The 144,179-nt window shown below is 39.1% G+C and overlaps 1 protein-coding gene and 1 long non-coding RNA gene across 4 annotated transcripts; both read left to right on the top strand.

Annotated features, from left to right (window-relative positions):
- The first annotated feature begins 564 nt into the window (after nucleotides 1-564).
- LOC126941184 (uncharacterized) lies at nucleotides 565-20,161 on the top strand. Its single transcript, XR_007721124.1, has 3 exons — nucleotides 565-5,106; nucleotides 16,886-17,010; nucleotides 19,655-20,161. It is a non-coding gene; the product is annotated as an uncharacterized LOC126941184 (long non-coding RNA).
- A 44,805-nt stretch (nucleotides 20,162-64,966) lies between these two features.
- On the top strand, nucleotides 64,967-120,049 carry AKAIN1 (A-kinase anchor inhibitor 1). 3 transcript variants are annotated; one of them, XM_050767512.1, is made up of 2 exons: nucleotides 64,967-65,254; nucleotides 117,971-120,049. In XM_050767512.1, the coding sequence occupies exons 1-2, from the start codon at nucleotides 65,218-65,220 to the stop codon at nucleotides 118,162-118,164; spliced, it is 231 nt and encodes a 76-aa protein (XP_050623469.1). In that variant the 5' UTR covers nucleotides 64,967-65,217; the 3' UTR covers nucleotides 118,165-120,049. The 3 variants fall into 3 exon arrangements, with proteins under 3 accessions (XP_050623469.1, XP_050623470.1, XP_050623468.1); XM_050767513.1 differs by lacking the exon at nucleotides 64,967-65,254 and adding an exon at nucleotides 65,592-65,686; XM_050767511.1 differs by lacking the exon at nucleotides 64,967-65,254 and adding an exon at nucleotides 65,632-65,713.
- The last annotated feature ends 24,130 nt before the right edge of the window (nucleotides 120,050-144,179 follow it).

The raw sequence follows: 144,179 nt of genomic DNA, 5'->3' as shown, positions 1-144,179 counted from the left end.
ACCTTTATTTACCTGCATTTTGATACAGGGTCAAGGTCTTTTATGTGAGCCCAGTATCTAGATTCCATAATCTATTTTTTAAATAATTCATACTCATAATACTACTGCTTTTTTCAAATGGAGAGAGAACTTAAATCCATTGTGAAACAATTATTACATCTCAGATTTTTGAATTTTGGGGGGTCAATATTTTATATTTGTCTCATCTATACATAATATAACAATTTAACCATTCAGTTTTTTTCCAATGCATCCAACAGATTTTTAAAATGGAAGCAACCCTTCTCTTTCTTCTCATAATTATTTATCAGTTTGGGAAATATTTAATTAAATTTCATATTTAAATTAACAAGTACAACTGGCATAACATGTCTGTGGTGGAAATAGAGGAAGACAACAAACTCTTGGCAGGCATGCAATTCAATTTATAGAGGCAGACATATGTGAATGTTCTAGACAGTAGCCCACTAGCCATGAGCTTATTGTGGGCTATAGGTGTCAGACAAGGGAATATATAGTGTCATTTATATCAGAATCATGTCATATTGTGAAGAAGTGATCTATTTTCAGCAAAACACATCATAATTCAGCTTTAATTCATGTTCATTTGAATTTTGTTGGTTTCAAAATTTGGTTTGTTTTTAATTGGAAATTTTAGTACTTGCGTGTTACAAGCATAAGGATTTATAGTTGGTTTAAGTTGAATATGTTTAAGTAATGTTCTTTTCTGGGTGGTTGACAAACAGGTATTTTATCTTTTAAATTTTTTATTTTAATTTTTGTGGGTACTCAGGTGAATATATTTATGGGAGACATGAGATGTTTTGATACAGGTGTGCAAGGCATAATAAGCACATCATGGAGAATGGGGTATCTGTGCCCTCAAGCATTTATCCTTTGTGTTAAAAACAATCCCATTATACTCTTTTAGTTATTTTTAAATGTACAATTAAATTATTATTGACTATAGTCGCCCTGTTGTGCTATCAAATGCCAGGTCTTAGTCATTCTTTCTAACTATTTTTGTACCCATTAACCATCCCCGCCTCTACTCATGACCCCCACTACCCTTCCCAGCCTCTGGTAACCATGCTTCTATTCTTTATATCCATGAGTTCAATTGTTTTGATTTTTAGATCTCACAAATACATAAGAACATACGATGTTTGTCTTTCTGTGCATGGCTAATTTCACTTAGCATGACTACCAGTTCCATCTATGTTGTTGCAAATGACAGGATCTCATTCTTTTTTATGGCTGGATAGTATTAATACTTCATTATGTATAGGTAACACATTTTTGTATCCATTCATATGTTGATGGACACTTAGGTTGCTTCCAAATTTTGGTAATTGTGAACAGTGCTGCAACAAACATGGCAGTGCAGATATCTCTTTGATATACTAATTTTCTTTTTTTGTGGGTGTATACCCAGCAGTGGGATTGCTGTGTTATATGGTAGCTCTATGTTTAGTTTTTTGAGGAATCGCCAAACTTCTCTCCGTAGTAGTTGTACTAATTTACATTCTCACCAACAGTGTACAAGGGTTCCCTTTTCTCCACATCCTTGACAGCATTTGTTATTGCCTGTCTTTTGAATATAAGCCATTTTAACTGGGGTGAGATGATATCTCACTGTAGTTTTGATTTGCACTTCTCTGATGATCAGTGATGTAAAACACCTTTTCATATCCCTGTTTGCCACTTGTTATGACTTCTTTTGAGAAATCTTTGTTCAGATCTTTTGCCTATTTTTTGATCTTGTGATTAGATTTTTTTTCCTATAGAGTTGTTTGAACTCCTTATATATTCTGTTTTTTAATCCCCTGTCAGGTGGGTAGTTTGCAAATATTTTCTTCCATTTTGTGAGTTATCTGTTCACTTTTTTGATTGCTTCCTTTGCTATGCAGAAGTTTTTAACTTGATGTGATCCCATTTGTTCATTTTTGCTTTGGTTGCCCATGCTTGCAGGGTATTAAGAAATTTTTGTCCATCTCAATGTCCTGAAGAGTTTCACCAAAGTTTCCTTGTGGTACTTTCATAGTTTGAAGTCTTAGATTTAAGTCTTTAATTCATTTTGATTTGATTTTTGTATATAGCGTGAGATAGGGGTTTAGTTTCATTCTTCTGCATGTGGATATTCAGTTTTCCCGGCACCATTTATTGAAGAGACTGTCTTTTCCCCAGTGTACGTTCTTGATACCTTTGTTGAAAATGAGTTCATTGTAGATATGTGAATTTGTTTCTGGGTTTTTTTATTCTGTTCCATATGTCTGTGTGTCTGTTTCTATGCCAGTACTATGCTGATTTGCTTACTACAGCTCTGTAATATAATTTGAAGTCAGGTAATGTGATTCCTCCAGTTTTGTTCTTTTTGCTTAGGATAGCTTTTGTTATTCTGGAACTTTTGTGGTTCTATATAATTGCTAGGATTTTTTTTTCTATTTCTGTGAAGAATGTCGTTGGTATTTTGATAGAGATTACATTGAATCTATGGATTGCTCTGTGTAATATGGACATTTAAAAAATATTGATTCTTCCAATCCATGAATATGGGATATATTTTTATTTTTTGTGTGTCTTCTTCAGTTTCTTGCATCAGTGTTTTATAGTTTTCATTATAGAGACCTTTCACTGCTTTGGTTAATTCCTAGGTACTCAATTTTAATTTCTGGTTATTGTAAATGGGATTACTTTTTAAATTTCTTTTTCAGATTGTTCACTGTTGGCATATAGAAATGCTACTTATTTTTATGTGTTGATTTTGCATCCTGCAACTTTACTGAATTAGTTTATCAGTTCTAATAGCTTTTTGGTGGATTATTCAGGATTTTACAAAAAGAAAATCATATCATCTGCAAACAAGGATAATTTGACTTCTTCCTCCAATTTGGATACCCTTTATATCTTTCTCTTGTCTGATTGCTCTCGTTAGGCCTTCCAGTACTATGTTGAATAACAGTGGTGAAAGTGAACATTCTTGTCATGTTTCAGATCTTATAGGAAAGTCTTTCAGTTTTTCCCCATTCAGCATGATACTAGCTGTAGATCTGTCATTTATGGCTCTTATTATGTTGAGGTATGTTCCTTCTATACCCAGTTTTTGACGGTTTTTATCATAAAGAGATGTTGAATTTTATCAGATGCTTTTTCAGCATCTGTTGAAGTGATAATGTTTTTTGTCTTCACTCTGTTTTATCATATTGATTTATTTGTGAATGTTGAACCATCCTTGCATCCCAATATGGTTTGGCTCTCTGTCCCCACCCAAATCTCATCTTGTAGCTCCCATAATTCCCATGTGTTGTGGGAGGGACCTGGTGGAAAATGATTGAATCATGGCGGTGGGTCTTTCTCATGCTGTTCACATGATAGTGAATGGGTCTCATGAGATCTGATGGTTTTAAAAAGGAGAGTTTCCCTGCATAAGCTCTCTTTTTGCTTGCTGCCATCCACGTAAGATGTGACTTGCTCTTCCTTGCCTTCTGCCATGATTGTGAGGCCTCCCCAGCCATGTGGAACTGTAAGTTGGTAAGTCCAGTAAACCTCTTTCTTTTATAAATTGCCCAGTCTCAGGTATGTCTTTATCAGCAGTGTGAAAATGGTCTAATACAGTAAATCAGTACCAGTAGAGTGGGGCAATGCTGAAGAGATACCCAAAAATGTGAAAGAGACTTTGGAACTGGGTAACAGGCAGAGGTTGAAACAGTTTGGAGGGCTCAGAAGAAGATAGGAAAATGTGGGAAAGTTCGAAACTTCCTATAGACTTGTCGAGTGGCTTTGCCTAAAATGCTGATAGTGATACAAACAATAAGGTCCAGGCTGAGGTGGTCTCAGATGGAGATGAGGAACTTATTGGGAACTGGAGCAAAGGTGACTCTTGTTATGTTTTAGCAAAGAGACTGACAGCATTTTGCCCCTGTCCTAGAGATTTGTGGAACTTCGAACTTGAGAGAGATGATTTAGGGTATCTGGTGGAAGAAATTTCTAAGCAGCAAAGCATTCAAGAAGTCAGTTGAGTGCTGTTAAAGGCATTCAGTTTTATAAGGGAAACAGAGCATAAAAGTTTAGAGAATTTGCAGCCTGACAATGTGATAGAAAAGAAAATCCCATTTTCTGAGGAGAAATTCAAACTGGCTGCATAAATTTGCCTAAGTAATGAGAAGCCAAATGTTAATCACCAGGACAATGGGGAAAATGTCTCCAGGGCATGTCAGAGACATTTGCGGCAGTCCCTCCCACCACAAACCCAGACACCTAGGAAAAATAATGTTTTTTTGGGCCGGGCCCAAGGTCCCTCTGCTGTGTGCAGTCTAGGGACTTGGTGCCCTCTGTCCCAGCTGTTCCAGCCATGACTAAAAGGGGCCAAGATACAGCTTGGGCTATTGCTTCAGAGGGTGGAAGCCCCAAGCCTTGGCAGCTTCCATGTGGTGTTGAGGCTACAGATGCACAGAAGTCAATAATTGAAGTTTGGGAACTTCTGCCTAGATTTGGAATGTATGGAAACACCTGGATGCCTGGGCAGAAGTTTGCTGCAGGGGTGGGGCCCTCATGGTGAACCTCTACTAGGGCAGCGTGGAAGGGAAATGTGGAGTCAGAGTCCCCACATGGAGTCCCTACGGGGGTGCCACCTAGTAGAGCTGTGAGAAGAGGGCCACCGTCCTCCAGACCCCAGAATGGTAGATCCACCTACAGCTTGCACTGTGTGCCTGGAAAAGCTGCAGACACTTAATGCCAGCCCATGAAAGCAGCCAAGAGGGGAGCTATACCCTGCAAAGCCACAGGGATGGAGCAGCCTAAAACCATGGGAACCCACCTCTTGCATCAGTGTAACCTGGATGTGAGACATGGAGTCAAAGGGGATCATTTTGGAGCTTTAAGATTTGACTGCCCTGCTGGATTTCAGACTTGCGTGGGGTCTGTAGTCCTTTTGTTTTAGCCAATTTCTCCCATTTGGAACAGCTATATTTACCCAATGTCTGTGCCCGCATTGTATCTAAGAAGTAACTAACTTGCTTTTGAATTTACAGGTTCATAGGCAGAAGGGACTTGCCTTGTCTTCGATGAGACTTTGGACTGTGGAATTTGAGTTAATGCTGAAATGAGGTGAGACTCTGGAGACTGTTGGGAAGGCATAACTTGTTTTGAAATGTGAAGATATGAAATTTGAGAGGGGTCAGGAGTGGCATGATATGGTTTGGCTCAGTGTCACCACCCAAATCTCATCTTGTAGCTCCCATAGTTCCCATGTTTTGTGGGAGGGTCCTGGTGGAAAATGATTGAATCACGGGGGTGGGTCTTTCCCATGCTGTTCTCATGATAGTGAATGGGTCTCATGAGATCTGATGGTTTTAAAAATGGGAGTTTCCATGCACAAGCTCTCTTTTTGCTTGCTGCTATCCATGTAAGATGTGACTTGCTCCTCCTCGCCTTTTGCCAAGATTGTGAGGCCTCCCCATCCATGTGGAACTGTAAGTCCAGTAAAACTCTTTCTTTTATAAATTGCCCAGTCTCGGGTGTGTCTTTATCAGCAGCATGAAAACAGACTAATACACATTCTAAAGATAAATTGCACTTGGTCATGATTAATGATTTTTTTTTTTTCACATATTGTTGAATCTAGTTTGCTGGTATTTTGTTGAGGATTTTTTTTTTTATCAATATTCATCAGATATATTGGCCTATAATTTTATTTCTTCTTCTTCTTTTTTTTTTTTTTTTGTTGTGTTTTGTTTGGTTTTGGTATCATGGTAATACTGGCCTCGCTCATACAATGTTTGGAGGTATTTCCTCCTCCACTATTTGTCAGAGTAATTTCAAGAGGATTGGTATTAGTTCTTTAAATGTTTCATAGAATTCAGCAGTGAAGCCATTGGGTCCTGAGCTTTTTTCCACTGGGAGATTTTGTTTACGGCTTCAATCTTTTTACTTGTAATTGGTCTGTTCAGGTTTTGGATTTCTTCCTGGTTCAATGTTGGTAGGTTGTATATGTCTAGGAATTCTTCCATTTCTTCTACATTTTCCAACTTATTGACATATGGTTGCTCATGTACCCATCAGTGATTCTTTGAATTTCTGTGTTATCAGTTTTAGTCCTTTTCACCTCTGATTTTGTTTATTTGAATCTTCTTTCTTTTTTTTAGTCTGGCTAAAAATTTATTAATTTTGTTTAACTTTTCAAAAATCAACTTTTTGTTTCGTTGATCTTTTTTATTTTCTTCATTTTACTTATTTCTGCTCAACTTTTATTATTTCTTCTATTAATTTTGGTTTGGTTTCCTCTTGTTTTTCGAGTCCTTTAAGATGCATCTTTAGGTTGTTTATTTGAAGTTTTTCTTATGTATTAATGCAGGCACTTATATCCCTCTTAGTACTGTTTTGCTGTATCCCATAGGTTTTGGTATGTTTTGTTTCCATTATCATTTGTTTACAAAAATATTCAATTTTCCTCTTAATTTCTTCCTTGACCTACTGGTCATTCAGACACATATTGTTTAATTTTCATGTATTTGTAGTTTTAAAAATTCCCCTTGTTATTAGTGTCTTGCTTTATTCCATTGTGTTCAGAGAAGATCCTTGACAGTACTTCAATTTTAAAAAAATGTATTCAGTCTTGTTTTGTGACCTAACACATGGTCTATCCTTGAGAATGATCAATGTGCTGAGGAAAATAATATGTATTCTTCAGCCTTTGGATGAAATGTTCTGTAAATCTCTATTAGGTCCCTTTTTTCTACAGTGCAGATTAAGTCCAGTGTTGCTTTGTTGACTTTTCCATCTGGAAGATCTGTCCAATGCTGAAATTTAAGTGTTGAAATCTCTAGCTATTATTGTATTGGGGGTCTCTCTCTCTGTTTAGCTCTAATAATACTTGCTTTATATATCTGGGTGCTCCAGTGTTTTGTCCATAAATGTTTACTATCATTATATCCTCTTGCTGTATTGACCCCCTTTTCATTATATAGTGACTTTCTTTGTCTCTTCTTATAGTTTGTCTTGAAATTTATTTTATCTGATGTAAGTATAGGTATTCCTGTTCTTTTTTGCTTTCCATTAGCATGAAATATCTTTTTCCATCTCTTTGTTTTCAGCCTATATGTTTCCTTATAGGCGAAATGTCTTTTTGTGTAGGCAGAAGATCAATGGGTCTTGTTTTTTATTCATTCCGCCACTCTTTATCTTTTGATTGGAGAGTTTAGTCCATTTACATTCAATGTTATTATTGATAAGAAAGAACTTAGTCCTGCAATTTTGTTATTTGTTTTCTGGCTGTTTTGTGGGTTTCTCTCCCTTCTTTTTTTCCTTTCTGTCTTGCTTTTAGTGTAGGTGATTTTCTCTGGTGATATGATTTAGTTTCTTGCTTTTTATTTTTTGTGTACCTGTTGTATGTTTTTTGGTTTGAGGTTACAACGAGGCTTGCAAATTCTATCTTATAACTCATTCTCTTAACCTGATAACAACTTAACACTATTTGTATAAACAAACAAGCAAAAAGAAAACTAGTAAAAACTCTATACCATAACTTTGTCCCCCTGCTTTTAAACATCTTTTTTGTTTCTATTTATATCTTATTGTACTGACTGTATCTTGAAAAGTTGTTGTAGTTATTATTTTTGATTGGTTCATTGTTTAGCCTTTCTACTTAGGATAAGAGTACTTTACACATCATAGTTACAATGCTATAATACTCCATGATTTCCTGTGTACTTGCTAGTACCAATACATTTTGTACTTTCAGGTGATTATTTATTGTTCATTAATTTCTTTCTTTCTGGTTGAAATACTCCTTTTAACATTTCTTGAAGGACAGGTCTGGTGTTGATAAAATCCCTCGACTTTTTCTTTTTCTTGAAAAGGTCTTTTTATTAAGTTCTGGGGTACATGTGCAGGATGTGCAGGTTTGTTACATAGGAAAACGTGTGTCATGGTGGTTTGCTGTACCTATTGACCCATCACCTAGGTATTAAGCTTAGCATGCATCAGCTCTTTTCCCTAATACTCTCCCCCTCCTCACCTGGCAGGCCTTTAAGTTCAGGGATACATGTGCATGTTTGTTACATAGGTAAACTTATTTGGTTTGTTATACCGATTATTTCATCACTCAGGTATTAAGCCTAGTATCCATTAGTTATTTTTCCTGATTATCTCCCTTCTCCCAGCCTTTACCTTCGGAGAGACCCCAATGTGTGTTGTTCCCCTCTAGGTGTCCATATGTTCTCATCATTTAGCTCCCACTTATAAGTGAGAATATGCAGTATTTGATTTTCTGTTTCTGTGTTAGTTTGCTAAGGATAATGGCCTCTAGCTCCATCCAGATCATTGTGAGGAACATGCTCTCATTCTTTTTTATGACTGCGTAGTATTCCATCGTGTATATGTTCCACATTTTCTTTATCCAGTCTATCATTCTATCATTGATGTGCATTTAGGTTTATTCCTTGTCTTTGCTATTGTGAGTAGCACTGTGATCAACATACATATGCATGTGCCTTTATAATAGAATAATTTAAATTTCTTTTGGTATATTCTCAGTAACGGGATTGCTGGGTTGAGTGATATTTCTGTCTTTACATCTTTACGGACTTGCCATAACTTATACTCCCACCAACAGTGTATTACCATTCCCTTTTCTCCACAACCTTGTAAGCATTTTTTTTTTTTTTTTTTTTTTTTTTTTTTTAAATAATAGCCATTCTGACTGGTGTGAGGTGGTATCTCATTGTGGTTTTGATGTGCATTTCTCTAGTGATCAGTGATGCTGAGCTTTTAAAAATATGTTTGTTGGCTGCAAGTATGCTTCTTTTGAAAAGTTCTCCATGTCCTTTGCCCACTTTTAAATGGGGTTGTTTCTTTTTTTCTTGTAAATTTAAGTTCCTTGTAGATGCTGGATATTAGACCTTTGTCAGATGCATAGTCAGCAAAAGTTTTCTTCCATTCTGTAGGTTTTTCTGTTTGCTTTGTTGCTAGTTTCTTTTGCTGTGCAGAAACTCTTTAATTATATCCCATTTGCCAATTTTTGCTTTTGTTGCAATTGCTTCATCAGGAAATGTTTGCTGATGTCTATGTCCTGAATGGTATTGTCTAGGTTGTTTTCCAGGCTTTTTGTAGGTTTGGGTTTTACTTTTAAGTCTTTACTCTATCTTGACTTAATTTTTATATATGGTGTAAGAAAGAGGTACAGTTTCAATCTTCTACATATGGCTAGCCAGTTATCCCAGCACCATTTATTGAATAAGGAATCCCTTCCCCATTGCTTGTTTTTTTCAGCTGCATCAAAGATCAGATAGTTGTAGGTGTATGGCCTTATTTCTGGGTTCTCTATTCTGTTCTATTGGTCTATGTGTCTGTTTTTGTACCAGTACCATGTTGTTTTGGTTATTGTAGCCCTATAATATGGTTTGAAGTTGTGTAGCATGATGCCTCCATCTTTTTTTTTTTTTTCTTTTTATTAGGGCTCTTGGATATTTGGGCTCTTTTATGGTTCTATACGAATTTTAAAATAGTTTTTTTTTTCTAGTTCTGTGAAGAATCTTAGTGGTAGTTAAATAGGAATAGCATTGAATTTGTAAATTACTTTGGGCAGTATGACCATTTCAGTGATATTGCTTCTTCCTAACCATGAGCATGTAATGTTTTTCCAATTGTTTGTGTCATCTCTGATTTATTTGAGCAGTGTTTTGTAGTTCTCCTTGTAGAGATCTTTCACCTCCCTACTTAGCTGTATTTGTAGGTATTTTATTCTTTTGGTGGTCATTGTGAATGCGATTATGTTCCTGAGTTGGATCTCAGCTTGACTGTTGTTGGTTTATAGGAATGCTAGTGAGTTTTGCACACTGATTTTGTTTCCCGAGACTTTGCTGAAGTAGTTTAGTAGCTTAATAAGCTTTTGGGCTGAGATTAGGGGGTTTTCTATATATAGGATCATGTCATCTGCAAACATGGTTACTTTTACTTTCTCTCTTCCTATTTTGATGTCCTTTATTTCTTTATTGTGCCTCATTTCCCTGGCCAGGATTCCAATTCTATGTTGAATAGGAGTGGTGAGAGAGAGCATCCTTGTCTTGTGCCAGTTTTCAAAGGGAATGCTTGAAAACTTTTGCCAGCTGTTGCCCATTCACAATGATGTTGGCTATGGATTGGTCATATATGGCTCTTATTAATATGAGGTATGTGCCTTCAATATGCAGTTTATTGAGAGTTTTTAACATGAAAAATGTTGAATTTTATCAAAAGCTTTTTCTGCATCTATTGAGATAATCATGTGTTTTTTTGTCTTTAGTTCTGTTTATATGTTGAATTACCTTTATTGATTTGTGTATGTTGAACCAACCCTGCATCCCAGGGATAAAGCCTACTTGATTGAAGTGGATGAGCTTTTTGATGTGCTGTTGCATGTGGTTTGCCAGTATTTTGTTGAGTTTTTTTTTTTTTCAAGAATGTTCATCAATGATATTGCTCTGAAGTTTTCTTTTTTTGTTGTTGTTGTATCTCTGCCAGGTTTTAGTATCAGGATAATGCTGATCTCATAGAATAAATTAGAGAGGAGTCCCTCCTTCTTAATTTTTTAGACTAGTTCCAATAAGAATGATACCAGATTGCCTCTGTACATCTGTTAGAATTCAGTTGTAAATCCTGAGTTTTGTTTTGGTTTGTAGGCTCTTTTATTACTGCCTCAATTTCAGAGCTTGTTATGATCTGTTCAGGGATTTAATTTCTTCCTGGTTTGGTCTTGAGAAGTGTATGTGTCCAGGGATGTATCCATTTTGTCTAGATTTTCTAGTTTATGTGCATAGAGATATTCATAATATTCTCTGATTGTTGTTTGTATTTCTGTGGGTCAGTGGTCATATCCCGCTATTGTTTCTGATTGTGTTTATTTGAATTTTCTCTTTTCTTCTTTATTAGTCTAGCTAGTGATCTATTTTATTATTTTTTTCAGAAAATCAGCCTCTGGATTCACTGATCTTTTGATTTTTTGTATGTGTCTTCTTCTTTCATGCAGCTCTGATTTTGGTCATTTCTTGTCTTCTGCTGGCTTTGGGTTTTTTTTTTACTCTTGGTTCTCTAGTTCTTTTAGTTGTAATGTTAGGTTAATATGACATATTTCTAACTTTTTGATGTGGCCATTTAGTGCTATAAATGTCCCTCTTAACACTGCCTTAGCTGTGTTCCAGAGATTCTGGTATGTTGTATCTTGTTCTCATTAGTTTCAAAGAACTACTCAATTTCTGCCTTAATATCGTTATTTACCCAGAAGTCATTCAGGAGCAGGTTTTTCAATTTCCATGTAGTTGTGTGATTTTGAGTGAATTTCTTAATATTGAGTTCTAACTTGATTGTGCTGTGGTCTGAGAGCTTTTTATGATTTCAGATCCTTTTCATTTGCTCAGGGTGTTCTACCACTGATTGTGAGTTATTTTAGACTATGTGCTATATGATGATGAGAAGAAGGTATGTTCTGTCGTTTTTGGGTAGAGAGTTCTGTAGATATCTATCAGGTCCCTTTGATCCAGTTCTGTGTTCAGGGCCTGAATATCTTTGTTAATTTTCTGTCTCGATGATCTGTCTAATAGTGTCAGTGGGGTGTTTAAATCTCCCACTACTATTGTGTGGAAATCTAAGTCTCTTTCAAGGTCTCTAAGAACTTGCTTTATGAATTTGGGTGCTCCTGTGTTGGGGTGGATGTATATTTAGGCTAGTTCAATTTTCTTTTTGAATTGAATGCTTTACCATTATGTACTATCTTTCTTTGTCTTTTTTGATCGTTGTTGGTTTAAAGTCTGTTTTGTTAAGAACTAGGACTGCAACCCTTGCTCTTCCATTTTCCATTTGCTTGGTAAATTTTTCTTCATCCCTTTATTTTGAGCCTACGTGTCATTGCATGTGAGATGGGTCTCTTGAAGACAGCATACTAATGGGTCTGGGTTCTTTATCCAATTGGCCACTCTATGTCTTTTAATTGGGGCATTTAACCCATTTACATTTAAGGTTAATACTGATACGTGCGGATTTGATCACGTCATAATGATGTTAGCTGGTTATTCTGAAGGCTTGTTTATGTGGTTGCTTTATAATGTCACTGGTCTGTGTACTTTAGTGTTTTTGTAGTGGCTGGTAATGGTCTTTCCATATTTAGTGCTTCTTTCAGGAGCTCTTGTAAGGCACATCTGATACTAACAAATTCCCTCAGCATTTGCTTGTGTGGAAAGGATCTTCTTTTTCTTTCACTTATGAATCTTAGTTTGGCTGTATATAAAATTTTGGTTTGGAATTTCTTTCTTTAAAAAGAATTTTGAATACTGGCTCCCAGTCTCTTCTGGCTTAAAGGGTTTCAGCTGAGAATTCCATTGTTAGTGTAATAGGATTCTCTTTGTAGGTGATCTGACCTTTCTCTCTAGAGCTGCCTTTAAGAGTTTTCCTTTCATTTTGACCTTGGAGAATCTGACGGTTATGTGTCTTGGGGATGATCTTCTTGTGAAGTATCTCACTGGGGTTCTCTACATTTCCTGAATTTGAATGTTAGCCTTTCTAGCTAGGCTGGGGAAGTTCTCCTGGATGATATCCTGAAATATGTTTTCCGCTTGGTTCTATTTTTCCCATCTCTTTCAGGGAAATCAATCAATTGTAGATTTGGTCTCTATATATAATCCCATATTTCTTGAAGGTTTATTCATTCTTTTTCATTCTTTTCTCTCTATTTTTGCCTGCTTGTCTTATCTCAGGAAGATAGTCTTTAAGCTCTGAGATTCTTTCCCCTACTTGGTCTATTCTGTTATTAATACTTGTGCTTGCATTATAAAATTCTTTTAGTGTTTTTTTTTTTTTTTTAGGTCTATCAGTTCAGTTATTTTCTATACTGGCTATTTTGTCTGTCAGCTCCTGCATTGTTTTATCCTAATTGTTAACTTCCTTGTATTGGGTTTCAATGTACTCCTGTAGCTCAATGATATTCATCCCCATCCATATTCTGCATTCTATTGCTGTCATTTTGGCCATCTCAGCCTAGTTCCAAACTCTTGCTGAAGAGGTGATATGGTCATTTGGAGAAAAGAAGGCACCGTGGCTTTTTGAATTTTCAGTATTCTTGTGCTGATTCTTTCTCATCTTGTGGGCTTCTCTACCTTCAATCTTTGAGGTTGCTGACTTTTGGATGTCTTTTTTTATTTTATCCTCTGTGATGACCTTGAATGTTTGTGGTATAAAGTGGATTCAGCTGACTGGTTTCATTTCTGGGAGTTCCCAACTCTAAGACTGCATGCTCTAACTCTGGGGGACTTGTATTAGGCCTTGACTTTGTATTCTGGCTCCTCGAGGTTTGGAGTCCACTGTGCTGGGAGAGCCAAGGTGTGGCAGCTTCAGCAGAGTGCTAGTGGATGCAGGGGTTCCTTCCTCACTATGGGCATTCACCACAGTGGTGGAGGCAATGCAGCTGGTGGGGGGTCCTGCTGGAGACAGTGTGCACAGTTGTACTGGAGGTAGTGTTGGTTTAGGGGTCGGGGGCTGGCCAGCACAGGTCTGGGTGTCTTCTCTGTGCCCTGTAAGCAGGAATGATCACTTAGGGTGTGGGAAGATTCACTGTTCTTTGTGTTGTGTTAGTGCAAAGGCAGGGTGCTGGTGGTAGTGGGGCTTACTGGCCCTGTGCCTGCAAGGATCCATCTGCAGTGGTCGTTGGCAGGGAGAGGGAGGCAGACTGAATTCCCATATGCTGGCAGGGCAAGTAAAGCAAAACCTGCCTGTACAGACATGCACCAGAAAAGTGATGTGGGGAGTTGCTGTGAGTCTAAAGGAAGCTGCAGTATGAGGGGGGAGCATGTGGGCTGTTGCAGGGCTGTAGTAGCTGCCTAGATGGACCTCTGCACTGGTCAGGCATGGTCCTCTGGTGCAGAAGCTATGGTGTGGGCCCCCAGGGACCCAAAACTGTCCTGTAAGCAGGTGTGGCCAGGCTGGGGACCCAGGAAAATCCAGCAGACCACTGAGTGCTCAGGTTGGGCAAGCCCCATCTGATGTGCAAGACCACCGTGCAGAGATTAGGTCTGACAGTTCACCTAGGGCTAAAGTCTCTTGTGGAAACAAATCAAACCTAAGAGGATGGCCATCCCTGGCCATGCTCCACTACATATACTCCCATACCAAACTCTCTGGATTCCACATCAGCCGACTTGCTGCTCCAACCACTTCCCTAAGCAGCTGTCTCTGACACCTCAAGTGTCCATGGTGGCAGAAGGGGTCCCCTCCTGCCAGGATCCCATAGACATGTGGCAAGAGCAGGTTGCTCCTTGCCAGTTTATCTCACCAATTTCCCCAGAGCTATTGTGGTTCAGAAAAGAGTCCCAGTGTGTGGGTTCCCAGCTTTCTCTCCCTTCACCCAGCTTCTCTGTCTTTGCTCCATCTACCCTCAGTGCCTTCCCTCTGAAGATCTGTTAAAAGCATGCCAGTTGTCTCAGCCCCTCCATGGAAGTTGTTCCACTAGTCTGCGTCTAGTCAGTCATCTTGTCCTCTGTATTCTGGGAAGTCTTTATTTCTCCTTCATGCTTAAAGGATATTTTCACCAGATATACTATTTTAGGATAACTTTTTGTACCCTAGAATAGTATATATTTAAAGTATGGCATATTTAAAGTCATATCACTCCCACCTGGCCTATAATGTTTCAAATGAAAATCTTCTGCCAGACATATTAGAGCTCCATTGTATGTTATTTATTTCTTTACTCTTGCTACTCTTAAGAGCCTTTCTTTATCTTTCACTTTTTGGAGTTTGATTATTAAATGCCTTAAGGTAGTCTTCCTTGGGTTAAATTTGCTTGGTGTTCTATAACCTTTTGGTACTTCAATATTGATATCTTCCTCTAGGTTTGGGGAGCTCTTTGTTATTATCCCTTTAATAAACTTTCTACCCCTATCTCTTTCTCTACCTCCTCTTTAAAGTGAACAACCCTTAGATTTGCCTCTTTGAGGCTATTTTCTTGATCTTGTAGGCATGCTTTTTTTAAAATTCTTTATTCTTGTTTCTTTTGTCTCCTCTGACTGTATTTTCAAATTGCCTATCTTCAGACTCACTAATTGTTTCTTCTGGTTGATTAATTATGCAATTTAAAGACTGATGCATTCTTCAGTATGGCAGTTACACTTTTCAGCTTCAGAATTTCTGCTTGATTCTTTTCAGTAATTTCAGTCTCTCTGTTTAGTTTGTATGATTGAATTCTGAATTGCTTCTCTATATTATCTGAATTTCTTTGAGTTTCCTCAAAACAGCTATTTTGAATTCTCTGCCTGAAAGATCATATATCTATATTTCTCCAGGACTTGCCCCTCGTGTCTTATTTTACTTCATTTGGGGAGGTCATGTTTTCCTGAATGGTCTTGATACTTGCAGATGTTCATTTGTATCTGGGCATTGAAAAGTTGGGTATTTATTGTAGTATTCTCAGCCTGGACTTTTTTGTACCTGTCCTTCTTGAGAAGGCTTTCCAGGTATTCAGAAGGACTTGGGTGTTGTGATCTAAGTTGTATCTCTTTTAGGAGGCATTCCAAGCCCAGCAATGCTGTGGTTCCTGCAGACACATAGAGATCCCACCTTGACGGTCTTGGACAAGATATAGAAGGATTCCCTGGAGTACCAGGCAGAGACTTTTGTTCTCTTCCCTTACCTTCTCCCAAATGGAGTCTCTCTGTTCTGAGTCACTTGGGGCTAGACTTGGAGTGACACAAGCACTCCTGTAGCCACGACTAGTAGGACTGTGGTAGGTCAGTCTTGAAGCCGGCACACACTGGGTCTCACCCAAGGCCTGCTGTGACAACTCCCTGGCTATGGCCTATATTCACTCCAGGCCATTGGGCTCTATAATCAGCAGGTGGCAAAGCCAACCAGGCCTGTGTTCTTCTCTTCAGAGTAGAAGTCCCCAGGCCCTGAGTAGGTCCAGAGGTGCTGTCCAGAAACCAGAGACTAGAGTCAAAGACCTTAGAAATCTACCTGGTGTTCTACTCTACTGTGGCTGAGCTGGCACTCAAATCACAAGACACAGTCCTTCCCACTGTTCTTTTCCCAAAGGCAGAGGAGCCTCACCCTGTGGCCACTGCTGCCACAGGCCCATGGGGAGTATTGCCACACTACTATCAATGTTCCCTTCAGGCCCAAGAGCTCCTCAGCCAGCTTGTAGTGAATGCTGTCTGGCCTGGGACTCACCTTTCAGGGTAACGGGCTCCCATCTGACCCAGGGCAGGTCCAGAAATGCCATTCAAGAACCAAGTCCTGGAATTAGGAACTTCAAGAGTCGTCTTCAATTAGCAAGTGATGAATCCTGACAGGACTGGGTCCTTCCCTTCAAGGCAAGGAGTTCCCTTCTGTCCCAGGGTATATCTAGAAATGCCACCCAGAGCTAGAGCCTGGAACTGAACTCTGATCAGTTCCCTTTTCCGCTCTACTAAGCTGGTATCCAAGATGCAAGACAAAGTCCTTCCTTATCTCCTCAAGTGGAGGGTAGGGGTCTCTTTTGTGACTGTGAGCTGTGTGGCCTGGGTTAGAGGAGTGGTGATAGCAGCACTCTCTTAGCCACCCGGCCTGGTGTCTCAGTAGCCCTCCTAGTGCACTGTTTCTGGGCTCAGTTCAACACTAGGATTTGGATAGGTGTTGCAGTTCTTGTGGCCTACATTGCCTTTCAAGTATATTTAAGGCCCCAGAGAACCTTAGCCTGTGGTGGGGAGGCTTGCAGGAACTCAAGTTTAGAGACCATTGGGATCAGCAATTCCCCTCTGGCTAGGCCTGGTTTAAATGCTCCCTCTGTGGGTGGGCGTCAGCTAAATTTTGTTCAGTTTTGTTTTCAGATCTAATAGGGCAGCTCTGAGTTCAATGCGTAACAACTGCTGCTCTCTCTCTCTCTCCCCAGTGCACAGAAATGCTCTCTATACCACACCACTGCTGCTGGAGGATGGGGGAAGATGGCTTTGGCAATTCAAGACTGGCTTTCCTAGGTCTTCAGTGCCTCTTGCAGCAAAATGATGTTAAAATCAGGTACTGTGAGTGCTCACCTGATGTGTGGTTCTTATGAAGGTGCTTTTTTGGGTGTAACTAGTTGAAAGGGCATCATTGCAGTGGAGATGATCAGTGGAGCCTTCTATTCTGCCATCTTGCTTTGCCCCAAGTTCTGAGTAACAGTCTAATAAAAAGTATTGAAATTAGCACAGGGATAGATGATGACTTTTTTAAAAGTTTTATAAAGGGGTTGTATAATACTTAGATACTTGAATAAGAAACACTTTCATATGAACTAGGAAGAAACTTGTAAGAACTAATGTAAAAATAACACATATCCATGCGTAACAGATACATGTATTTACGTTTACTGCTGCACTTGTATCCCCTGGCTCTCCTTCCATTGCTCAATGGAGCATTCAGCCATCAAGCTAACAATCTGAACTCTAAACTAGGCTGGGAGGGCAGGGGCACAGTGGATACAAAGTTGGGTTGTTCTTTGCTCTCAATAAGTAATATACAAAGGGAGAAAAAGTATATAACTACTAATTCAGACAAAAATTACTATTTAACAAGGCAAAAAGATAACTGCCATGAAAGAAGCAGACATGATTACTGTGGGAGTCCAGAACATGGTCTGATCCTGCTGCTACTTAGTTTTTGCACAATGAGTTGCCACAGTAAAATTTGTGATTTGTAGTCTTAAGGGTTCTTTGTTCTGAATTTGCCTCTCTATGAATTAAAACCATTATAATGGTGATGTAGGGGCCAAGGGATTTCTCCCTCCCTCTCTGAGGGTTTGAGTCATTAAGTCTGCTGAAATAAACTGGCAACAGACAGATTAGGAGGACTAATTTAGTAATCTGCATATATGCACAGAAGCCACATGAAATATGACACTCCAAAAAGGGGCCACATGATTGAAGTTTTTATACCATACAGAAAAGAATAGAGGCTTGGAACTCCTTGGTGGAGATGGTGACAGGCTATGGGAGGTGTAGGGGAAGAAAGGTGTGTCGAACAAAGGCTGTCTTGTTGTACAGATAAAGACAAGCATGTAGCAGCCCTTGAAAGAATAGGTGGTAGCCTATGGTACTAGTTTCTCTGTCAATTCTGTAAAAGTGTCAGGACTTTAGTCTCCTTTTCCTGTGAGTCAATGTTTCCTAGATTTGGGTAAGGCAGATAAGGAGGCCCTCAAGAAAGCCTGTTTGCATCTGCTGTTTACTTCACTAATATAGATTTCCTCTACAGATGCAAATCTCCTCCACAAAAGGACAGCTTTTCAGAGCTACTCCTGTGTCTGCAGCCCCTTTAAATAACCATACTGAAATATGCCAAAGAAACATATTTTAGGGTGGCATATTTTGGTGTCCCAGTGACAAACTGTTCAATTCTCAGCTGTTATTACTGCTAACATTAGCCTTTATTATACCATATTGCTTGCAAGTATATTCTTTTAGGCCCACATAAGTGTGTTAAAAGGAAGTGTGCATGTTTGTGTGTGTGTGTGTGTGTGTGTGTGTGTGTGTGTGTGTATTTAGTCCCTTTAAGTATGAGAGTTATATTTCTCCTGAGGAACTGAGATTAAATCATAATCTAAATATGAAATTGATAGTTAAACCATTAGTAATGAAGGATATGAGTTTTAAATTTAGGTTTTTATAGTTTTGATAGATGTTCATGTGATAGATGTTCATGTTAACAGATTTTCCTACAGTACTTATTTGCTGTAGTCAAGGAAATAATGTATGTAGTGTAGTCCTGACAAAAGTCAACAACACTAACTTCTCTTCACCAGCATCAGGAAGGAATCTGTCAATTATCCATGTATTTAACCAGAACTCATTGTCTCACAACAGAAAGAAGACTTAGTCTGAGAGGTTGATTTGGGAAATAAGCAGGGTAATCAGATAAATGGAACAATGAGTCTGGTCTTAAAGACCAACTCAGAGATAAGGAATTAGAAACTTGGTGGCTGGGCTGTTAAGAGGCTCTTGATATAAAATCTCCTGTGTTCATGCATGGGTCAGAGATAGGCAAACCAGGCCAGTAGGGGGCGCTCTTTAGGGTATTCAGTCTTAAGAGTTTAGGAAGACAGAAATACAGATAGTTCTGTCTGATAAGCCTTAACATGTCAAAGAAAAGGCAAAGCTGGACAGTAGTAAAAGTGTTAAAAATATCTTTTATTCAAGACTATTGCAATACGGGGAAAGAGACCTCAGTATAAAACTGGGCTCACAACCACGTAAACCATGAGCAAGTGGGAATTTATAGCCAAGGAGCAGGGAGGGTTGGTGGAAAGAAAGCAGGAGAAAATTACTGAGAGGAAACATCAGAAACAAGGGAGATTCTGGCTACACCAACCGAGCAGGATTCTTGCTGAAGACAGGCCAGGATGACGGAACATCACCTCAGAGATGGTAAAAGATGAATGCTGTGATTCGAATGTGTCTCTCAAAGCCCATGTGTTGGAAATTTAACTCCCAATGCAACAGTGTTGGGAGGTGGGAATTTTAAGATGTGATTTGGTCATGAGAGCTCTGCCTTCATGAGTAGATTCATATCATTATTGTGGGAATAGATTAGTTGTCGTCTGAGTGGGTTTGTTATAAAAATGAGTTTTACCCCCCTCTTGTTCTCTTTTGCCCTTCTGCTTTCTGCTATGGGACAACATGGCAAGAAGACCCTCACCAGATGCCTCTGGGTCTTGGACTTCCCAGACTCCAGAACAGTAAGAAATAAATCTCTATTATTTAAAAATTAGTCTGTGGTATTCTCTCATAGCAGCTCAAAACAAACTAACACAATGAGAAACTCAATTATATATTTATTGTCTTAGTCTGTTTTATGCTGCTGTAACAGAGCTATATTTATCAATCAGATAGTGAAGGTGATCAAATAAAGAGGATGGGGGATGTTTGCTAAACTGACTGAGCAATGTTCTTGCTAAAACTGGGTTGTTACACGGAAGTACACAGATGGACCTAGAAGAAGGTTCAGCAACATGACTGAAGTTTGGCCAAGCAAAGAATCTTTATCAAATGAAAGAACAAAGTGTGACAGAATTTGGCAATTAGTTCTTAAGGATGGTCAGATTAGTTTATTGAATTTGCAAGGGGAGGTGAGAGAACTACAACTTTAATCATACTGGCAAGTTCCTCAGCACCTAAGAGATGGAGAGGAGTGATAATATTTTTTTTCTCTTCATTTTCCTTTATTTTATATAGGAAGTATGAAATATAAGAAAATTGTTCATAGTAAGCATGTTTCATTTTTTAATAAAAAACTAAGTTTTCTGTGAAATATTTAAGTGCTGTGTTATACAATTAAGCACAAAATGTAAGCAAAATATCATATACTATATTTGAACATCATCTAAATACTGTTATTTTTGGAAAAACCTTTAGAAATAAACCAATCTAAACTCTTACCCAATAAAGAGGAAACCACAAACCTAGACAGTTTATATTTCTCACATAGTCACTGACACATCTAGAACTAAGTATTTTTTTGCTCTTATTCTAGTGCTCTTTCCCACATATTGTCAAAATTATATTTCTCTGAGATAGAGTTTTATATAAATAATTCCATTTGGAATCATTAAATTATGTTCAAAACTAATCTAATACCATTTTATCCTAAAAGATATTTCTGGAAAAGTGAAATTGATACATATCCTTGAAAGAGAATAAGGCAGTAATTTGCCATTACAATATTAGGAAGGAGTCTGCTATAGCTATATTCCTAAGCATTTTGGGGGAAAAGTGACTAAAATTAAAATAAATTGGTCTAAATATTATTGTCAGTTTGGAAATTAATGATAAAGGATCATCTAACAAAATCTTCTGATTGGTGAATAATAGAAATAGGTTTTAGCACTTTCCTTGGTTTTGTTTTGTTTTGTTTTGTTTTGTTTGAACAGAATCTTACTCTGTCGCCCAGGCTGGAGTACAGTGGCATGATCTCAGCTCACTGCAACCTCCACCTCCTGGGTTCAAGCGATTCTCCCACCTCAGTCTCCCAACTGACTGGAATTATAGGTAACTGCCACCATACCTGGCTATTTTTTTTTTTTTTTTTGTATTTTTCGTAGAGATGGGGTTTCATCATATTGGCCAGGCTGGTCTCAAACTCCTGAACTCAAGTGATTCACTTGCCTTGGCCTGTAAATCCCAAAGTGCTGGGAGAATTTTTAGGTTGAATGTTCAAGTTTACAAGGGGTTCAAAATCGTTAAGGAGACACTCAAAGTTAAGTTGTATGCAAAATAGTTTTGGAAGTGTTATTATTATTTGTAACTCAAATATCATTTTAGTTTGGCATTCAGAGGTATTGATTAAAACAAAAAATATCATTCACAATCTATAATATTTTTGTTAAAATGTCCGTATTTTCATTTCAAAATTTCCTCTCAAATGTATCATATTTCTTTGTCCTGACCTAGTCTTTCATCTTCTTTCCTTTGGACTATTAAGTTTGTTTTGTCAACTGATCTGTCTTTAGTTTATACCCTGTGAAATCCATTCTCTAGACTGTTTCCAGTTTTATCTTTCTTTTTGACATGTTTGATACAATAATTTCCCTAAAACATGAATCTGATTATATCCTGTCTTCCTCACACACTGTTAATTTCTCACTGCCTGTGTCTCACGGTTCCCACTTCAGATGACTAGTGGCATAATCAGGGGAATTTGGATGCAGGCCTTGAAGGTGAAAGCACTGCCAGGGACTCAGTCTTGGGAGTTAGTCTGGGGCGAATCTGGGTCCAGGATTGAGCCTTTGCCATTAGTTGGTAGGGAGGTGGGCACAAAAATGGTGTCACCTAAGGTACACTTTTATTTATTTTTTTAGTTTTAAAAACCATCAGGCCAATGTATTACCTAAGACATTATGGAGGATGATCTTACTTGGAATGACTCAGAAGGAGCAGTTTCTTCATTCTCACCCCTCCTCCCCACCATAAGCTACCTCTCCTTGAAGGCCATGATGAAAGATCTTTGTCTATATCCTAACAGCAGTGAACACCCAGTAAGGGATTCTGAGAAAGCAATTGACAACAACAGAATATACACATCTATTTCTGATTGGAATAAGATAGATACCTGATCTTAATCATTTCCCTAGAACCCTCCCTAACCTGGGGTAGTTGCTATCATATCTCTGTTAAACTCAATTTCAAAAGATTTGGAATTTTTTTCTTCAGAGGCAGTCTGCCATCTTACTTTCTCCCATGGCCCCAAATTGTCACATTTTACTGGTCGGGTGATGTTTTGCCAGTTAATCATCAGTGTAACATTTTTTGCACCTTACTCCATTTGTAATCTGTTAATTTTGATGAACTTTTTCTACTGATCTTAGAGCAAGGCTTCTCTTGCCCTTTGAGAACAGAATGTTATTAAATATTCTTCTATAAATACCAATAGAATTATACACATTTTCTTCTTTAGCTTTTTGATGTGATGCATTATGTCAGTAGATTTTTCTAATGTTGAACTATCCTCATATTCCTGGAATAAGGAAGTCCACGCAGATTATGAAGCGGTATTTTAGTTTTTTTAACATGTTGCTCAATTTTATTTGTTAGTATTTTACTTATGATTTTTGTATTTGCTTTGAGTGAGATTGGTCACTAATTTCAGTTTCTTGTATTGTTTGTGTACTGTTTTGTTATCACAATTATCTAACTCTAATAAATAGTTGGGCAACTATCTCTTTTTCTCATAGGTTTCAAATTATGTGTCAGGTTGAATATTGCAATAGACAGACTGTTTATGTCCCCTCAAAATTTATGCATTGAAATGCTAACCCCCAAGATAATGGTATTAGGAGGTGGGACATTTGGAAGGTGATTAACTCATCAAGGCAAAGCCCTTGAGAATGAGATTAATTCCCTGGAGAAATCCCTCAACCCTTCTATCACATGAGGACACAGCATGAAGGCATCATCTGTAAGCCAGAAAACGAGTTTTTTTATCAGACACTAAAACAAGGTGTCAGTAGGGTCATGCTCCCTGTGTGAGGTTCTGGGAAGAATCTGTTCCATGCCTGTCTCCTAGCTTCTGGTGGTTCCTTGGCTTGAAGCTACATCCCTCAATCTTTACCTCTGCCATCACAGGTCTTTCTTCCCTGTGTGTCTCTCTGTCCTTTCCTTTGCTTAAAAGGTTATCGGTCATACTGGATTAGGACCTACCCTAATCTGTTATAACCTCACTTTAACTACATTTGCAAAGATATTATTTCTATATAAGTCCCTGCTATGGTTTGAATGTCCCCTTCAAAATTTATTTTGAAATTTAATTGCCATTTTAACAGTATTAAATGGTAGGACCTTTAAGAGGTGATTAGGCCCACGCCCATGGAACCTCACTCATTGCTAGCACAGCAGTCTGAGATCAAACTGCAAGGTGGCAGCGAGGCTGGGGGAGGGGCACCTGCCATTGCTGAAGCTTGAATAGGTAAACAAAGCCACCTGGGAAGCTCGAACTGGGTGGAGCCCACTGCAGCTCAAGGAGGCCTGCCTGCCTCTGTAGACTCCACCTCTGGGGACAGGGTGTACCAAACAAAAAGCAGCAGAAACCTCTGCAGACTTAAATGCCCCTGTCTGATAGCTTTGAATAGAGTAGTGGTTCTGCCAGCACGGAGTTTGAGATCTGACAACGGACAGACTGCCTCCTCAAGTGGGTCAGGGACTTGACCTGAGTAGCCTAACTATGAGGCATCCTCCAGTAGGGGCAGACTGACACCTCACACAGCCGGGTACCCCTCTGGGACAAAACTTTCAGACGAACGATCATCAGCAATATTCGCTGTTCTGCAGCCTCCTCCGCTGATATCCAGGCAAACAGCATCTGGATTGAACCTCCAGCAAACTCCAACAGACCTGCAGCTGAGGGTCCTGACTGTTAGATGGAAAACTAACAAACACAAAGGACATCCACACCAAAACCCCATCTGTACATCACCATCATCAAAGACCAAAGGTAGATAAAACCACAAAGATGGGGAAAAAACAGAGCAGAAAAGCTGAAAATTTTAAGAATCAGAGCACTTCTCCCCCTCCAAAGGAATGCAGCTCCTCGCTAGCAATGGAAAAAAGCTGGACAGAGAATGACTTTGACGAGTTGAGAGAAGAAGGCTTCAGACGATCAAACTTCTCCGAGCTAAAGGAGGAAGTTTGAACCCATCGCAAAGAAGCTAAAAACCTTGAAAAAAGATTAGACGAATATCTAACTAGAATAACCAGTGTAGAGAAGTCCTTAAGTGACCTGATGGAGCTGAAAACCATGGCACAAGAACTATGTGACAAATGCACAAGCTTCAGTAGCCAATTCGATCAACTGGAAGAAAGGGTATCAGTGATTGAAGATCAGATGAATTAACTGAAGTGAGAAGAGAAGTTTAGAGAAAAAAGAGTAGAAAGAAATGAACAAAGCCTCCAAGAAATATGGGACTGTGTGAAAAGACCAAATCTAATGTCTGATTAGTGTACCTGAAAGTGACGGGGAGAATGGAATGGAAAACACTCTGCAGCATATTATCCAGCAGAACTTCCCCAACCTAGCAAGGCAGGCCAACATTCAAATTCAGAAAATACAGAGAATGCCACAAAGCTACTCCTCGAGAAGAGCAACTCGAGAAGAGACAAATGGGATCTAATTAAACTAAAGAGCTTCTGCACAGCAAAAGAAACTACCGTCAGAGTGAACAGGCAACCTACAGAATGGGAAAACATTTTTGCAATCTACTCATCTGACAAAGGGCTAATATCCAGAACCTACAAAGAACTCAAACAAATTTACAAGAAAAAAACAAACAACCCCATCAAAAAGTGGGCAAAGGATATGAACAGACACTTCTCAAAAGAAGACATTTATGCAGCCAACAGACACATGAAAAAATGCTCATCATCACTAGCCATAGAGAAATGCAAATCAAAACCACAATGAGATACCATCTCACACCAGTTAGAATGGCGATCATTAAAAGTCAGGAAACAACAGGTGCTGGAGAAGATGTGGAGAAATAGGAACACTTTTACACTGTTGGTGGGACTGTATACTAGTTCAACCATTGTAGAAGATAGTGTGGCAATTCCTTAAGGATCTAGAACTAGAAATACAATTAGACCCAGCCATACCATTACTGGGTATATACCCAAAGGATTATAAATCATGCTACTATAAAGACACATGCACACGTATGTTTATTGCAGCACTGTTCACAATAGCAAAGACTTGGAACCAACCCAAATGTCCATCAATGATAGACTGGATTAAGAAAATGTGGCACATATACGCCATGGAATACTATGCAGCCATAAAAAAGAATGAGTTCATGTTCTTTGTAGGGACATGGATGAAGCTGGAAACCATTATTTTCAGCAAACTATCACAAGGATAAAAAACCAAACACCGCATGTTCTCCCTCATAGGTGGGAATTGAACAAAGAAAACACTTGGACACAGGAAGGGGAACATTAGACACTGGGGCCTGTTGTAGGGTTGGGGGAGGTGGGGATAGCATTAGAAGATACACCTAATGTAAATGATGAGTTAATGGGTGCAGCACACCAACATGGCACATGTATACATATATAACAAACCTGCACGTTGTGCACATGTACCTTAGAACTTAAAGTATAATAATTTTAAAAAATCATAAAGAGGTGATTAGGCAATGAGGGATACACCACCATAAATGGATTAATGCTGATTATAAAAGGGCTTGAGGCTGTGAGTTTAATTTCTTGTTCTATCTCATCCTGTCTTTGCCCTTCTGCTATGGAGTGATGCAGTAAAAAGGCCCTGCCAGATGCCAGACCCTTGATCTTAGACTTCCCAGCTTCCAGCTGTGAGCCAATAGATTTCAGTTCACTATAAATTACTTAGTCTCAAGTTTTCTGTAATGGTGGCACAAAATGGACTAAATCACATTATGAGTTTCTTAGCAAGAAACCCAGACATGTTTATTTTTGTGTACGTGAGTTTTAGGGGAACATTATTCAACGGAGCATAGACCTTTTTCTGTTTACTCCTTCTCTTTTTTTCCCCCGTTTACCTCCTTTCTTCTTAGGACTTTAATCAGTTACAAGACCGGCAGTGAACTGGTTGTGTTACTACTTGCTATTGATGACCTTTTACAAATCATTCCTTGCTATGTTTTTCTCAGTACTCAAGAATTATAAGATCATCAGTAACTCATGAAGATACATTATTTATTTTAAACATGCTCGCTAGACAAGCTTCATATATTTTCTCCGGCCTTTTACTTGTCATCTTTAATTATCTTGCATTATTTGGGCTTGCTTGAACTTCAAAGGTCAGTCAATACATTTTTCATAACTTTTAATGGATGTTTTTGGTTTCATTTTCAGTGTTTCAAAGATGGATATCTCCATCAACCTTTTCTCATGTTTAGAACAACTGGTACTTCTATGAGGCTTTATTTTTTGATGCAGATATTCATGGTCACCTGATGAAGGGGTAACTTTGAACAAAGTCCAGTGAGAGAAGTGTGAGATATACACAATATATTGTAAAAATAGTGATGCCATTTTTACATTGAAGTGAAGACAGAACTTCACTGGAAATGCTTCTTACCAATATCCTCATTGCTGTAGGCCAAAATTAGACTTTCAGGTCTCTTCAGGTAAATCAAATGAACTATTTGGGGATTTTTTTTTTTTTTTTAAATAACCATGACCAGTATGAACAATGGACTAGAAGGGAGTAAGAACGGACATGATTAGGAGGACCCAGCACAGCACCCCAATGCAGAGTGAATAACTAACACCAGAGGGACAGCTGTACTTGCACCCAGGAAGTGCGTCCCCTTACCTCATCCAAAACAAAAAGAGGGTTCAAAGACTGTTGAGCCCTGACCAAGCACTTTATCCCCTTCCCCTTCCCTTAGGAAAGGCCATGAAAGGCGATGAAGAAAAATGGAAACGTACCCTCAATATTTCCGACTGGAGAGAGAAGAAACACTTCTCACATTCTGTTTATCTGTAAGGCCTGCCATTTCTATCCTCAAAATATACCACAAATCTACCCCCATATCTACCTCTGTCATCTCCACCTTAGGCCAAAACCCTTTCCTTTCTCATTTGGATTATTGTAATTCAGTCCTCAGCTGTCTAAAATTCAGAGAAGAGGGTGTATGAAGGCTTACGTAGTCTCCAAGTTGATTAGAAGCCCTATCCAGTAAAACATTTGCCTAGGACTTAAGAGAGAATGCTTCCTTATTTCCATTTGGCAATTTAACACGTCTATGTGCCCCAACAGTCAGAACCCTGGAAGGAAGAGTTGAGTCATACTTTGAACCCCAGTCCAGCAGATGTTTGAATCTGAATTTCAGAGTACATGACTCTGAAAAGTGCTCCCTTTTTTCCTGTTATATGCAATAACTTAGTATTAAGTTGGAGCCCAGATGACATGTCCTGCAACTGACAAGCACCTTCTCATCTTATCACATCATTATAACTTTTTCCTCTACCCATAATATATCAGCTTGATAATGTATGTAGAGTTATCCACTGTTACATAAATAATTGCCCCAAAGCTAAATATGTATGATTTTACAGTTTTTATAGCAGTAATTCAGGAACAGCTTAGCTAGCTGCCTCTGACGTAAGGGACTTTCATAAGGTTTTAGTCAGGATGTTGGCCTGGGGCCACTGTCATCTGAAGGCTTGACTGGGGCTTGAGGATCTTCTTCCAAAATGATGTCCTCACATGGCAAGTATATGCAGCCTGTTGAAGGGCTCAGTTTCTCACCACATACACTTCTTGCTAGGGATATTTGAGTGTCTACTCTATATAGCACCTGGCTTCATTTGAAGCTAATAATTCAAGGAAGATCAAAGTGAAAGCCATAGTGCCTTTTATAACCTAGTCTTAGAACCCACACGCCATCACTCAGTCTATTTATTAATAGTAAATTACTCAGTCTGGCCCCTACATAAGGTGAGGAGAATTAGACTCTCTCTTTTGAAGACAGGAGAGTTAAAATCTCCACCATGTCTCTTCTCTTTTTGAATTCTGGCCTCTATTCCCCAATTCAACCTTCTTGCCAATTCCAAATCTCTTCCCTTTTCTCATCTCCAAACATATGTACATATTAACTTTATTTAACAGATTTTTAAAATTTCTTTCTGGTATCAGAATCAGTTTTGGCTGTAGCAGCAGCAAACTACAAAATAGTGGTAGCTTAAATCACAGTAGAGGTTTATTTCTATCATGCATGGAAAACATTTGTAGGTAGGCAGTCCAAGGCTGGTCTGGTGAAACTGTTATAGTTTATGACCTTCATTCTCATGGTTCAAGATATCTGCTAGGGTTCTAGTTGCCAAAGGTGAAACCCAGGAAGCAGAGTAGAGAAATACAAAAAAAGTTAAAAGTGTGTGCTAGCAGTTGTTTAAGGTTTCCTAGAAACCTTACTGTACAACACATTGCCTCCCTCTCAGCAGTCAGCACTTAGTTACATGCAAATGTATGACAGGTAATATGGAAGCATAAGAGGTACAAGCTAACACGCTGAATGTTGTCTTCATTTGCAGGTATGTGATGGTTAATTTTAGGTATCAATTTGACTAGATTAATGGGTACTAGATAGCTAGGAAAGCATTAATTCCGAGTGAGGATGTGTCCAGAGCAAATTGGTGCATGAGTTGATAAACTGAGTGGGGAAGATTCGTCCTCAATGTGGGTAGGCACCATCAAATTGGCTGGGGGCCAAGATAGAACAAATAGAGGAAAGACAAATTAATGCTTTCTCTTCTGGAGCTGAGACACCCTTCTTCTCCTGCCCTTGGACATCAAAACTTCAGGTCCTCAGGCCTTTGACCTCAAACTGAGAGTTATACCACTGGCTTCCCTAGTTTGGAGGCTTTTGGACTTTTACTGAGTCGGCATCCCTTAGTCTCCAGCTTGCAGACAGCCTATTGTGGGACTTCTCTGCTACCATAATCATATGAGCCAATTTCCCTAATAAATCCCCTGTCATCTATCTATAATCTGTCTATCTCTATTATTATTTCTGTCTCTCTAGAGAACCCTAATAAAAAGTGATTATATGCCCAGCTAAAAATCAGGGGGTTTCTTGCTAAGGAAGAAGTGGAGAATAAATATTGGCCATGGCTACGTATATATTTTTGGCTACCTGGACATATCAGCACCTTTTTCCTATATAGGGTGCTATGTGTTCTCACTATATGGAAGTTGGCTTTCCTCAGAGCTGATGATCCAAGAAAAGCCAAGAACATGTTTGCAGAGAACACATTTACTCTTTCTCCAAGGAAAAAAACTTCAAGATCTTCCTGAATTCCTGCTCCATGTTCAGGATCTCTCCATCATATGCAGTCCCTTCCTTGGGGTCATGTGTACCTTCTTGTGGTCTGTCTGCAGATACATTAAAAAACATACATGGATATGGAAACAGGACACCATAGTAAAAACTCCTATTTGAGAAAGGGGAGAAGGAGAAACTGGTAGTGGTCGCTGGTCCATATCAATGATCAAATACCTCTGAGCAGAAAGTACAAGCTTCCTCTTCTAGTAAAGGAGTGCATTCTTTGCTTAGCTATTTGGTAGTCCTCAGTTAAGCTCTTGACCATTGTACTTTGTGGTTCTTATCTCTGGTTTCTAGGACGTGCATTATATTACATGGCTGCATGAGAAGGGGCCATGGGGCAGAAGCCCATTTGTGGTGGTTGCCATTGCAGAAGCTCTCTTCCTGCTAGGGTGAATATGGGGACCCAGAAATTGTTTTAGGAGCTTGATGGTCACAGGCAAGGATTGAAATTTCTTTTGAAGAACAATTTCCTTAAAATTTAGTAATCTTCTGGTCTATTTGCTTTCAGTTAGTTCTGCATATATTAATAGCCAGAGATCATGATGTTTAGACAATTTTTAAGCCTGAGACATTTTAGTGTGATGTACTTCTTGGGAGAAAAGCTGAGTGTTGGGAGAGAAGCTGAGGCAGGGCTTGCATGTCTGACATAATGTAAAGTCTTGGAACATGTCTGGGGTCCAGGGCCTAAAACCCTTTGTGGCCTTTGGAACACCAAGCTCTGCTAAAGTGTAGAAGGCTACCCTGACACACCATAATCTAAGCCCAGGGCATAAAACTCCTCATGGCTTGGATAGAATCCAGGGCTTATGGCTTCTGGAATGTGTCTAGACTTGCTGGCTCTTTGCTCCTTGATCTCCCAGGATTGATTGTATCTTGAGTTGAAAGAACCTGCTCTCCATTATCTCAAGTAGTAGAGCAGATGCTAAACCATCACAGCTGTAAATCATGTGCTTAATGCAATGCTCCCTTTCAACCCCACATCCTCACCGCCTGTTTCTTTGTTTGATCACCAATCAATAGTCTGGGCTTCCAGAGCTTGAAGCCTTTGCAGCCTCCATACTTAGCGTTGGCCCCCTGGACCCACTTTCTCTCTCAAACTGTCTTTTCTCATTCCTTTGACTCTGCTGGACTTCGTCATCCCTACGACCTGGTGTTGGGTCCAATCACCCCAACAGTATTGGCATCTAGGTTCTGCCTATTCTTCCCTATACCAAGCTCAAACACCCTATCCCTCCAAAAAGTGTTGGCTATCTTGAGACATTTAAAAATAATAGACAAAAATCACAATCTGATCTTTGTCAGTGGACTAAGTTCTATTGACTGACAGTTGCTTAATGGAAAGTATTTCAGAAAGACTAGGGGCCTAGGGCACTTTAATTGGATTAGTGACCCAATTTTTGCCCCTCTCTCTAAGTATACTCTTTGCCCTAACATATTGCAGTGCCCTCCTACTCTTGAGGGAGCATTCTGCCCAATAGCATACTGGTAAATGTTTCTTAAAAAACTACTTTGTATATTATGTTATAAATTTTATTGAAAATATGTGTAGCACACATTGACAAGTAAGAAAATATGCAATACTCTTTACTGTAAGTTCTATATAGCCAATTGATTCTTATCGAATGTTTTATTTGACTGTCACTAAATTTTCTTATCCATAGCCAATCTACAGTTGTAGTTCATGAGCAAGTGTAGTTCTGACATGAATGTTCATTGATATTCTCATAGTAAGAGGAAAGTGAAACAATAAAGAGGTAGTTGAAACTTCAGTTGTTTGTAAATGAGGTGACATCTTTGCAGAATTAGATAATAGTTTTCAAAAAACATTTCCTCATTTTTTTTTGTATTTGCAATGTAATGGCCGCAGATACAACATGCTTTTAAGTTTAATCTGCATTAATGTTTTCTCTACCACTTTCTTAAGCCAGACAATTAACAAATCAACAAGCAACACTTCATTTGTAGCTTCTATCAATTTCTATGGTACAAATGCTCCAACAGTGACTGATTTCAAGCTGCTTGTTTGACACAACTGAAGCATGCGGTAGTGTTTCTACCAGAGACACTAGAAACAAACACCTTAAGAGGACAGACGATAGTAAAATGTAATAAAATAACTAGAAAGTCATGAGTTTTGAGTACCTATTATCTTTGTTTTAATGTACATTATTTGATTGCAAGTACATAATTTAATATTAAACAATGGCTGTGTTAGCAATCAGCTTGCCAAATTCCTGAAAATTAAAGAGTAGACCCGTGGGCTGGTATGAGTTGCTTCCTAACACCACAGGTTCTGCCCACCCCTTCACCTTAGGCTTGGAAAAGTGGTTGCATATTATTCTTTCTGGCTTGCTCTTATGCTGTAAACATGGGAACATTTCTGGGCTGGCCAGCTGAAGGATGAGACAGTGGAGAGCTGAGTAGTCCACCTGTCTCAATCAAGACCATCCTAGATTAGTAGAGCAGCTGATCCTAGACATGTGCGAGATCCCAGCCAGGATAAGAAGAGCTAGACCCTGCAGCTGACTGGGTACAGGTGGCCCAGCCAAGACCAGTAGAAATACTCACCTAACCCGCAGATTCATGAGCTAAACAAATGTTTATTTTTTGAAATCACTGGGTTGTAGGGTGTGTGTACATGTGTGTATATACACACATATATAAATATATACACATATATATACACATACATACACACATATATGCTATATATGATGGTTAATATAGTTTCATCCCATAAGATTACCTCCTTGCAGTCACTGCTGGTAACTACTTCAGGGGTATATGAGCACTTGTATTCTTTACTCTTTCAAAGCTCAAATACAGGACCTAGTCAAACTTGACTGCAGGCCACAGACAGAGTACTTCCTTAGTACGGCTGTGTTTCCTTCCAAGTGTACCTGTAGACTTGCTTAATCTAGCCTCAGTTTGTCCTTCTTTTAAGATTGGCAAGAAGGGGTTACAAAACATGAACATTTCGGATTTTCCTTACTATTTCCCCAATCCTACATTCTCATCATTTGCCTCCCAAGACACAGCACATGAAAATGTGATCCATTGTTTTGCCATCACCTAATAAAGACCAACAGCTTTCTAGCCTCAACAAAGCCTGCAGCACCTACTGCTTGACTGTCTTCAACAAAGCAATGCCACATTTAAAATGTTTAAACGTTTACCTTCCCAGTCCAAGTACCATGCTTTGTGTTACTTGTAGTATCTCTCTCTCTCTCTCTCTCTCTCTCTCTCTCTCTCACACACACACACACACACACACACACACACACACACACACACACACATAGGTAGGTAGTCCAGGGCTGGTATTGTCGTTCCACATCTAGAATCCCGCTTTCAGGTCCACCATCCCTGAGGAGTGGCTCTCATCTTCATAAACTAAAATGGCTGCTAGGGTGTTAGCCATCACATTTGCATTCCAGGCAGAAAAATGGAGAAAGAGGAAAAAGAAGGCAAAAGGCAATGTTCTTACTATCTTTAATAGAATAGCTTCCTAACACTGCCACAGAAGATACCTGCTTGTATCTCACTCTTGAAAGTTCAGTCATATGGCCACAATCTCAAGGAAAATTGGGGTACTTTAATCTTTATTGAGGGCAGTCATGTGCTCAGCTAAAAACCAGGGGTTCTATTACTAAGAAAGAGAGAATACAACTGCCCCCACCCCAAAACAATTCAATACAAATACAAATAAACAATATAGTGTAACAACTATTTTCATAGCATTTACACTACACTCATTATTATAAGTAATCTAGAGATGATTTGAAGTATATGGGAGGATGTGCAAAGGTTATATGCAAATACCGTAACAGTTTATATAAATGACCTGAACACCTGCAGATTTTGGTATCCCTGAGAGTTCTTGGAACCAATCCCCCTCAGATATTTGGTAGAGAACTAGTTGTCTCTGCCTAGTCTCCATTCTGGTCACTTCTTTAGTTTCCTAATTTCAGAGTAAGGCCAGTGTCCTTCTGTGATGGTTGTGTCAACTTGAGTGAACTAAGGGATGCACAGATACCTGGTAAAACATTATTTCCACATGTGTTGGTGAGGGTGTTTCTGGAAGTGATTGACATTTCTGTTGGTAGACTGAGTAAAGAAGATCCACCCTCACCAATGTGGATGGGCATCAGTCCATTCAGTGCCCCATATGAAACACAAAGGCAGAGGAAGGACAAAATCAGTCTCTGTGCTTATTCTGGGACATCTATTTTCTCCTGCTCTTGGATATTAGTACACTCGGTTCTCTGGCCATTGGACTTGACTGAATTACACCTCCAGCTTTCCTGATTCTCCAGCTTGCAGATGGCAGATCGTGGGACTTCTCAGCCTCCATAATCATATGAGCCAATTCCTACAATAAATCTCTCTGTCTGTCTCATTCTGTTTCTCTGGCAAACTCCAATATTCCCTCCTAGGGACAGGAATTTTATTACTCTGATACCTTATGTCTACTATTCATGGATATTTCTTATAGCTTTGATTTTCTTGCAGTGTATATCCCAGGTAAATACCTTTCTCTGCTATTGGAGTCCCCTTTCCTCCCCTTATTCTTGTTAACTTTTGGCTTGGATTGCATTATATATGAAGTAGGCCTTACCAAAAAATTTGAAAAATGTCTGTCAGTGAGGAAAGGATAGGTCCAGTGTATAACCTAACAGATGCTATAAGGCAGAATTCTTTTTTTTTTTTTTTTTTTGAGACAGAGTCTCGCTTCATTGTCCAGGCTGGAATGCAGTGGCACCTCCTTGTTTCACTGCAACTTCTGCCTCCCGGGTTCAGGCGATTCTCTTGCCTCAGTCTCCCGAGTAGCTGGGATTGCAGGTGCGTACCACCATGCCTGGCTAATTTTGGTATTTTTAGTAGAGATGGGGTTTTTGCCATGTTGGCCAGGCTGGTCTTGAACTCCTGGCCTCGTGTGATCTGCCCACCTTGGCCTCCCAAAGTACTGGGATGTCAGGTGTGAGCCACTGTGCTCAGTCAGAATTCTTTTTTATTTTGATAGCTTTGACTGCTTTGATAGTTCTTCATCAAGGAAACTGTTCAAAATGAAAAACAGAACATGTCTTATAGGAGGAATATAAGTCCAATATTAGTGAAGACGATAAGGAGAATTTCTTCCTAGAAATAATGTATTTCTATCTTCAGCACAAGAGGAATGAATTCCACAGTGCTAATAGAAACTGTTAATAGTGTAATATAAATTACAAACAATACAACAAAAATGAAAGCAAAACAGACTCCACAGGAGTATGTCAGAAATAAAAAAGAAATTCCTTAAATCCTCAAGCCACCATGCTTGATACAAATTTATACTTTTTATTTTTATTTTTATTTATTTATTTTTTTTGAGATGGAGTTTTGCTCTTGTTGCCCAGGCTAGAGTGCAATGGCACAATCTCGGCTGACTGCACCCTCTGCCTCTGGGGTTCAAGCAATTCTCCTGCCTCAGCCTCCTGAATAGCTGGGATTACAGGCGTGCTCCACCATGCCCAGCTAATTTTGTATTTTTAGTAGAGATGGGTTTATACATTTTTAAAAGATACTGATGCAGATGATTTGTGAGCATTTTGATGAGAAAGTGGTGATTAGAAGGATACAGCATAAATTTAATTGTAAATATGCTTATCTAGCTAACCTAATCTGTTTCTGTAGAATTAGTGGCATGGGAGATTGGATAGATGCCTAATGTATCTCAATTTTAAGTAATGTGAGCAAGTCTTTAAGGTATAACCAATGATAAAATGGAGAAACATGACCACATGATGATTAATTAGATGGATTTGTAGGTGGTTGAAATTGTATCCAAGCATAGCAATCTGGCCTCTGTCTACTCTTCAACAGCATCAATAATCATTCCACATCCCTCTGCTCCAACCATACTGAATTATTTGCAGTTCTCTAAAAACATCATATTCTTAAACCCCAGGGCTTTTGTACATACTGTTCCTTTGCCTGAAGCAATGTTTTCCTCCTCCTTTACCTCATTCTTACTCATCCTTTGGATATCATCTTAAATTTCATAAGTTGAAAATGCACTTAATACACCTACCCCACTGAACATTAGAGCTTAGTCTAACCAACTTCAACCTGTTCAGAACACTTACATTAGCCTACAGTTAGTTGGGCAAAATTATATAACACAAAGTCTATAATAAAGAATAAGATATTGAATATCTTATATTCACTATGTAATTTCCTGAATATTATACTGAAAGTGAAAAGCAATGGTTTTGCACCATCATGAAGTAAAAAAATCATGTCATGGACTTGCTGTAGTTCTCAAGAGAAATTGGCAGCACCATTTGTCACACAGAGTTCACCCTAAATTCACCTGGTAATTTTGGTGACCCTCTGCTAGTTAGTTGCTTTGTCCAAGAGAAAAATAAATTTCTTGTATCTTTATGACAGAAGGTAGCTTTGTAATGGAGCAAGGTGCCTACTAAAGTTAGGCTTTTATGTTTCCAGGAAGCTGAAAGATAGGGGTACTATTTTTCTCAATGATTAAATTTCAGTGAGATAGCTCCCAGGTCCTTGAGGAATTCACATTCTTAGGTTGTAAAATTGGCAAAAGCCTAATTTAGTTTTTGGGAAGATTACAGACATTTCAAAGAGGCACAGAAAAAGCTTACAATTAAGTTTCCTAAAGTAAATGACCAAAGAAAAGGATGTGGAGGGTAGAAGTCTCTTTCTCTCTTCTTTGCACCAGGCAGAATTAAATAGTTTTGTTTCTAAACTCACCGTTACACCAACAGTGTCAGCATCACCTAGGAACTTTTGTTAGAGATGCAAATCCTCAGATCACAATGTAGACTTACTCGATAAGAAACTCTGGGGACAGGGCTCAGAAATGTGAGTTTTGACATAAGCTCCCTAGGTGATGCTGAGAATCACTGTAGAGGATTTTTGATAGTAGGCCATGTGCAAAGCATCTGGGGAAGGCAAAGGAGTTAATTTTGCTTTTTTTTTTGGTAGTTTTTCAAATTTGTTTTTTAATTTGTAGTTATCTGAGGTTTGCATAAGTAGTTATCTGGTCTGCTAGTATGTTACCTTCAATTAATTGGCAAGAAATTAGGATATCAAAAATAAAGATATTAGATGAGCCTTAGTTTAGCCAAGACAGTCAAACCTCAATCATTTACACAATAGAGAACTAAAACAAAATGATTATTTTTAAACTGTGCTAATTTGGCTCTAGAGTTCATTCCCTAATTTACAAAGAGTCACCTGATCAAAATCATTAGAAAATCATTTGATTACTAAATCAAGTAAAGCCATAAAAGCCAAACCCAAGTGAAACTAGATAATTGTGCAATTTTCTTAGATGGACTCCTTAAGTTCATCTGGCTCTCTACTGGGGACCAAATCTTGTATTTCTCAATTATGTATGCAAACTGGAATCACCTGAAGATATGTTTAAAGACAAAAATTGCAGCAGAGAAGCTGAGAGCAGCCAGGGAAGGGGTACAGTGGATTCTTCCAGCGCATGAGTTCACATGACTGCTTCCCCTTCTCAATAGGGGCCAGAGCCTGCCAGGACCTCAAAGAGGAGAGCTTCAGAGGCCCAGCTGACATACTAGACATAGGGGCCAAAGGGTCTACCTTGAGAAAGGTTTTTATATCCCAAATGTGACCCACTCTTGAATGACAGCTCTAAGAAATTGATTTCTCAGGCAACTGAGACAAACAGCATTTGTGATGCTACCACGCCTTCCTTAGGAAGTTGGCTTGAAGCAAAGCTGGTGGAATCTGATTTCAAGCGACTCCGGGTGTTCCTGTGATAGGACCTCCCTCATGTGTCCATTGGCCCCATTGTGGATATGCTGCAGTTTGGCCAGAAAGACCTGGATGTGGAGGTTAAAGTCACACAAATGGATAATCTGGAATTAAAAAGCATGGGGAGCTTTCCATGAAAAATGCCTGGAGATGGGGAAAATCATGAATGGGACTGTACCCCAGGTGATGGAGGTGGCTCAGAAACAGAGGAAGCTTGCCAAAGCTGAAATCCAGAAGGTTTTGAAAAAAAAAAAAATCACGATCAACTTACTAGACATGAACTCCATGAAAAAAAAAATCTCATCTTTTCAAGGGATTTGAGAAGCAGGAAGCTAGTGAAGGCTACTGCAAAAATGAATAATGGCTAAAATTATTATGCTGAGCATTACATATTAAGAATTAAAAAGGAAGACCAGAAATACCAAGCATTAAAAGCCCACACATTAAAATATAAACAGGTATGGATCCGTTCCCTTGAGAGCATTCAGCAGAAAATAAAAGACTAAAGGAAATGATAAACTGATCAAAATCTGTAATTACCTGTTTTCAGAAGTATAAAAACCTAAAATCACTGACCAGTGACCTTCTGTCCCTCCATGTAACTCCGTATCTATAAGCAAGCCTTGTGTACCTTCTCAAAAAAACAAACAAAAGACATCTCTATGAGATACTGACTTTCATGTTCTTACTTATAAAATGGTGAAGATCTTTCATTAGAAAATCCTTGTATTCTACCAAATGTATGCTCTTGTGAGGTTTATTGAAATTTTTTTTTTTTTTTTTTTTTTTTTTTTGGTGGTGGTATCCTGTAGGTTTTTTACTATGGGAAAAAAAAACGCTGCTTTGAAACTGTCAGCAAATAGGATCAAGACTTAATTTAAAAACAGGACTCAAGTGTTGTCCATATAAGGTCAAGTTAATGGGGAGTTCCTCAGGAACTTTTGTAATACTAACTGGCAATACCATAACTGCTACAACATGTCTTTATTTCGTCTTTGAAAAACAGTGTTTTTCCCCATCGTCTTTAGGTAGATAAACTGTCCACGAAGGGAAGAGTGATCAGTTTATCTTAACATAAAGATTTCTAACTAGGAATTCAAGAAGATATTTCAGTGGGACGATATCGATCATCAGAATGACAAACCCATGAACATTTTAGGAAAGGAGGTTTCAGATTTTTCTCTTTCGAGGGTTTCAAGAAACCCCTTGAGAGGAGGGCACATATCCTCTTCTTACCTTCTTTGTTCCCATGAGAGACTCAAAGAATTGTGAACCAAACTTTAGTAATATAATGTCTCTAATTACGAGAAAACTGCAGCCCAAAAATGTAAAGTGGCTTACCCAAAGCGAGGAAGTTAATACTATTCCTTTTAGTACAAGAGAATAATGCCAACTAGACATAGCTCAAAGACTGCACCATTCCCATTATTTTTTGCCATTAGTTATGTTTAATTTTAAATATACCAACTTTGGCAGCGAACATCAAAACTGCTCAAGCTGGGCTTTCTGTCTCCTTTCTAAATTGCATATATTAACATATATTAATACTTTAAAACTGTGGGGTGGAAAGTTTAAAATGCCTTAAGAATCATACATGCATTCTTTACACTCTAAAGCATTTTACATTAGAATCTGTATTCAGAATTCTTTCTCAGAACGTAAGTGTTCTTGAAGACATACATATTTCTCTTAATCTGTTTCTTCCAAGGACTACTGTATTGGGCATATGGTAAAGATACAGATTCAAGTTTTAAAAGTACTTTTTCCTGGTAGTGGCTAGGGCCTGGGTTCCTCAGACCAAAAGGCGCAAACTGACACTGCTGTGATTTCAGGAGAGATGTGAAATGTATAAAACGTAGTAGTTTTGGGGAAGGAAAATGTCACAATTTTTCATCAGTGTTCTCTGGAACACTAACCCAGAAGCTGTCTCTGGGCCTAAACTATCCAAATCAGTGTCCCAGCTGTGCCAAATGCAAGCCCTTCCAAGTTTGACCCTGATTCTCAAAGGTGGTCAAAAGCCGTCTCTAGAAACGGCGGTGGCAGGAGCGTGATTCTGGGAGGTCCATTCCATTTTTAACAGGTCCTGGGCAGTGGCCGGGTTGCTGGGCAGTGCAAAGGCATAGAGACTGGCGAGAACAGGCGGCGATCAAGCTTCCCAGCGAGGGTCAGAGTCCAGCAGCTTGGAACTGGTGAGCTGGACTTGTGGGAGTGAAGTGGCTCGCGCGGGCCCGGGCCGTGGCCGCTCCCCGGACCCTGGGGATCCAGCCCGACTCTTTCCTACCTATAACGGCCAGGGCCCGCTACAGCGCGTCCCCGAAGCCCTCGTACTGAGCCAGGAGGGGGCTCTCCCTCTCGATGTACGGGACTACCCACTGCTCCGCCAGCCGGTGAGGCAGCCAATTAACAAAGCCGCCTTCAGGATGTCTAGCCTCGAAGAAAGTCATGTAAGAGAACGCCTGCATCAAAAAGTTGGGAGGCAGGGCAGAGTCGCCGTTAAACGTCTCGGGAAAGCCCCCAGGTGGGCCGGCGAACGTCCCCGGCCCAGCAGGCAGGCTTTCTCGCACAGCAGCCGCCGGACCCGGTCCGCGAGCTCGTTGTTCTCCCTGCGCTGGGCACGGTTCTGGGTCAGCAGGTCCCGCATCATGACAGCCAACGCGTCCATCCCGCCCCGCACCGCACCGCAGGCCTCGCTCCCCGGCCGCGGTGTTGCCGGAAGTGCCTGTCAGCGCGGGGGCGGATCCCGGTGGCGGCGAGGGACCGACTCTGCGGACAAGGCCAGGCCTAGCTTCGAGCGCCGTCGGGCTGGTGTGCCGGGATTGGATTAGTGGCCAGGAGAGCGAGAGCCCAGCGGGCTGGAGTCGGCGAGAGGGAGTGAAAGGAGAAAAGCTGGGGAGCGAAGGCAAAGCCGGAAGAGAGAGGGCCGCGCTCGGCGTAGGAATCTGCCTTTGCGGTTGCGTGCGCTCACTTCCGGAGGGCTCCCTCCGCGGGGCGGGCCCGCAGGTGGTTAAAGGCAAAGCGTTCCCCTGGGCTGTGCATGAAGTTGGCTTTCTCCCCGCTAGGCCCCGCTCTCTTCCCCAGAATACCTCCTAGTCGTATGTTTCCATAGCCCCAGTTCTTATCTGTTTTGCCCAAGGTCTCATAGCTACAAGAAGGCAATTTCTAACGAAGCCCTCCGTGCCTTCCAAATGGATTATTTTGGCCGCCTTCCACCCGGACAGGATGCCAACCGAATGGCTGGACCAGTGCACGGGAGCGGCTGTCATTTGCGGAGTGCCCCCTTGCGACCTAGGCGCCTCACGGCGCAGATTTTCCAGTAATTTGTCTGAAATCGATGCTGGTTTGTTTTCCGAAGGCAAATCAGCAGCTTATACAGACACTGGGGCCAGCAAGCCGGTGGAACAATGGGAGACAGCTTGCTGAGTGTCAGGTCTTCCAAGATGAGCTTAAACTTCGGGTGGTGGGCAGGCTCGGTAGGTGGGAAAGTCCCGTGTCCAGATGAATGCAGTCCATGTTTATATTGATGAAAGGCACGCATACCATTTGGTCCAGCTCAGCCACTCTTACAGGTGCTGGCTGTGAGCATTGGTGTGTGTGTGCCTGCGTGCAACCAGCAATGTGAGTGATGACCAACTGCATGATACCTTAATTTGAGTGGACAAAGTCTGTCAAGAACCACTTTCAGGCTTCTGGGTCTCCAAGTCTTTGTCTCCCTGTATCCAAACGAGGCATTCAGAGGTTGACAGCATGGATCATTGCATGTCAGAAATACCCATGATGAAACTGGGTAAGAAGCTTAAGGAGGTGACATTGATGTGTACAGTTTAGGAAATAAAACCCAACATTTACTTCAAAGAATGTAATTTGTGGCTTTTTAGAGATAAGGATACTTTGACAGAAGTTTTCATTTGTCGTTTGCGTGTATATGGTACGTTTCATTCTGACTTAATTAATTTGTTATTTTACTATGGAAACAACTTTATATTAATAATGTATTTCCAATGTTATAAATTGTGTTATAACAGTTTCAAAAGCCCAATAAACAAGATGCATTTTGGTATCAATTATTTAAAACGTGTATTTTGAAAAAGAACAAAGTCATACGCAAAAAAGTAGTTATCTTTGGATGGGGGATTGTGGAAAATTTTACCTTTACACATTTCTAGGTTTTTGAAGTGACTGTATTCATTTTATAATTATAGAAACAAGACATTAAATCCAGAAAACAAAACTTAAGCTTAACCAACTAGAAACTGTCAACCAGCTTCTCACTAGGGACTTTCCAATTTAACCAAATATTTTATTTGTTTTGTGTCTGCAAACACCTTAGAAAAGTTGTCCCTTTTTGCCTCCACAGTGGAGCACTGAACTGCTTGTGGTGTAGTGCTGACTGATTCATGAATCACTAGATGCTCAAATAAACTCTTTAAATTAAAAAAGACATTAAATGAAAGAAAAACTTAAGAAAATAGAAATGCTTTCAATTTTTTAACAAATGTTTAAATGGAAGAAAGGATACATGCAGAGGTTAAATAAGACTGCGCTTCAGATCCGAGGCTCAATCTGAAGAACATGTAGTATATGCTTGTTCCTTTATAGCTAGATGTTATTTTCTTTGCTGAGGAAAAAGGAACATGTCATTACATTCAACTCTTCTAAAAAAGGAAAGCCATCTACCGAGTCAGTATAATTTATGGAATTTATCTCGAGCTAAAGGTAGTATCAAAATGCCATTTAAAGTTTCAAAGCCAAAATAAACTCTTACTTTGTCCTTTATAATTTATATGAATTTTATGAACCCAAATACAAGACTAGGCAGTCGTGCTCAAAACACTCAGGATGTGCCTGCCATTGACTAATGATAGCTACATATATTATTTTGTAGGTATATATTAGAAAATAAAATTTTAAAACAACATGTTGCCAGATATATGACAGATCTTCAATAGATATGAAATGTCTGTTTTTAAGTAATGAAACATAATCAAACACTCCTGAATCTATGACCTATATGAAGACCTAGATTGTTGAACTTACTGTTATTCCCTTATCCCATCTTTACAGAGTTAACCACTAACCTGAGATTTGGGTTAATCATTATCATGTCTGTTTTATTAAGTATAGTTTTATATCTGTTGATCAAGATACATACTTTTAAAAGTATGGTTTACATATAAATATAGCACATACACATATGTGTGCTTAATGTTGCTTATTTCTGAGCTTTATAAAACTATGACTTTAAGATTTCCGCAGCTTGCTTCACTAATTCAAGATTGTTTCTATCATTCCTCCAAGTTATGCCATGTAGAATTAGTTCATTTCTTCTCACTGATATAATACTACTATGAATATACCATAGTTTATGTGCCTATTTTCCTGGTGTTTGTACTGTCTTTAACCTTTTGCTATTACAATGATATGATTATTCTTTATATGTCTCCTGGTGCACGTGTTAAGAATTTCTGTAGGGCATATATTTAGGAGTGGAATTGCTGAGTTAGAGGGCATGTGGCGATGCTACAGTGTTGTCTAAAATAGTTGTAGGAGTTTATACTTTTACCAACACTTGGTATTTTCAGAACTCTTAAATTTGCCAATCTAGTGGGAATAAAGCTATATCTAATGAGTTGTTTTAATTTGTACTTTCTTGATTATTAGTGTGGCTGAGCAGCTTTTCATATGTCTTCATGTACTTCTTTTTTGTGCCATGCTTGTTCATGCATTTTATCTGTTTCATGGAGGTTTTTTGCCCCTAATCCATTTTCAAGAGTTCTTGGACATATCTTGGACATGAAACTTTTGTCAGTTTTATGGATTAAATATATGTTCTCCAGGGTTGTGGCTTTCCTTTCATATCTTTTGATGAGTAGAAATTACTTTGATTTAGTTGTATTTATCTATCTTCTCTTGTGTTTACCATTTTTAAAATGCCTTTAAACTCTTCCAACCTCAAAGTAAAAAAAAAAAAAAATTCTGCATTTTTTAAAAGTTTTGAGATACTGCCTTTTTAAGTCTTGGAATTAACATTTTGTGAGATCAGATCCAATTTTTTTTTTCTTCTTGTTTATTTTTGGAGACAGGGTCTCACTCTGTCACCTAGGCTGGAGGGCAATGTTGTGACCATGGCTTAATGCAGCCTTGACCTCTCAAGCTCAAATGATCCTGCCACCTCAGCCTCCCAAGTAGCTGGGACTACAAGCACATGCCACCACATCCAGATAATTTTTTCATTTGTGGAGACAGGGGTCTCACTATGTTGCCACGGCTGGTCTTGAATTCCTGGGTTCAAGTAATCCTCCCACCTTTGTCTTCCAAAGTGTTGGGATTACAAGCATAAACCACCATGCCCCACCCAATTATTTTTTCCTTATGACTGAACATTTGTTCCAAGAATACTTACTAAATAGTCTCTTCTTTACTCATTGATTGCTATGCCATCTTTCTCATGTATCAAGTTTCTATGTGTGTGTGAGTCTGAGGTTTCTATTCTGTTCTATTTATTTGCTTGTATTTCTATAAATACCAGGTTGTGTTAATTTATAGAGCTTTATGATAAATTAAGCAGAACAGTCTTCTGTCTTATTTGTCTCTTCAGGAGTGTCTTGGCTATTCTCAGGTCTTTGTTCTTCCATATACATTTTAGAATCAACTTGTTGAACTATTAGTCTAATTGTTTTATCCTCTTGCCTTTAAAAATATATTTTCCTTGCCTTTGGGCTAAGTTTCACTACAAAGTGTCTAGAAGAGGATTTATTTGTATTTAGCTTGTTTAGTACATTTGCGTTTCCTGTATCTGTGGGTTTATGACTTTGCTTCTGAAAATATCCCAGCCGTTATATCTTCAAACGTAGCTTCTCTTTCATTCTTTCTATTTTCTCTGGCTGAAGCTCATATTAGCAGTACATTAGATCTTATTATTCCAGTCTGTCTTTCTGTTAATCTCCCACAGTTACTAGATCCTTATCTCTCTGCTGCTTTTGGGTAAATTATTTGAGCTATCTTTCATTTCGGTGATATTATCTACAGTAGCTTTAAATTTGCTGTTTGACCTATACATTGCATTCTTAATTTCAATAGTTATGTCTTTTATTTCTAGAAGCTTATGTATTTATTTTTAAAGTAAGTATCTGTTTTGTTAATCCTATGTCTCTTGCTCATTTATTTTTTTCATTTTATTAAACTTTTCACAGATAGTTATTTTATATTCTGCATCTGATCATTCTGAATCCTTGAGAATCAAAATCTATTGTTTCTGATGGCTCTCATAATGGAATGTTTCTTTGTGTGTATCACGAGTTTATATATATGAACAATTGTCTACTAAGTCTTTCACTAATATGGTATACACAAGTTATAATGATCAGCCATCCTCAGTTGCCTGGTCCATGTCACAGTTATTAAGTGGTAGAGCTCAGAATTAAATTCAGGTCCATCTGACTTCAAAAACAATTTTTACTCTCTTGGCCTTAGCACCATCTCCTTGAAAACCTCTGCACCATGAGAGCCAAGTGGAGAAAAAAGTGAATGCACAGGCTGAAACACAAAAGAAGAAAGGTGAGGCAGAGGTCCAAGTAAACTGCTAGCTTGTTTACCCATGGAGGCCACAGCAGCAGAAACATGGAATGCCAGAGGCTGGGGATGCTGGCACAAGTTGTTGGACTGCATGCTATTGTCTAGAGCTTGTCTCAATGGATCTAGAACTTTCATTGCAATCTGATTGCTGAGACCACCTCTGAGACCCACCTTGCTCATAATCAAAACTGTCCGTCTTGGTCCTTTGCCCTCAACTGTGACATTCGGTACTACTTCTGTATTCACTTGTGGCCGAGTGTAACAACCATACAATAAATCACCTCTTCTGCTGCGTTAGCTGAAGAATTAGAAAAAAAAAAGAATACTTACCCAGGTGTCCCAAGGGCAAGTTTGCAACCTCCTTATAGGGCCACGCTGATGTACTCCTGAAAGCACTACCTCCCGGCTGGAGGCCAACCAACACAAAACCAGTGCACTCAACGAAATCACAACCAAAGACCCTCATGGAGTCCACCTCACTCCCCTCTTACCTCTACCAGAGCAGGTGCTGGCATCCACAGCTGCAGGACCTGAAATTGGATCACATCACAGGCCTCTGCAGCCATTCCCCAGTACCAGCCTGGAGCCTGGTAGCTCTGCTGGGTGGCTAGACCCAGAAGAGAAAAAAAACAGTCACTGCAGTTCGACTCTCAGGAAGTCCATTTCTAGGGGAAGCAGGAGAATACCACATCAAGGGAGCTCTTCATGGGACAAAAGAATCTGAATCAGCCCTGAAGCCCAGATCTTCCCTCTAACATAGTCTGCCCAAATGAGAAGGAACCAGAAAAACAATTATGGTAATGTGACAAAACAAGGGTTTTTTTTGTTGTTGTTTGTTTTTTTACCACCCCCAAAACATCATACCAACTCACCAGCGTGGATCCAAACCAAGACTAAACCTCTTAATTGCCAGAAAAAGAATTCAGAGGGTCGATTATTAAGCTAATTAAGGAGGCACCAAAGGGTGAAGTCCAACTTAGGGTAATCAAAAACATGATACAGGATACGAAAGGAAAATTCTTTAGTGAAACAGTGAAACATAATTCTCAGTGAAACAGTGAAACATTAAAAACAATCACAACTTCTGGAAATCAAGGACACACTTAGGGAAATGCAAAATGCAATGGAAAGTCTCAGCAATCAAATTGAACAAGCAGAAGAAAACTTCAGAACTCGAAAACAAGCCTTTTGAATTAACCCAATCCAAGACAAAGAGGAAAGAATTTATAAAAAGGAACAAAGCCTCCAAGAAGTTTGAGATTATGTTAAACATCCAAACCTAAGAATAATTGGTGTTCCCAAGGAAGAAGAGAAATCTCAAAGTTTGGAAAACATATTTGAGGGAATAATTGAGGAAAACTTCTCCAGCTTTGTTGAAGATCTACACATCCAAATACAAAAAGCTCAAAGAACACCTGGGAAATTCATCACAAAAAGATCATTGCCTAAGCAAATAGTCATCACGTTATCTAAAGTCAAGACAAAAGAAAGAATCTTAAGAGCTGTGAGGCAAAAACATCAAGTAACGTATAAAGGAAAACCTATCAGATTAAGAGCAGATTCCTCAGCAGAAAACCTACAAGCTAGAGGGGATTGGGTACATATTTTTAGACTCCTTAAACAAATTAGTGAAGAATTTTCTATCCAGTGAAACTAAGCTTCATAAATGAAGGGAAGATACAGTATTTTCCAAACAAAGAAATGACGAGAGAATTTACCACACTGAGCCAGCACTACAAGAACTGCTAAAAGGAGATCTAAATCTTGAAACAAATCTTCGGAATACACCAAAATATAAACTCCTTAAAGTAGAAATCTCATAGGACCTATATAAAAATAACATGATGGAAAAACCCCAAGGTATTTGGGCAACAAGTAGCATGATGAATAGAATAGTACTTCACCTCTCAATATTAACATTGAGTGTAAATGGACTAAATGCTCCACTTAAAAGATACAGAATGACAGAACAGACAAGAATTAACAAACCAAGTTTCTGCTGTCTTCAGGAGACTTCCCTAACACATAAGGACTCACGTAAACTTAAGATAAAGGGCTGGAAAAACATATCCCATGCAAATGCACACCAAAAGCAGTAAGCATGAGTAGTTATTCTTCTATCAGACAAAACAAACTTTAAAGCTACAACAGTTAAAATAGACAAAGAGGGACATTATATAATGGTAAAAGGGGGCTGGGCGCGGTGGCTTATGCCTATAATCCCAGCACTTTGGGAGGCTGAGGCGGGTGGATCACAAGGTCAGGAGATCGAGACCATCCTGGCAAACATGGTGAAACCCTGTCTCTACTAAAAATACAAAAAAATTAGCTGGGCGTGGTGGTGGGCACCTGTAGTCCCAGCTTCTTGGGAGACTGAGGCAGGAGAATGGTGTGAACCCGGGAGGCAGTGCTTGCAGTGAGCGGAGATTGCACCACTGCACTCCAACCTGGGTGACAGAGCAAGACTCTGTCTCAAAAAAAAAAAAAAAAAAAAAAAAAAAAAAGGTAAAAGGACTAGTCCAGGCTGGGAAGGGACATTTCTTTCTGAAGTCTTCAATTTATCTGAGAAGAAGGCAAGACCATTTGAGAGTGAGGAAGGCTTCTAGAACTCAAAGCAGTTAGAAGAACGTGAAAGTCGCTGACTAAAGAAACAATGGTGAGGGTTCTTTTGAGGTTAGCTATTATGAATCATCAGTAGACATTTCTTCAGTTACCCAGGTAATTTCAGGAAGTAATAGGCTTTTTCTTTGATCAAGTAAAAATCACTGAGCAAAAGGTATTTAAGAGTGGCATTACTCAAGTGGCTAAATATCCAGTTCTCTCTTTTTCTTTTTTTCTTTTTTCTTTTTCTTTTCTTTTCTTTTTGTTTTTGTTTTTTCTTTTCTTTTTTTTTTTTGCTATATAATGGGTCAACAGATGCATGTGAAGAAAACAGAGGGGATAGTTTGGAGACAAACACTCTGGAAGACAGCTTAATGCTTTGTTTTGTTTCTTTTTCAGGAATGGATGAGACTGAATACCTTCTTCTCATAGATAAAGTCCTTCTTGGACTGCATGGGAATCAAGAGATCTCAGTCATAGTTCTGGTTCTGCCACTTGTTAGGTTTCTTTCTCTGGGTCTTAGTTTCCTCTTCACAAAGCTGTGAACAGATGGTCTTATTCTTCTTCCACTTTTAACGTCTCTGAGTCGATGGCATTCCGTCTCTTTTTTGGCTTCTGAGTGACAGGCAGGAATGTAAATCATGGACTTCTTTTTAAAGTTGAAAGTATTCTTGCAGACCACAGGTGTCTGAATTCATGCTCTAATATACTGGGTTTTGAGGCAGCTTGATGAACTGTTGTCCTTGCTGGCCAGAGTTTTGAGCCAATCAGGAGATAAGGCAAAGGAGTCAGGCAGACAGGTGAGAACACTGTCTTTACTACTGGTAAATCTGATATTGGCAAATTTGTCTTAGAGCTGCAGACAAATGGGCTTTATAATACTGAATTCCAGAATGAGGCAGACTTACCCAGCAGAGTCACAGGCAGCACAGAAAATCAGAGGATTTGTTGCGCTATCTCTGGTAACTTTCACATAGGGAAGCAGAGCAGAACACAGGCTTTCTGTAGGCAGCCATCTCCCTAAAGGCAAGGAGAGAAGAAGGAGTGGGGCAATCCATGATCAGGTTTTCCTCAAAACTTATCAGTGAATTAAGTTACTCCTTCTCAGGGCAGAAATAAGAAAGAAGCAGAGAGACAGAGAAATAAAAAAGAGACAGTAGTATTAAGCTACTTCATTGACTGCTTCTCCTGTCTCCTTTATTGGTTTCTCCTCATCTTCCTAATTTTCAAACACTGGAATATTTCAGATTCAATCCTTAAAACTCTTATTTGTCTTATTCTCTTCCCATTTGCTCTCCTACAGTCTCATGGCCTTGTCTGTGATGATCCTCAAAGTTATATCTCCAGACTGAAATACTTCTTTGAACTCCAGAACTTCATATTCTTTTAGTTCTTTGCTCAAATGTCCTTTTCTCAGCTTTCCCTAACTATCTTATATAAAATATCTGGAACCCTCTACCCAGCACAGTGTATCTCTTTACTCTATTTTCCTCCATAGTACTCTTCACCCCCTGCCATAATATATGCCTACTACTTATTTATCCTCCATAGACAATGTCTGTATAATGAAAGTTTCATGAAGACAGGGTGTAGAATGTGCCTGGCATATGGTAGTCATTCAATTAATATTGTTTGGTTGACGAAATTAGTAAATGAAAGCTATGGTGCTTCTCCAACTATGAAGGAAACATTAAGATTAGGGAAGATGCATCCTCCCTCCCAACATCATACCCACAGGAGCCTAGGCTGCAAGGAAGTGACTGGGGTCCGGTTTGAATTGGGCATTGGGCTGGGGGAGAGACTTGTCCCAGGGGGAAGACAGCTGAGCACCAAGTGTTCAGGGGTGAGACTGAAGTTGAAAATCAGGTAATGGAAGGAGACTTCCGCTCAGGCTGGATCCAGGTACAAGGAAACAAAACACAGAGGTGCCTCTAGACACTATGCTCAAAGACCACCAGCTAAGACATTTTGGAGAGTTTTCCTTTTTCCTCCTTTTTTGCTTGAAGGAAAAAAAAAAAAAAAGAAAAAGAAAGAGTGGAACTATCCATGCTCAGGTCCTTGCCTAAATTTACGACTCAACAAGTAAGTCCTCCCTTCTCATTGTGATGCCTCTGCCTTTGGGCATAGTAAATTATTTCACCACTTTATTGTGCTTATTATGCTGACATCATTATTCCCTTAAAGTCGCTCTCCTCCACCATGGGGTGAACTTCTTGAGTGCAGAGACTGCCTTATTTGCATTATTATTTCCAGGATTTCGCACAGAGATATTCACAAATATTTAAATGAATGAATTTTGGGGATTGTATGCTGGAGGGAGAAAAGGAAGGTAAAGGGCAGGAATAGCTCAATCTTAGGCTCAAAGCCTCTATGTGGAAATTCCCAAGAACACAGTAGACCTTTGATTTCCCTAACAGCTTGGCTTGCAGTTTAAGACTTAGTTAAATTGAAGCATGGGACTGTTTACACAGACAGAGGGCCTGCAGAAGAGATGAGATGCGAAGTCCTATTTTAAAGACAGAATCTCGTTGGTCTTTGAAAAGAATTATTATTAATATTGTTCCTTATTATTTTACCTCAATACAGATTGATTATCCCTTGTTCAGAATGCTTGGAACCATAACTGTTTCAGATTTTGGAATATTTTCATGAAAAATAATGCAATATCTTTTCATGTACATAATGAGATATTTTCATGTACATAATGAGATATCTTGAGATATTTTCATGTACATAATGAGATATCATTGGTGATATAAGACCCCAATGTAAACACCAAATTCATTTGTATTTCATATATATCATATATATACACCATTAAGGTAATTTTTATGCAATGTTTTGAATAATTTCATGCATGAATCAAAGTTTGTGCTAATTCTACTTATGTGGAATTTTCTACTTGTGATGTCATGTGATATGGTTTGGCTGTGTCCCCACCAAATCTCAACTTGAATTGTATCTCAACAGAATTCTCAACCAAATATCTCAAGAATATCTCAACCAAATCTCAACAGAATTCCCACATGTTGTGGGAGGGAGCCAGGGGGAGGTACTTGAATCATGGGGGCCGGTCTTTCCTGTGCTATTTTCTTGATAGTGAATAAGTCTCATGAGATCTTATGGGTTTATCAGGGGTTTCTGCTTTTGTGTATTCCTCATTTTCTCTTGCTGCCACCATGTAAGAAGATCCCCCCGCCCCCCGCACCATGATTCTGAGGCCTCCCCAGCCATATGGAACTGTAAGTCCCATTTAACATCTTTTTCTTCTCAGTCTCAAGTATGTCTTTATCAGCAGCATGAAAATGGACTAACACCTCATGTTAGTGCTCCGAAAGTTTCCATTTTAGAGCATTTTGGATTTTGAATTTTTGGATTAGGGATCATCAACCAGTAGTAGTTTTGGTAAATAGAGAATCTCCTTGATTGGGGGCTAGGATATGTTGTAGCTACAATAAGACATTGCTTGTAACGAGAATTTATTATCTCAAGAGTTCCAGTTGGGGGCCGGGGAGTGGATAATCAATGATGTACATAAGTCTAACTCCAGGGATCCAGAAAGGTAGAAGACATTTAAAAGTTCTGTTATCAAAACACAGTGTCATCACGGCAAGATTATGGGAATGGACACTATCCTTTCCAAGATGGGCTAAAGATGAAGGTTGTGGTGGTGTAAATGTGAACTCCAAGCAATTGCTGTTCTCTGCCTGGCATCGCAAGACAGTCTTAAAAATATAACATATACTCATATAAGTATGTGTAGACCTGTGAGTTACAATATAGACTCAGTAGACAATAAAATTATGTTGTTCAAAACAAATACATGAAAAAGTTGGTGGTGTTCAGCTTTTCCTCTATGTTGGGCCGCTGTTCATTCAAAATCTTGAATATCAGGACCAGAGTCAAATCAAAAATTTTCCATGGACAAAGGCACATGTATCTATGGATATTTGTCTATTAAAGTAAACCTCTACACTTTTTTTTTTGCCTGTGATTCTCTAACTTAACTTATGTAAAACTCATTTGCATAAAATTGAAAGTAACCTGTCCATTGTTTGAATTCTATGGTCTTTCTTTACATGGTTATATGGCATTTAATTCTATTCTGCCCTGCAACGTAGTGATTTATATGTATTTCTCTCTCCTTTATTAGATTTTAGTAGCCTTGAGGTCAGGGATCCTGTGATCCTGTGTTATTTTTGTATCTCATACAGCAATTAATCTTCTGCCTTGTATCTAATAAATATTCAGTAAAGATGTATCAAGTGAGTATTTAGTGAATAATCCTAGACATCATTTATCCATACAATTTTAAAGTGATTACATATTCATTTAGGTTCAACTTATTTTTGTAAGAAGCAGAAAAAAACATTGCATAGATTTTTGGACTTAAGCCTGGTCATAAAACTTGATATTAAATAACAAAAACCACTACTATCTCTGCTATGCTACTAGTACTGCTGCCCCTAAGTGCTGTTCATTGAGTAAACACTGTATTTTGTCATTTATTGCATCTTTTAATTTTCTTACAAACTCTATATGTTGGCTATTAATTTCCCAACTTTAGCATGTAGAAAATGGGGGCTCAGGAATATGCATTCATTCTCATAGCTAGATATTTAACCCTGTCTTACTCCAAAGTTCTCATTCTTCTATACTACATTGGCCTTTTCTAGTTTGTCATAAAACTAAAAGTATATTTTCAATGTGTGACTTCATGATGTGATAAATAATCAACAAATGCTCATTCAAAATGGAAATAAGGATAGTATCCTAAAGATAGGATAAAGTTCAGACCATAAGTATTGCTTTTCTTAAGCACAAAAACTATACTTATTAATATAAAAATATATATGTTATATTAAAATTTAGTTGAAACATATTTTAGGAAGGTACACAAAAACTTTGGTTTGGCATTTAAATGCTTAGATTAAAACCTGATCTTTGTTATACATTATATTAATTCAAAAGTAAACAAGTATTTCCTCATTGCCTAGAATGGTCTTGGAACCATGGCATCTGAGGAACATGAAAGAAGATTCGTCAGATACTTTCTAGGAATTTATGATCTTGCCAAGGAGATGGGATTCAGACCCAAAAGCATGAGACAAGGAAGCATGAGACAAGGAATGGTGGTGTGATGGTTAGTTTCATGTGTCAGCTTGACTGGGTTAAGGGATGCCTGGATAGCTGATGAAACATTGTTTCTGGGTGTGTCTGTGAGGGTGTTTCTGAAAGAGATGAGCATTTGAATCAGTGGACTGAGTAAAGCAGATCCACCCTCACCAGTGTGGATGGGCATCATCCAGTCCACTGAATTCCCAATAAAACAAAAAGGCAGAGGAAGGGAACACTGGTGCTCTGTATTTGAGCTGGGACATTCATCCACTGTTGCTTTTGGACATTGGCATTTCTGGTTCTCAGGCCCTGGAACTTGGACCAAGGCTTCACCATTGGCTGCCCTGGTTCTCAGGTCTTCGGGGCTGGACTGAATTATACCACCAGCTCTCCTGGGCCTCCAGCTCGCAGATAATACATCGCAGGACTTCTCAACCTCCATAAGCATGTGAGAAAATTCCCATAATAAACCTCTTTACATATGTGTGTGTGTGTGTGTGTGTGTGTGTGTGTGTGTGTGTATAATTTTTCTTTTTCTCTGGAGAACCCTAATACATGGGGAGTAGTTAATCAAGTGCCCCAATGAGCCAATGTTCACAGGGCAATTACATTCTGGTCCCTGTTGGCAGGCAGCAATGTGGTCTGGAGTGTCTGCAAAAGGAATCTGAAGAACAGGTAGGATTGTAGTCCACTGGCTACCATGACTACTATTCCAATTCCTCTTGTTAAACATTTATTGTGTTTATTATATATATGTTTATATATTTTAGCACCTCATCATTTGGAGAGTCAGGGATAAAAGAATAAATATTCTAGGTAGTTAATTCTTACTTATACTTCAGATTTCAGACAAATGTCAATTCTTCAGGTAAGACTTTTCAGTCCCATCTTTCTTTACCCTAGAACTAGGCCAGGTGTCTTGTAATAAGCTCTTATCGAATCCAGTGTATTTTCCTCCTACCACTTAATCATGATTTACATTGATATATCAAGATGTAAGCTCCCTTGATAGAATGCAAGTTCCACAAAGTCAGATATCTTTACTTTCACTGATGAATACTAGATCAGTGCATATTACACAATAGGCACTCAAAAATGTTTGTAGAATAGAAAGTAAAAGTGCTGCTTACCCTCCAGATATCTTTCACCTTTGTATTGTTTTTATCTCAAATTGGCATGTTTTTATTAATAACTACTCACTCTGGGGCTTTCAGACCAAGAAGAAAAAGAGACAAAGGCTCCTTTGGTACATGGGCCTTAAGCTAAGAAGTCACTCTTGGTTGTGTAAAAAGCCCTAGTAGTGAAGATGCTTTGTCCTGAGGCTTCATTCAGGACCAAGGCACTTTTCCTTCATCCCTTTCTTGTCCTCACTGTGAACCAAGGCCCCTTAAGCAACACACCGGGGAAAAGCAGATGAAACTAAGTGGCTGATGACTAAGGTAGGGCCAAGAAGTGGCAGGTCCTATTGAGAGACGAGGATACAATGTTCAGGACAGGAGTAACCCCTAAGTTGGAGATGAAGACTTTCAAAAGCAGGTGGTAAAAGGGTAATAGCATGGATAATCCATTCTCTTCACACTATTCAAGGTAGACACTGTATGGTTGCTAATAGGAAACTTGAACCTGAATTAACTGTTTTTCACATACTTCTGAATCATATGTGTGTAATAATCAGTCAGCTCACAGAAAACTTGTCCTCAGTAATAAATATGCCAACCAAACTTCTGAAATTAAAGGCAAGTTACAGGTGAAATCATACACTGTCTTAGCTTTAAGCATACACTTCAATCTCTTTGTGCACTTCTGTCTTCGTTTGTCCTATGTTAGAGCATTGCATTAAGCAGTGAACAGTTTCATGCTGAATAGTCACAGCAAATGTGCCAGATGCTTTGTGTCAGGGAAATGTGCATAGTCAGGATTTCCTATACAAATCTGAGAAACAAAGACATTCCAAATGTAAAAGCGTCAGAAGGTTTAGGAACTGACCACTCTCAAACCATCCCCTATTTCTGCACATTACATGTGTGAATTGCTGACCAATCTGACATTTTTGGTTATTTTAGAGATAAAGAAGCAAGCATTAGAGGGTTGCACAAGCTGGCTCCCCAAGAGTCCCAGAGACAGCTCTTGAGGCCCATCCTTGTCTTCAAAGGGCCAGAATCCTATGACTGGTCTGCCAGCTCCTTGCACCATACACATTGTTCCCTGCATCAAGGGACCAGCCAGAGCTTTGAGCTTTTCTGGAGAGAAAACTCTCCTTAGGATGCAGGACAAAAAGGGGAGAGCATGTACAATTTTCTCTTTGACCACTGTATCCCTGGACATACACTTCTGTTTCAAAAGCCTGGGTACTCGAAGTGTTTAATTTAACCAGGTATGTCTAAATTAGGTAAGAAATGAGATCCCAGTGATTGTTGAGAAAGCTAAGATTTTATCTGCCTATTGGGCTTAGCCTGAGCCCATTCAGACTGGAGAGAAGAATTCGTTCTACCTCTGCTGCTAGAGATGGCACGGATAGGAAGCGTTCTGTCGAGGTTATCTGCAGGGTTTTTTTCCCAGTGTAATCCATCCATGTCAAAAACTAAGAAACAGAGAAATGGTTGATGTATTAAGAAAAAATAACAACTCAATCTAGAAATCTGCTCAGTGAAAGTTTTTTTCAAGAACAGTGATGGAATAAAGACACTTTAGATAAACACAATCTAAGGATTTATTATGAAAGATCATACTGAAGGAATTGTAAACGTGAGCTAGCTATTTGTATATAGGTTAATAAGCAAATATTCTATAAAAACTAGAATAATAACATCTAATTTTGGGGGAGAATGGCTAGAACTAAAATATTGGATACTAATATATAAATGTTGAGAAGCGTGTGATCAGAGTTAAAGCATTTTGAGGACATGTTGTTGAGAAGAATAAAGACGCTAATGTTGATTACCTTTAGATACAGTTAAGAATAATTTTTAGAGGCATGATAGTAGTGTGATTATATTTAAATATTTAAATCCTTAATTTTTAGAGATATGTACTGAAATAGTTTCAAGTGAAGTGGTGTAATATCAGAGGTGCACTTCAAAATATCTGGGGGGGTGGCAAGATTGGGTGTGGGTATGGGTATGGATGAAACAAGATTTGCCATAAAGTAGTAAATATCACCATTGTATGAGTAGTAAATGGGGAGGGAGTTCATTATAATGTATTTTTTACTTTTGCTTACATTTGAAAATTTCCATAATAAAATTGTTTCCAATATACAATTTCTATAATACATTGAAATATCACACATGCATGCACACATTATATATATAGATAATAAAACATGTGTTTCACAGAGACAATGCTATGTATTCACCAAGTCCTGTTTCATTTATATAAACTATCTTAAAAATAACCGTATTTAAATGGATTCATTAGAACAGTCATGTATTCAATAAACATTTATTTTTAAAACATTTATAATTTTTATATGTGCTATAAAAAGTCCTGGGCATTGGATTGAAAAGACAAGACATAACAAACCTTTCCTTGAGGAACTCATAGTTTAATCAGGAAGGCAGCAGTTCATTATAGTCCAGTGCAGTATTCACATAGACACGAACACAGGGATTCTTGCAAGACAGGGGAGGGACAGTTAACCCTGCATGGACCATGGAAAGCTTCCAGAAGGAGGCCTGGATCTTGCCTGGAGGAATAAGTAGGAATTAGCCAAGTGAAGAGGAAATGTGAGTAGGGAATTCCAGGCAGGAGGAAGATCATGGTTAAAGATACCAGACCAGGAACATCAGGTGCTGTGGAAACAGTCAGTGTTAGAGGAATATGACATGCAAGCAGGGAGTGGTGAGATATAAAGTTAGACACGAGGCAGAGGCCAGATCAAATCTGTAGGGCATGTTTATGAGTCTGGATCTCTCATAGACAAGGATGGATATGACACTATAAATTTAGCAGGTGGTTTGGGCTTCCAGAAAAGGAGACTGTGGCTACATCCCAAACTTGGTCAGTTGCAAGAGAGGTGGGACCCTAAGGGGAAAATGACCAGAGACACAGATGAATTTGGAGAAATCCCAAGACCTTCATCTCACTTCCAAGGATATATACAGCTCAGAAAGGCCTCTAACTTTTTGAAAAATGTCAAGTTGATGCTAGAGAGATAAAATGTCAGTAACAGAGTAGGATGTCTGGGCAGATGAACTGGAGGCCACCTTCTCGGTCCTTCTTAACTCCAGAGCATAGCAAGAAGAGAATGCTCATAAACCTGGCAGGGCCTGAACTTGTGGCCAGTAGGGGTCTTGAGATCACAGTAGGAAGGGCTCTGAGGGATCAGGGACCAGGGTGAGATGTGGACATCTAAATGATAGAAAAGGAACCAAGTTCCACAAGCAAAGAACAGACAAAGTCACAGTCACACTGCAGTGAATGCCAGAGGAGAAAAGTGTCTCCAAATTGGTTGCTTCACCCCCTTGAGTTTAAATATAATCTCTGGGGAAAGGCATAAAGTGAAAAAAGAAAAAGAAAAAAAATAACTCTTGCCCTGAAGTACAGAATGAGTTTTCCAGCAAAATAAAACAGCAACAAAACATTTCCTTCCTCTATGGTAGAAAAACTGGCAATGCTTTTGTGACTTTTATCCCTTCACCTCTGCTTCTCTTTGACACTTTATATTTTGAGCTCTTGAGGTTAGGAATTAAAAAAACTTACCCACTCCTCCTATGGTCACACCACCCCTCACCCTGACTATTATGAAAAGCTTGCTGTTCAAGATTTTAGTCTCTGCTCCCGACTTCAAGCTCCTATTTTAAAATTCAGAAGCCAAAAATTTGAGTGTTTATTTTCTAAATCAAGCTCAGTCTCTTCCTGAAACAGTGCATTTCAACCTAGAAGTCTACTTGTCTACTATTGCTATGAAAACTGGTATGAAAAGGAGCTACTGATGATGAAAACCATCAATTTCAATTTCCAAACTTTATTGTGCTACATAAACATTGTTAGCTTATTCAAAACCCTTTTAACTATTTTTATCCTTAAATTTATCTGGCAGAAACTTAATATTTATAACTATCCTCCCCCACCTCCATTCATAGAAGAGGATGCTGTGTGTTTCACCATTCTCTCTTCCACCTCTGTGCCCACCCATTATTCGAGGTGACTCGACAGCTCCAACACTTCACTCTCATGGATCTTTTACTTCCAAGGCCACTCTCAAGACCTTATTGTCATCCAGAAGTGCTATGCATTGGAAACTTTAAACTCAGAAATCCTGCATGAAGTCCTGCCAGCCTTACTTCTTTGTTTTCATCAAGCTTAACTTTTGACATCACAACCTCTAGTCCAGAATGACCTTTTATTTTCTTCCTTTTTTAGAGCGTTCCTCTTGGCTGAATTTCCTTCTCTCCCCAGTCTGGATCTCTATTACACTTTTCTTGCATTGTTATAAAGAAATACCTGAGACTGGGTAGTTTGTAAAGAAAAAAGGTTTAATTGGCTCACAGTTCTGCAGACTGTACAAGCATGGTGCCAGCATCTGCTGAGCTTCTGGGGAGGCCTCAGAGAGATGTTACTCATGGCAGAAGGTGAAACAGAAGCACCTCACATGGCAAAAGCAGGAGCAAGAGAGTTGGGGAGGTGCCGCACACGTTTAAATAACCAGACTTCCTGAAAACTCACTCACCACCTTGAGGACAATATCATGCCATGAGGGATCCATCCGCCCCGTTGAACCAAACACCTCCCTGCAGCCCCCATCTCCAACACTGGGGATGACAACTCAACATGAGCTTTGGAAGGGACACAGATCCAAACTATATCAGGATCTCATGGGTTTAGTGGCATTCTCATCTGTACCCTGATTTCATGTGACCATGCCACCTGCCACCTCCGTAGATAAATATTTGCTGGCCTCAGCTGGGTCTCAGTGTTCTTCCCTCTCTGCTCTTCTCTCCTACGCTTTTTCCCCTGTTTTTTCCACTGGGCTTGAAGCTACTTGAAAGTACATCTGTGTCTTATTCCTCCAAATCTTCAGTATCTAATATTCTTTGTAGTATACAGTAGGGATCAATAAGTGCTTGCTGAATAAATTAATGAAGAAAATGGTAATCATTAAGTTGCAACATACTATATCTGTTTACTCATTTTTCAATCATTCATATTGGCTAAATACAATAATTCAAAATGTTGAAGAGAAAATGCGAAATTATTTAGATTAAAAAAAATTTTTTTAATTAGGAAAAATCGAGTTAGCATACCTTTAGAATTAAGGTTAGCTCTCAAAATATTACATGTTTTGGATATTTTCACCCATATTTTTATTTCCAAAATATTATACTGTTATAAACTTATGTTTAGATCACATTCTATAGCAGTGTATTATATAAAGTAAAATGCTTCCATTATAAGTGTACAGTTCTATGAATTTTGATATATTTATACTCCCATATAACCACTAGTACAGTCAAGATATAGTACATTGCCATTATCTCAAAATGCTCCTTTATGTCTCTTTTTAATCGGTTCCAATATACCTTTCCAAATTTCCAAGCCCCAAATAATCAATGATTTGCTTTCTGTCAACAACAAGTTAGTTTTTCCTTTTGTAGAATTTCACATAAATTGAATTGTAGAACATGGACTGTTGTGTCTGGCTTCTTTTGCTCAGCATGCTTTCAATATTTATCTGTGTTGTTGCACGTATATGCCACAATATGAGTATCCATACACAGATTGATGGACTTCCAAGTTGTTTTCACTTTTTGGCTCTGATGAATAGAGCTACTGTTACCCATTCATGTGTAAGTCTTTGTGTGGACATAGGTTTTCATTTCTCTTGGGTAACCACCTAGAATTGGAACTAATGAGTCTTATGGGAAGTGTATATATAATGTTACAAGAAACTATAAAACTGTTTTCCAAAGTGCATGTAAACATTTTACATTCCTACTAGTAACGTAATAGACTTCTAGTTGCTCCATATCTCATCAACGCGACATTGTTGGTCTTTTTAACTCTTGCCATTCTACTGGGTTACAGCCTTACTTCTACAGCCTTACTTCTTTGTTTTCGTCAAGCTTAACTTTTGACATCATTGATGTCAAAAAAGGTAATTAATACTTTACTGTGGCTTTAATTTATATTTCTCTGATGGTTTATGATGTTGAGAAGTCTTCATGTGCTTATAGGCCATTCATATTGTATTCCTCTTGTGAAGTGTTTGTTCAAATATTTTGGCAAGTTTTAATTTGGCTTGTCATCTTATTGAGTTGCAAGAGTTATAAATATGTATGTCAGATATATGTATTGTGAATATTTCCTCCTAGTCTGTAGCTTGCCTTTTCACTTTCTTAGCAGCATTTTTCAAATAGCAGAAATTTTTAATTTTGATGAGGTTCAGTTTATCTATTATTTTCTTTTATGACCCATGCTATTTGTGTCTTATTTAGGAAATCTTTGCCTACCCCAAGGTTGCAAAGACTTTCAATGTTATCAGTTGATTTTTAATAGAAGCTTAAAAGTAACCAGTTAGTCACTATTGCAATTATCTTAGCTATCATATTCTAAAGAACAATTCTTCTCCGACACTGAAATCCCTGTGTAGAGTACCATGACTCTCACCAATTCTGAATGGAGCCCTTGAATAAAGATGAAGAGCTTTCAACAATTGCTTTAAAATTAATAAGTGTTTCCAAAGGCAGTGATTAAATTTACTCTCAAACATACAGCCTAAGTGAGCAGAATATAAGAAGAGCGTTCAGTTTCTCAATTTGGACTGTATTTAGGCTCTCCTCTTTGTGATATTTTAAAAAATTATCTTTTTTCTCTTTCTCCTATTTTTAAAAAATCTCTTCTGAGTGTCTCAATATGCATCTTTTCTGTCTTTTGTATATTTCTCTCTTATGTATGCTCTTCCTTATTTTTCTGTTTCCTGCCTCTTTTCATTCTCCTTTCCTTATTCCTTTTCCATCTTTTAATTTCTCTCTTCACTTCTTTTCTTCCCATTTTTCTCTTTCAGTTTTCCCATTGTTTCTTCTTAAATTGTCTTAGTATGGAGGCTATAAATAAACAGATTTATACATTCAGAATTTATTGGATAAAGTTTTATAATGTATATTCACAATTTTGAATGTGAGTTGAAAGCTAAGTTAGTTAAATGCTTTATGCTTCTCCTTATAAACTAACCAAATAGGTTTTATTTTGAATGTTGTCTTCAACTAATCTTCCATCTCCTGTCATCTAATAGAATAAATAATATCATTTGGTGATTTGGGAAAAACTTTTCTACAGAAATGAACATGGATACATAGCTCTTTGGTAGTGGAAAAGGTCTTCAAAGGCATTTTTTTTTTTCAAGAAAATATTCATTTTGTGTAAACATAATGCAAAATATTAACTACTCTAATGAAATTTTTTTCAATAAGAAAGTTTTGCTGATGTTTTACTTTCAGAAAATATAGCTGTTTTATATTCTCTTTTAAAGCATCCAGCAGGACCCATAAACTGCTTCATAAAATGCAAACCTACAGAGACATTGTCCTATACTCTTCAAGCCTGCAATATCCTTTAATATTTTCTATTTTTAATGTAGTAAGTTATTATTTTTATTCCCCATTCCTCTATATCCTACCTTCTATCTCTGTTTTTATTTTCTGTTCATGCCATTTCCCTCTCTATATATATATTTTTACCTTACTTTCTTTAAGTCTTTATAGATTGAGTAGCACAAAGATTAGTTTTTCAATGTCTTCTTCCTTATTCAGTTTTTCTATTTCCATCTCTCTGTATACCACATTCTCTCATTTGTTTTTTTATATTTCTGTTTTACTTCACTTCTGTGTCCTCCTTAGGCCCAGTTCAACAACTTTCAGCAGCTTTTGGAAAAAGAAAATAGTTATTTTCGATCATTTTATTTCTGTAATCATTGAAACCTATAAGCCAAGACATTTTGGAAACAATTATAGTTTAATGCTTTATAATGAAAATGCCTCTTTTAAACCTATTTCAACTTCCTTAGGGATGCTAAAATTATTTTTAAATTTAGTAGATTGAATGATCTATTTAAAATAAGCATAAAGTGGAAAGTATCAGAGAATGGTTGGAGTCAAGTATACTAAAAATAACTGGGGCAATAGGAATGTTTCGGGATGTGTTTTCAACATTTTTTATTTGCTTAAGCTCTAAAGAGAGAGTATAATAAATGAATGTTAGAGTGAATGGATACAGACTTGGGGAAATCTGAGAGTTACAGCTCTAATCTGCCGATGGTGATTCCTTTAGGGTCTCCAATTTAATGTTTATATATCATATGAATTTTTATTCTATTTTATAATATATGCATGCTCACTTTTTAATTAAAAATTTTCCCAAATTTCCAAGTAAAATCATTGGTTCTACAGGAAACTTTTTCCTCCTATGCCTTCTCATTCATTCAGTACCCTGTTAAGCATCTAGTGGATGCCCCAACTTTTTGTTTACTATCTTGCTTCCTATCACTATTCCCATAATTGACCAGATATGACAGTGCTAAAAGTCAGAATGGGGTACATGGTGATGGTAGCTGACTCTCTGACAAATGGCTGCCTTCAAATGCAATCAACTGTTTGAGTAGAGAGTGAGTCATTCTGAGTAGAGGTGTTTAAACAGAGAGCAAAATATTATTGAGAACCTCATTGTGGGGTAAAACTGGATAAATGGTCCATCAAAGAGAATCTGGTTCTTATACTAGTAGAATAAAAGGAGGCTTTCATTTTCCTATCAGGCATTCTATTGTTAAATTGATCATTTACATTAAGATGTAAAGACATAAGAAAAAATCTAAGGCCTGGGGCAGTGGCTCACACTTGTAATCCCAGCACTTTGGGAGGCTGAGGCAGGTGGATGGCTTGAGCTCAGAAGTTCAAGACCATCCTGGGCAACATGGCAAAAGCCCATCTCTAAAAAATGCAAAAATTAGCTGGGCATGGTGGTGTGCACTTGTAGTCTCAGCTACTTGGGAGGCTGAGGTGGGAGGATCTCTTGAGCCTAGGAGGTGGAGGTTGCAGTGAGCTGAGATGGCACCACTGCACTCCAGCCTGGGCAATAGAATAAGAGCTTGTTTCAAAAAAGGTCTACTAGCATTATTGGGGTGTTTCAATAAAGCTAACAGAATAATGAGCCAAGTAGTAGTAAACATCGGAGATAGTATTGTTGACTGTAAAATTTACTGGTGAAATAAATGACAGTGCAAAATAGAAAAATCATTGAAGTGCCTTGGTTTTATTGGAAATAAAACAAAGGCTCTGACTAAAATATATGCACACAAAAACTGGATTGGGAATATATCGTCCTCTGGCTAGTGGTGTTGGGTAGAAAAAAATGAAGGGATGATGGGAAGAAGAAGGGCAGAAAATAGCTGAGCATGGGGCTGAGAAGAGTTGTTTTTTTTTTTCTCTGTTCTTGACCTCTTGAGCTGAATTCTTACTACCTCCTATTGCTGCTGAAGACTAATCACATAGCCCAAGGAGCCCCAGGACCATTTTCAGGCATTCTTTCTTTCTACTACCATCTTGGCTACTGTTTATCTTGGTAGTCTATGGGAATCCATCTGAGTTCCTTCTTTGTTTAAAACTCAAAAAGATAAGCTCTGAGGTTGGAAAGATACAAGTAATTTCCTTCCTTTTAAAAGACTGATGCCTCTGATACCTTGCTATCCAAGTTTACTCCATAGACCAGCAGCGTGGACATTACCACGGAACTTGTTGGAAATTCAGAATCTCAGGACCTAACTGTTTGTATTAGTTTGTTTTCACTCTGCTGATAAAGACATACCTGAAACTGGAAACAAAATAAAGTTTAATTGGACTTACAGTTCCATATGGCTGAGGAGGACTCAGAATCACGGCTGGAGGCGAAAGGTTCTTCTTACATGGCAGCGGCAAGGGAAAATGAGAGAGAAGCAAATGCGGAAACCCCTGATACTGATAAACCATCGTATCTCATGAGACTTATTTACTATCATGAGATTAGCACAGGAAAGATCAGCCCCCATGATTGAATTACTTCGTCCTGGATTCCTCCCACATCACATGGGAATTCTGGGAGATACAATTCAAGTTGAGATTTCATGAGGACACAGCCAAACCATATCACTGCTGAATCATAATCTTTTATTTTAAAAAGATCTCCATAGGATTCTTATGCACATTAATGTTTGAGAAACACTGATCTAACATATTTTGTTTGCTTTCCCATGGGGTGTACTGTACTCCCAGGGTGCCAGTGATTTCCTGGAATGAGTTTAATTGAGATTGTGCTCTCTCTTAATTAATCCATTAACCCATCTTACAGCTAATCCTTACAACAAATCTTCAAGATACCTTAATCCTTATATTGCAGATGAGATAGGACAGGTTAAGTAACTTATTTAACGTCACGCATCTAGTAAATGGTGAAGATGTGGTACCTGGGTCTCAGTCTGACTGATTCTCAAGTCTTTTGTTGTTGTTTTTCCTATACTATATTGCTTTTCCTTGAACTTGATCATGGGTAACTGTTTATGTATTGGGAGATGAAAGCCCATTTAAACATAAGGGCTAAAAGAGAGCACTTTTGAATGTGTTAAAAGAAAAACACCTTTCATCCAAAAATTATTTAAATACTGTTTTACACTTACCATGGGATGAAGAAGACAGAGTGAAGTATCACTGGAGAAACTTGGCAAAATGGGAGAACTCCATCCTGTCGTGCACACACTTCATCCTGCCCATCAGCTGACTTGCATCTTGTTGCTGCTGGGGTAGGACCCATATGTTCAAGCCTGTGTTGAGCCAGGTGCTAAGAGCAATACTGATTGTATTATGATGAGGCTGCCCATATGCCTCCATGCAAACTGTAGTTCAAAAGCTGTAAAACTATTTGCATTTTTAATCTATCAGATGGCTTTGAACAAAACCAGTGCCAATAAGGTTATTTGGATGCTTTACATTTGCCAAAAGACTCTAGAACTTATAGCCATCAACCAATTATTAAGAGATACTTAATTTTCAGAATAGTTACATTTTCCAGGGATAGTTGCAAGTGAAGAAACCACATAAAACACTGGGGATGACCTTGATTACCTTTGTTCTTGGAAAACCTTATTTAGCTGGAAAAATGGGGGAGAGGCTGGAGGATTCTGGGTGGCTTTAGCTTTGGGTTTGTAACCCACATGGACCTGTTTCAAGCTGGGTGATATCTAGTGTGGGCTGTTCACACTGCACAAACATTATTGGGGAATAGGTACCTAAAATGAGCAATGATTAGGAGCATGAAGTAAGCATAAGGCAGTCCCAGTACCTTTAAGGTAGAACTGGGTGTATGGAGGGGGGGATGCAGACACAATTTTCAGCTGGGTGAGGATAGGAGAAGAACTGATGTTTCTTGATTGATCTCAGGGCTGTTCTCACACTTGCGGGGGGCTCTGTTGGCTCATCCTTGTAAAGGGTGTATAAGTTCTCTTTCCAGTGCCCTGGCAGGCCTTGCTTTTTCTAAAGTGATGACCTTGAGGACCTTCAAGCTTAGGAATTTTCAGAGCCGGATTTGCCACCTGGGAGCGGAACCTGACAGTGGCGCCCTCCTCGAGCGCTCCATAGTCACTCTGTCCTTCCCTCCTGCTCTCTTCTGACGTTAGCAGAGGACTGGGACTCGCAAGAGAGGACTCACGGACCTCTAGGACCTATTAACTTGACAGACCCGCCCCTCTGTTCAAGCCCAACTCAGAGAACTCAGCGTCATCCTCAAGAGTAAAGAAAGCTCTTAGAAGTGTTTTTTTTTTTCTTTTTTTTCTTTTGACAAACCTGTCTTAAATGTCAGTCCAATATCCACGGGGGCGAGCCACAGCAGGTAATTAAAAGCAATTAGCTGTCCCCCTGCCGGGAAGTTTACCTTTCCCTCTCTTCCTCTTCCGTCCTTCCTCGTCGCGTGAAAGCGGTGGAAGTGCTTTGCTCTCTGAGCAGCGGTGTGCGCCGCCGAGCTGGCACAGGAATGAGGGATGGACTGAGCGGGGATTCACTCTCCTCCTCCCGCCGCCGCGGTGGCCGCGGGCGCAGCGGTGCATTGTGGAGGGAGAGCGCGCCGCGGCGGTTGGAGCTTCGGCCCCAGGAGCTAACGGCGGGAGCTGTCCGTGGTGCTGACCGTCCCGCCCGCCGTCCGCCCAGGGCGCTCTCCTGCACCGGACCCCGCCAAGTCCGGCCTTCTTCCCATCCTCCGTCTGCCTGTCTTTCTCTCTTAACCTAGGGGCGTAGCGGCTGGAGGAAATCATGGTGTTCGCTCCAGGTACACCGCACCTTGCTTTTTCACCAGGTATCTAGTAGGGAAGCGGGGTAGAGGACGGAGAGGAGAGGGAGAAAAGGCCTCTTTACCTTGCGGCCCATCTGCGCCTGTTGGAGTTAACTGTCTGCGCTCAGGGGCCAGGGGAGTGCCTCGGCGCGTCGCCTTCGCTCCTCTCGCAAGTCCCGTCCCATCTGTCCTCTAACAATCTCCAGCCTTTCCTCGCCCCAGTCCCGCCGCTCCTCTTCCCACCTAGCTCCTCCGCACCCATCCGAGCTCAGGCGCCTTAAGAACTGGGACTTTCGCCAGCAGCACCGGCACCTACACGGGCGAGAGAGTGGAGAGGTGTGGCGGGGAGTAGTGGGCTTCGGGCTACTTGCGTGGGAATCTCCTTCACTGCTCCTTCCCCCTCCGCAGAATTGGCAAAGTGACCCGGGTCGTCCTGGCCTCCCGAGGAGAAAGAGGCAAAGTGGGCGAAGCCAAGGGGAGTAGGACGAAGGGCAGAGGAGCGATACTCCTTAAGGAATTAGACCTGAAACTCCGACCCGAGGCTGCAGCACAGAGGCAGCTACTGCGGCGCTGCTGGAGGTTGCAGTGTCTTTTTGGAGCAGGCGGTGGAGGACTTTGGTCCCTCTGCTGCTCTCCGTGGCTAATAGTTGGCGAAGAGTCAGATTTGTCTGCGGTTGACCGGCTTGCCGGCGTGTGCGTGCGTGTGCATTTGAGTCCGCCCCACTGGAGCAAGTGAGGCCGGGCTAAGCGAGGAAGCGGGGAAAAGCGTGGTCATTGTGAACGTCCGACGCTGTCTCTAGGGGTAGATCCAAAGTATTTCTCTCTCACACATTTTAGGGTCTGATTTCTTTAGAGACGGCCGTAGAAAACAGGGAGTGGGGAAGACTGGAGGGGCCTACAACTCTAGCTTTGTTCGGAGGGTCTTTAACTTGAAAGACTGGTATGCATTTGCTGTGGTCATGGCTTCAGATGGCTGGGGAAAAAAGGCATAATGCATTTTTTTAAGGGAAGAATTGAGTCTTTTCTTCAGAAAATTCAATTAGCAAAACTTGAGAAGAGGAAGTCAGTCCCTCCCCTTCCCCCTCAGAATGCTAGCTGGGAAGGGAGGGATGAGTTTCTGTAGGTTCTGGCTTTACCACAGGCAGTGGTTCTTAGAGGAACGCCTTAAAGCAATGCCCAGGAGCTCTTCCCATGCCCATCCTAAATAACTCAAGGGAGGAAATTGTTCCACATAGTGAAGGACATTCAATCAACACTGGAGCAAGGAAGTTGGAAAACAGCTCTTTGCTGCATTTATACAGCACTTAACACTTTACAAAACAGTTTCATGCTGCTATCTCATTTGATCTCCTAATTACCCTGAGAGTTAAGGAATACTACTCTACCTACTCTACCATCTCCAGGGAGGCTGGTTCCAGATAATCTTGCTAGTCTCAAATGGAATTTTCTGACCTCACAATCTGTCTTTTTCTCCCACAATCTTTCTTCCCGGCAAAATGTCTCGCTGGCTCCAGGGGTAGATGATTTTTGGTCCAAGGTCAGCTGTAGCCAGAGACTCAGCATATCCTTTCCAAGGAGGGGAAGGACATGGTGTTGTCCAAGAGTTAGGGTTGTTGGATGATGTTAACTAGGCATTTTTCTAAAAGCAAGATCGTGAGTGATGGCTAGTGTAATGAACAGTGGGGAATTTCTGGAGTGGAATGGCTTGGTTTAAAGAGCCCACAATTTGGACAGAACTTTATTTTGCCATTTTGCTTTCAAGTTTTGTATTAGTGTTTTGTTCTGTGTGGAAAGTAGAAGTTATTCATAACTGTCCGAGATGGCATAAATTGACCTGGATAGGATAGATACAAAAACCTCTGGGGAAATATTGTTTGTTTGTTTTGTATCACTTCTTCAATTTTGGGGTTCTCTTGAAAAATCATAAGCATTTGGGACAATGAGAACAGGGTGCTAAAAGTGTCAACTTACCTTCTCATTTATGGATCATTTGTTTTCTAATTCATATAGTGATGTGTATTATTCTGAAAGAAAAGCAGAACAATGAATTGCTTTTGAACTCCACCAGATTTTCAGCACTGCAACCTCATTTCTTGCCTATTGCTTTTCTAAATCTCTATAATAATCTGGGAATCCAGATGTTTTGTACTAGTTAAAGAAAATACACTCCCATCCCTTTTTTCCAAGCTAACCTAACACTCAGAAAGGGAAGAAACAGGGTCATATGCTAAGATCACTCCAAAATTATTAAAAGCATGTTATGTAAGCCAAGATGAATATAACAATAAATTAACAAGGAGCTATTCATAAAATTGGGTCAGTGGGTACTGTGCCCTTCAAAGCACATTGTAGCTTTTTTGGATTTTAGCACAGGAGGGCAAAAGCCCTGAGGTATAGTTCTGAACTTGCCTCAGCTGACTGGTCTGCCTTTGAATGATTCCCCTGGCTCTTTACCTTGAAGGCAAAGGTGAAAAGTGACAGATATTTGTAGAACAAGTTCTAGTCCAGAAGTACAATAGAATGAGGGAGAACTAGAATGAGACTTTATTAACCCTATTTAGGGTTCAGTTTTATATGCCATAAAATATTGTTTTATTTTCTTGTTTCAGTTAGTCTATAGATTATAAAGAGTATAGCTTAAGTTGAACAGGGTATTTGGGTTGTTTTTCACTTTGTGTGGGGCAGACAGTTCAATTCTATTTTATCCCCTCTCTCTTATTATTAATAGACTATCATTTAGGAGGGTTTTAATTTTGTGCATGTCAGTTTTCAAACCCCTTAAAGGTAAGGGGCATGACTAATTTTTTAAGGATTTAATTACTTGAAGCCCATCACTTATTTACGCTTCCCTCTAAAGGAAATATACAAAATTATTAGCAGTTAAATGAGGTATAAAGTATACATATAAATTTCTCTGTAAGTACCATATATACCTAAATAGAAGTTGAGCTAGGCTACATGACAGGCTAAAGACCAAAATGAGGCCTCTTGCTTCCTTTTCCTAAATTGCTTTATTGCTCCCTCTCTCATCCCCATAAACTGAAGGTAGAAAGTTTCAAGAGCAATATGAGAAAGCTAAGAAGCATACTACCAAGGCCAAAGGAAAGGGGATGACACAACCAATATGGAGAAATATATTTGTCCCATAATACTAAACTGATCCAGGTTATTTAGGCTGTGGCTATAGCAATATTTTACATTCGGGAGGAAAAACATTTATGGGAGGAGTTCTGTACTTCTAATACAGTGCTCTTCGTTTTGTGGGGAAATATCAAGGAATTATTACTAATTTGTAGACAAAGTCAAAGAGGAACAAGAAACAAAGACCACTGACCATTGGTATTAAATGTGACAAAGTACACAAGGGAATGTTAGGATTTTTCTTGGCCTAATTCCAGGAAGAGAAAGAGGGTATGTTCACAAATTCAAATGCCTTTTCAGTGCCATGGTTTCACCCAAAGATTTCCAGACTCTGAAAAATCAGATTTCTTTTCCTAAATTGCTTCCTCCTTGAGGAACAGCTAATAAGAAACAGAGGGTGAGGTAGAAAGTGAGGGCAGAAGTTACCTTATCCCCGGGCCATTGCCCACTTTCTTTCATGATTAGTATATAATTCAGGGATTAGTCTACCTTTCTTGTGAATAAGCCTAATATATATATACTTGATTTGCTTTGATTGCCTTCAAGTCAGGTGAATTGCCAACATAAAAATATTTCTTTTATTGCATAAAAAGTAGGCAAGGTTTGATAACAAGGATTTCATGGAGGAGTAAAAATGGTGTAATTGTAAGCAAAAAGACAGCCAGTCTCTTGCCATCTAAGCTCCATCTGAAAAATATTTGGCACCAATATTTCTAGAAAGAACTTCCAAAGACATATAAGGAAATATTTATTGCAAGGTATTTAACTTTTATTAATTTATATAAACCTCTTAACAAATTCCCGACACATTGATAAATAAATAAATTATATCTCTGACTGTCTTAACTGTGAGGCTTACAATCTGCCAACACAATAAATTCTTTTCTGTTAGCATAGTCTTTCAACTTCCATTTATGTATTATTTTAAAAATTTACATACAGTAAAACTGGCTTTTTTGGCATAGAGTTATATGAGTTTCGACATATGTATAGATTTATGTAATGACCACATAACAGTTTCATTGCACCTAGTTTTTTCTTGTGCTACCCCTTTGTAGTCAAATCATTCCCCCTTCCCCCTCACCCCACCTACCTCTGGTGACCACTGATCTCTTTTCTCTCCCCATGGATTTGCCTTCTCAGACTGTTGTATAAATGAAATCATACCAAGTTTTAGACCACTGGGACTGCTTCAACAAAATACCATAGACAGAATGGCTTATAAATGGCAGAAATTTATTTCTCACACTTCCGGAGGCTGGAAGTCCAAGTCCAAGATTCTGGCAGATTCGGTGTGTGGAGAAGGCCCACTTTCTCACAGATAGCGCCTTCTGTAACCCCAGTACTTTGGGAGGCCAAGGCAGGAGAATTGTTTGAGGCCAGGGGTTGAGACCAGCCTAGAAAATTTAGAACATAGTGAGACCTTGTCTCTACCAAAAAAAAAAAGAAAGAAAGAAAGAGAAGAAAAATTGGCTGTATGTGGTTGTACATGCCTGTAGTTCCAGCTACTAGGGAGAATGAAGTGGGAGGATCCTTTTTGAGCTACGATGGAGCCACTGCACTCCAGACTGGAAGATAGAACAAGATCCTGTTTCTAAAAACAAACAAAAACAAAACCTAATTGACTATATTTATGAGCATCCATTTAAAAACCCTTTAGTCTGTTGAACTCATCCACATGTGTATCCTTTCATTAAGACCACGCTCTCTTAGTCACTATAGTTTTACACATTTGGAGCATGCCTAATCCAAAAATCTGAAATCCCAAATACTCCAAAATCTGAAACTTTTTGAGCACTGACATAATGCCACAGATAGAAAACTCTACACATACTTAACATAGATTTTGTTTCATGCACAAAATTATTTAAAATATCATTTAAAGTTACCTTGTATGTGTCTAAGATGTATATGAAATATATGCGTATAAGAAATATATGTGTATAGGCTATGGGCATAAGATAGATATATATGAAATGTGAATGAATTTTGTATTTAGACATGAGTCCCATTCACAAGATAGCTCATTATGTATGTGGAAAGATTCCAAAATCTGAAAAAAATCCAAAATCTAAAACACTTCTTGCTCTGAGCATTTTGGATAAGGGATGTTCAACCTGCAGTAAGTCTTACAACCAAATAGTGTAAATCCTCCAGCTTTTCTTTTTTTTCAACATTGTTTTGGCTACTGGAGTTCCTTTACCTTTTCATCTAAATTTTGGAGTCAAGTTGCCTATATCTACATAAAATCCTGCCTAAATTTAGATGGAATTTCCGAAATCTATGGATCAGTGTATGGAGAATGAACTTCTTGATTACGTTGAGCCCCAATTCATAAACAGATATGTCTCTTAATTTATTTAGCTCTTCTTTATTTCATCAGAATTTTGTAGCTTTCAGCATATAGATCTTGCATATTTTGCTATATTATACCTAAATGTATCTTTTGGGGGGTGCTATTGTACATGTAATTAAAAAACAATTTGATTTCTGCACATTCTTTGCTAGTATAAAGGTATGGTTCAGTTTCTCATGTTGACCTTTTCTATGTTCTTGCTTCACTGTCTTATTAGTTGTAAGAGATAAGTTGTAGATTCCTTAGGATTTTTAAATGTAGGCAGGTACTTTGAAAAAAGTTTTATTTCTTCTTTTCTAATTTTATGCCTTTTTGTACAGACTAGTGCTTCTACTACAATATTAAATAGGAGTAATAAGAAGACATTCTTGCCTTGTTTACAATCTTAGGGGAAAGCAAATTGACTATATTTGTCTTTTACCATTAAGCATTATATTAGCTATAGTTTTGTTTGTTGTAGACACTTTTTATTAGGTTAGAGAAGTTTCCTTCTATTCCTAGTTTGCTGAGAGATTTTATCATCAATAGATGTTGAATATTTTCAAATGTTCCCTCATCAGCAGTTTACATATTGAAATCCTAACCTCCAATGTGATGGTAATTGCAATAGGGCCTTTGGAAGATAATTAGGGGTAAATGAGGTCATGGGGGTGGAACTCTCATAAATGGGACTAGTAACTTTATAGGAAGAAACATGAGAGATATTATCTCTTTCTCCACCATGTGGGAATACAGGAAGAAGGCATTCATATGCAAGTTAGGAAGACAGCCACACACCAGGAACTGAATTGGCTGGCACCTTGATCTTGGACTTCCTAGTTTCTAGAACTATGTAAAATAAATGTCTAAAGTTTAAGCTATCCAGTCTATGGTATTTTTGTTATAGTAGCACAGATTGGGCTACTATTCGAAAATGATGTGAATTTTTCAATTTTTTCTGCTCGTATAAGACAGATTGTATAATTTCTTCTTTAAATGTTTCCTTCACCAGTAAAACCATCTGGTTATAGAGTTTTGTTCATAGGGAGGTCATTAACCACGAATTCAGTTTCTTTAATAGATATGGGACTATTTTGTTTATCTTGAGTGAACTTCAGTAGCTTTTTAGTAAATTGGCCTGTTTCATTTAATTTGTTGAATTTTCATGAATACAGTTGTTTGTAATGTTTTCTTATTTTCTATTTAATGTACATGGGTTCTATAGTAATAGCCCCTGCTATGATTTGAATGTCTCCTCCAAAACTCATGTTGAAATTTAGTTGCCATTATAACAATATTAAGAAGTGGACCTTTAAGAAGTGATTAGGTCATGAGAATTCTCCGCGCGAGTGGAGTAATTCGTTATTGCAGAATTGAGCTGATGACAAAGGGATGACTGCAGCCCCATTACTCCCTCTGTCTCACATACTTACTTTTGCCTTCCACCATGGGGTGACCCTTGCCAAATGTAAGCACCATACTCATGGGACTCCCTGGCATCCAGAATTGGGAGCCAAATAAACTTCTTTTCTGTATAAATCACTAGGTCTGTTGGATTTTGTTATGGCAACACAAAATGAACTAAGACAGAAAATTGATACTGAGAAGTCGGACTGTTGCTATAACAAATACCTGAAAATTTGGAAGCAACCTTGAAACTGAGTAATGAGTAGGAGCTTGGAGAATTTGGAGGAACAAACTAGAAAAGTCTCTATTGCTGTGAACAGAGCATTAAAGGTGATTCTTGTGGGGGCTCAGAAAAAAAAAGAGAGCTGTAGGAAAAGTCTGAAATTTCTGAGAAATTATTTAAGTGGTTGTGACCAGAATGTTGGTAGAAATATGGATGAGACAGGATAAGGCCTCAGATGAAAATGAAGAACAAGGGGTTGAAAATTGGAGTAAAGGCTATCCTTGTTACAAAGTAGCAAGGACATTGACTGAATTGTGTCCGTGCCTGAGGGCTTTACAGAATACAGAGTTTAAGAGTGATGAATTAGGGTATCTGGCATGGTTACTTTTAACGGCATGCAGTTAGACGTAAGAGGAAAGGAATGACTTAAAGATAGAATTTATAATTAAAAGGGAAGCAGAGCAGAAAAATTTTGAAAAATTAAGAGCCTGGCTATATAAAGAGTGAAAAAATGTGTTTGTTAGAGAATGCTGAGGGCAGAATGCTGTGGCCAAGTCATCATTTGCCAAGGAGATTACAATGGATAGAAGGAAGCCAGGTGCTGTTCATAAAGACAATGGGAGAAAGATTATGAAGGCATTTCAAAGATCTTCCAAGTTGCCCCTCTTATCCCTGGCTCACAGCTTTAAGACGGCAGAATGGTTTTGGGGGATGGTGATGAGGTGCCCTCCAAAGGCTTGCTACCCAGAGTTGTCCTGGGTCTCTGCTCCCCGCATTTCAGCATAGCTCTCCTTGGCTGCTCCAGCCATGGCTCAAATGGGCTCAGGTGTAGCTCTACCTGCTGCTCTAAAAGGTACAAGTTGTAAGCCTTGGCGGCATCTACACGATGCTTATTCTGCGAGTGCCAGAATACAAAAGCTGTGAAGGCATGCCTTTTTCCACCTAGATTTCAAAGAAAGTCATAATTGTAAGGTCAGCCGAGAGAGAAAGGACAAGAGGGAGAGGAGACCCAAGTTCAGGCAAGCCTTTATTAAACTGCTGGCTGCCCTCTTAGTAGAGGAGCAGTTCTGAGCTTATAAAATGAGGGGTTTATATTGGGGAGGGGAGTTTAGGGGAGTTTTTGGGTATGGCCACATCCCGGGGTTGTTTGCTGGTTAATTTTGCCATGCATCAACTTGCAACATTTATGGTAGAATTTACAGGAGGCTGTAGGTAAAGTTTGTTTATGCTTCCCATGACATCCCCCTGTGCAGTGCTGATGGCTTGTAATTAGGGTTTGCTTATCGCAGCAAGCCCTGATAGGTAAAGTCTGCTGGCTTCACTGTGGCACCTACATCAGAGCTTAGAAATGTAAAGGGGCTCAGTGGGGAGAGTAGGTGGCACAGAGAAGAGGTGCAGAGCATAATGGGGAGGGGTGGGCAGCACGGAGAGGTTTGGGGGAAGTGTCAGCAGTACCAAGAAGCTTTGTTGGGGCGATTCGTCCCTAACAATAATCAGCCTTGGTGCCCAGGAAGAAACTTGCCTATGGGTGGAGCTACCATAGAATTCCTCAGTAGGGCAATGCCAAGTGGATCCATAGAAGTGAGGCCACCCCTGAGACCACAGAACTGCAGAATTACCAGCATAAAATGCCAGCCTGGGAAAGATGCAAGCAAAATACTTCAACCCAAGAGAGCTGAAGCATGAACTGAGCCCACCAAAGCCATGAAGGAAAGGTTGTCCAAAGCCTTGAGGTCCAGCTCTTGTCCCAGGGTACCTAGGATTCAGGACATTGAGTCAAAGAATATTATTCTTCAGCTTTGACATTCAATGTTGTTTTCTGTTGGGTTTTGGACTTACATGGGGGTCAGTTACCCCTTTTTTTCTGGCCTATTTCTCCCTTTTGGAACGGGAATGCCTATCCTATGCATGTCCCACCATTGTATTTTAGAAGTAGGTAACTTGTTTTGATTTCACAGTTTCACAGCTAAAGGGAATTTGACTCAGGGTAAATCACACCTTGAATCTCAGCTGTCTTTGATTTAGATGAGACGCTGGATTTTGAACTTTTGAATTGATGCTGGAATAAGTTAAAACTTTTGGGACTATTGGGATAAAATGAATATACTTTGCATTGTGAGAAGAACATGAGTTTTGAGGGGCTAGGGGTGGGATCTGGTAGTTTGGATGTCCCTCCAAAACTCATGTTTAAATTTAATTGCCATTGTAACAACCACATTAAGAGGCAGGACCTTTAACAGGTAATTAAGTTGTGAGGTTTCTGTCCTCATCAATAGGTTAATGCCATTATTGTAGGAGTGGGTTAGTCATTGCAGGAGTGGGCTCCTGACAAAAGAATAAGTTTGGCTCCATCTCTCTCTGTCTCTTATGCTTGCTTCTGCCTTTCGCCTTCCCACCATGGGATGATCCTCACCAAATGCCAGTAACATGCTTTTGGGCTTCCCAGCATCCAGAACCATAAACCAAACAATCTTATGTTCTTTGTAAATTACCAAGTCTGTAGATATTATATTATAGCAGCAGAAAATGGACAAAGACATTTCCCTTTCATTCTGGATATTAGTAATTTGTGTCTTTTATTTGGTTTTGCTTGTCTGCTTGGCTACAGTTTTATTAGTTTTTAAAATCATTTCAAAGATACATCTTCTGGTTTCATTGATTTCTTTATTGTTTTTCCTGTTTTCAATTTTGTTTTTTCCTGCTCTTTATTATTTCCTTTTTTCTTCTTGCTTTGACTTTGTTTTGCTGTTGTTTTTCTTGACTTAAGATAAAACTTATATTGTTTATATTAGATCATTCTGTTTTCTAAAATAAACATTTAATGCTATAAATTTCCAGCTAAGCATTGCTTTAGAGTATTCTAAATATTTTGATGTTGTATTTTCATTTTCATTCATTCCAAAATATTTTCTAATTTCCTTTGAAACCTCATTATTGTCCTGTGGATTATTTAGAAGTGTGTTGTTTAGCCTACAATAATTTGGGAATTCTCTGGGTATATTTTTGTTATTGATTTCTAGTTTCATTCTATTATGATCGGATAATAGACTTGCAATTCTTTCAGTTGTTTTAAATTTGGTAAGGTATGTTTATAAGCCAGAATGTGGTCTGTCTTGGTGAATGTTTTACATGCCCTTTAAAACAATGTATATTTTACTCTTTCAGGTGGAATGCTCTATAAATGCCATTTTCATACAGTTAGTTGAAGGTGTTGTTTACTTCTTTTATATCCTTACTGATATTCAGCCTACTTGGCCTATTAATTACTAGGAGAGGAGTACTAATGCTTATAGAAAAAATTTGGGATTTTTCCATTCCTCATTTTTGTTTACCACTTTTAGCTTTATATATTTTGAAGCTCTCTCGTTAGATGTATGTACACTTGAGATTGTTATGTCTTCTTGGTGAATTGGCCATTTTATTGTTACAGAGTATCCCTCTTTATTCCTAGTAACCTTATTCTGAAGGTTATTTAGACTGATAATAAATCCAGTGCTTTTTTTCAACTTTTATTTTAGGTTCAGGAGTACATGTTCAGGTTTGTTACATAGGTCAACTGCATTTCACGAGGCTTTGGTGTACAGATTATTTTGCCATCCAGGTAATAATCATAGTACTTGATAAACAGTTTTTTATACTCTCCCTCCTCCCACTCTCTACCCTCAAGTAGGCCCTGGTGTCTGTGGTTCCCTTCTTTGTGTCCATGTGTACTCAATGTTTAACTCCCACTTATAATTGAGAACATGCAGTATTTGGTTTTCTGTTTCTGTGTTAGTTTGCTTATGATAATGGTCTCCAGCTCCATCCATGCATCTACAGAGTTCCAGCTCCTACAGCTCCAGCTGTATCCATGTTGCTGCACAGGATATGATGACATTCTTTTTTATGGCTGTGTAGTATTCCATGGTGTATATATACCATATTTTGTTTATCCAGTCTACTGTTGATGGGCATTTAGGTTGATTCCATGTCTTAGCTACTGTGAATAGTGCTGTAATAAACATACACCTGCATGTGTCTTTATGGTAGAATGATTTATATTTCTTTGGGTATATACCCATCAATAGGATTGCTGGGTCGAATGGTAATTCTGTTTTAAGTTGTTTAAGAAATCACCAAACTACTTTCCACAATGGCTGAACTAATTTACACACCTACCAGGAGTGTATGAGCATTCCCTTTTCTCTGAAACCTCACCAACAACTGTTATTTTTGTCTTTTTAAGAATAGTCACTCTGATTGTTGTGACATGGTATCTCATTGGTGTTTTAATTTTCATTTCTCTAGTGATTAGTGATGTTGAGCATTTTTTAATATGCTTATTGGCTACATGTATGTCTTCTGAAAATTGTCTGTTCATGTCCTTTGCCCACTTTTTAATGGGGTTGTTTATTTTTTGCTTGTGAATTTATTTCAGTTCCTTGTAGATTCTGGATATTCGACCTTTTCATAGTTCGTAAGTATTTTTCTCCCATTTTGTAGGTTGTCTGTTTACTATGTTGATAGATTCTTTTGCTGTGTAGAAGCTCTTTAGTTTAATTAGGTCCTATTTGTCAGTTTTTGTTTTTTTTGCAATTGCTTTTGGCATCTTTTTCATGAAATCTTTGCCAGGGCCTATGTCCTGAATGGTATTTCCTAGGTTATTTTCCAGGGTTTTTATAGTTTTAAGTCTTACATTTAAGTTTTTAATCCATTTTGGGTTGATTTTTTATATAACACAAGGAAAGGGTCTGGTTTCAGTCTTCCACATATGACTAGCCAACTATCACAGCACCATTTATTGAATAGGAAGTACTTTCTCACTGCTTGTTCTTGTCAACTTTGTTGAAGATCAGGTGGTGGTGCTGGGTGTGCAGTGATATTTCCGGGCTCTCTATTCTATTCCATTGGTCTATGTGTCTGTTTTGGTACCAGTATCATGCTGCTTTGACTACTGCAGCCTTGTATAGTTTGAAGTTGAGTAACTATACCTCCTGCTTTGTTCTTTTTGCTGAGGATTACCTTGGCTATTCAGGACCATTTTTTGGTTCCATATGAGTTTTAAAATAGTTTTTTCTAATTCTGTGAAGAATGTCGTTGGTAGTTTGATAGGAGTAGCATTGAATCTGTAAATTGCTTTGGGCAATATGGCTATTTTAACAATATTGGTTCTTCCTATTCTTGAGCATGGAATGTTTTTCCATTTGTTTGTATCACCTTTGATTTCTTTGAGCAGTGTTTATGATTCTTATTGTAGAGATGTTTTATCTCCCTGGCTAGCTGTATTCCAAGGTATTTTATTCTTTTTTTGTGTCTATTGTGAATGGGATTGCATTCTCAATTTGGCTCTCGACTTCGAGGTTATTACTGTATAGAGATACTGCTGGTTTTCATACATGGATTTTGTATCCTGAACTTTGCTGAAGTTGTTTATCAGAACTAGAAGCATTTGGGCAGAGACTATGGGCTTTATAGGGATAGAATCATATTGTCTGCAAACAGAGAGAGTCCGACTTACTTTCCTCCTATTTGATGTCTTTTATTTCTTTCTCTTGCCTGACTGTTCTGGCTGGGACTTCTAGTACTATGTTGACTAGGAGCAGCTTTCTTTTGATTAGTGTTTGAATGATATTGTGGATCCTCATTATTTGTGAATATCATATTTGCAAATTTGCCTACCCCCTAAAATTTATTTGTAACCCCCAAATCAGTGCAGCACTTTTGCTGTTATTGTGGGACATGTGCAGAGTGGCAAAAAAAATTGAGCCACCTAACAGATTCCCAGCTAAGGTTGAACACTCTCTCTTCGTTCCAGCTCTGATACTATGAACAAATGTTCTTATGTGTTCTATTAGTGCCATGTGTTTCATATTTTTGTGCTTTTTGTTAGCGATTCCACTGTTTAAAATGACTCTTGAAAGTAGTGCTGAAGTGCTCTATAGTGTTTCCAAGCACAAGAAGGTTGTGATGTGTCTTATGGAGAAAATACATGTGTTAGGTCAGCTTGATTCAGCCGTGAGTTATAGTACTATTGGTTGTGAAATCAATGTTAATGAATCAACAGCATATGTTAAGTAAGGTATCTTTAAACAGAAACACACATTAAACAAGGTTGTGTATTTACTGCTTAATTGTAAAACATGTTGTGATAGAGGCTCGCAGGAAACTAACCCTGTATTTTTCCTAAGAGCAATGGTTTCATATGATCTAATTAAGTGTTTGCAGTAACTTTATAGGAAATAACTACTGTGAATAACAGGAATCAACATTGTAGCATTTTCCTTTGTTTTTACTTTTAAACTACCTTTTGCATTATATTCAACATCGGGTTTTTTTTTTTTAAATCTTGCTTTTTAAATCAACTGCATAGAGTTTTAAAGGTGGTTTAAGTTGGCTACTGACTGCCTACACGTCTTTCTTCTCTAATTACTATATTTTCTGATTTCCCATTACCATTTAAAATTGAATTATATTTCATCATTTGAAAATTTTTGTTTTTACAGTTTCAGAAATTTTAGAAAGCATAACTAACCAAATTAAAAGACAAAAATCACTCATAGTATCATTCAACTAATCATTATTGATATGTTGAATATAATTTCCTATCCTTTGTCTGTATGAACATATCTTTCTCTTTTTGTAACAAAAATTTTATCCTGACATGCATATTATTTTTTGATGTGACTATTTACCCAATGTACTCTTATCATTTTTTCATGTCACTCAGTTGTCTTTTATATATCATTTTTTAAAAAGACATAGAGCAAAAGGTGCCATTATTTATATTTTTCCTTTCAGATGATCAAAGTGAAGCTCTAAATGCCTGACCTATTTTAGGTTGCAGAACCAGGATTTGAAAGTTGGGCCACTTTTTTTATTCTGTGTACAATGCAGTTATTAAATAGGAGGAAACAAACAATTTGCATAATAGAGTTAGGGACAAAAAAAATATGTGCACTAGATAAAACTGGTCTCTTTAGAAAGAGTCTTCTGTATGTCCAGCACCTTTTCTTCAATGTTAGAGGATATAAGATGCTTTTCTCTCCTGCAGAGAAATGGACTCTGTCCTTGCACAGTTCCTAGGTTCTTCACGTACTCCTGGGTGCTGCTGTCAGGGATGGAGAGTAAAAGAATAGACAGCCAGGACTGCCAAAACTTGTCTGGAAGATTAAGAAGACCTAATAAATTCACACCATGCCTTGTAGTTTTCAAAGCATTTATATTAACTAAGTGCCACATGCATGAGCTTTCTTGAGGTGAAAATCAGTGGAATTTGGCTAATTATAGTCTCTCTTTCTCTATAAAACTGATCAGAATATTTCAGTTATTCCATAGCAATTCAAATATGAAGCAAAGTTGGTTGTTGCAGAAGCTTGGGTTTGGGGACAGATAGGTCAAGGTTCAAACAACTAATTTCTGTCACTTTCACATTTAGTGGCATTGGGTAAATTATCCAAGCTTGCTGATATGCCTATTTGAAAAACAAAGATGATAATATATGTTTTACAGAGCAGTAGTGAAAATAAAGATGAAATGCCTAGCCCACAGTAGGCTAAATGGAAGCTATTACTGATGTTATTGTTGTTTTAAAGAGGAATGACTAATAATGTACATTTTACATACATTTGCATGTGGACGATCTCAACATTGGGCCATCAGTTGGGAGCTAAACAGTTGATTCTTTCTGTGGAAAAAGACTGATTTACTGAATCACAATGTTACCTGTGCAGACATTAAAACTTTAAAGCAAAATGCTACAGTAAGCCAGGCTGATGATAAAGCAGATGTCCGAGTGCATCCTGAGATGAATAAGTTATGAATCATGGAAAGTTGCTGTTTAAAGGCTAGCAGCTGCATGCTTGAAAGCAGATGGCCATCTTGCTGATCTGAATAATTTTGATCTCGTCTATATTTAAAAGCTGAATACGTTTAGGTATGAGGACGAACATGTAAGTACACTTGGTGGCCCTGAATGATGATTTTCTGGTGAGGGTATAGTGCATTATTTTTTTAAATACTTAACTACTTAGGTAGGGTCAATTTGTATTGTGAGGTATTAAGACCTACATTACCATCTTGTGGTCTTATGTCAGAGCCAGACACATATATTCCTGGATACTATTCTTTGACCATTATCTTTGGTCTTGAATGTTCTTAGGAAGAAGCCACAAACCTTGTTGACGAAACAACCATGCAGTCACTAGCTAGGCATTAGGAGAGGGTTGGAGTTTTCTTCAAAAGCACTGACTTGCTATGTGACTTTGAGTAAGTTAATATAACTGCTGTGCCTCTTTTAAAATCTTGTTCCACATCATCATCCTTAGCATCCTTGGAGGTTCAGCATCTTATTCTCACTAATGACCTTTACTGGGCAGATGAGATGAATGTAAGAAAAGGCAAGGGAGCTAACATTTGTAGAAGACCTACTCTGTGCCACATGTATCACATGCATTTATCAGCAAGGAACATCTTTATACAAGTAAATGCCAAACTAGAACTGTCTTTCTTTAACCTGTGACTAAAATGCTGTTCCATATTCCAAATAGTCACAGCTGATGGATTTGCTGCAATGAGCAGACAAAAGTAAAATGACTTCTCTCAATTCCTTTAAAAATTTTATTTCTTTTATTTTCTTTTTGAGATGAGGTCTTACTTTGTCACCCAGGCTGGAGTGCAGTGGTGCAATCACAGTTTACTGCAGCCTCAACCTCCTAGTCTCAATCAGTCCTCTTACTTCAGTCTCCTGAGTAGCAGGGACTACAGCCACGTGCCACCATGCCTGGCTAAATTTTACTTTTTTTTTTTTTTTAAGAGATGGGGTTTCACTCAGTGACCAGACTGGTCTTGAAGTCCTGGGCTTAAGGGATCCTCCTACTTCACCTTCCCAAATTGTTGCTATTATAGGCATGAGACAACGTACCTGGCTGTATTTTTTTTTTTTTTTCAAACTTAGAGAAGTGTTGCTGTGGCACTCAAGAAATACAATGAAATTATGAATGTAGTATCTCTATTATGGACAAGTATGATGAGTTTGTTTGGCATTTAGACAGGAGGGCTCTATGGAAACCACATCTTGTGTTGCCTGAAAGAAGTTGTTAATTTTTATCTCCATGGAATTTATTTCTAACATTCTTGTGCACTTATTCCTGCCTTCCCATTTTATTTTTGCATTTTGGGGGGAATAAAAACTGAAATTATGTGTTTATTGCCATACCGTAGATAAGATTTTAATCACTCTCCAACCAGGGAATTTAGAATAAAGTTCCCTACAGCCTTAATTGCAATCTGACTCATGCTTCAGAGTAGATTATTTCACCACCTACTTGATCAGGTCATGCTATATGAGTTAATAATTAATAGTTATTTTACTCTAAAAATAACTTACGTCAAGAAGGACAACATGTAAAGCTTCTCTTATCTTGCCATTCTTTGTTGTGCCTATAGGACAGTGCTAGTTGAGTGGAGCTGTTGGCCATCAGTAGAAAGAACCAGTATGACCACCCCTCCATGTACCTGCCTTAGACAGGGGCAGGTCTCTCCCCATGAATCTCTCAGTCACATGCACCTGGCCTGGGAAAAGAGAAAACAGCAGCCTTGGTGGGAATGGAGCTAAAGGTATCAGTTAAGGCCATAAATAGGTGGGCAGTATGGAGGATAAACACTTGTTATAATTTGATTCATTTATTTCACAAGCATTCGCTGCCTATCTTCTGTGAACTATGTGCTCTGCTAGGTAGTGGGCAGGACTTTAATATAAATAAGGACACTAAAGTGTCAGAGTGCTGTGATTGAAGGGCAGAGAGCAAAGCAGGTTGGAGAGGAAGATGGGTCAATTCTTTTGGGAAGAAAGTGATTGTCTTGCTCTGGGTCTGAGTCCTCCTAGGAAACCTGCACTCGGGGTGGCTAAAGCTGTGCTCCAGTAAAGAAACCCTCTTCAACCGATAGTCCCTTAGCACCACTGGGCCAAGCATGGGGCTCCATTTGTGAGTGCTGGAGTGTGGGATGGGGATAGAGAAGCTACTGAGGGTGAAAGAGAGTCCTTTTGTCATGTACCTTATAAAGAAATGGTCTTTAGTGCCTTTAAACAATAAAGATGTCCTCGAGAGGAGAGAGCCTATTAAAGAACTGAAAAGAGACTTTCTAAGGGGAGCAGATGTATTTGATCTGGGTCCTAACTTGAGTCCATGAAGTTTATCTTCTACTTGATGTTATCTTCTTTCAATGACCACTGCCACCACCAGAACAGGATGAAGGTGTGCCAGGCTCCTGATTTCTCAAAGAACGAAAACTAGAACTACCATTAGTTCTAGCAATCCCACTACTGGGTATCTACCTAAAGGAAAATAAATCATTATAACAAAAAGATACCTGCATTCATATGTTTATTGCAGCACTATTCACAATAGCAAATATATGGAATCAACCCAAGTATCCATCAACAGATGATTGCATAAAGAAAATATGGTATACATATATATACACATATGTATACTCAACCATAAAAATGAATGAAATCATGTCTTTTGCGACAACGTGAATGGAACTAGAGGCCATTATCAAGTTAAACAACTCAGAAACAGAAAGTCAAATACCCCATGTTCTCACTTACAAATCAGAGCTAAATAATGTGTATGCATGGACACAAGGAGTGACGTAATAGATATTGGAGACTCACAAGGGTGGGAAGGCAGGAAGTGGGTGCAGGATAAGAAATTACTTAATGGGTACAATGTACTATTCAGGTGATGGCTACACTCAAACCCAAACGTCACCACTAATCAATATATTCATGTAACAAAATTGCACTCTTATCCCCTTAGTCTATTAAAAAGATGGTGCTTTGAGCATGGTTGGACATATTTTTTTCCTTAGCGTCTCTAAGCATAGCTGAGGTTGACTTTTATTAAACACGAAGCGAAAACCCAAAGAAAATTGGCATACCAATACCTTTAAAGGGTTAGGATTTTTATCTGATTGCAAATATATTTTACTTCTTAGTTCCTGTTCCAGCTCACCCCATTGCCATCTGTGCTTTGGCTCAGGGATTATCAGTGCTGGGTGCACCTGGGAAGCTCTGAGAAGCACCCAGGCTGGTCAAATAAAAATCTGTAGGAGAGTGTTCTAAGCATAAGGATTTTTAAAAGCTCTCCAGGCAGTTGATTGTGTGGTTGGGTTGAGAAGTTCAGATCTAACTTCTTAAGGACAGGCACCAAGGCAGGTGACTTGCCTGATTCTTTATTCTCCATCTCCTTGTGCATCTCATCTTGGCACATACAAGTGCTCTGTACATGTGGTATAAATGAATGAGCAAATGATCATCTTTCTTTTTATCTCATAGTGTTCCCATTAAGTATAAACCAAGAGATGATTCTAACTCTGCGGCTCACACAGGGGTCTTTCCCCTCAAGCCTAGCCCTGGTTTGAAGAATACACATTTCCGGTCATTGGCAGCTCTGCAGAATTGTCACTCTTTAGATACTGAGAGTGATCTTGATCTTGTCCCACTTCCTTTTTTTTTTTTTTTGAGGTGGGGTCTTGCTATGTTGCCCAAGCTGGTATTGAACTCCTGGGCTCAAGGAATCCTCCTGCTTCAGCCTCCAGAATATTACAGGCTCCAGCCACCATCCATACCCGGGTTGACCCACTTCTTCATGGTGAAATCTTAATAATTCAATTACCATAGCATGCATATCAATAAGCAGGAGGGTCTGTCTGTCCTTAGGCAGATAAGCCCTACCATGGTTAGGCTAGGGGATGATGTACAGTTCTCCAAAACACAGGACAGAAAGCAGGAGCATGCAACCACCCAGAGCAACACCAACCTGGATGTGCACTGAGGACTTTAGAAACAGTCTTTCTTGCCTGGCTGTTTGCTTGCAGACGTGACTCTTAGATGGATAAAGAGTCACAGTTCAGGAAGGAATAAGACAGGGCCCACAACATTTGTGCCCAGGAATTCCTCAGGCAGTGTTGACACTATGTCTTCTCCAATGACGTTCTAAGCAGCTTTTGATGTTCCTTCAGACAATCATCCAGGTCAAATGGAGAAATAGGGGCAGTGTTCTTAGTGCCACATTTCAGAAAGGCATGCCACTGCAAATTTCAAACAGAGGAAATTATTGAGGTAAGTATATTATCAAATTAGGTTCAAGGCTTCTATTTTTGTTACATGACTTAACTTAGAAGCAATTTATATATGGAAAATAAAAACAGCATTTTTATTATTTATAGAGTATTTATATAGTGCATGAGTCTGAAAATAAATATTTAATGTTATTTAATGTGTTAAGTATCTTACTTTGTTTAGAGGGTTCTGGGATTGAATTGCCTAAATGTTTGTCAAACTTCTATAAAAGGTAATTATAGATATAGGTATATATATGTGTATATATATATATGGAAAATAGAAAATACATAGGTAAAATGTCTTCATCTCTTAAAAAATAAGGTCAGTATACAGGAATCATGGCATAGGAAAACATTGCTTGACTTAAAATCAGAAACTTGGTTTTAATACAAGGTTTTTCTACTTACCTGCTATTTGATTTAAGGACAGTTACTTAGTCTTTCTGAATCTCAGTTTACTTAATTATAGAATAGTAATAATAATTTCTTTCTTATCATATAGGGTTACAATAATGATTTAAAGAGAAACATTATAAAATCTGCTTAGTAGACGATACATCACATATAAATTTGAGTTAAAATTTGCATTTAAGATTTTTAACTTTAATTGAAGGCTCACCTTGCATAAATCTGTAAGAAAGAGAATTCCATGATATCCTTAGGCGTTTTAATGAGCACTCTTACTGAGCCCACTGCTACCACTGAGCTAGCTGAGGTTGTGATTCCACTGGTTACTGGCTTTTGGGAACTGCTGTATTTCATTGCATCCCGAGACCTACATACGCTGAAGCCACAGTGGGTGTCTCAGTTAGACTATATGTACCCTTGGAAGTACACGAAGACTTTCCAAGCCGTATATAGGTGCAGGTAGAATTTTAAGGGAATTAGTTTTTCTTAGAATTAGAATTTCTTAGAATTAGAATTAGTTATTATCATGTTTTTTCTTAAAGTTGCTTGAGAAACACATACAGTTTTTACTATCTAGCCATTACTTTTCATAATTGCTCTTTTCTCTTTTTGTGAAAGAAAAAGATCATCCTTTTCTAATCTTACATTGTCCTAACAGAAAAACACCAAACACTGGGAGGCACCAAACATTCAGGAAATAATCTTAAATTTTGGCATTTTATCATAGAACTCGAATCCTACAGTGTCTACAGGATTTTAAACACTTGGCTTCCATAACACTTTTTCATTTGAAGTTCTGTCGGTCTTTATTTACCAGTCTTTTCTTTTTTTTTTTTTTTTTTTTTTTTTTGAGACAGGGTCCCACTCTGTCACCCAGACTGGAGTGCAGTGTCACGATCTCAGCTCACTGCAATCTCCACCTCCTAGGCTCAAGCAATTCTCCTGCCTCAGCCTTCTGATTAGCTGGAATTACAGGCATGTACCACTACCACCTGGCTAGTTTTTGCATTTTTAGTAGAGATGGGGTTTCACCATGTTGGCCAGGTTGGTCTTGAACTCCTGACCTCAAATGGTCCACCTGCCTCGACCTCCCGAAGTTCTGGGATTACATGCGTGAGCCACCGTGCCCAACCTATTTACCAGTCTTTATTTGTCGGTTTGGTAAAGACTGTCTAGGGCAGTGGTTCTCAACCAGAGGTGATTTTGTTCCTCTCTCGCTTCCCCAGGGGACATTTGGCAATGCCATGACTAAGGAGTACTACTGGCAGGGCCAACTACATAATTTACAGGGCCCATTGCAAAATAGAAATGTGGGGCCTTTGTTCAAACAGCAGGACAAAATGTCATTAAATGCACTAAAATGTAAAGGTTTTCTTACTTCTGTTAATCTCTCTGTATCCTCTTATGGTGTTTTGAATTTGCTGTTTCATGTTTAACTAAGTTAAAAAAAACTCTATAATTTAAAGTTATGAGCATGAATTTTATCATTCATTTTAATACTATGCAATGCTAGTTTCAAATATAAATTAAACTCATATGCTGAGTCAATAAAATTGTACAAGTTGAGTTTTATAGCTTGTACATGATTATGTATTTCTTACCAGAACAGTGGAAATGCTGCATAAACGTACTGAGCTGTTTTTATTTTACTTCTGATATGCACATGTTCTACCAACATGCTCTACCTTTGGCTTACTGATGAGTTAGGAAGGGCTGAAAGGAAAAGGAACTAAGCGCTTCTCTGTCTTTCCCTTGCCTTCTATGTCACTGTTTTCAGTGTAAATTGTTGGCCAATACAGGGAAGTAACAAGAGCAAGAAAGAACATGATAGGGTCCCTTGGTTGTTTATGTTTCCTAGGATGCCATGATCTCTTTATGTGTTCTAAGCAAGATATAGTTCTAATAGAAAGCATGGCCTTCCACTTACCCACAACTCAGTTGTCGATGTCCTGTGCTTACCTTCTACTAACTTTGAGGCTTTAAGTCTCACTGAACTCACGTGCGTCCTGAGCCACCGTAATTCTGTGCTTGTGGGGCATTGCTAAGGCATTATGGGTATACAAACGGGGAAGCAAGGAATGACAAATTGTACGCATCTCTCTACAGGTGGGGTTCCATTGTTCCACTGAATTTCACTTACCAAATGCAGGCCTTATGAATTTAAGATCATTAAGAGTTTTAAGACAGCAATGGCAGAGCATTAAACCAAGCACAGAGTGCCTCTGAGTGTGAGGCCTTATGTGGCTACACTGGCTACCTACCCATGAAGCTGGCCCTGGCTATTGGTATCTAGTCAAAGGAGGCTAGGGATGCTGCTAAACCTCTTACAGCGCACAGGACAGTCCCTCAAATCAATGACAACCCTGGAAAGGTTAGTATTCTGTCTCTGGAGGGCATCTGAGGCCTGCACATGAGGCCAGTTTCCTCCTCATCAGTAGAGTTGTTTCCGTGGTGGAGTCTGCTCTGTTCTACAAATGTCACAGTCACTCCATCTGAGACAATTGCTTTCTGTCTTTTTTTTTTTTTTTTTTTTTTTTGACAATCTCCCTCTGTTGCTCAGGCTGGAGTGGAGTAGCGTAGTCTCAGTTTACCGCAAACTTCACCTCCAGGCTTTAAGTGATTCTCGCGCCTCAGCCTCCCAGGTAGCTGGGACGATAGGAGCACACCACCATGCTCGGCTAATTTTTGTATTTTTAGTACAGATATAGTTTTGCCATGTTGGCCAGGTTGGTCTGGAACTCCTGGCCTCAAGTGATCCGCCCACCGCAGCCTCCCAAAGTTCTTGGATTACAGGGCTTTCTGCTCTTTGAGAGGCTGTTTACTCTGCAAAGTCAGGCCCATTCGGTGCTTTATACAAGTGGGCAATTTTGCTTATCACTTTTTGCCATCAATTTGCTGATAAGACCAGACAAGGTGGCCTAGCTTTCTAAGGTGGCCCTTGACTGCTCCTAGCTGAGGTAAGTGGTCCTCACAGTCCCTTAGGCACGTTTCCCTTGAAAGGGAATTCTGTGAGCACTGCTCTTCCACAGCACAGGACTTAGGGAGACGCAGCCCTCAAGAGCTTGGACCTCCCTAGGCAATGGTCCTCCGGATCGTTATCACCAGCCTGGGTCATCTCCAACATGAAGTCCATAGCATGACTGCAACTTCCCTGCAAGTTTGAAAGTCTTAAAAAAGAATGTTCATGGAAGAAAAGCTGGCATAGGAGAAAAGCTGGCATAGGAAACCCAGGGCAGGGAGCAAAGAGCAGGTATGGAATGAATCCAAGGGGAGAGCTCTGGGGCAAGGGCTCAGAGCATCTTCCTTAGATTTTTGTTGTTACAAGCCAGAAAGAGTGCTGGAGTGGGTGAGCAAAGAGCCCAGCCAGCCCAGAGTTAATCTTCCACCTACTTTTTGGGGCTTCAAATTCCATTTCTCGGTCTCTAATCGCGCACAGCAGATGGCCGAGGGGGGATCATGCCAAAGATGGCTCAGAGACAAGCACTTCCATAGCACTTAATGCTACGGGTGCTATCAATGCAATAGTGTTTAGAGATCACCAGCCCCACTGCGCTTCTGCACTCCTAGAGGTCAAGATGATGCTTTGAACGTCATCTCCAAATTCTCAGCACTGAAACAGCTTGGTTCATATTAATTATTCATTAGGTAACCATTATGTGCCACACCTAGGCTAGTGCTAAACAGAGAGGACCCCTGCCCTCTGAGGCGCTGAATGGATTCAGGCACAGACCCAAGAAAAACAACACCCCACCAGTTGTCTTGACTGTGTTTTTTCCTCCAAAGGAAAGCACATTATTTTATTCCAACTAGAATATAACAAAACTCAACCCCTGATTTCTGTTTTGGCTCCCGATAGAGCTGCCAGCTGTCTTTGTTGGGCTTTGAAGTCACTGATGGCTGTTCTTCTTTTTGGACATGGGGAAAGTGTCAGTTTCTTGAATCAATGATTTGGAAAAAAATTACAGGAATTTGGAAGGTTATAAGATGTAACACACACAAAAAAACACCAATAGTGGCCCATGATTTGATATTTTTAAAGTTTCGTTTAATTCTACAAAAAGCTTTCAGCAATTGTGTTCAGTTAGTCGCAAGGAAATCTGCATATATTATGTAGCTGTGTGATGGTCAGTAAAAGCAAGTTATCTCCTGAGAAAGGATCTGAGCATTTTCATGGCCATTAGTAATTAGTACCGTTCATTAAGTTCTTTATTTTGCACATTACAATATCAGCTTGTGGGACTGCAACGATTCAATAATTTTTAACCAACTGTGAAATGAAATATTTCCCATGTATTGTAACTGAAACAATGTTTAAATAGAACTTTTAACCAAATCATTTATCTTGCTTCAAAGTATCTAATTATGCTGCAAACTTTAAAACAAAAAGTGTGTGATTTGGATTCCACACCTATTTTCTTCCACAATAATTCTTTTCTTCATTGGCAGAATGGTAATATTAAGTCTTAAAATGTTCCTTAGAGGGGGTTTTATAAATATGGTATAAATTAATTGAGTTAGGCTCCTTAGAAATTGCTTCCCCTAGCAGTAAAATTTCAATTTTTAAAATATTTTTAATAAATATAAATAGCAGAGATCAAGAAACAAGTTATTTTCTGATATAGAACTTTATTCTTCCCTAAAATATGTTGTTAGCAATCATTTAGCCTTTGGTAACATAATTTCTTAGAGACAAACACACAGTTACATAAAAATTATGTAAAAATATATTTTAAGTCATTTGACTAGATAAGATGCACATTGCAATGTCATAAGAAATCAATATGACTAATTATCAAAGATGAATCATTCTTTAAAATTTTTTTAAAAATTTTTAATTTTTGTGAGTACATAGCAGGTGCATATATTTATGGGGTACATGAGATATTTTGATACCAGCACACAATGGGTGATAATCACATCATGGGAAATGGGGTATCCATCCCTTAAGCATTTATCCTTTGTGTTAAAAAATTCTAAGTATATTCTTATTTTAAAATGTACAGACAAATTATTGCTGACTACAGTCATCCTGTTTTAATTTTGTACCCATTAACCATCCCCACTTTCTCCCCACTCCCCACTCTCTTCCCAGCCTCTGGTAATGATCATTCTACTCTCTGTCTCCAAGAGTTCAACTGTTTTAATTTTTAGCTCTCCCAAATAAGTGAAAATACATGAAGTTTGTCTTTCTGCATCTGGCTTATTTCACTTAACACAATGTCCTCCAGTTCCATCCATGTTGTTGTAAATGACAGGATCTCATTCTTTTTTGTGGCTGAATAAGTACTCCATTATGTATGTGTACCACATTTTGTTTATCCATTCTTCTGTTGATGGACACTTAGGTTGCTTCCAAATCTTGGCTTTTGTGAATCATGCTGTAATAACCATGGGAGTGCAGATATCTCTTCGATATACTGATTTTCTTTCTTTTGGGTATATAACCAGCAGTGGCATTGCTAAATCATGTGATACCTGTGTTTTTAGTTTTTTGAGGAACCTCCAAACTATTCTCCATAGTGGTTGTACTAACTTACATTCCCACCAAATATGAGAACAAAGGTTCCCTCTCTCCACATCCTCCTAGCATTTGTTATTGCCTGTCTTTTGGATATAAACCATTTTAGCTTGGGTGAGATGATATTTCATTGTAGTTTTGATTTGCATTTCTCTGATGATCAGTGATATTGAGTACCTTTTCGTATGCCTGTTTGCAATTTGTATGTCTTCTTTTGAGAATTGTCTATTCAGATCTGTTGCCCATTTTTTATTGGATTATTAGATTTTTTTTCCAGTAGTGTTATTTGAGCTCCTTATATATTAGGTATTAATCCATTGTCAGATTGCAAACATTTTCTTCCATTCTGTGGGTTGTCTCTTCACTTTGTTGATTGTTTCCTTTGCTGTGCAGAAACTTTTTAACTTGATGTAATTCCATTTGTCCATTTTTGTTTTGGTTGTCTGTGATTGTTGGGTATTACTCAAGAAATCCTTGCCCAGAATGTCTAATCACTCTTTTGATAATTACGTATTAAATGGAAGTATAGCATATTGTTTAAGAGTTCAGCCTGTGGACTTTCTTTGTCTCAGTTTTCTCATGTGTAAAATGAAGAGAAAATACTACCAGTCTTGTTCTGTTACTGTATAGCAACCCACCACAAAACGTTGTGGCTTAACAACATGACCTCATTCTTTTGGGGTCATGAATCTTCAATTTGGAGGGCAGGGCTGGACAGGGATAGCTTGGTTCTGCTTCACTTGGCATCAGCTGGGATGACATGAATGCTGTGGTCTGGAGTCATCTGGAGGCTTGTTCACTCCTGTGACTGGTGGTTGATGCTGTTCATGAACCAGGATCTTAGCTGGGTTCTGTTGATGGGCACACTTGCATGTGGCATCCCCGTGTGGCCTAGGTCTCCTTGCATCTGTTGTCTGGCTTCTAAGGTAAGCCTCCCAAGGGAGAAAAAGCCAGGTATTTCTTTTTATGACGGATCCTTGTCATTTTTCTTCTACCATATTCTATTGATTGAGGCAGTCACAAGTGCCCACACAGTTCAAGGCGAGGTGAAAGACATTTTGTTTCTTGATGAAGAATGGCAAGATTCTGAAGAAGATGGAGAAACAGACATATTTCTTTGGTCATTTTGAAAAACAATCTGCATACTATTGTTTTCATGAGAATTAAATGAGTCAACACACACATAAAATATAAGCGTCCTATTGTTATCAATGCAGATGTACAATGTGGTAGGGGACTGTACAATGTCTTTGCTTAGCAGAGACTCAAAATTCTAGGGTTGCCCCTTTATTTAAACATAAGGAAGTTGGAATCCAGTGTTTAACTTGCTCAGTTATCCAATGAAAGAACTGGGGCCATGATATCAAAGTTGCGAATGCTTATTACAGGTCACATTATGGAATATGGAGGCATAGAGTTAGTGATCACATAAATAGACCCCTAAATAGTGAATTAAGACATGGAATGAAGGCCCTGTCTATGGAGATCCTTGGAACCTGATTCAAAGATAGATGTGAGTATAAAAGGATGAGTCTTTCCTCTTACTTGGAGTATATTTGTATTCTGTTGCAAAGTTGGCTTTTTGCCTTTATTTTGTGATTGATAGGATCTAATGAATTTCTGCCAAAATTTCTAGTGCCACATATTTTGCCACATCACAGATGATAGGCAGTATTTTTGTTAAAAATCAGAATATTTTTGAATATGCCAAATGTGTGAATTAGTAATACAGAAGGCATGCCAGTCTTACTGATAAGTATTATTGTACCCAGGGTAAAATTTCAAATGGTTATATTTATTAAAACTTTAGGCCATCACAGGCCTGAAAGGCTGCAGGTGAAGAGTAACTGCAACATACCAGGCATTAGCTATAATGTTAGGTGTTTTATATAAACAGGTTTTAATGAGATAAGCATCATTTTGTTCCTAGACAATTATGTATGTAGATTATTATGAAGTTTTATCTTTTTGCACAGAAATACGTTAATTGGGACAAAATGCTTTTCTTGCTTTTAGTATATCTAGATTTTCTAAAATCCATGTAAACCAGAAAACAGTAGTATTTTTTAAAATCCAAATAAACTAAGAGAGACTTCAGAGGAGACATTAGTTGCTGGCCTCGTGAAACATGATACGTGGTAATGGTACTGGACTACGTGGTCCAGACTATGGACAACTGGTAGATTTCAACTCCTCTTCCAGTTGTGCTTGGATTTTTGGAGCTGAGCTGTGTAGAACTCACTGGAGAAGTGGGTCTTAGCTGATGAATGATGTCTGTTATGGTCTCAGGCAGAGAGGATGGATACATGTGCACGTGGTGTATTTGCTGTCCTTGATGTGAATTTCACCTAACTTTCCTGTGATTGTGAATTTTGTGTCAACTTGGCTAGGCTCTGGTATCCAGTTGATTGGCCAAACACCTGTCTAGATGTTGCAGTAGGATTTTTTTTTTTTTTTTTTTTTTTTTTTTTTTTGAGAGGGAGTCTCGCTCTGTCACCCAGGCTGGGGTGCAGTGGCCGGATCTCAGCTCACTGCAAGCTCCGCCTCCCGGGTTCACGCCATTCTCCTGCCTCAGCCTCCGGAGCAGATGGGACTACAGGCGCCCGCCACCTCGCCCGGCTAGTTTTTTGTATTTTTTAGTAGAGATGGGGTTTCACCGTGTTAGCCAGGATGGTCTCGATCTCCTGACCTCGTGATCCGCCCGTCTCGGCCTCCCAAAGTGCTGGGATTACAGGCTTGAGCCACCGCGCCCGGCCGCAGTAGGATATTTTTAAAGATATAATTAACATTAAAATTATTAGATCTTGAGTAAAGCATATGACTCTCCATAATGTGGGTGGTCTTATCCAGCCAGTTGTAGGCTTTAAGAGCAAAGACCGAAGTTTCCCAATAAAGAAGATTCTTTTAAGGCTGCAACATAGACTCTCTGCCTGATTTCCCAGCATGCTTCCCCAAGGAATTCAGACTCAAGACTGCAACATTAACTCTTCCCTGGGTATCCAGATGGCCAGCTGGCCCTGCATGTTTTAGACTTGCCATCCTTCACAAACACATGAACCACTTCCATAAAACAAATATTTATCTCTTTATGCATTGATTCTGCTTTCCTGGTGAATCCTGACTAAAACACCTCCTTTAGGTCCCTTATGTAGCTCCCCCATCCCTTTTTGTTGTTGTTTTTGTTTGTTTGCTTGTTAGTTTTTTTTTAAGGAAATGCCTTATATGAGGAGACAAGCACCTGTTTATTATGCATGTCATCCAAATGCCCCCGTTTATTATTATATTATGACCACTGTTGGGTAATGGTTTATGGGAGTCTGCCCTGTAAAACATCACCTCTGTTATAAACTTAAATGTTTTAAGCTCTTGAAGGGATGATATTACCTGGTGTATCTGCAAAGTTAACATTTGTGAGTCAAGATTTGGTGGCAGGATCCATAAAGAAGGGTTCACACTAAGACAAAGTTACAAAAAATTTGTAGTAGGTTTGAAGGTAAAGCAACACTTTAAAACAGTATAAGGTATGGAAATATAAAGACATTGTGGTGCTGAGGAGGAAGGGGCATGAGTTTTGGATCTGAACTGTAATATGCAAATTAACTGGATATGTGACCTTTGGAAAGGTGTTTAGCTTTTCTGAGCTCCAGCTTTCCCCTTCTACAAAACAGTGGAAATAACATCCAACTTCTTTACAGGCAGTAGACAGTGTAGGTGCTCAAGCAATGGTAATGACTTTGGCTGTCCTTGTTATTAAGAAAGCTTCCATTCAAGCCACGGCAAAATAATGAAGTAGTTATGTTTTTTTTTATTGCTTCCCTCTGCTGTGCTATAACTAGGTTTCCTTCAAGTTAACCTCCTCTCTTTACTTCACCCAATGCTGCTTGGAGACTATTCATTCACATCAAGATTTGTGATACATAAAGTGTTCAGATGGGTTTGGGTGCAGGGAAAGGAAATGGTGGTTTCTTCCATAGCCAGCCCATGCACGTGTCTCATTCTACCACCTGCATGTAGGGGAAACAGCATGATTTCATAAGGCAATTTAGAGACATAGATGAGATAATTCATGAAAGAGTGTTAATCTGTGTCAGGAACATAGGAAGTGTTCAACAAAGGTTGCTTAGAAACATTAGCTCTTACGGCAGCAGCAAGGGCAGCACTAATTTTACTGCAAAGATTGGCATAGAGCACTGGAGGTGGGGTGAAAGTATGAAAAAAGGCTAGAGGAAAAAGTAAACATGTTGTCTATACTGGCACCAACTAGACTAGACTAGTGAAAAATAAACTATTTAAGATAGGGCCAGGATAATATCATAAAACTCAAAGCACTGTTACATAGCTATTATTACCATTGTTTGGTAATGGCTCATGAGAATCTGCCCTATTAAACATCACCTCTGTTATAAACTCAATTGTTTTAAGCTCTTGAGGGGATGATGTTACCCAGTATTTCTGCAAAGTTACCTGCACTGATGTGGCATACACTAATGCTTGCTTTAACAACAGTCACTCCTCCTTCATTCATGTAGAAGAGTCCTGATTTTGTTTCATATGTACCTTTTGCCTATGTGACTCAGGCAGATGCTCACAGTCTAGGTTATGATGATGGTTACATTTCCATTGCCAGTGATTGGTTCAAGGGTGGCCGTATGATGGAAGAGATATGAAAGGAAGCCTGCCGGCTGGGATGTGTATGTATTGGGGTCATTTCACATTTCACCATTCCCTGCTCCCTATCTGCAGTTAGAGATTTAACAATTTTTAAAAAATCTATCTGACTCTTTTACATTTCTCTGCTCACTTGAACTGCCATATTTACCATATATCAAGTATCAGGCTTTTAAACCTGTTCCATTTATCCATCTGTGTCTGTTTTGGTACTATCATCACACTGCTTTATCATGTCATTTTTAACACGTTTTAGTATGAGGAGTGAAAAATCACGAGTAATGTCCTTCATGTATGATTTACTACTCTAAGAGAAGGGAGATCATTCTTTAATAATGTGTGTTAGGCTAGCGGATTGCTAGTCACTGTCACCTAAGTCAACTATATGCAATATTTTGCAGATGGTGAAAAATGTTACGGAAGATGTGATTTTAGGAGCAGAAACATGTTTTAAAAAGTGTGTACAACTGATTCAAAAGGAAACAGATGCTCACATGTTTTTGTGAACTCTCGTTTGGAGTTACTCAAGATGCTTACTGTGATTAACATTCTTGCAACCTTAAATCATGCTCTGCCAACTTCTAAGGAAACAGTTTCAAATGCCTTATTGAGTAATGGTGGAATAACAAGAACTAAATCAGGTTCTGACCTTCTTTTCCTGCATGTTGAGCAGACTGTCGTATCTGAAATGGATTTTTTATCAACAAACTTTGTTTTCTTCTGCATATTTATCATGAGATGTTCTTTAGAGATGGTTCTTATTTCGTGAAGTATGTAGAAGTACGGTGGCTCTGAGAATTGGGTTTTCTTCTTTTGGACACAAAATGGGGCCTTGTTCTTTGAAAGAGCACTGGGTGGTGGTCCATGTGCCTAAAAAGAGAGAGGGCACAGCAAAGACATTTTCTATGCCTCCGAAGGCAAAGTGAGAGGGGAAAAGTTGGTAACTCACTAGTGCCTGAAGAGTCAAATTTATTAATTCAGAAAATAAAAATCCAAACACTTTGTTGTGACAAAACAGAAAAAAAAGGCATTGCTCTGTGACTTGAACCTCTTAATTCCTGCCAATAATTAGTAATATAATAATGAATTAGAAGAATACTTATACATAGATGATAAGATGATATTTTAGGTAATTCTATATGTAATTTGGAGGACTTTCACACTAATAGATACTTATATTATTTCTGGATACATTGTAATTAATTTGGCAGACATCAGGTAGATATACCTAAGGTAAATGATGAGTTAATGGGTGCAGCACACCAACATGGCACATGTATACATGTGTAACAAACCTGCACGTTGTGCACACGTACCCTAGAAATTAAAGTATAATAAAAAAAGGAAGAAAGCCATGAAAATAATAGCTTTTCACAATCATGCATAGCACATTTTAGAACTTTGAATATTAGAGGAATTTTTGCTTCCCAGAAAAGCTTGAACCCAGACACGACAAGTGAATTGCTGAAGTCACTTAGTAGGTTAGTGTTGAGGCTGGCTGCAAGTCTATAACTTTATTCTCAGCCCAGTGTGGGTTCCACCATACTAGGAACTGTAAAATGCTTTTCACTATGATCAGTGGGCAAAGGCCATTTAGAGAACTGTGTGAAGGATCCTGAGCCAAGTTCACTTTTAACAAGCAACAGGATGGATTAATAGTGCTTGCCTTAGAAAGAGGAGTGGTGATACATGAGGCCAACACCTGCTATCCTGATATCATGCGTTCCTTTTATTTTGAGACACCAGTTTGTACCTATTCTTAGCTTGTCTGTTAAGGATTCTTTTAGGCCATATTTGACATTTGAGTCAAGCTCTCTATTAAATCTGATTTTAGGACCAGACATGAAGGTTGAACAAGTGATCATATTAGAATCCTGAGCATTTGCTTTGCAAGCTCCCATCTGTACTCTGAAAACTGAGTGTGGTACAAGAGTGTCATTTTCTTACTGAGTTTATGGGTTTGAGTTCATATTATAATTACAAGGAGGATATGAGTGTGGCGAGGAGATGTTGCTGTTGCTGTTCTTTCTTACACCTTACTCATTGCCTCCTACCCTCTTTGGAGTTTTGACAGGCAGACCTTGCCACTCTCCAATTACAAGTTAAGCATGGGATAGAGTCAGTAGCTGAGGGACCATTTTATCTGCTTTTATTAGCTACTAATTAAAGTCTTAAGTGATATCTCCCTTTGATAAGTAGAAGATACAGGTTGAAACATTCCAATAGAATGTTTGTCTGGGTTCATCTGTCTCTTTTAATGGGCCCTTGTACCAACCCATATTTCCTCAATTGGTTTTTATGTTCTACTACCTACTTGCCTGGCAGATTGGCATAAACAATAAGAGAGACACCAATTGTACACAGCAGGGAATAAAATAGAATGGAAAATTATTTATTTAATGGCCTAGGAAGGTAGCAGTAAATTCAAATCATAGAGGAAAATGTTATTTATACATTCAGTTACCTTTAGACATAATTGAATACACATTAGTGGCTTGTACTCCCAACTCTTTAATATTGATTTTAAAAGACCAGTGATGTGACAATTTTCCTTACCCATCATCACCAGAAATGCATTGTCTGCACCAATTTATTTTTACATTAAGTGGGGGTGATATAAATGTTATGAGCTGCCTTTGCATAGAGAATGACACTAGTGTAGTATGCATTACCTGCAAGGCAAGTACTGTAAATATTTTCAAATGTCATGATAAAATTTTGTTAAGCTACTCAATCAACTTCAACCACCCCTTCTCCCATGACCATAGGGGGATACACTGAGGACAGCTTGTGTGACAGAGATGTTATCTGTCTTCCTGGGAGGGACTCAGATTTCTGGCTCATTCTAGATTGTAGAAATGACCTTGACATTCTTAGCCCTATAAAAAACAGATGAGTTCATTGGTTCGAGATAATAGAGTAGAAATTACAACACATTTTTTACTTGCTTTTCTAGAGGTAAATTTAGTTTTCAGTGAATGAAACATTCTATTGGTAAAATAAATACAAAATTGTGATATATCTTCAATCCACCTGTGGTGCTAAGTTGTGTTAACCTTACCACAAGTCACAAGAAATGAATTGCTTACTCTTCTACTTTGCTGAATTCTGGCCTGTTAAGGCAAAAGAACTCTGTAATAAGTGAAGGGACTAATCTGTTTATTTTTCCTCCTTTTCCATCTTTGTATCAATTTATCTATTCCCCTGGGGTAACATAATTTTATACAAAATCATTTCTACCTGCATTTTAAATTCAAATATCACGTGGGTTTTTTCACCGTACTTTTTTCATCTTGCTCTAGATTTTTTGCACATGGTTAGAGAATGTTTTCCACATACAGGTGTAATATCTACCTATGATATATATTCAAAAGAGTAACGGTCATTTCTATTCATCTGATAGTTAGAATTACACCCTTTCCCCAGTTTTCTACAAAGACATAATAGTTGTATTATTCAATGTTTAAAATAAACTGCCCAGTACATGATGTGATTCACATAAGTATACCAGATGGATTCAAAAGATATTGAGTCATATTGTTCAGACTTCTGAACACACATATTGATAATATTATTTGCCAGCATTTCCTTTTTGTCATTTGCAAATGTTCTACATTGATTCACCTGTTAATGCTTCATAAGGCTTGGAAGTGTATCTTCTGATTTTCTTACTTCTTGGAAGTCATTTCAATTCAGTCCTATTAACTCCAATTAAGTATTGAAATATATTGCTTGAAGGCTGCCAAGAGGACAACATGACTTTAACATACAAAGAATTTAAAGCATATATGGGAGGAAATGTTTCCATAGATAAGTGTTTGTAATTTGACAGTGTTTCTGACCAGAAATTTTTTGGCTTCATGATAAAGTAGAATTTGAACATTTTCCACTTGGTTTATTTCTCTCTCTCAACAAGCCAAAAATTATCAGAATAGCAGTTCCATTTCCCTTTAACAAAAAGGTATTTCTTATATTGCACACGAATCTGGGTGCTTCGTTACATTTAATATAATTAAAGAGGAAACCCCTGGAAACGATACTAAACTTCATAATCCTGGTTTGAGGCCTGGAGAGGGGATAGATATGTAATACCCAGAATTTTCAAACTAATGTTTAAAAGCTTTTTGAAGACTAGTGCTTGACTCTTGTTTCTCCAAATGCAGTGCAGATTTGACAATTAGCTGGTTAAGTACATGGAAAAGGCAGAACTTGCACTTTGGGACTTGAATCATCTGCTGGGTTGTGCCCATAATTAAATAGACCGTAAAATAGTCACTTAGCTACCAAATTTCCTCACAGTCTGAGGGCATAGGCTGAAGTTAGCATTGAAGAACAGGGCGGCTGCCTGAAACCTGCCCCAGAATTACCTGCAGTCATGGCTAAATACGCACATTCCTGAGCCGAATCCCAAACCTACTGAATTGGAATCTCTGTGGGCGGAGGCTGAGAATCTTCATTGTAACTATCAGTCCTAGGTGCTTCTTGTGGAAACTAGATTTTGAGAGTCACAAACCAACAAGAAGCTCCATGACCTGCCTGAGGCTGTCACTTAGACCTGACCTTTCCTGTAACTGGTCACCCTCTTTATCACTTTTCTCTTTGTTCTCTGCTTTCCAATGCCTATCCCGGGGCTGGGTGAGCCCTTTCCTCTTCACACTTCTGGCATTGCTTATTTATTTATTTATTTTTTATAAAGAGAAATATGCAAAATGAGCATTTGTAACTCACGGTAGATTTGAAATCAGCCCAGCAGCTACACACACACACATCACATTGAACTCTTCATAGAGTTTGAATATGTACTACATATTTTAATCCTTATATTCATCCTTGGCATTTCTATTGTGATTGAAAGATGAGTTAAACTAGGCTGGGGAATTGAGATTTGCTCATAGTTCCCAGATATTCTGTGCCTTTGGTGAACATTTTGAGGACAAGGAAATGTGGATTTTCTCAATATCCCTAATGCTTCATGATAAAGTACAGGCCACTTTGCCTGGCCTGTAGTAGAAGGTGAATAGAAGTTGAAATGACTCCATGTATTATTTACCGCCTCTGGCAGATCCAACCCTCCAGGACATGGGCCAAGAAAGCAGTCAGAGCAGCAGGATGCCTAGCTTGCTCAGAATCCTTTCCTAGGGGACCAGAAGAGTGAGATCCACCTTTCCCAACTCTGGCTTCCTGATTTCTGGAGTTTTCTTTCTAAAAGAAGATTCTAGTAAATAGGCCAGGTGAGAAAATGTGGCCATGCAACTGTATCATTTGTTATTTTCACTGATTTTGACCTAAGTCCTTATAATCTCTTTAACAGTACACAGACTCAAGTTAGCCCTTTTATACATAAATCCTTCTTTTATCAGTATCCATTACAGTATCAGTTGTTTTTGGTCTGTGGTACATTCCCCTCTCAGATTTCCCAAAAACCTTGAAGAGCTCCATCTTTTATTACTGTTTCCTTCATTTTCATGTGGCTATTAGCAAACAAATCCAGCAATCTATGAAAAGAGTAATACATCACACCTGAGTGAATTGATCCAAAGAATTAAAGATTTGTTAGCATTAGAAAATTTGCCGGTGTGCTTTGCAATATTAATAAATTCAGTGAGATTAAATAACACATTTATCTCAGTGGATGTGAGGAAATACTTGACAAAATTTGATAGGCATTTCTAATTAAAAAATAATTCTTAGGCAGCAAGAAATAAAAGGGAAATTCTTACACTGATGGAACCTACCAAAAGCTCCAGAAAATATCACACGTAATATTGGGATAGCAAAATCTTTTCCTTTGAGATTAAGAACAATATAGGAATTACCACGTTTTTTCAGTCTTTTACTAGAGGATCCAACCAGCATAGAAAGGTGAATAAGTAAGTAAATACATAAATAGAGCTTAGAGAAATTAAAAGGAAGACAGCAAGTTGTCATCATTGGGAGATGCCATCATTGTATATGGAAGTTTCAACAGATTATTAGAATTAAGAGAAGTTGGCCGGACTCGGTGGCTCATGTCTGTAATCCCAGCAGTTTGGGAGGCGGAGGCGGGCGGATCCCGAGGTCAGGAGATCGAGACCATCCTGGCTAACACGGTGAAACCCCGACTCTACTAAAACTACGAAAAATTAGTCAGGCATGGTGGTGGGCGCCTGTGGTCCCACCTACTCGGGAGACTGAGGCAGGAGAATGGCTGAACCCGGGAGGCGGAGCTTGCCGTGAGCCGAGATGGCGCCGCTGCACTCCCGCCTGGGCGACAGAACCAGACTCAGTCTCAAAAAAAAAAAGTATATATATATATATGAATTAAGAGAAGTTGGTGAGTTTTCTGAATTTAAAATCAATAATTAACCTAAAAGATTTATTTCATTTCTATACATTAACAATAAACACTTAGAAAATACAATTTAAAAAAATATATAATTTACTATGATGTGAAGTACCTTGGAATAAATTTAACAAAAGATGTACAATACCTTTGTAAACATGATTTTTTTAAATTAAAGGAGACCTAAATAAATAGAGAGGTAAACTATGGACATGGAGCAGAAATACAAAATATGGAAAGATCTAATTTTCCCAAGTGAAGCCAGTGAAACTCCATGCAACTATGGAGTCCTAGCAACAATCCCAACAGACTTTTAAAGTTTTTGAACCTAATAAATTTTGATTGCCAAATTTACATAGGAATTTGAAGGGCCAAGATTAGCTAAGATATTATTCAATAAAAATAATAAGATGGAGAGACTTTTTGTTCCAGATATTAAGGCTTATAAAGTAGTAGTATTTAAGACAGAGAAATGGGTGCAAGTCAAGTAGTTCAATGGAAAAGAGTAAATAATTTAAAAACAGCCCCCAACATATATGGATACTTGGTTTATAATGAAGGAGCCATGGCAGGTCAGTAGGGAAAGGCCAAACGTCTCAAAACATTATTCTGTGGCAATTCACTATCCATATGAAAATACAGGAAATCAGGTTCTTACTTCACACCATGCACAAAAATCAATTCCAACTGGATTAAAGTCCCAAATGTAAAATCAAAATTGCAAAGTTTTCAAAAGACAATAGAAGAGAACAACTTCAAGAGCTCAGGATAGAGAGTTCAAGACCACAACAAACTGTTAACCAGAAACGAATTTAAAAAAATAGATTTGATTACATTAAAATAAACTTCTGTTCATTAAGAGAAACACAGAGGTTCCTTTTTTTAAGCCACAAAGAGGGCCATAGAAGTATCTGCTGCACATACATACCAATGTGTGCAGGGGTCAGGAAGTTTATAAGCTTGAGGAGAATGTTGTCATGGCAAATGGTTGACCAACAGGAACAAAATCATCTGGGAACATCACTGGACCCAACTGAAAAGAGCTTATTCCTTGTTCTGTAGTGTTTGAAACCAAATGGAGGGAGTGGAGAACTGACCCCCTTAGAAGTTTATAGGCATGCAAAGGGAAGAGGAGGGAGAAAACAAGAATATAAAAAAGTAAGAAAAAGGAAAACAACTCAGTAGAAAAATGGGCAAATAACTTAAATGGGTACCTCATAAAAAGAGGAATCGTCATCATAAATCAATCTCTGAATAGATGTTCAACCTCATTAGTTATCTGGGAAATGCAAATAAAATCCATGAAATACAGTTGCATACTTACCAGGTTAAAACTTTTAAAATGATGACACACACTAGGTATTGGTTAGAATTTTGAACGATGAGAGGGTTTCTTGCTGATGAGAATGCAAATTTGCAGACCTCCTTTGGATAACAGGTTGGCAATACTTAGCAAATTTGAGCATGCTTATTATTCTCTACAATACAGAAGACTACTCCTACTTCTAGATTCTGGAAGTTCCTGCACATGTGTAGGCAAGGACAAGAATGTTAGAATTATTAATAATAGCTAAAAAACTGGAATCAAACCAAATTCTATTACTGGTGGAATGGAAATATTTTGGTCTATTCATTAAACGGGACACTATATAGAAGTAAAAACGATCAAACCACAGATACAGACACCAATATAAATTTGTGACAGAATATTAAAGAAAAACACAGAAATGATTGTGAGAAAATTCTGGAGATGATTTATCTTTCGCAGGATTAAGGGGACACGACTGGAGAGCAGCACTCAGATGGTGTCTAGGATCTGGCCAATGCCTAGTTCTTACATTGAGTGGTGGCTAAACAGACAAACCAACTAACAAATTATGTTAGAAGAGTTTGTGGCTGAAGAACTTAATGTTTCATGAAAAAATAAGATGAATAATTGAAAAAACGCAGATGTTTTCACTAAATAATGCAAAAATGACAGCACAATGACAGTGTTGTCATTGTAAGTTCTTGCATCTTAAACTAGTCAGTTATTATGTCTTCTATAATTAATTTCTATTTACCATAGTTTGCTTGCTAGAAACTTTTAAGCCACTATCTACGATTTCAATTAGATAAAATGTAATTTAATTGTATTTGAAGGTAGCTAATTTGCATCCTCAAAGGTACTGTTTCACTTTTCCTCCCTTCCTCTAACTCTTCTTACCTCCCTTTCTTCTTGTCTCCATTTCTGGTTCTCAGACCAAAAGCTCAATACATTTGACTTGGAGTTTTTGAATGTGGCAACCAAGTTTCCCTGAGACACAGGGTGAAACATGTGACATTAATTTCCTGTCACACAGTTCTAACAAAAACTTCTGAAGTCTGGGTTTATTTTTCTTCAGCTTATTTTTTTCTTCTGAAATATCACTGGAAAAAAAAAAGGACGTAAAACATCTGATCTTGTTCTTCACTTCCTTTTCTATTTCCAGCCACCTGTTCTCTCTTTCTAATTAACCCCAACACAGTAAAAAGAGCCAAGATTCTCATTCTCATGGTTATAGAAAAAAAGGTATAATAAAAGAAAAGCCACATATACTAGGATAAGGGAAACTCATGGCTGGAGGAAGATTTTTGTATTTCTTTATCCTATTTGTAGGTGAAGCAATGGTGACTCATATTCTCATTTATCTGCTTCAAAAATTAATCAGAAGTTTTCACCTGTATTTTGTAGTTTAGATGTGAGAAAACCAAGGCTTGTTCAGGTGAACTCATAAAGACCCTGAAATGGGATTCAAACCCAGTGCCTCTAAGACAAGGGTTTTCTCAGCACAGGCTCATGACTACAGAGCCTTAGAGTGTTGGCAGGACTTGGTTCATTACATACCAAGGTGTGCAGGGGTCAGGAAGTTTATAAGCTTGAGGAGAATGTTGTCATGGCAAATGGTTGACCAACAGGAACAAAATCATCTGGGAACATCACTGGACCCAACTGAAAAGAGCTAATTCCTTGTTCTGTAGTGTTTGAAACCAAATGGAGGGAGTGGAGAACTGACCCCCTTAGAAGTTTAGAGGCATGCAAAGGGAAGAGGAGGGAGAAAACAAGAAGCTAAGAGATGGCAGAGGTGAGCTGGGTATAAGATTTTGAAACTGCTCATTGGCCTAGCCATATGTGGCCTGGAAATTGGAGCAGCGTTTCTAATATTCACGCTCTAGTGTGTTTTCTGCAGCGTCTCTCATGCAGAGGGGCTGAGCTGGCACCAAAGGAGTATCTCCTCAGCTGCTTCCTCCTGTGCCTTAACTCTCACTGCAGCGAATCAGCAAAACATAGCAAACCAGGCCAAGAGCAGAACATTAATGGGAGCAGAGAAAGTGGGGGAAGAAAGAACAGACTGGAAAACCGTGACTTTCACAGCCACTCATTGAACCATACTTACTGATTTGTGCACTGGGCACACGGGGACAATGTTGAGTGAGAACAAAGGGGGTCATCCCTTTGAGAGCAGATGCTCCAGGGGACGCAGGCTGCAACAACCTTGTGAGGGCGTGCCATTATTGTGCCCATTTTAGAGGTGAGGAAGCTGACTTGTTGAAGGTCCCACAGTAAGTTGTAACAGCGGGGCATGGTGTCTCACACCTGTAATCCCAGTGCTTTGGGAAGTGGAAGGAGGAGGATCACTTGAGGCCAGGAGTTTGAGACCAGCCTGGGCAACATATGAGACCCCACCTTTGCAAAAAGATTAAAACTTAAAAAAATTAGCTGGTGGTAGTAGCATGCACCTGTAGTCCCAGCTACTCAGGAGTCTGAGGTGGCAGTTCAAGGCTGCAGTGAGCCGTTATCATGCTACTGCACTCCAGCCTGCATGACAGAGTGAGGCACCATCTTTGAAAAAATTTTAATAATTAAAAAAGTTTCTATGTCAAAACGTTTTTAAGAAAATAAAGTAAGTGGTAATGAGACATGCATACATGCACGACTAGATTTTATCTTTGATGAACTGAGCACAGAGTCAGAGGAAAGTCCGTGTCCGCTAAGTGAGAGGAGGGGTGAGGGCATGAGGCTGCACAAGAGACAGGGACTGGTCACGCAGGGCCCTGAGGCCCATGGCGAGAGGCTGAGCTTTCTTTCCAAATGCAATGGAAGGCCAAGGAAGAGTCTGTGCAGGTGCATGACAGATTGGATTTGCATTTTTTAAAAGTTACTCCAGCTGCTGTTTGAGACAGTGGAGCAAATGGAAGCACACAAAGAAGCGAGGGGATACATTTATGTATTTTCCATTTTGTGCAGAGAAGGAAATAATCTTTGGGCTCTGTGTCTGGACACCGGCTCCTTGCTTTCCTTCCTTATCCTGCAGACGGAAGCTGCAGCAGGAAGGTGTCATGGAAGGGACTCTGGCCCAGGGTGTGCAGCACACAGATCTAATCCCGTGTGTGACTCCAAAGAATATCCTGAGCCTCCGGTTTTCCACTTAAACAATAGAATTGATACTTCATTTTGGTTAATCATTTCACATCTTAAAATATTTCATGATACTTAAAAATTGTAAAAAATCTTAGTTATCACATTGTTCCTGAAGGCGAAAACTCAGCCTGCCTTATGGAAACCTAGTGATGTTGGACATTTAATTAATGTTTGTGAGTGACTATTTAGGAGAGGCCAGACATTGAGGAGACCTGGAGGAAGGCTTCTAGTTTCACACCATCCCCTGTCCCCTACCCCCATTACAGCCTTGAAAATTCATCATTAGGAATTAGTTTACAACATCTGCCTGCTTTTTATTGCTTCTTCTAACGCCTCCAGCCTGGTGTGAGAGCAAGAAAGACACCGAGGCCACGGAGCTGCTTTAAAGCACAGCTATGCCTTATTTGCCTCTCAGAGTTTCTGCAGTCGGAATACACTGTCTCACAGAACTCCTGCCATTTTTCAAATGTACTGAATATGGAGGCTGTTGTAATTAATACTATTAATCATCTAAAAGCATAACTGAATTCATAGCCTCCTCTTGTCATTGTGTCATGAAGGGATATGGGAAATATTTTGACATTACAAAGCAATCATCTTCAAAAGGTTGGGAGCTGTTCTTTCAAGGAGAGTAGAAAGGATTTTACTTTACGGCAGAGGATAATCTTCCTCTGGTTAGCCCCCTGAGATTCTTGCTCTGTACTCACTTCCTCCAGGGACTAAATATTACTTTTGAGAGATTATTTAGTTAACTTCTAGACTTGCACTTTCTGATGACTTGTCACATCTGGGAATTTGATTCCTTCTTTGGCAGAGAAATGGCGATTGTGAAGATTGCGTTGTTTATTTCAGGGAGGACAGTGGCATAGGGTGGGGGTGACTTTTGTTTTTGAAGATTCCTTTAAAATCACTCATAGTGCTCATATTGCTTCCCTCCCTCCTTCCTTCCCAGGAAAGGAGAGCATGTCCTCACCATGCCTGGGAACTGAGAATCTTTTTTAAAATATTTAAGAGATCTGGTAATACGGTCCAGTAATTCTTATCTGAATGGGGACAAGAAACCTCTGGACTCCATTTCCAGCTGCTTCAGAACTCTCGGGAGGAGGAATCTATAAATGGCCCAGTAAGAGTTTTTGTTGTCCGAAAGTGCTGTGGATGTACTAGTTACTCTAAGTATGTTTGATAAAATAAAACCAGCCCTTGTCTCATGAGTCAAGGATTTTCCCTATCTTCTTACCTCCAATGTCCTGGTCCCCCAGGAGGCCACCACTAGGACAAGGCAGAGGCTATGGAAGGTCCTGCAGTGGGGAAAAAAGTATGCGAGCCTCTGGCTTCCAAAATTTGCCTCCTGTTCTATTAGGACCTTGGTGCTGTGGCTTCCTTTAGCACATGAGATCACAGTGTCTACTTTGGCTGCCCCTATAAATAGCAGGCTCCTACATCTGGAAGTCCTGAGTTCGGGCCAGCTTGGTGGTTTGGTGGTTCTGGATTGCTTTTCCTGAACTTTCTGTTTGTCAGCTGAAGAATGACGCGGTTCATACATTTGGAAAGGAGAGCTTGTTTCTCATAGAGGGCTGCAGCCTGCAGGGCGGCCATTCTGACCGGCTGGGCAGTGCAGCCGCGGATCACAGGTCAAACACAGACACTTCTGCGGAGGGCCACAGGGAACAAGAATTCTGGCTGAGCAGACCAGATATCCATATTCAATAAGCTACAGGAGGAGTCATGAATAGTTATGAAAAGAGAAACCTACGCATGAGCAATTGAGGTTCATACCTCCCCCTGGGTCCCGAGTTCAAAATACTGCCCAGGATGGAGTTTTCAGCCCCCTGACATCAAAAGATGAAGCAGAGGATGCAAAACCCTCACTGCACAGCCTGCATAGACTCACGGGAGCCACTCCATGGTCGATGGTCTCTTATCCCAAAGGAAGGCTGCTGGCCTGTGCAGTGGCTCGCTCCTGTAATCTCAATACTTTGGGAGGCTGAGGTGGGCGGATCGCTTGAGCCCAGGAGTTCGAGACTAGCCCGAGCAATGATGGGATGGGAGGTGGGAGAGACCTTGTTATACCTCCTCCTTTGCCAACCCCGTTAGGCTTTCTTCCCTAAGGGTTAAACAGAAACCAGCCCTGTGGTGTGATAAGACACCATCTCTACAAAAAATACAAAAAATTAGCTGGGCGAGGCGGTGGGCGCCTGTAGTCCCAGCTAGTTGGGAGGCTGAGGCAGGAGAATCGCTTGAGCCCAGGAGGTTGAGGCTGCAGTGAGTAGAGCTAGCGCCACTGAACTCCAGCTTGGATGACAGGAGGAATGCTGGTTGGTTGTTTTGTTGAAAAGTAAAAGGGAGGGACAGCCTCAGGTGATTGATTGACATCAGCGTGGAGTCTCTTGAGAAGGCTAGTTTCTGTTTCACCCTTAGGGTTGGCGAGGGAGGAGAGAGAACAAGGCGTGTCCCACCTCCCATCCCGTCAGGGCTCAGAACTGTTTCCCAGGTTACTCTGGGGTCCCCTTGGCCAAGAAGGGGTCTGTTCAGTTGGGTGGGGCGCTTAGGATTTCATTCTTATTTCTCATTTCATAGATTTTCTAGAATTCCTAGTGACTCCAAGAAAGGAGACACCCTTGGGAGGAGTTTGATTTCTGAGTCTCTTGGGGGTGAAAGGAGGAAAACCTACATTTCTGCTGAATTTTGCAGACATTTATGTGGTGGTCAGAACAGCCTTTTAAGTCTCTCTGAACTCATAACACAGTCTTGGTTGTTATCTAAGTGCTCAGAAAAAGGAAATATTTAAAGGATTTCCAAGACGGTATTTTCATAAGCCTTCTCTGTGCTTCTACCTCCAGTGAAAAGTCTTTTTCCAAGTGTGTATTTCCCTGGTCAAAACCACTTATTTTAATGTAGCCCAATTTGTCCAAGTTTTTCTTTATGGTTGTTACTTTTTGTGTCCTGTTTAAAAAATCGTTGTCCACTTCCAGGTCGCAAAGATATTCTTCTAAAAGCTTGATTGTTTACTTTTTATAAATTTATTTTTTTAATTTTCCATAGAGATGGGGGTCTCACAATGTTACTTAGGCTGGTCTCAAACTCCCAGACTCAAGTGATCCTCCCGTCCCAGCCTCCCAAAGTGCTAGGCTTGCAGGTGTGAAGCAGTTTTAAGTTTATAGCAAAACTAAGCAGAAGGTACAGAGATTTCTTTTACGTCCCCTTCCCCTACACACGCACAGCCTCCTCCTTTCTGCATCCCCCACAGAGTGGTGCATTTGTTACAGTTAAACCTACACTGACGTATCATAATTACCCAAACTCCACAGTTCATATTAGGGTTTACTCTTGGTGTTGTACATTCTATGGGTTTGGACAAATGTGCAATGACGTGTCCGTCGTTATAGTGTCTATCACACAGAGTCGTTTCACTGTCCTAAAAATCCTCTGTGCTCCAATTATTTTACTTTTCAGATTTAGATATGAAATCCATTTGGAATTTTTTTTTTTTTTTTTTTTGAGACGGAGTCTCGCTCTGTCGTCCAGGCTGGAGTGCAGTGGCCGGATCTCGGCTCACTGCAAGCTCTGCCTCCCGGGTTCACGCCATTCTCCTGCCTCAGCCTCCCGAGTAGCTGGGACTACAGGCGCCCGCCTCCGCGCCCGGCTAGTTTTTTGTATTTTTTAGTAGAGACGGGGTTTCACTGTGTTAGCCAGGATGGTCTCGATCTCCTGACCTCGTGATCCGCCCGTCTCGGCCTCCCAAAGTGCTGGGATTACAGGCTTGAGCCACCGCGCCCGGCCTTGGAATTTTTTTGTGTATAGTATGAAGTAGTCACTTTCATTATTTTTCTATATGAGTAACTACTTGGCCCAGCCCTAAAGATTGAAAATACTGTCCTTTTCCTACCATACAACAGTGTCGTGTTTTCCATAAATCCGATGTTCCATATATCTGTGCGGTTGTTTCTGGACTCTTTAATGTACTGGTCAATTTTTGTATCCCTGTACTATTATCACACTTTCTTAATTGACTTAGCTTTGTAACTGGTATTAACAGCTGGTAAATTAGGTCCTTCTTATTCCTTGTTTTGTTGTTTTTCTTTCCTTCAAAATTAACTTTGCTTTTTCTTGGCCAAAATAACTCAATAAGCATCTTGATTCCTAGAGTAAAATTGTCTTTTCCTTTTCAAGTTTTATTGGCACCATTTTTATGGCTTCCCTAAGGAATTACAATCCAGTAATATTGTATCATTTAAATTATGTTCTAAAATAATTCAGCAGCTCTGCACGTAAAAGCTTTCCATGACCCTGTTAGCCAGCCACTTGTCTGCCCTGCCCTTTAAGGCCAGGGAAAGAATTTGCTTCCTTTTCCCCTTGGCCTTTCCAAAGTCCATCTATGTTTCAAGGCCTTCTTCAAATCTTGCATAGTTTTGCCTTAATTATGGAACTCTCCTCAGACTTCTGAAGCTACACTGGGTGGCACAGATATGAGGATACATGGCTGCTTTACTCTCAACAAAAGGCCCTGATACCTCCCCAGGACCCCAGGCCCAGGCTGGCCTCCTTTCTTCAACGTCATCGTCTCCCTCCCTCCCTGGTGGGCACCAGCCGCTCAGGCTGCCTTCAGTTCCTCTCCGGCCTTGCTCTTGTTACACACATCAGGGACTTGCCACTCAGGGGTGGATCTTTTTGCCTGGAGTGTTCTTCCCTTCCTGCTCCCAGCACCTTCCTTTTACCAGTTAATGTTCATTAATCCTTAAGTCCCCTCTCTGGACATCTTTCCCTGACCCCTAAACTAGATGAGTTCCCTTTGTGGTATCGCAATCATAACAGGTTCATTGTCTGATGCACACAGCAAGTCAATACGTGGAGACACTGCGTTGCAACAGAGAAACAGGTTTAATCGTGCAGTAGCTGATGAGGAGATGGGAGGAAACCTCAAATCCATCTACCCAAGGAGATTGGGGCTATGGATTTTAAGGGTTTGGAGTGGGCTGAAGTGTGTGGAGATAGTTGATTGGTCGAAGAGTGCAGGGTGAAGTCCTGGGACAGCAGGATGAAGATGTTGCATTCTCATACTGATCCTGTTCTTCTGTGGGGTTTGGCATCCGCTGTTTTGCTAGAATTTGGGTTCTGAAAAACTTCTTAAGTGATCCTTAAACAAAAACCTCATGATTGTAATGTCAGCTATCCTGTCTATAGGAACAATGGGATGCACTGGCAGTATCTAGTGTTGAGTGACTTTCAGCAACAAGTAAGCGGGCCAGAGCGCAGCCTGACTGATGCTTAATTATAACTATATTTCTGTTCAGAGTGTGGCATTCAATTCCTGTCAACCCTGTGGGGATGGTTTCAGTATGCTCCCCATGCTCCCTTCAAGCACATGTCATAGCTCCCAATTATAAACCTATTTGATTAGCTGGTGAACATCTGACTCTTCTAGATTGTAAGCTCACACAGGGCAGGGGCTATGACTGTTCTGCTCAACATTTTAGTCTCCAATACCTAGTCTACTGTTTGTCATGCAGTAAGGGCTTTGTAATTCTTTTATGAATGAATGTATGTATGAATGAATGTATGTATGAATGAAACATTTTGGCCTAGTGGCCTATGTTATTCTCCATAGTACCATGCATGTAGGTCCTCCATAAATATCCTTCTGATTCATGTATCTTGTTGTCTAGGACATTTTAATAAAGAACTCCATATTATTTATGGAGTTATATACTCTTATATAACTCCATAAATATGTAAGTTATATAAGAGTAGCTGGCTACAATCTGAAATAACGTGACTGGCCATTGTAGGTAGAGTCAGGGGTAATTCTTAATTCCCTGCATCTGATTTGATAAGGGTGGTGGTGGTAATAGGCAGTATCACTCAAATATGACTTAGAAATGTCCTATGGCTGCTGATAGCTGTCTTGCTTTCTGCATCTCAAATCTACCTAAAATGCTTCTGATTTGGTTATGGTGCATAGGGGAATAGCATGCTCAGTTGGGCTAGCAGCAAGTTGGAAACCCAGAGGCTGTGGCTTTTCATTGCTGGGAACTCATGTAACTTTAGCTTGTTTGGTAGCAAAGCAGGGCTCCTGGGTTTGCTTTATTTGCAGTTGGTGTAGATGAGTGAGATTTAACATCTGGTCCTTCATGGAAAATTCCTGTAGTTCCAGAGATGGGAGAAAAAAAACTATCATTCTATTATTAAAGGGCCCAGAATTAGCTCTTGTTCTCTGTGTTCCATATGCTTGTCATTGATAAATGACCATACTGTCTTTGCAGTCTCAAGCAATCAGAAGGGGAGATAAAATATCTGATCCCTGGTTACCAGCAGCAGCCCTGTGTTTTAGAGTGTGTGCAGGGAGTGGTGCTGGAGTCCTGTCTTGCTCTGGTAGGGACTTCTGTAATTTGCATATTTAGTGAGTCAGTGGGGAGAGATGAGAGATAGAGATGCCATTTGTGATACAACCTCTGGTGCCCTATCTGTGCAAAAAATCACTAACCAGATTCTGTCTCAAAATGGAACACTGACCTTTTCCAAAACCCGCCTCACTGGAATATAACAGGGCTAATGTAATAGAAGTAAATGACACTTAGGTTCCAGGGGGAAAATTGATGTAAGTTTTTATCAGGAGGGTCATCCAATGGTTGTTAGAAGCACAATTTTAATGACAATACATAAGAAATTAAGATCAATTATTAAAGAGATTGCAATTGAGTTGAGTTCCTTAGACACCTTCCACTGGGGAGGCATGAATGGGATATGGGGCAGAAAGTTCTGAGGGGCGTGGTGGGGAGCTGTAGAGCTCGCAGTGGTCTGTGGAAGGCTGGACCCCCCATGGGGGAGCACTCAGTGATCACAGATAAGCAGGACCATGTGGATGCCTGGGGTTGGGGAAAGGCGAGTAACAATAAGAGGTGGAAAGACACTGAAGACAAATTCAGTTACACCACATTCTTGATTTTGGTTTATTTATATTGGGCATTTAAGAGTTTATAGCCAATTAAATCAACTCCTCAATTGTTTTGTGGAACACAAAAACGTTGTTGTAAATGCTAATTAGGCTAGAAGATGTTTGCATCATTTAAAACTAGACAACAGTCTGCCTACGACGCTAAGTGATTCATTACATTGAAGTGAATTCAGCGCATGTAAGTCATTGGCGAGACTCGGAGGGTTTGGGTGGCTGGCCCTGCCTTCTGTTGGTTGTAATGTACTTCCTCACATGGTACTTGTATTATTATAAGAGTCTCCATCAGGAGTTTCCCAAATACCTTGCCCTTACAAGTGAATGCCATAGGAATGCCAGGAAGTATGAGTGTGATGCTGCACCAAGACTAACCTGTGAACACCTGCTCTCCAGGATGCTTTGCCAAGACAATGGGGTTAAGTGGTTCCTTCCTTCTAAGTAGCTGTGTTCTCACCTCTTGATCCGAATTTTTGGGCACAGCAGATTGGGCCAGAATAAACCTTGTTATTCAACCTATGGCTGGCTTAAGAAGTGGCCTGGAGCCTGATGTGGTGGAGTGTGCCTGTAGTCCCAGGTCTGGGTCTGAGGCTGAAGGATTGCTTGAGCCCAGAAGTTTGAGACCAGGCTGGTCAACATAGTGAGACCCCATCAGAAAAGAAAACAACAACAACAAAAAAAAAAAAAAAAAAAAAAAACCACTACCTGGTATAAAAGTGCTGCTTTATAAGGATAATGGTGATATGGAGAGTCTGTTGGGCTCTCTCTCACAGGAATTTCAACTGAAGATATGGCAAAGGTCAGTCAGTTGCAAGAACATGAGCCAGGACCTTAGCTGGAATGCCCTCAGAGGGAAGGAGACATGTACAGCCATGAAGCACTGCACGTTGTGAATGTGCAGAAATAAGAGTGAGTGAATGCATAAAGTCAGAGAGACTCCAGAAGAAGCGAAGAGGTGCTTGGCTGGTCGCAGCAGATGGAGAGGTGAGGCTGACTCATGGCAGAGGATAACCTACGTGGTGCAATAACTGGAGCTATATTGGATTTTTCCAGTTTCCGAGTTGTAATGTGAAGCTCAGCTAAACAGTTCCTGGACACTTGGTTATGACATTTGTATCTCTATTTTCATGGTCCTCTCCCCTCTACCATAGCTTAAGGTAATGGAAGAGAATATTATTCCTCGCATACCAAAGAGTCTAACCCACAAGTAGTATATGTGCTTTCTGCACCTTTTTATTTTGCATGTATTGTCTGTTAAGTGCTCTGGGTGGCTTTTCTCCCCACCTTAATCCTTCTTTCTCTGCTCCAGCCTTCGCTGCTGTCTTTGTCCCACAACCTCCACTGCAGGTAGATATGTATGACCCGAAATGAAGTGGTAATGAGGGCATCTAGTTTGACTAAGATACTCTTTCTAGGAGCAAGCCTAAATCTTTTGAAATTGTTTTTGTTTGTCCTCACACTTATGCACTGTATAGTGGTAGTAGACAGAGCAACCTGGGTTTCACATTTGTCCTGCTGCCAGTATATACTGTATTCTCCCTTTTCAATGTAGCCTTGGCTTTGCTTGGAAGTAATTTTTTTAAATCCTTAATGGCTTCTTTGTTTTAGCATTAGAACCTTCTTGAGTTTTATTTGTATTTCTTTTATTTTATTTTACTTTTTTTTTTTTTGAGACAGAGTCTTACTCTGTCACCAGGCTGGAGTGCAGTGTCATGATCTCAGCTCACTGCAACCTCTGCCTCCCAGGTTCAAGCAACTGGGACTACAGGTGCTCACCACCATGCCAGACTAATTTTTTTGTATTTTAGTAGAGACAGGGTTTTGCCATGTTGGCCAGGCTGGTCTCAAACTTCTGAGCTCAAATGATTCACCCACGTCGGCCTCCCAAAGTGCTGGGATTACAGCTGTGAGTCACTGCGCCTGGCCCCTCCTTGAATTTCAGAAAGACATATGATTGCCTGGCCTATGAATATATTTCCTAGCCTCCCACATAGCTAGGTGTGGCCATGTAATTAAGTTTCCCTGGGTAGAATGTCAGTAGAGTGATGTTTGCAACCTTTATGACAATTCTTTAAAAGCAAATTGCTTGCCCTCCATTTTTTTTCGTTTTTGCTTTCTTTTGGTCCCACATGGGATATTGGTTAACCAGCTTCACTCAGGTAAATGAGGGCAATATTGTTAGAAAGGTTAAAGCAGTAAGATGTAAGGAAGTTAGAGTCCTTAGATAACCCATGCAGCAGAGCTACTGACACACTGGAGTACTTCTGAGCTGTTACACGAGAGAGCAATGAATATCTCTTGTTTGAGGTGTCCTCTTTTTGAGTTTCTCGGTTACAACAGCTTAGTCTGTTCCCTGATGAACACACAATGGTGGACACTTACAGATGCTTACTATGTGTTAGGGACCACACTGAGTGCTGAATACGCTTTGTGTTGGTTAACTCTCCAACAACCACCCTAAATTAATGCCACTTGCCCATTTTACAGATGTGCAAACAGGCTTACAGAGGTGAAGTATCTTGGCCAAGATTGCATGAATGCAAGTGGCAGAAAGGACCTGAGATCTCTGAAGTGATTCAAAACACATATTCTTGATAGCTATACCCTCATGACTCTTCATATAGAAAAATTTCTATTCTTCTTGGCCACTTCACAGCTTCAGTCTATTGCAATTCGTGTGTCTAGACTCGTCTGCTCAGTTTGGTGTACATTGATGGTTTTATCCTGTTTTTAAAAATATTGTTCTTTGCTCTGAATAGATTTATCTCGCTTTGTTCACTAGATTGTAAATCCCTCAATGGATGGATAAAAATGCTCCATAAATGACGATTATATGACTAAATGAATAAGAACTGTCTGGTCTTCCAGAATTACTCAATATTATCTTTTGTGATGTTTCCTCATAGGTGTATAAATTCTGTTGTTAATTAATCAACCCCAGTGAACGTCATCCCTCCAATTTTAAATACATCTTCTTGGTAGTGAGCATATTTGTGTAGAGGAAATATCCAAAAAGATGATTTTAAATAAGAAATTATGTCCATTCTGTTTACCACTATAAATATAAATAGGTGGGATTTAGCGTTTTCCAGATTGCACTTCAACCAAATGGTAGATTTATGATCAGTCTACCATGTATGAATTAGTATTATGTCTGCTGCACAATAGAAACAAATACAGAATAGCAGTTGCCTTAAACAAAGTATATTATTTTATTCTAACATAAAAAGAGTCCTGGAGGTGGGGATCTGAGAACTGGTATGGTGGCTTCTTGGTCATTGTATCCCAAGCTCCTTCTTTTTCTTCTGAAATCCCTGAAAACAGTTTCTATTCTAATGGTTCTAATGGCTCGCCCCTTGTAATAACTATCAGGCCAGAGTTGCAGGCAATAGGATGGGTAGAGGATAAAAGGCCTTTATCTGACTTTACTCTTCTACATCCCTTTTCCAGGATTTTTATTAAATGAACTTCTACTTCCACCAAGAATTTAGCTATACCTAGTTACATAACTACTCAAATAAAATTAAAATTGTGTTTTTACCTAAGAAAGAAAGTAGAGAATCAGCGCTGGGTAGACTGCCTAGCCTTCTAATTAGGAGGTTCCCACCATTCCAGATTAGGGGTTGACAAACTGGTCCACAGGCCACTTCTGGCCTGTGGCCTGTTTTTTTGTAAATGAAGTTTTATTGAATGAAAGCCCTATGCACTCATCGATAGCTGATTTCATGCTACAAGAGCAGAGTTGAGTAGTTGTTCCAGAAATTGTATGACCCATGAACTTAGACTATCTCCTAACTGGTTCTTTAAAGGAAAAGTTTGCCAATCCCTGCTCTAGATCCCAGGGGGCGGGAGCAGGGGGCAGGTTCTGATGAAAAAGTTTGCCAATGCCTGCTCTAGATCGCAGCGGGCAGCTTCTGATAGTTTCACTGGTTGTGATCCTATTATAGGAGCAAAGTTGATCTTGATATGGATTCAGTCATCATCTATTCTCCAGCCCCAGTGAGGTTATATACGCTATGCATGCGTTTGGGTGCAAGTAACATGAAACCTGAATAATATTCGATTAAACAGAAAGGAATTATTTTCATCACATACATGAATGCCCAGAAGGACGTGGCCCAGGGCTGGTACAGATGCTCAGTGCTGCCTTCAAAATTAGGCTGCTGCTTTCTCCCCAGCCATGCCCAGAATGCTGACTTTCATCTTCACGCTTACTGGAAGATGATTGCAACACCTGAAGGCTTCTGTCTGCATTTCCTGAAGGAAGTGGGGAAGGTGCAAAAGGGCAAGGGTCTGTTCTTTTCTAGAAACTTTCCCAGAGGCCCTCATTGGCCAAAACTGTCTCTCTAGCAGCTGAGGATCCTAGGATTCAAACAACCGTGGAAGAAAAATATTGGGAAAAAACCCAGTAAAGGAAATAACAGTACAGCAGTGAAAAATGATATAATTTTTAAAATATAGTATAACAACTATTTACATTACATTTACATTATATTAGGTATTATAAGTAACTACAGATGACTTAAAGTGTATGGGAGGATGTGTGTAGATTATATGCAAACACTAGGTCATTTTATATCAAGGACTTTGGTATCCACAGCATATCCTGAGACCAGTCCCCCAGTCATAACTTCTCATAGTTAACTGGTCCACTCCAGTGTGTTCTTATAGTCTCACTCTTCCCTCCTCTTTCTCCCCTACCCTTCCCTCTCACATTCCTGAAATTAATTTCTCTCCTTCTTCCCTCCTTTTCATGTTTTTGGCTAGGTGAGAAACCTGGAAATGAGCCTGAAGAGGTGAAGCTGCAGAATGCCAGCAAACAGATTGTGCAGAACGCAATCCTGCGAGCTGTGCAGCAAGTCTCCCAGGAGAGCCAGCGCAGGGAAGAGAGAATCAGTGACAACCAGGGCCACATCCAACTGGGCGTTGGGGAGTTAACCAAGAAGCACGAAAAGAAGTAACATGGTGGATTTTGCTCTTGACATGTGCTTGGTTTCTAGCCTTCCTCTTAGCATAGGACGCATCACCAAAATGTTGCCAATAAAGCCAACCGAAGTGTCACCGGCACCTAGCTGTGGAATGAATTCGCACAGGCCCCTGGCTGAGAAGCACTGTTGTGAAAAAGTGCATTAGGCCATTCTGTTCCTATTTATGCAGTGCCTCTGAGACACAGTGGGGCCATATATGACACTGTAATTGCAAAGTCATTTTGCAGGCCAATTTATTTTTAAAGTTCTTTTATTTGAAAACAAGAATTCTATGTCTCGTTTATTTACTTCTGCCTTTTATGCATTCCTTCTGTGAATTTAACAAGCAGTCTTTTTGCTGAAATACTGAGTACAGTACTGAGTGCTTTCTAATATATTAAAAAGACATGCTAGAAAGGTGAGGGAATGGAGTTTTAGTTACCTTCAAATGTGAAATTGAGGCTTTTATAAGGTGGGTTCAGGTCTAAGATCAAATTAAGCAAAGGGAAATTCTAAGGCTGAGTCCCTCGGGATCATACCAAGGCATTTATTAATATTTATGTTATTTTAAGAAAGGGAGGAGTTTAAGCTTCTCAAGAACTCAGTCTTTTAGTCTCAATTCTCTGAATATTTCATAATTGGTGTTTATACTCTGTGTAGAAATATTTTGGGAATATTATGGATTTCTTGTCTGATCTCAAGATTAAATAAATAAGACAAGTGATTCTACACATGTGAGTTGCCAATGACTCAATTCCTTAGCAGCCTCGTGGAGAATGGCTAGAATTGTAGATTTCTTCAACAGCTGCCTATCATTAAGAGACTTACACTTGGGGCTGACTATGGGGTGTAACATCCTTGGAAGGGATTCTGGGGTCCTTACAAATGCTGTTTTGCCACCAGGCTATGCATTTGCATTAGGACCTTACTAACTTTTCCCATCCACACATTAAAATTATTTTTTTGAGATTATGAAAATCACACAGCTCAGGAATACATGAGAATACGATAGGGACAGTAAAGTGACAGTGTTTTGAATGCAGTGACAGAGATATGTGTGTGTACATGTGTAATAAAGGTGTCTGTGCAGCAACAGGATTGATCCCTGCTCCACTTCTGTGAGAATAATGCACGTATTTCTGGAGTATCTAGAGTCCCATTTCCTGGGCTTCACAAAGGTTATTGAATTGGTGCTATTGGGGACAGAGGAATAATTTGACCTTGGTTAAAAACCTTCTGGTTTCAGAGTATCAATATCTACGTTTGATTTTTTTTAAAGCAAAGTATTATGGTATAAAGTGTGACTGATATTAAGATATACTTCTAAAATTCCAATATGCTACAGTTTCTAGAATAAATCTTTGGATAATAGACAATGAATGAAAAAATATCTTATCAGTTTTGTTATGCTGTCCCCCACAGTGCACAGGTGGAATAAATTCACAGGAAACATGGATGGAGAAGGAAGCAGAAGGGCTTACAATTTAAAGATTGTTTACTCACAGGTGTTTCTTTTAGCAGAATTCATGCTAAGTGAAGAGTGAGTTTAAGTTGACCAAAGTTCATATAACTGATGTGATATAATTGCATAGCATACATAATGAGAATGAAAGTATTCAGGGAAATTATTCAGGAGTGCCACAAATAAAATAAATAAATAAATCTAATGCTTGTAGTTTGTAAGTGATCGGTACTATGTCTACTCAGATATTTGGATATGACCAGCCTTTGTTTTTGCTGTCAAGTGACAGAAACATATAAATATACTATTTTTCCTCTCTGATGTGTCTGTACTAAAAAATTGGGAATTTTTGGAACATCTTATTGACCTCTGTATCTAAATGTTATTTATAAATAAAACATATACAGCTTTGAAATACTTTAGGCAAAGTTTTCTAGACTCTGCTGTTTGGCTCATTTTGTACGTGGATCTTACCATTATTTGGCACCACGAGGCTTCCAAGGCTATTTTCAAACCCCTAGATATCATGACCAGGGGAAGTGCTTCTTTAATGGGCCCTTCACTGTGACTGCGTGAGGACAGCCATGGGGTGGTGGGTCCTGAGGCTTGAAGAGAAAAGGATGTATGCTAAGAAGTGGGCTTTTGATCTCAAGAATTCAAGGTAAGTGGGTCTGGAAGGTAGAGTGTCTGCCATAATCTTGGAGATGGAAAATCAACAGCAAGGAACAGAGATATGACTAAGTTGTAGGGAGGACAAAAGGAAGTTTGGCAACCCCTGTGCTCAATAGGTAGGTGCCATACTGGCAAAATTCTAAGAAAGCTCAGTCATAAAAATAAATGAGTTAAAGACCTATAAACTCTTACAGATCTTTCAGTCTGAAGACAAAGTTACTAGATTTTACAAGGGGCCTATAGAACTTCATTTGACATAGGATTAAGGTGGATTTCCACTTGATTATTATTGTAAACCAGATCACAGCTTTTAGTTTCAGAAATGAGTAGGAACATTTACTTAGTGTCCTTTATCTTTCTGATTTACTACATACACAGGCTTCCCATCTCTGTGTGTTCAGCTGTTCGTCTTTTCCGTTGCCTGCCCCTAGGGTGGAACTAAAGAAAGAAATCCTTTCATGTTACTTTGCTCTGCTGTAATCATCTGTTTAGTGCAAACAGTATTGTAAATTGATACAAAATGACTAACTGGTTCCCTTCATTTCTTATTTATTTTTTAGCTGTTTAGGTTTCCTTTATGGTGGAATTTCAGGTTACAAAGAAATGAATCTATCATTTAAAAATAATCATTGAATTTATGCCATTCAGAGATGAGTAACTGGCTGTTTTCAAGGCTGTTTTGAGGTTTCTATGATAAAACAATACAAAAGAGAGGAACCTTTAATTTATCCACTGTAATAGCTCACTGTAGTAAAATACAGTAAAAAATATATATATATGAAAAATCTGAAACTAATTTAGGCCCTATAATACCAAAACAGATGTAGAGACAGGAAAGTGGAAATTACAGTAATAATATCTTTCTTGAGTGTGTGAAAGTTTTCAAAAGATATTAGTACACATTCCCTCATTTATTTCATTGCCACAACCTCAAAATAAGGTGTAACCTGAGAAAATCTTAATATGGTTTGGCTGTGTCTCCACCCAAAATTTCACCTTGAATTGTAATCCCAACTATCCCCACATGTCAAGGGTGAGACCAGGTGGAGGTAATCGGATCGTGGGGGCGGTTTCTCCATGCTGTTCTCATCAAAGTGAATGAGTCTCACGAGATCTGAAGGTTTTATAAGCGTCTGGCATTTCCCCTGATTGCACTCGCTCCGTCTTGCTGCCCTGTGGCAAAGGTGACTGCTTCTCCTTTGCCTTCGGCCATGATTGTAAGTTTCCTGAGCCCTCCCCAGCAATGTGGAACCGTGAGTCAATTAAACCTCTTTCCTTTATAAATTACCCAGGCTCTGACAGTTCTTTACAGCAGTGCAAGAATGAACTAATACAGGTCTTACTCTCCTTTTGCAGATAAAGTCACATTGAGGCTCAGGGAAGATAAATATAACCTAGATGGAGAAAGTGAGCACAAAAATACATGAAATCAGTAATCTCAAACTCTGTGAGCATCGGAAAACAAAATTTAAGAGTATAAATTGTAGGGATTTTAAGAATATGAATTCTAGATATATCAGTGTTAAGATGTAAGAATGCAACTGCTTTAGATAAAACATTTCTGCATAAGAAATTTAACAAAAATAGTAAAGAGTCAGTGAAAATATTCAATAGAAAAAACTCAATGCCATTTAATTAAAACGTGGTAGCTAAGGAAGGAAACAAGAGACTTCAGAGGGAAAGAAATAGAAGACCACAGTATGGTATGAGAAGACTACTAATCTTTCCTCCATTCCTCAGAAACCATATTAGTAAGTGCACAAAATCCTTATCCAGGTGTGAGAAAAACAAAGTGAGGGACTTTGTCCTTTGTCTTCTGGTTACAGTGTAGTGGAAATGGCTGTTGGGAAGAAATAGGTGAGATAGGAGACAGGACTCCTCTCAGATGAAAGTGGTAACTTTGGCTAGGTGCAGTGGCTCATGCCTGTAATGCCAGCATTTTGGGAGGTGGAGGCGGGTGGATTACCTGAGGCCAGGAGTTCAAGACCAGCCTGACCAACATAGAGAAACCCCGTCTCTACTAAAAATACAAAATCAGCCAGGCATGGTGGCACATGCCTGTAATCTCAGCTACTCAGGAGGATGAGGCAGGAGAATCCCTTGAACCTGTGAGGTAGAGGTTGCAGTGAGCCGAGATCACACCACTGCACTCCAGCCTGGGCAATAAGAGCAAAACTCCATCTCAAAAACAAAAACAAACAAAAAAGTGGAAAACTTTCCCTTACAGAAATTAAGAAAAAGGAAGAAAATAGGGGAAGGAAGGAAGGGAGGAAAGAAGATAAATCCCCACAGCATATTCTAGGAAAATAGATATAAAATGCTCAGCAGCAATACTAGCAGAATAAAAGAAAAGTTTTTAAGTTCTGGGCTGCGAGCAAGTCATTTAGGATGGTAAATTTTCATGCTGGCATCAGATTACTTCATAGCAACATTGAATACTCTAATACAAGGGAGAAATGGCTATAAAGGAGCACTGAAGTAAGGAAAGTATGAGGGAAGGATATTATTCCCAGCCAAGGTGTCAATTAAGAATAAAGGTAAAAATTAAAACAAAACTTAAGCATTACTAGTACTCAAGATTTCTTTGTGAAAAATCTGCTTGACCATGAATTTCAGCCAACTAAAAAATGAATAAAAATAAAGACTTCAGAAAGGGAGAGGCTGCAACAAAAGGATTAGTGAAGAGCAGTATCTTCACCTAAATATAAAGTGAAGAATACATAATTGTGAAAATTGTGGCCGAAAAGAAGCATGTAAATTGTTATATCTTGCTAGCATGAAATATGACCAAAAAAATGAGGATGTAGGCAGGGAAAATGACATCAACCTAATGACTTTATCTGTCAGAGGGGAAAGATAATTTATATGATCTCAAGTTGAATGCTTTAGTTAATGAACTCCAAGGATGCCAATCCCTTATTAGATTTTATAATTCCTCTTTTTAACCTTTGAGGAATATTTTAGAAACTAATATGACACAGAGTTATTTAAAGTTTAGCATTTTCTTTAGTTTCCACTTAGTATTTTTTTCTTTCATTAAATTAAAAAGAAATTAAGTATTCTACTGGTATCCTTTTTTTATTTTTATTTTTTTGAGACAGTGTTGCCCAGGCTGGAGTGCAGTGGCTTGATCTCAGCTCACTGCAACCTCCCCATCCCGGGTTCAAGCAATGCTCCTGCCTCAGCCTCCTGAATAGCTGGGATTACAGGCACGCACCACCATATGCGGCTGATTTTTGTATATTTGTAGAGACGGGGTTTACCATGTTGGCCAGGCTGGTCCCGACCTCCTGACCTCAAGCGATCCCCCCATCTTGGCCTCCCAAAGTACTGGGATTACAGGCATGAGCCACCACAGCTGGCCTTTTATCTATATATTTTTACTGTGTCCTTTTCCCCTGGAATAATCCCTTGACACCATATGTGTCCCACTGTTAGCTTATTCTTCCACTGAAGCTGACCAGGAGGACTCCTGCTGCATGTGAAGACCTAGAGTGACTTTCTTACTCAGGAAAGTAATTCCTTTGATCATTCAACTTAGGCCACAGGTTGTACATAGTCTAAGTAAAAAGAGAACAAAAGAATCACTTTATTCCTATGGTGTTTTTCCATTTTTAAAGCAAGTTACTATTCTTTTCTTAGCTGATTTCTACTTAATCCATTAACCAGTGCTTTCACCACATGCCTGACACTTGTGCCTAAGAATTGATGCTCTTGCATGAATGCTCCACTAGTTGAGTTATATGTGCAAACCAGTGTTGTTGCCGCCCATCTGTATGCCCTCAGCAAGCATCATTTCCCTATTCACAGATGGCTTCTGGCTACAAATAGCTGTCACTTTTTGCCTGTGGGCCTTTTCTAGGTATATCTGTGTGCTCAGCCTACACAAGGGGCTGGCCAGAAGTACTGGGTAGCTAAGGGCCCAGGGCAGCCTTCCAACAATAATGGATAGGAGATGGCCTGTAAATACTTCAGCCTTCTCACTGCCCAGGTGGGCCAACTCTGAGGTGTGTCCCATGGTCTCCCATTGGTTGAAACCTGATGAAGTCCCTGGTGTGCAGCCCCTTCTCTCTCATTTCTCCACTTTCCTATTGATGCTTTCTATGAGCTAATTTCACTCAAATTCTTGTCTCAGGATCTATTTCTAAAGGGACCAAAGTTAAGACAATGGTGTTACAGTGCTTCCTATCAAAGAAAACTGAGGTTACTAATTATTTGTATCTTGTTGCAGAAAAATTGGACCAGGCTTTCTGAAGAGACAATCTGCCTCAACCAGGTATGTCTTTCAAAATAAATGCCAAAGTAATTGACTGTGAGTTGGTTAAGAAATCAGATGTGTTGTGTATTTTAATTTTATTATGGCTATGGTAGCTGGCTTGCGATTGATTTAATCTCAGTTCTGTTCCCCATTTCTTGTTTTTCTCAGGTTTGTCAAAGATCAGATGGCTGTAGATGTGTGGTATTATTTCTGAGGACTCTGTTCTGTTCCATTGGTCTATATCTCTGTTTTGGCACCAGTACCATGCTGTTTTGGTTACTGTAGCCTTGTAGTATAGTTTGAAGTCAGGTAGCGTGATGCCTCCAGCTTTGTTCTTTTGACTTAGGATTGTCTTGGCAATGCGGGCTCTTTTTCGGTTCCATATGAACTTTAAAGTAGTTTTTTCCAATTCTGTGAAGAAACTCATTGGTAGCTTGATGGGGATGGCATTGAATCTATATATTACCTTGGGCAGTATGGCCATGTTCACGATATTGATTCTTCCTATCCATGAGCATGGTATGTTCTTCCATTTGTTTTTGTGTCCTCTTTTATTTCACTGAGCAGTGGTTTGTAGTTCTCCTTGAAGAGGTCCTTCACATCCCTTGTAAGTTGGATTCCTAGGTATTTTATTCTCTTTGAAGCTATTGTGAATGGGAGTTCATTCATGATTTGGCTCTCTGTTTGTCTGTTACTGGTGTATAAGAATGCTTGTGATTTTTGCATGTTGATTTTGTATCCTGAGACTGCTGAAGTTGCTTATCAGCTTCAGGAGATTTTGGGCTGAGATGATGGGGTTTTCTAAATATACAATCATGTCATCTGCAAACAGGGACAATTTGACTTCTTCTTTTCCTAACTGAATACCCTTGATTTCTTTCTCTTGCCTGATTTCCCTGGCCAGAACTTCCAACACTATGTTGAATAGGAGTGGTGAGAGAGGGCATCCGTGTCTTCAAAGGGAATGCTTCCAGCTTTTCCCCATTCGGTATGATATTGGCTGTGGGTTTGTCATAAATAGCTCTTATTATTTTGAGATACGTTCCATCAGTACTGAATTTATTGAGAATTTTTAGCATGAAGGGCTGTTGAATTTTGTCAGAGGCCTCTTCTGCATCTATTGAGATAGTCATGTGGTTTTTCTCTTTTGTTCTGTATATATGCTGGATTACGTTTATTGATTTGCGTATGTTGAACCAGCCTTGCATCCCAGGGATGAAGCCTACTTGATCATGGTGGATAAGCTTTTTGCTGTGCTGCTGGATTCGGTTTGCCAGTATTTTATTGAGGATTTTTGCATCGATGTTCATCAGGGATATTGGTCTAAAATTCTTTTTGTTGTTGTGTCTCTGCCAGGCTTTGGTATCAGGATGATGTTGGCCTCATAAAATGAGTTAGGGAGGATTCCCTCTTTTTCTATTGATTGGAAGAGTTTCAGAAGGAATGGTACTGGCTTCTGCTTGTACCTGTGGTAGAATTCGGCTGTGAATTCGTCTGGTCCTGGACTTTTTTTGGTTGGTAGGCTATTAATTATTGCCTCAATTTCAGAGCCTGCTATTGGTCTATTCAGGGATTCACTTCTTCCTGGTTTAGTCTTGGGAGAGTGTAAGTGTCCAGGGAATTATCCATTTCTTCTAGATTTTCTAGTTTATTTGTGTAGAGGTGTTAATAGTATTCTCTGATGGTAGTTGTATTTCTGTGGGGTCAGTGGTGATATCCCCTTTATCATTTTTTATTGCGTCTCTTTGATTCTTCTCTCTTTTCTTCTTTATTAGTCTTGCTAGCAGTCTATCAATTTTGTTGATCTTTTCAAAAAACCAGCTCCTGGATTCATCGATATTTTGGGTTTGGGGTTTTTTGTGTCTCTATCTCCTTCAGTTCTGCTCTGATCTTAGTTATTTCTTGCCTTCTGCTAGCTTTTGAATATATTTGCTCTTACTTTTCTAGTTCTTTTAATTGTGATGTTAGGGTGTCAATTTTAGATCTTTTCTGTTTGCTCTTGTGGACATTTAGTGCTATAAATATCCCTCTACACACTGCTTTAAATGTGTTCCAGAGATTCTGGTATGTTGTATCTTTGTTCTCATTGGTTTCAAAGAACATCTTTATTTCCATCTTCATTTTGTTATGGACCCAGTAGTCATTCAGGAGCAGGTTGTTCAATTGCCATGTAGTTGAGCGGTTTTGATTGAGTTTCTTAGTCCTGAGTTCTAGTTTGATTGCCCTGTGGTCTGACAGACAGTTTGTTATAATTTCTGTTCTTTTACATTTACTGAAGAGTGCTTTACTTCCAACTATGCGGTCAATTTTGCAATAAGTGCGATGTGGTGCTGAGAAGAATGTATATTCTGTTGACTTTGGGTGGAGTGTTCTGTAGATGTCTATTAGATCTGCTTGGTGCAGAGTTGAGTTCAATTCCTGGATATCCTTGTTAACTTCCTGTCTCGTTGATCTGTCTAATGTTGACAGTGGGCTGTTAAAGTCTCCCATTATTATTGTAAGGGAGTCTAAGTCTCTTTGTAAGTCTCTAGGGACTTGTTTTATGAATCTGGGTGCTCCTGTATTGGGTGCATATATATTTATGATAGTTAGCAGTCTGTGTCTTTTAATTGAACCATTTAGTCCATTTACATTTAAGGTTAATATTGTTATGTGTGAACTTGATCCTGTCATTGTGATATTAGTTGGTTATTTTGCTCGTTAGTTCATGCAGTTTCTTCCTAGCATTGATGGTCTTTACATTTTGGCATGTTTTTTCAATGGCTGGTACCTGTTGTTCCTTTCCATGTTTAGTGCTTCCTTCAGGATCTCTTGTAGGGCAGGCCTGGTGGTGACAAAATCTCTCAGGATTTGCTTGTCTGTAAAGGATTTTATTTTTCCTTCACTTATGAAACTTAGTTTGGCTGGATATGAAATTTTGAGTTGAAAATTCTTTTGAGATTGTTGAATATTGGCCCCCACTCTCTTCTGGCTTGTAGAGTTTCTGCCGAGAGATCTGCTGTTAGTCTGATGGGCTTCCCTTTGTGGGTAAACTGCCTTTCCCTCTGGCTGCCCTTAATATTTTTTCCCTCATTTCAACTTTGGTGAATCTGACAATTAGGTGTCTTGGAGTTGCTCTTCTCAAGGAGTGTCTTTGTGGCATTCTCTGTATTTCCTGAATTTGAATGTTGGCCTGCCTTTCTAGGTTTGGGAAGTTCTCCTGGATGATATCCTGCAGAGTGTTTTTCAACTTGGTTCCATTTTCCCCGTCACTTTCAGGCACACCAATCAGAGGTAGATTTGGTCTTTTCACATAATCCCACATTTCCCGGAGGCTTTGTTCATTTCTTTTTACTCTTTTTTCTGTACACTTCTCTTCTCACTTCATTTCATTCATTTGATCTTCAATCACAGATACTCTTTCTTCTAGCTGATCGAGTCGGTTACTGAAGCTTGTGCATTTGTCACGTAGTTCTTGTGTCATGGTTTTCATCTCGATCAGTCCTTTTATGGTCTTCTCTGCATTGATTATTCTCATTATCCATTCATCCATTCTTTTTTCAAGGTTTTTAGTTTCTTTGCGCTGGTTACGTAGTTCCTCCTTTAGCTCTGAGAAGTTTGATCAACTGAAGCCTTCTTCTCTCAACTCATCAAAGTCATTCTCCATCCAGCTTTGTTCCATTACTGGCGATGAGCTGCGTTCCTTTGGAGGGGGAGATGTGCTCTGACTTTTTGAATTTCCAACTTTTCTGCACTGCTTCTTCCCCATCTTTGTAGTTTTATCTGCCTTTGGTCTTTGGTGATGGTGATGTACTGATGGTGTTTTGGTGTCGGTGTCCTTTCTGTTTGTTAGTTTTCCTTCTAACAGTCAGGACCCTCAGCTGCAGTCTGTTGGAGTTTGCTGGAGGTCCACTCCAGACCCTGTTTGCCTGGGTATCAGCAGCGGAGGCTGCAGAAGATAGAATATTGCTGAACAGTGAGTGTTGCTGTCTGATTCTTGCTCTGGAAGCTTCGTCTCAGAGGTGTACCCAGCCGTGTGACGTGTGACGTGTGAGGTGTTGGTCTGCACCTAGTGGGGGATATCTCCCAGTTAGGCTACTCAGGGGTCAGGGACCCACTTGAGCAGGCAGTCTGTCGGTTCTCAGATCTCAACCTCCATGCTGGGAGAACCACTGCTCTCTTCAAAGCTGTCAGACAGGGACATTTAGATCTGCAGAGGTTTCTGCTGCTTTTTGTTTAGCTATGCCCTGTCCCCAGAGGTGGAGTCTACAGAGGCAGGCAGGCCTCCTTGAGCTGCGGTGGGTTTCACCCAGTTTGAGCTTCCAGGAGGCTTTGTTTACCTTCTTAAGCCTCAGCAATGGTGGGCACCCCTCCCCCAGCCTCGCTGCTGCCTTGCAGTTAGATCTCAGACTGCTGTGCTAGCAATGAGGGAGGCTCCGTGGGCGTGGGACCCTCCGGTCCAGGTGTGGGATATAATCTCCTGGTGTGCTGTTTGCTAAGACCCTTGGTAAAGTGCAGTATTAGGGTGGGAGTTACCTGATTTTCCAGGTGTTGTGTGTTTCAGTTTACCTCGGCTAGGAAAAGGAATTCCATTCCCCCTTGTGCTTCCCAGGTGAGGCAATGCCTCGCCCTGCTTCAGTTCTCACTGGTTGGGCTGCACCTGCTGACCAGCAGCGGCTGTCCGACATGCACCAGTGACATGAACCCTCAGTTGAAAATGCAGAAATCACCCATCTTCTGTGTCACTCATGCTGGGAGGTGGAGGCTGGAGCTGTTCCTATTCAGCCATCTTGGGTGCTCCCGGTGAAAGGGGAAATCTTATCCACTGTCGGAGGGAATATAAATTGGTACAACTACTGTTAGTTGAAGTATGGAGGTTCCTCAAAAAACTAAAAACAGAGCTACCATATGATCCAGCAATCTAACTGCTTGATATATATCCAAAAGAATGGAAATCAGCATATTTGAAGCACTATCTGCACTCTCATGTTTATTGCAGCACTATTCACAATAGCCAAGACATGCAGTCAACCTAAGTGTCCATCAGTGGATAAATGAATAAAGAAAATGTGGTGTATGTACGCAGTGAAATGTTATTCAGTGATACAAATAATAAAATTTTGCTATTTAGAGCAAGATTGATGGAACTGGAAGGTATTATGTTAAACGAAATTAGCTAGGCACAGAAAAACACATATTACATGTTTTTACTCATATGTGGGAGCTTTTATAGCTTATACGCTGTCGGAGGGAATGTGGGAGCTTTTATAGCTCTCACATAAGAGTGAAAAAAGTTGAAAAGTTGAAAAAAAAGTTGATCTTATAGAGGTAGAGAGTAGAATGACGGTTACCAGTGGCTGGGAAGGTTAGAAGGAGTGCAGGGGTGAAGAAAAGTTGGTTAATGGGTATAAAAACATAGTTAGAAGTAATTTCTAGTGTTCAATGGCATAGTAGAGTGACTATAGTTAACAATAATTTAATGTATATTTCAAAGTAGCTAGAAGAGAAGAGTTGGAATATTCCCAAGATAAAGTAATTTCAATGTTTGAGGTTATGGATACCACAATTATTCTGATTTGATAATTATTTTATCCATGTATCAAAATGTCACATGAAATCCAGAAATAATATGTACAATCATTATGTATTAATCAAAACATGTATTTATTGGATGAGTAAATGCATTAACTAATATAATCTTTAATTCATTTATTTATTCACATTAAATTAATCCCCAAAACCCAAGGTTAGATGCACTAACCAGTTTAATTCTTATTTCTTTATAAAGCATGTACCACAGTGGGCCTATTTTACAGTTTTGAAAATTGAGATGTACAGAAGTTAAGTCACTTGCCCAAAGTCATCCCTCTAACAAACAGTGATATCAGAATATAAGGAAAGCGTTCTGTGGCTTGCAGTCTGTGACCACAGCTTTATTGTGGCGCTGTGGGGGTAGGGGAGTCTGGGCAGGGGAGTAGGAGGCACCAGGAGGGTGGCTAGAAAGCAAAGTCCTAATTATTCCCTTCACAGGACTTTTGACCTTTCCCTGCCTTAGAGTCCTCACTTGTCCATGTGGACAACATTCTCCCTGTCTATATGCTGGGTTATGGTGAGGATTGGATTTAGAAGTCAAATAGAAATCTCTCAAGTTCTATACAAAACATACATGAAATTAGCATTTAGAGGAATGTGATTATAAATTGGCCAAAAAGAAAGTATTTTTGAAATGCTGGGTAAATGCAGATGCAGAAGGTTTGGATGGAGAGGTTACCTTCTCTCAGTAAATGGAACTGAGGAACTCAAGGGCTTCAGGGAGCTTCAGATTTCTCTAGAAATCTTGGTCAGAGTCAGGGGAACTGGAAGTAAGATGTGGGAGGAAGAGCAATTATAAAAAACAACAGATGTATTGGCATTTGCAAAACCTATATATGTACATAGAGATCATAAATGTTAATTGGCCTTAGGAAAACTTGATCAATGTTATTTTGTATTTTTCTAATAAGCTTTAAAGCACATATTAGTAATTTAAATACTTATTGGAGGATGTTTATAGTTACAGAACAATATTTTCTGTTTGCTATTCCTTTTGCCCTGTCTCTGGAATATATCTCAGTGTTCCTTTCAAATATAAGATAAAGTTAAAAGGTTTTTTTAATCATCTAATTAAGAACGAAAGATTACTAACTGAATTATAAAGGGGCTGATCTCTCTCCATTCCCCACCCCATCCTCCTGCTTCTTTTATAAGTGAATTAACATGCAATTTAAATTGAATGAATTATAGCCTATCAGGAGATATACTTTAATAGCTCCTGGAACAAAAACCAGTAGGGAAATAAGCTTAACTGAAGTTAAAGTTGCCTTAAAATGTAGCTTGAAATTGGATTTTGAATTACTTAATATATAAATTCCAGAGTTCTGAAGCATGACGTATTTTGGTTCTTATTGTTTTTATGTTCTTCGTGTGAAAATTTGACACAACATTTCTAAACTATATACTTTGATTGTAACAATAATTGTCTTGATTTTAATAGTTTATAATTAACCATCTATAGGTATAAAATGCTAGAGCTGAGGGGGCTTTCAGCATAGTATTTCTGAGAGTTCTTCAGAAGCCTAGTCTTGTAAGATGCACTGAAAATCAAAATTATTCTTCAGGCAATCAAGTTGAAAAATACTGCACACAGTGGCCCACTCTCAGAAACTTGCAATGGGCATGAACTTATTAAAGACTGATAAGTTTTCAATAACAAAAGCCTATCAGGTTTTGTTCAACTGTTTTTCCAACATACTTCACCATAGATCCCTTCTGGACAAACAGCTATTAGTGACTTTGTAATATTTAGTCCTAGGTCAAGTGACTTGCCCACGGATACACAAACGCAAAAATCCTGATTCTACAGCTAGCTGATGTCCTTTCCCCAAAGAAAAAATATATATCATTATTATAGCCTATTTTCAGAGAACACATGCTTACTACTAGTGATTGTTTTAAAAATGTTCATAATCATCTCTTTAATAACCTGTTCTAAATGTTGCTGGTTATTAATATCAAGTTCATCAATCTGTAGTTACTACTTTTTGAAACTGAAGACATTTGCCAATCTTTAATTCTTTGATTTAAAAAGAATTTGTCTTGGTTTCCCAAATATTATTGATGATGGTTTTATAAACATGTATTCAAGGTTCGTATGATATAATTGTTCTGATTTGGATATTTGAAATTCTTGAAAGCAACAAGTTATTCTCTTACAATTACCTCATATATCTTAAGTTTACTTTTCCCTTTAACCATTATTTTGACTTTTCAATTCTTCTCCTTCTTAAAGTAAAATAAATGGAATATTACTTTAACTTTTGCTTATGGCCAGCTCTATATAACATTAGTGGTATGTAATTTAATCCAATATATAATACTTATATATTGACTTTTGGAGCTTTAGATTTAATATATTAAATCTAGGAACTTTTTAGGAAATTTTCCTCATCATATGCCCATAATTTAAATTTAATCCTGGAGTATTTCTAGAATTTTCTCTGAAAATTAACTCATGTATTTGGATTAATTTCTGATTAATTAAAATATTACTGCCTGTACCCACTGACAAAGAGGAAAACTGATATAATACTGAATGTCACCACCTGGGTCAAAACAGGAACTATCTTTTCTATAAGTAGTAGTTGGTCCATATCCATGATACTCATGAAATTCTTAAGAAAAAACTTCCCTAAAGGCATACCAGGGTGTAGTTTACAGGCTTGACAATATAAAATAAGAGAGTTTGAAGGAACCAGCCTCAAATGACATTTACTAGAGTGAATTTATGAAGGGAGGGAAATACAATGTAAAATTCTGCGACTTGGAGGGGGCAAGTATGTATAATAGGTTCAGAATGTTCCCCCTGTGTAGGGACTACCATGGGAACAGTTACTATACTTTTTATTGATTGATGGTCAACCAGTGGGTAAACTTTTCCTACAGAAAAGTTAAGAGCTTGACATCATGGAGGGCTCCATTTCATGTGAAGTGATGAGGCAAGGAAGTGAGGGAGACTGTTAAACCCACAAAACAAGCTGGTGGAAGAGTGGGGAAGACAATGGGTGTAGGATGTAGACTCAGCTTTCAACTAGCAATTGCTTGAGATCTATGGACTCTGAGATATGATGCAAAGCACAACACCAGCTCCAAGTAACATAACTACACAGTGATAAATAACATTTCCTGAGCTTCTGCTCTGTCCAGGTATTTTCAATTAGAATTTAGTTTGATTCTCAGTACAGCCGCAATCAATATTATAATTACTGTCTTGTGTAAATGTGAAAACTAAGGCTTAAGGAGTAAAGAAATTTGTTGAAGTTCCTAGAAAGTGTCAGGGCCAGACTTTACGTCTGAGTCTGTTGAGTTATCAGTTCAGGACCTTGGCCAAGTCCTGGCTATACTGTCTACCAATAGAAGTGTCCAGGCAAGCAGTTGACCCTGATGTCCAGGATATCTGAACAGAAAATTAGTACATCAGGATAAACATTTGGCAAAACACTTACTCGGCCCCACGTTCTGACCTTTAAGGTTTGGTGTGAAGCACCATGGCTATAATGAATTAAATATAACCCTTGTTTTAGGGAGGTCTCAGTCTAGTGTGTTTAAGACAAGTCTTTCCAAAGCGTTTTGATAGCTGCAGAGAGGACATGAAGCACTGGAATTTGAATGCTTTCTGCCAGGTGTGTACTTCTCAGATCCCCACAGCCTTCACTGCTTCCTACTGTTATTTGATTCACCCATTTTCAATATGTTCTGAACCCCTAAGATATTTGAGTTGATAACTTTGCTTCAGAATTTGTTGCACAGGGGAGGGAGGGGGGCAGTGTTCAAGTAGATGTACTTTTAGTGAGGCAATGAGTACATAAAGAAACAAACACCAAAAACGTAACATCCTTTATAAATTTGATATTTAGAAATTTCTTTCTACCTAATTATGTATAATTTTCCTCCTTGTTTTAGCAAAACCCAGTCATGCTTTCTTTTATTTATTTAAGTTATGTCCACGTGATACTACAGTGTCTTATTTATATATTTGCTTTTGGCTAAAAAGTTCGTAATTGTGTCTTTATTGAAAAAGTGTTTCATACTTACAAAAAGAGAAAAGGAAAAAAATTACCCTTAATCCTATTGCTACAGGGAAACACTGTTCCTGTTAACTTCTGGGGTTTTATGTACAAGTATACACATTTCTAAATTTTTTCACAAAATGAGACATTCTATATATGCTATTTGTAACTTATTTTTTCCACTTAGCAGTATTTCATAAATGTTTTTTATATCATTAAACATACTAATATTTGACTTACATAGACTTTGTTGAAAGGATATGTCATAATTTATTTAATTAATTTTCCATTGAAGGACATTTATTGACCTTTATATTAATATTTTTAAATTTACTTTTAAGTTGAAATTTATAAGTAAATACCCAATGTTCATTTTCTGATTGTTAAGAAAGAGTTAAGTTTCTCCATGATTCTTAATGTTGTCAGTGCTTGTGACTTGAATAGAGCCACTTACAACTTCCTGTTAATGTTTCTGAGATGAGAGACAGCAAAGAAGGTCCATTTTAACTAACCCTTGGCAGAAGGATGCAAAGTAAATGAAGAAACGATTCATGTGACTCTAAACTTGAGACCTGACTTGCTTCTCTTGCTTGGCACTAGGTGGCACTTTAGCTGTTGAAAATAAATGTCAGTTAATCTTTAGAAATGGAAGTTATTTGGGCTTGATTTCTGCCTAACTTTTCCAGTGATGATTACTTAGGTTCTTTCTGCTTTTTGAAATGTTTCTCCTGTATGATTACCCTTTTTGCACTACCATTTGGTAGGGTTCATCAGACAGGAACAGTTCTGCCTTATTTTGTCCACTTTTAGACCTTCAAAATATTAGTTTTCCTCTCCCTCTTACTGGTTAGTCTGAAGTAAAATGCGAAATCAAAACCAAAAATAAACAAATGGAAACTAATCAACTAACTAACCAAACAAACAACCTGGATTAAAAGTGCAATAGGATCTTAACTTTGAGGAGTCTCACTTCAGTTATAGCTCCCAGCATAAATAAATAAAATTTTTAGTTTTTTATGAAATAATGGAACATAAACTTTCAAAAACCATGCTTATAACTTGCTCAAGTGATGATGTGTGGGAAAGTGTTGAATCCTGGCTGAATTTTTTTCTACCATCATGTTAAGTGCCATACTCCCAGAATATGTTTGCATATATAAAGAAGAAAGTTTATATTAAGAACACAATAAAAAGGCACAAGCTACATTAAATTCATTTGATTGCCACAACCGATTAATTTCTTGAATTATTAGATGATTAGAATTATGATGTTGAGTCTTCTTTTCAAAAGGGCAGATCATTAGGAGTTCACCCATGCATTAGTAGGTCAATTTTGATTTTGATAGACACAACAGTTCCCCAAACAGCCTGCTTGCTTCTCTTGTTAACACAACTAGATTAATTCTACTTTTTTAGGAAAATGAGTGTCTTTGTACTTAAAATTTTATTATTTTTTCAAATTCAGCTTATTTCCCAGGGATAAAGCCCCATAAATGAAATTACCAGTTCAAAAGGCATGCACATTTTAAAAGATATTAGTACATATCACCAAATTGATTTTGAAACAGATCAACAGGCTGTTAATATAGAAGGGCCACAAATTTGTTCTCCCATGATAAATTCTTACTTTAATTATGTTTTAATTACTCACATCACCATTTTAGAGATGCTTGAAGATTTTTCTCTTTTAATACTAATTTATGAGATAGACTCCTTTCTTTTAAAGAAAATTAAACCTCTTTACTCTGTGCAACTTGTAACTTTTAATGTGACTGTTTGAAATAAATTACAAGGCTTTGCTAGCCCCAGTTGCTAGTTTTCTTGCTATCTTAGGATATATGCCACATGGACCCACTGGTTTTAAAGTGTATGATATTTTGCAAACATCCATGAAGACATTTTTGCAAGTATTTTCCTAACGTTGTCTCCTATGAGTTAAAGAGCAGACTTGGAATAATATTGAGATCAGCTTTTTAAATGGATTTAGTCTGTTTTTATTTCTTATTTAATTTAAGAAGAAGTTGAGAGTCAGACATTATTCTTGGTTTTCTAATAATCTTTCTGGATGAGCTCTGAAGTTGGCATCTATGATACCTAATTAAAAATCTGGCTTATTCTTTTGATGCTTTTGAAGCATTTCTAAAAGATATCCTAACAGGATGCTACATACGGAAAATAAGAAAAGATGCAGCAGGCTAGTTAGAATATTTATTTATTTATTTATTGAGAAGGAGTTTCACTCTCGTCACACAAGATAGAGTGCAATGGTGTAATCTTGGCTCACTGCAACCTCCACAATTCTGTCTCAGCCTCCTGAGTAGCTGGGATTACAGACACCCGCCACCACGTCCGTCTAATTTTCGTATTTTCAGTAGAGACAGGATTTCACCATGTTGGCCAGGCTGGCCTTGAACTCCTGACCTCAGGTGATCTGCCTGCCTCAGCCTCCCAGTGTGCTGGGATTACAGTCATGAGCCACCGTGCCCAGTCTAGAATTCTTTAACAGTACTACTCTAACCAGAACTTAGATCTGCCTATATAATTATTTTAAGAATAGCTATTCTTATTCAATTACTGAAACAATATGTATTTATAATAAAGTGTTGAGAAATAAAAAGTACAAAAAGATGTATTAGTCAGGAATCTTTTGCTATTAGGTCATGAAAACCCATCCCAACTAATATGAACCAAGGAAAAATTTGTTTGCTTACCTAAATAGAAAGTCAAGAGATCAGTGAAGTTCTAGGCAAATCTGGATCTAGCGGTTGTAGGGTTAGAGAGGCAAACCTTTCTCCTCTGTCCTCTGAAGGTTTGATGAAAATGAACGGGCAAAATCAGATTAGTAGGAGAGAATGGCATACAAAATTCAGGGGAATTGCAGAAGAATGATTACCTAATAACCCAATGAGGTTCGGATGTTTACATACCCTTCTTCAAAGGAGAAGAAAAGATGGGGTTGTGAGAGTAAATAATTAAGGGGAAAAGACTGAGCCCGAAGAACAATGGCCTGGGACAAAATTCCTATAAGCTCTGGGGAAGGTGGTAGGAAGGTGAGGGGAGGAACTTCACTGTGAACAAAGGTTGTCTTGTTAGGCAGATAAAGCCTCTTAGGTAATCTCTCAGAGCAGCCCTCAGAAGAATAAAAGAAAACTGTGTCTGGGTGTGGTGATGACTTCCAGTTTCTTCTCTTCTCTGGTGTTTCACCTTTTGTGGTTAATTGATGAGATTCTTAGGGAGGAGGTCTTAAGAAAACTATATTTCTGTTGGAAAATTTTCTTAGTTCATCAGGTGCTTTGAGGGGAAAAAAGAGGATTAGAGAGACAGTGGAAGAGACAGGGGAAGGTCAGAGAAATAACTTGGTTCTGATGTTGATTTCTGAGACTTTTCAACTTTCTTTAATTTAAAGCACTCAGCATGCCAAACTGTCATTTTTAAGAGTATCATTTTCTTTGCTCCAACATGGCAATGCTATATCTAATGATAAACTTATCTCTAGAGAGAATATTGATGGAGAAAATCTCTCCCTCCACCTCCATTTTATTTCTGCTTTCTTGTGTCTTGGTTTTGTGTCAAAAGGCTGTCTCCGTGAGGTGGCATAACTACAATAAGGAGTCACACTGGAAGCCCCAAGTTAAGAACGGCTTGTCAGCTGATATGATCCCTGCAGGGGAGTGAAAAAACCTCTTTCCCTCTCTCTTTCTAGGTTCTCTAGCTGGGGTCCTCATTTATAGACAGACAAAGGTATTAGTACAAGAAACACAAACAGAATTCTATTAACATATACATAATGCATACAGATGTAAGTGCTCAGTGATAAGTAATTCAAAGTAGTGGCTTTGGCCTTTATAGCATCTAAGCAAAAGAGCAATACATTTTGAGAGAAGTGACAAGACAAAGGAAAAAGACTTTGAGTTTCTAGGACAGCAAGTTGTGGAAATATATGGAGGAACAAATGAAAGATAAGGGTTAGTTAGTAAGGTTTGTTATACAGATGCCTCTGGTGCCATCTCCAGGCTGGTAAATGTTTAGAGTTGTCTCTGGTGATTAACTGTGGTTCTTTCTGTTGGGGGCAGGGGACATCTTTCCAAATTTATTTCCTGCTTTTAGGCAAATAGGGGGAGAGTAGAGAGCTTTTATTGTATCTGTTTCTTCTCAGTTGGCTTCAGCTCAAAATAATCAATATATCAAAGTGGCATATTTTGGAGTGGCGTATTCTGCTACCCTTAATCCTTAGATCTCTCTTTTTTTTTTTTTTTTTTTTTGCTGTTTCCAGGGAATATGCTAATGGGCCAAGCTCCAGTTCTGAATGAATTACTGTGGCCAGAAGTTTACCAGAGCCTTCTGGCTGGGCCTAGGTCACATGCCCTTCTCATCACTCAGTGTTGAGAGGAGTCCAATTATCCAAAGGTCAGAGTAGGTTACCCATAAAGAAAAGGTTCTGTGTTACACAGAAAAGTAGAAAAAGGATTGTGTTCTGAGTAGAGAGAACCATAGGTGCTTCATTTATCTACAGAAGAAAATAAAATCTCCTAGAATGATACTGCTCGGAGATAATCACCAGTCACAGTTTTAGGTGTATCCTTCCAATCCTAAAATAAATACTTTTTTAAAAAATTAAGCTCATCCTGTATTGCACGTGATGGTTTCCTACGTTTTCTTTTCATTTAACAATTTATTATCAACTTTGTTAGCATCATCTACTTGTACCTTTCAAATGCTGTTGATACCACCTAATTCATCCAAGACTACATTTTACATCTTAAAGTGAAGATGTTGTTTTATCCCCAGTCGAAATTTTAATACTCAATGTAGCTATCTATTTTGGGCTTCAAAACTTATTTTTCCCATACCTGCTTAAATCAGAGTTCTCCAACATTGTCTCCTGTTTTCCCTGCATCATATTATAATCATCATTATGCCTGGCTTGTGTGTTCATTGGTGGGGTCTTTCTCAGAGCTCTCTGGTTTCTTGACCAGTCCCAAACACCTCTCTCCCCCTCCAAGATGAGGTCCAGGGCAGGACTGAGGTGAGGCTAGAGCGGTTCTTGTCTTGTCCACCAAATCTAAAAGGGATGCCAAAAAACCTCAGTAGTCAAAAGATATAATATTTTAATGAAATAGTTTAAAAATCCAAATTAATGGCCAGGCATGGTGACTCACACCTGTAATCCCAGCACTTTGGGCGACCGAGGTGGGTGGATCACGAGGTCAGGAAATCGAGACCATCCTGGCCAACATGGTGAAACCGTGTCTCTACCACTAATACAAAAATTAGCTGGGCATGGTGGCATATGCCTGTAGTCCCAGCTACTTGGGAGGCTGAGGCAGAAGAATCGCTTGAACCAGGGAGGTGGAGGTTGCAGTGAGTTGAGATAGTGCCACTGCACTCCAGCCTGGTGACAGAGTGAGACTCTGCCTCAAAAAAATGCAAATTAATGCAAAAATTGATGATGAATTTTCAAGACTCTCTCCTTTGACTAAAACTTAAGTTGGGCTCCTCTGAGTCATTTTTGGCTATGTTCAACCTTGGGCTTCCATTTCTATCCTTGTAGAATCCAGTTTGAGCAAGAGTCTTCCTAAGCCAGTTTTGTGAAAAGCCCCCACCATTGGTAATGACCACCTTAGATGGCTTATCCCACTAGCCTGCCTTCAGTAATAATCCTATCAAGCCAGTTTAGTCGGAAACCCTGTGATTCTTGATGTTTCCTCTTAGTAATTTTTTTTATCTCCCCACCCTGCTCCTTTGTTATAAATCCCCACTTATCTTTCTTGGAGTTGAACTGAGCCTGGTCTCTGTCCCCAGTGCAAGACCTCATTGCAATGGTTCCTATACCTATCACCATGACCCCCTTGGATATCTGCCTTACATTCTTTAATAAGTGATCATTAAATATTTTTTTCTTTAACATAAATAAAATAGCAAAATTTTATTTATTTATTTATTTATTTATTTATTTATTTATTTATTTTATTTTTTGAGACGGAGTCTCGCGCTGTGTCACCCAGGCTGGAGTGCAGTGGCGCGATCTCGGCTCACTGCAAGCTCCGCCTCCCAGGTTCACGCCATTCTCCTGCCTCAGCCTCCGAGTAGCTGGGACTACAGGCGCCCGCCACCACGCCCGGCTAGTAGAGACGGGGTTTCACCATGATAGCCAGGATGGTCTCGATCTCCTGATCTCGTGATCCACCCGCCTCGGCCTCCCAAAGTGCTGGGATTACAGGCTTGAGCCACCGCGCCCAGCGCAAAATTTTATTTTATTTAGGGACAGGGTCTCACTGCATTCAAGATCAGTGTTACTGATTTTCCTTTTGCATCCAATATGGCTCAGCATGAAGCCGATCTTGATCATCATTGCTGCCAAGGCACCCCCCTATCCTTCCTCCCCACACCTATGCATTGCAGTGTGGAGGTTCCTCTCCTTTGCTGACTAAACTGAGGGAAGGGGGTCTCCTATGACACCCATGATTAATTTTTGTGCACATAATCCATGCGTATGATAAAATAATTAGAAAATACAAAAGGTAAAAGAAAATCACATATGACTCTGAGACAGGAATAATACAGGGTGGTCCCAAGAGAATACAAATTCCAGGCAGTAGTTTTATATGACTAGAGGCTATGGGTTGATAAACCAGTGTATGGGCCAAGCTGACTAAGACTGACTGGACCCAACATGGCACTGAATTTGATCTAGGTTTTGCCTAGGGCTTCATTATATGTTCATTAACACTAAATCACACAGACACCAGAGCTGTGGCAGTTCTGTGACCACCCATATTTGGTGTAGAAATAGGTGACACCACAGTTCTGAGAAATCTCCACCTTTTTTCAGGAATTTTATGACTATTCCACCCCTTGGTTAAAGAAACCCATAAAGGTAAAAACCCCAGGCTCCAGTGAGTGACTCTCTTCAGTACACCTGTACTCCCCTTCCTTGAGTGTGTGCTTTTCCCTCTGCAATAAATCTCTGTACTTTCACTATTTTCTGACTCATCCTTGAATTCTCTCTCACAATGATGTTGTGGTCCCACCAGCATTTGAGGACCTGGAGTTGAGGTCCCACAGGCATTTGGGGAACTCCCCCAACCCACCAGGATCAATTCTACTATCAGAAATCACCATGTCTAATAAATCAGAAGGAGTGCAGGAAATTTTATTTCTGAAGGAGCACAGGAAATTTCACCCCAAAATATGGCTCCCTGGTATAATGGGCATTTTGAATTAAAGACCTTAGAGATCAACAGGCCCTGGAAGAGACTCTCCCCCATCTAAGTAAAGATAGGAAGGACCTATCAAGGAGAACAATTGTTCCATTCCTTTCCCTGTTATCTCATTATTCATTGCAGAAAAGAAGACAAAGAATGTAATCACACATGAACAGATCCTTTCACAAGATTGTTTGTCTCCAAGCATCATTCAACTTGCAAATAGAACTGTTTACAAGCTAATCTCTGTTCTTCCATCCAACCATTTTCCAGTTATTGCCCTTCAACAGAATTCCTCTTCTCCCCCTCCCATAATCTGTTTTCCAGGGTCCAAGCCCCCGTTCTTTCTGTAACCTCAGGAGGGTATAAAAGCTTCTGATCCCCATTGGGATATTAGGCAGTAACTCTGTGATTCCCCTCATGTGCAGGGTAGGAATACATTTGTAAACCCTTTTCTCTTATTAATCTACCTTTTTGTGAGTTCAGTCAACCTTCCAAGGGTGAAGGAAAAGCTCCTTCGCTCACGCAGTTCACATGTTGGAATACTCTTTCAGACTTTTCCCTATTTACATAGAATAGGTATATATGAATACATATACATAAACACACACACGGGATTATACTATACTACACTACATGCCATATGTACCAATACACGCTTTTCTCCCTTATAAATGTGTAGCAAACATCTTTTCATGTTAATAAATATGTATTAACACCTACATCTTCATTTTTAATTCTCCCTGATTCTTATAACCCTGCCTTTATGACCACCTTCTGCCAACATGGTTGTTTTCTGTGATATAGATGTGTTAGTCCTTTCTCACATTTCTATAAAGAACTACATGAGACTGGGTAACTTATTAAGAAAAGAAGTTTAATTGGCTCATGGTTCCACAGGCTCTACAGGAAGCATGACTGGGGAGGCCTAGGAAACTTACAATCATGGCAGAAAGTGAAGAAGAAGGAAGCACATCTTACATGGCTGCAGCACGAGGAAGAGAGCTAAGAGGGAGATGCTGCACAGTTTTAATCAGCGATATCTCATGAGAACTCACTCACTATCACAAGAACAGCAAGGAGGAAATCTGGCCCCATGATCCAGTCACCTCCCACCAGGCCCCTTCTCCAACACTAGGGGTTACAATCAGACGTGAGATTTGGGCAGGGACACAAATCCAAACTATATTAATGGGTTATCCTAATCTCAATTGTAGCAAAGATTGGTTGTTTCTGGGTGGAGTGGAAAGGGTCTGGGGTGAGGTAGTAACATTTTTGCAAAGGCAGAGAGTGCCTTGACTTCAAAGTCCTAGGACCTGCCTTGGTGATAGGTCATAAAGGGGGAAATAGGGAGGAAATGATTCTTTAGACTTGAGCCATCCCCTGTATCCTGCCCATCCTCACTCATTTTATAGGTCCTTGAATGAAGTCTCTATTTTCATTCTTGAACATTTTGTAGATTCCACCTCTCAGCCAATTTGGGGTTAGGTGGAGCCATAGGACATGCTTTGGCCATGGAAATATGGTTGGATGTTGTGGCTGTCACTACTGGGATACGGCAGTGTAAATCCCTGCACAATCCTCCAATCTCTTCCTGAATAGGGAAAAAAGTTCTCTTGAAAGAACAAAGTCACAAAAGTGGTGTAGTCTGGAGGACAGCTTCAGATTTTACATGTGTGAGAAATACACCTTTAACAGGTTAAATGACTAAGATTTGGAGAGTTGTTTTCATCACAGCAGTCTATTCTAGCCTGAACGAATTCACTCCCCTTGATGGTATCACCTTGAATTATACTGATCTTGATCCTGACAAAGATAAGCAAAGCTGAACACTAAAGTGGTAAGGACAGATTTTAATCAGTGATAACTATTTCAATAGGGAAAAGAGTCCAGTGTGAACCAAATTCAACTTTGATTTGTACAGAGGTGACTGGGCATTTTAGGAGAAAGGAAGGAACGAGGAGGAGAGGAAAGTAGGGGCTCAGTTAGGAAAGTGAAAAATTCCCAAAAGTGGGAAAGCAGAGTTGGTCCATGTGAAACCATGTGGCTTTTTTGACTGGCACTTATCCAAGCTAGGCTCCCACCTTCCCACAGAGACTGGGACGTAGGGGCCTTATCTTCAGGTGATGGCTAGAAAAAACAGCAGATTCATTTGGCAGTCTTGAGTTTTCTCAGGCTGGCACTTTAAGGCTAGTGAAGAGCACCTTTGGGATGTGGGGTTGAGATGTTTGAAACTGTGTTAGTGTTTAAGTCTTTATAGACCAAGGTTGAGATCTAGTTGAGAAGAGAGCTCAGAGGAGCCTGGGCAGAGTCTGGTGAAGGGGAGCATCTTCATCAGAATCAATGGGAAATCACCCCGAAAGCTGATTTCTTGGAAGTTTACTAGTTCAAGAGCTTAGAGAGGCTTCAAGTAGATCTGCAGGCTCTTCCTGGTATAAGCTGGCCTGAAAACCTTCTTGAGAAGATTTTACAATTCTGAAGCTAATGAGAAAGACAAAGGAAGAGTCTAGAAATACTGCTTTCTTGGGCAAGTTCTGTAGGTAGTGAAGAAAGGAGCTTGCTGAAGAACAGACATCTGAACATGAGAATGCAGTATTTTACATGTGTACCTGGAACACATGAATAGCTGGTGCAAGTGGTTGCCTTTGACCCTTAGGTCTCAGGCACACTTATTGGAAACAAAGATGGGGTCACCAACAAATGCGTGCTCTTCTTTCTACCTCCCAACCATTAATCTACCTTACCTCTAAAAGACCAAGACTCTGATTTTAGGGAAGAAAAACTAAAAGTTCTAGATTTTGAAAATCCTTAAGCCTAATTTGCAGACT

The sequence above is a fragment of the Macaca thibetana genome, chromosome 18 (assembly GCF_024542745.1).
Source record: "Macaca thibetana thibetana isolate TM-01 chromosome 18, ASM2454274v1, whole genome shotgun sequence".
In the NCBI taxonomy this organism is placed as follows: domain Eukaryota; kingdom Metazoa; phylum Chordata; class Mammalia; order Primates; family Cercopithecidae; genus Macaca; species Macaca thibetana.
The sequence above is the reverse complement of the archived record's forward strand: the minus strand, read 5'-3'. Positions and strand labels throughout refer to the sequence as shown.

Bases quoted from the DNA above. Each gene is read 5' to 3' on its own strand.
- AKAIN1 (XM_050767511.1), top strand. From the start codon at position 65,671: ATGGTGTTCGCTCCAGGTACACCGCACCTTGCTTTTTCACCAG. The intron at 65,714-117,970 runs GTATCTAGTAGG...GTTTTTGGCTAG, and splicing joins GCACCTTGCTTTTTCACCAG to GTGAGAAACCTGGAAATGAG.